General features: G+C 43.1%; 4 protein-coding genes across 4 annotated transcripts; 2 read left to right on the top strand and 2 right to left on the bottom strand.

Moving 5' to 3' along the window:
- Window positions 1-33,577: 33,577 nt before the first annotated feature.
- On the top strand, window positions 33,578-74,554 carry syt9a (synaptotagmin IXa). The gene is made up of 7 exons (XM_079496502.1): window positions 33,578-33,734; window positions 46,989-47,541; window positions 47,848-48,403; window positions 68,377-68,497; window positions 68,606-68,777; window positions 70,945-71,074; window positions 74,474-74,554. Exons 1-7 carry the CDS (start codon window positions 33,587-33,589, stop codon window positions 74,540-74,542), a joined length of 1,749 nt encoding a protein of 582 aa, XP_079352628.1. The 5' UTR covers window positions 33,578-33,586; the 3' UTR covers window positions 74,543-74,554.
- LOC306920559 (GPN-loop GTPase 1-like) lies at window positions 53,336-54,298 on the bottom strand (the record flags this gene model as incomplete). Its single annotated transcript, XM_079497372.1, has 1 exon — window positions 53,336-54,298. Exon 1 carries the CDS (start codon window positions 54,263-54,265, stop codon window positions 53,336-53,338), a length of 930 nt encoding a protein of 309 aa, XP_079353498.1. The 5' UTR covers window positions 54,266-54,298.
- Window positions 74,555-85,530: 10,976 nt separating the features above from the next.
- On the bottom strand, window positions 85,531-87,471 carry LOC306919616 (heat shock 70 kDa protein-like; the record flags this gene model as incomplete). Its single annotated transcript, XM_079496197.1, has 1 exon — window positions 85,531-87,471. The coding sequence occupies one exon, from the start codon at window positions 87,469-87,471 to the stop codon at window positions 85,531-85,533; it is 1,941 nt and encodes a 646-aa protein (XP_079352323.1).
- A 22,017-nt stretch (window positions 87,472-109,488) lies between these two features.
- On the top strand, window positions 109,489-142,854 carry ppfibp2a (PPFIA binding protein 2a; the record flags this gene model as incomplete). The annotated part of the gene is made up of 23 exons (XM_079496442.1): window positions 109,489-109,536; window positions 113,065-113,151; window positions 114,906-115,019; window positions 116,689-116,820; window positions 119,300-119,614; window positions 120,581-120,673; window positions 123,631-123,745; window positions 125,927-125,956; window positions 127,711-127,772; window positions 128,661-128,739; window positions 130,189-130,316; window positions 130,485-130,561; window positions 130,653-130,713; window positions 131,006-131,177; window positions 133,587-133,731; window positions 133,844-133,972; window positions 134,888-135,038; window positions 135,475-135,586; window positions 135,688-135,776; window positions 139,388-139,510; window positions 140,091-140,216; window positions 141,436-141,624; window positions 141,901-142,854. 23 exons carry the CDS (start codon window positions 109,489-109,491, stop codon window positions 142,108-142,110), a joined length of 2,787 nt encoding a protein of 928 aa, XP_079352568.1. The 3' UTR covers window positions 142,111-142,854.
- Between the last annotated feature and the right edge of the window lie 1,325 nt (window positions 142,855-144,179).

The raw sequence follows: 144,179 nt of genomic DNA, 5'->3' as shown, positions 1-144,179 counted from the left end.
AGATCTGATCGCCCTTGCAGGCACGCACGCACGCACAGACGCACGCACAACCCACCACTAGTAGCACCACACAAGAGGGTCCCGAGAGTCCACTTACAAAGCTCATTCAGTCAGATGCAGTGAACCCAGATGAGTTGGGAATGTATTTGAATAGTGACGGCACCACTCACACTGGTGATTGTGAAGTAGCAATCCATGGGATTACAATACATATCTTACTCCAAGAAATCAATGTGAAGGGACTGCATGCATACAGATTAGCCACTTGAAGCGAGCGTCCCTCCCTATGCAGGAGTGAACATTCGCCAAATAGTATAGTAGGTCGACTCGGCTATACTGTAGTTGGTGTAGACATGTGACATAGAGGAAAAATAATGATAAAAAAGGCCTAGTATAAATCACTGAGAGACAACGGTCAATGAAGTACATAGTGTATACTAGGCCCTACTAGTGCCCTATATTAATCAGCCTCAAGCGCCCTCACATTCAGTGTAAATCCTTCATGCCCTAACAGTGTTTTATATTCCTAGGATGCATTTTTGAATAAATGATGAGGCATGTATATGAATTATTCATGCTTTTATTTTTATTTTAATCCAAAACAAACCAGCAACTCACTTTGTAGTTTTGTAGGTGAAAGTGTCTACAAAAGCGGTGATTTTGCCACATTTGCAGGTGTGTTTTCTCCAATGGGAATACATACTTTTCCCATTGTGTGCGTGCGTCCGTGTACGTAAGCCCATCTTACATTAAAGTGTTTGTTTGTTTTACATTCATGTGAGCTACCTTGTATTTTATTATTACCAACATGGGTTAAATTAAATCTTCAGACGCATACTCTTGCTTGCATTGGTCAATATTCCAACAGCAAACAGTGGTTGATGACCAAAGCTGTTCAGATAATAGATGCAACGTGTTTTCTCATTATATTTCATAATCATAACCAATCATCATAACCAATTCATACAAATCAGCCTGTAGCCTATATAGTCCGGGAGCCGTGGGGCTGAACGTGGTTTCGTCAGATAAAGTTTATTTCTCAACTGATTCTTGTAGCTTGGGGTCACCTCTCACGAATTCAAGAGGGTGCCCAGTGATATCCCTTGGGCAAATTTAGTTATTAACCCCTTAATGCCTGAAATACTAACAAATCCCTGAAAATAAAGTTTTATGGTATTTCATGCAAATTACTTGGTCTACATGCGTTTGTGGATGTGGATAGGCACAATGTAGTAGATTTATGATGAATGCATTATTAATTAATGCATTTTAACCCCTTCATGCCTCAAACCCCCAAATCCCATAAAATATATCGTTTAAATGCATCAAATTAGCTTTCAAGAGTGTTTATCTGCATGAATGTGGATATGTACAATATATTTGATTTCAGAATAGGGCATTTTTAGATATTAACCCCATCATGCTTAACACAGCAAAAGCCCATAAAATAGGCCTACAATAATTAATGCAAAAGCAACAAATTTGCATTCCAAAATAAATGCTTATTTGGAAGTGGTCATGTCCACCACACCTCCTTTCCTATGAATTAACTCGATCACTTATTACTTTATTACACTTATTACTTGTATTACTTTATTACACTTATTACTGCAGGTCTTTAGGTAGATTGGTAGGGCTCAGTGGCCTGATAGATCTGTCTTTTTCCATCCAAACTACTCTCGGTCTCATGCTGGTGTAAGATGCCCATCAACATTTTGCCACAAAGGTGTTTAAAAGTGGGGGATCTATACATTCTCAATTAATCTGTTGGTGGTAGTGCAGCTGGTTTGAAGTACATGCATGACCTTTCCCATTCTTTTCTCCCAGACTAGTAGTCTAGTTTCCTCCATAGTTTCCTTAACGGAACAGGACCTGAAGGTCCAGATGGCACTTGCTGGAATGCCTATAGCACAAGATGAGGAGTGTGGAAATCAGACCTCAAAAGGCGGCTGTTTGTAGCTACAGTGATTGGAGGAGATATATCATGATAGGACATGGTATTTCTAGCTGACCCCCGTCTCCATGGCCATGATGTAATCACAGACTTCACAGTAGACCTATATCTCGAAGATTAGGTAGACATCACTGTCAGACAGGTATGTGGTTGACATCAGCTGGGTGGTCCAAAGGTCTGATACATCAATGACAGTGACATCTGCATCAGCAGCATTCCTCCCGAAGTGTCTTCAATGTGGACGTGGCTTTCTGAATTAGATCAATCACTTCTTTTCAATGTATTTAAAGAATCGATTTTCACTCATCTTCTAACACTGTGCTCATGCTTCTAATCTTTTTCTTTTTTTTGTATCTTTCTTGGACTTTGTCTTTCTACAACAAACCGGAGTACGATGACCATTGAATAGATATAATTTAGGTCATACACTTTGGAGTGTATCATTATCTCCACCAGGCCGAAGGCATGGGGAGAGAGTATGTTTTGCACTCCGTCCGTCCGTGTGTCCGTGTGTGTGTCCGTCCGTCCGTCCGTCTGTGAACAGCTAATCTCCGGCACCGTTAACCCGGTTGATGCCAAATTTTGCACACACACTCCCTGAATGCCAACGATGAACCTCTGCCCCAAAATTTCCAGAACGGCTTGTTATAGCGCCACCAGGAGGCTGCTTTGTGCAAAACACGTTTTTGGACAGTACACCTACAGATTTTGTCCAAACATCACGCAAATTGGTACACAGTCTCTCTAGAGCCATTCAACGAAACGGGTATTTCAAATTTCTCAGACTCCATCCTGATTGGCTAAGATTGGCTTCCAAAGTTCGCAGGAGTGCTCAGTTTCAAACAAAATGCTGCAAATCATGAACACATCGTGTGATTTCCGTGAAATTATGCACGCACATTCCCACTAGGCCGAGGAAGAAATGCCACATGAACATTTTCAACTCAGCCTCATGGTGGCGCTATAACTGGCCGAAAGGTGTTTTTACCTCTAACTGCACGGATCTGTTGATAACTTTGTATGCCAACTCCCTATAGAGGCCAAGGAAAAACCTTTGCCTGGAATTTCTCACATCTGCTCTTTATAACGCCACCAGGAGGCCGACATAATGTAAAACACATTTTCTAATATTAATCCTTCAGATTGTATCCAAATTTCACGCAAATCGGTACACATGCTCTCCATAGTCATGTGATCAAGACTGGCTTCTGAACTTTTCAGGAGTAGCCCGCTTTGTACCCGTTTTGTACAAATCGCCACAACTACTCAACGATTGTGGTGAAACTGTGCATGCATATTCCCACTAGGCTTTAGAAGAAATGCCACTTGACAGTTTTCAAATCAGCCTCATGGTGGCGCTACAACAGGCCAAGCATCACACACACACTCCTATCCTCCTGGTAGAGACCTGTGCCCAGAAGGGCACTTTTTCTAGTTGATTTATGTAACGGACTTTGTATTGCCTTGTTGTCCTATACAAATAAACGTGCTGCTTTGATGGCCCACCCTTTTACCACCCCACCCCCTGTTTTGAGAAGTGAACAATTTGAGAAATAGATAAGATACTTCTTCTTTACTACTGCATACCCAGATCTGTTCTCAACAGGCAGACGTCTTGTGTGAGGTGAGTCAGCTTACTTGCACATTATTATTTGTTTGTATACTTTCGGGCCTTCACCTATTAAGCTTTATTTTAATTTTAGTTTACATGTGTTTCAAAAGGATTATGTAAAAATAAATAGAGACTGTAATCAACATGTCATTTTTTTTCAGCAATGTTACCAGTTTTTCCACAATTGCTAAAAATCACTTGATACAGTAGTAAGTTGCCCATCTCTTCTCTGCTTTTGTAGTAACGTGCTCTTATTGAACAGAAAGCCAAGTTAGGGACCGTTTTATGTCAGACATTGACAGGCAGTTATAAAAATGAAGACAAAAAATATCCTATACATACTATACACCGAATGAAAGCCCTGAATGTCTACTTTTACGAGGAAAAATGTACACATTGATCCCATCAACCCTTCGTCGGTAATTGGCTTTTGTATGAGCTACAGAATGAGCATAGGGACTGAGGACATATTGGGGCTACGTTTGTTATGATGATGATGATGATGATGATGACGGATCGGGCAGACGCCAGGCGGGCAGATGAAACGATGCAAAGACGCGTTGTCATTATTTATCCATCTATGTACGTGTCTGTCACTGTGTATCGTTCCAACTCGGCTAGCCGAGTTCGCCAATGGGACGGTGGTGTTGCTGTGCCCCTCCAGTAACACAACAGCACGTATTTGCATTGTTCCATCTGACCGATGATCATCATCATAAAAAATAAACATCCACCGACCCTCGCCATGTTCGCTGAGGGACGATACAATCCGTGAGTTTTCTTGTTTGTTCGAGTATGCAGAAGAAAAGGAGACATGAATCTGACCGACTTTAGATCTGTTATGATAGTGTCCATGGGAGCCGCCATGTTCCGACAGACACTACACACAAGACGCCCTCCCTTCCCCTGAAACAAACAGGAGGGGAGGGGAGGAGGGAAAAACAGGAGGAGAGGTGGAGGCAAGCCGATCGGATGTTATGCAGTTTGATTCTGTTGACTGGAGTTGTATGTACACTCGCATGGGCGCCGCCATTACGTTTACAGAGACTATTTTACACAATGCGCCCCTCCCGTCCTGTTTTCAGGAAGGGAGGGGGATAGGCATTTTTATTTATTTTTTGGATCAAGTGACCGGAGTGTTGTGGGATGAATCGGGGCTGCTTGATCTATTGTCCGGGTGTGTAGAAAGGCGATTGAAAGTAATCAATAAAAAAGTGCTCGAAACGTATAGATACGTGTCTCGCATCGGACGCATGGCTAATTAAGAACGTAGACGCGTATCGCGTTCGGAGTGTTAAAATAGCCTCATAGTGGCTCTATAACGCCGATTTGCATTTTTTTACAACTGGACTGTCACTGTGTGAAACTTTGCAGACACACTTCCTAGCCTAGAGGCTAAAGAAAAGGAGCCAGGTTTTTGAAAAACCTATTTTATGATTCAGATTTTGTCCAAACATAACACAAATATACACATCTTTCTCTATATAGTCGTGATTATGATGGATCTGTCTGATTTATATTCCATCAATATATATATATATATATATATATATATATATATATATATATATATATATATAAATGTGCAACTGATAGCCTAAGCCTACACATGCATGCACCATTGTGGTATGACAAAATGTTACTTAACTTGAACACATTTTCTTTTCCGTAGGAGACATCTGTGCCTTCACCATTACCTACCATGACATCTGTGCCTTCACCATTACCTACCATGACATCTGTGCCACCGCCATCAGCCTACACTGATTATAACTACCTGACTGAATGGACTGAAGAACCATACAATGTAAACGAACCTTCACCATTGTGCATTGACCAAGCATGGTGTGTCATCCTGGTAGTGATAAATGTGATCATCTTCCTGTTAGGGATTTTGGGGAACGGCGTGGTCATGTGGGTTATTGGCTTCAAGATGAAAAAGAAGACCGTCACCACAATGTGGTACCTCAGCCTGGCCATCTCTGACTTTATCTATTGTGCAACTCTCCCTTTCCACATCACTCTGACAGCAACAGGCGGGTCTTGGATTTTTGGACGTTTCATGTGCAAGTTCACTTCCTTTGTTTTGCTCCTGAACATGTTCAGCAGCATTTTCCTAATGGTACTTATCAGTGTTGACCGTTGTGTGGCTGTTATACACGCAGTTTGGGCCCAAAACAATCGTACGTTGAAAAGGGCAGGAGTTGCAGTTGTTTTTGCCTGGGTCTTTTCTATGCTGATGAGCATTCCTAACGTAGTGATTCGTGATATATCTGTCTCTAATATTACACCTGACAATAAGGAGGTTATTCAATGTTACAACAACTTTGAAATTCTACCCAGCAGCCAAATACTTATTCCTGTCATTCGCTTTGTTCTAGGCTTTGTACTTCCACTTGTAATCATAACTGTGTGTTATACTATTATCATTGTAAGGCTAAGGAACAAGAAGATGACCATGTCCACTAAGCCCTTCAAAGTCATGACTGCCCTGATAGTCACATTTGTCATCTCTTGGCTTCCCTTCCACATCTTCAATTTACTAGACATTGACAGCAGTATTAGTAACAACATAACACAAGTTGTAGCAATAACATCAGCGACTCTCGCAAGTGCAAACAGTTGTATGAACCCGTTTCTCTATGCATTCATGGGCAAAGACATTAGGCAGAAATGGCGGAACTCCTTCCTTTCCAGATTTGAAAATGCTTTCAGTGAGGACACGCCCTCTGGAAGTAAAATAACATCTACATCTCAAGCTTTAAGTATTCAATAGGTTATTGTCTCCACCAGGCCGAAGGCATGGGGAGAGAGTATGTTTTGCACTCAAAACACGTCGGTGTGTGTGTCCGTCCTTCCGTCCGTCTGTTACCAGCTAATCTCCGGCACCGTTAACCCGGTCGATGCCAAACTTTGCACACACACTCCCTGGATGCCAACGATGAACCTCTGCCCCACATTTTCCAGAACGGCCTGTTATAGCTGATGGATAAATTTGAATTGTTGTAGATCTGTTATTTTGTGGATGGAAGTTTACATGTTTCCAGTGACTTAAATCTCATGCCCTGCATAATTATAAATCATATGCCCCATGTCCTGTATTTTTCATGCCCTGTATCCCACTAAGTTACATCTCATTTCTGCCCCAGCGTAAAACAGATAGTATTAATTCGGCCTTGGTGCTTTGCCAGAGCAGACAAGTTGTCTCCTAGTTACGTTAGCTGGTTGGCATCAACTTTGAATTATGAACTATATTTACATGATTAACTACATATCCCATACATTATGCTTCCTGGTTTAGATAGGAAGTGACAGTGAATCATCCTTTGGTTGTTTGACACGTTGCTCTGTGTAGCGTATTCTATCTGATTAAAATGATATATATACCGTCTCCATTTTGGAGACGGCAGAGAGACATTTTGTAATTTGGCTGTATGGGGGATCTGTTCTGTGCTCTCTCCGAACTGAAAATGAATCGACAAAACCATATGCTCTGACTGGACAATCATTCTTTCAGTGGACTCATTTTTTCTATTGGGTATTTAAAGGTATTTTTCTAAAAGAGTATTTCCTGCTTAAGGTAACATTTGGATATTGATCTTTCTCTTAAAAGTATTCCTGTTAAAGCTAATTCTTAACTTTATCATCTAAAAGGTTTAATAACCATTTTTGTAAATTGTTAGAGGCTCTCTGCCTAGATTTGTGGTGCTGAGTATTTATTTGTACTCTGAGTACTTTCAAAAGTATTTTTACAGTTTTATAGTTTCAGCTCTGGCTATCGAAGTAATACAGTAATACAGTAATACAGTAATAAGTAATACAGTCCTTTATATTAGTTTATATGCATTAATTGTCCCTTCTGGATTTTATACATAACAATAGCGCCACCATGAGGCAGCTTTTCACAAGTTTTACCTAAAACTGCACCGATCTGCGAAACGTTGCATGCACACTCCCTAGAGGCCCAGGACAAACCTTTGACCTGCATTTTCCGCATCTGCCTTTTATAGCGCCACCAGGAGGCCGACTTTTGTAAAACACATTTTTTGATATTACTCCTCCAGATTCTGTCCAAAAATCTCACAAATCGTTACACAGTATCTCTATGGTCATGTGCACAAGTCGGATCTGTCCGATATTTCATATTCCATCCTAATTGGCTATAATTGGCTTTCACAGTTTGCAAGATTGCCCCGTTTTGAACAAAAGCCTCAAATCATGAACGCAGCGTGCAATTTATGTGAAATCTTTCACACATTTTCTTACTAGGCTGAGGAATATATCCCACCCTTTTCACATTGGCCTGTTATAACAGGTTGATTTTTGCAAAACACATTTTTGGAACAAAATGCCTCAAATCATCCAATTGCCATCAAAGGCGTATGAAGAAATGGCACCCTTTTCACATTGGCCTATTATAGCGCCACCAGGAGGCCACAACCTGACCTGTGGAGAGGTGGAGACCTGTGCCCCGAGGGGCATTTTTTCTAGTTTGAATTGGATTTGGCTGTTGTTGCCACCATCTTCAACCTGAAAAGAAATATGCTACAGTTTCACTAATACAGATGGTAGAAAGCAGATTTGATACATTTGACTTGATTATTGTGCATACAATCTCATTCTCAAAAGATATATTTTATGGCATGTTGGGGTTTCCAGGCATGAAGGGGTTAATAATATGCATTAATAAATAATGCATTAATCATACATTTTATACATTTATACAATGTGGATTGCATATCCACATTCATAAACACTGTAGAAATCAAAGTTGATGCATTTAGACCAAGTATTTTGCATGAAATACCATAAAACTCTATTTTGGGTGGATTCTTTTGTGTTTCGGGCATTAAGGGGGTAATAACAAAAAATGCCCAAGGGATATCACTGGGCACCCTCTTGAATTATTAAGAGGTGACCCCAAGCTACAAGAATCAGTTGACAAAAAAACTTTATCTGACGAAACCATGACGTTCAGACAAAAATCACCCTTCGGTTCCCGGACTAATAAGTTATCCTCTTAAAATAGCTGTGTGAAAACACAGGAAATCTCACGAATCCCAAACCACATAGAGCTAAAGACAAAAAAATAAAAATAAATGAAAATAAAGAAAATGCAGGTGTATGTATGGACATGGCCTAACATTGCTTACAATAATTGATAGAAATATTTTTGTAAATCTCTATGGGAAAAATGAATGGTTGATTCTTCAGTGGAATCAGAAAACCATGCCCAAAAACTGATATGCCCTATAGCAGATGCACAAGCTTGTGCTTTGAACTTGGAGATCCGGAATTTTCCGCAGAATATTTGCTTATTATGATGACATGCCCAGAGTAGGGAGGCTAGGTTTCATATCCTATTTCATTACAGCGAGCAGCATGCTGCTCCCATGAGGTGCTCCGGCAGATTTTAGCAGGTGTTAAACCTTGCTCTGGGAGGTTCCCTCCCGGGCCAGCAACACACGGCCTAGCAGAGCAACAGCTCACATCGCCCGAGTAGCTCACCGTCTGCCAGTCGTGTAAAGCAGTGGTTAATTTCAACCCTTTTCATATCAAGGACCATTATTGTCTCCACCAGGCCGAAGGCATGGGGAGAGAGTCCGTTTTGCACTCCATCCGTCCATCCGTCTGTCTGTGTACAGCTAATCTCCGGCACCGTTGGCCCGACCGATGCCAAACTCTGCACACACGCTCCCTGGATGCCAACGACTAAACTCTGCCCCAAATGATTCCGAACGGCCTGTTATAGCCCCAATTTACCGTACATCACGCAAATCGGTATACAGTATCTCTATAGTCATGTGATCAACATGGATCTGTGACTTTAGAGTATAGAACAAAACGGTGAAAATCATGAACACGGTGTGCGATTCCCGTGAAATTACACACATTCCCACTACACTGAGGAAGAAATGCCACGTAAAGTTTTTCACATCAGCCTCCTAGTGGCGCTATAACAGGCCAATTCTATAACTGCACCGATCTGTGTACAACTTAGCGCATATCAAACCAAATGACATTTGATTTTTTTTATGCTCTTTCGAGGTAAAGATCTACGTATAAGGTTCCATTTGGTTACCAACTCTACCATTTAGCTGGAGACCACCTGGAACCCCCTCAAGGACCACTGGTGGAAAACCACTGGTGTAAAGTAACTAATTACATTTACTCGAGTACTGTACTGTTCAATTTTGAGGTATTCTTTTTACCTTTTATGATTAGCCTTGCTAATTATACTGATGTGTTACCACCCTGGGCAAGACCTACCCTGAAAAGACTATCAGCGGAAGTGGCGGAAGTGTTGCGTGTAAGATAACTACGTCACGCGGTGCGGCTGTGTTTACTAGTCCCCACCCAATGATCATTTCAGCGGGAATACATTTTCGGGAACACAACGCTGCGATTGGTCAAAAAACGTTAACTTCCGGGGGGGGTTACACGGCGGAAGTCCCGCATTTCGATAGCTTATTTGTCCTAGGTTGTGACCAGGCTCTTCTTTTTCGCAGTTAAGTGAGCCTGGGACCGAGGCTAATGTGTTACTGAAAAGAAGTGTCCAGCAGAGGAATTCGATCTATCTATTCAGGGAATCTCGTGAAGTCCTCCCACAATTTAGAGGGGCCAGACGTAATCTGCCTGGGGCAATATGCATTGAAAATACAGATGAAGGTTGGCTACGCAAGGCTAATAACACACGCAAATGCCCCCCTTTCACACTGATGATGTTCTGTTTCTAACAATGCAGACAATCTACAGTATACTGAACTGCCAATGGCATGGACATGTGAAGTTCTCAAACGGCATGTCTGTATAGGGCAGTGGTTTTGAACCAGTGGTCCGGGGACCACCAGTGGTCCTTGAGGGGGTTCCAGGTGGTCCCCAGCTAAATGATGGAGAGTTGGTATTTTGTAACCAAATGGGCCCTTATAGATCTTTAAGGGTCCATTTGGTTTCGTTTTACACTCTCTAGAGTTAAATTATTGTTAAACATCTGCATTCATAATTTACAAGAAGTCTATACAATTAGAGAAATGTAGAAGAATTGTTATTTTCATCAATTATCTCTCATATGGCACCAACATCAATACAGCATGGAATTGTGGGACAAAATCTTTTCCAAAGACAACAAAATATTCTAACTTTTGTGTCTGAGAGGCTGAAATGGTGGTCCGTTGGGCAGAGTCCTGCACGGGTCCAATTTTCGGTACCCGCACCCATCCCGCCCGTCAAGTGCTGCAGGGATCTGTTAGTGGCTCTTATAGGTGCTCTTTGGTGATACAGGTAGAACCATATAGACAAAAGGTATCCTTCCTCCAAGTTGTACTGCTTGTCAAGGTGTAAGTTGCAGACTTGAAAAGAAAAGAAGGGACTCCAAGGCACTCCGTCTTTGGTGAAAAATTAAATAGTTTATTTGATGCAAATAAATAACAGGACCTACGCGTTTAGACCAAAAGGTCTTCGTCAGGGTCTATCTGCCAGCTTGGCTGATTAGTCACCCTTAAATACAACCAGGTGGTGGGTGTGATGTCATTACATCGTTATTATTTCATTGGCATATAAAGTATTTCATTTTAGTTACATTATTTCGTTATATAAATATCATGTTGATTACACATCATAGGATGTTCAATAAATCAAAAAACTAATTATATAAAAATAACAAAACACCCGAAGTGACCAGCACCAAGTGAAAAGTAAAAGACAATTATTGTTGGGAAAACAAAGGAAAAAGAATAAAGTAAATATTTATATTGACACATTTAAACAGTAACCTAAATCACAGAAAAAAATGCAGGACCATCAGAGAAAAGGCAGAAAATCGACTTCATAATTTAGGCCAGGAAACATTTACCACATTTAATTGTGGCTTTTAAAGTTACTATCCAAAAAGTTTCTCTTTGGAGAAGTTTGTTGAGTCTATCACCACCTATGATGTCGCTTGGGATAGCTTCAATTGCTGTAGCTTTCAGAGAGGAGGGGCTCCCGTGTCCTTTTCCATGATAATGGACAGCCATCGGATAGTTGGGATTGTTTGTGCGAATAGCCGTTTTGTGTTCTCCCAGTCTGTCCTTAAATCTACGCTTGGTTCTGCCTACATAGAAACAACCACAGGGACATTCGAGGCAATAAACAATGAAAGATGTGTTGCAATGTAAAGCTACAGGCTACGAGAGCTTTTATTGTTATTCTTCCGGTGTGAGGGAAAAGGAAGTTCCGTTTGATTGTTCCTGCCTGTCGACTACAAAACAATACAACATGACGTAACGATATCATCCGCTCCCGACCGGATCATACATACTTTTGAAACAGAGATCAGGCTTTCCTCCGAGGTGGAAAGACTGGTGAGGCGATGTTAGAAGCCTATAGCAGCAGAAACAGGCGTCGCGAAAAATCCTGCTTAGGGCGCCAGATTGCTCAGGACCGGCCCTGACGCCACTGAGAAACTTCCACTGAAATGAATATCAGGGGGCAGGGCTAACGCTCCGGTTCGGTCTCCATCCTTTATAGCTCTATGATTCTACCTCCTGAACCTCTGTCTGTCCTCGTGCATACGATGGAATAGCACTTGCCTCGACTGTATACGTGGAGTTTTCAACCCTTTTCATTTCAAGGCCCATTATTTATTTGGCATTTGAGCCACGGACCACCATTTGATGACATGATTTAGCCTCTCAGGCCCAAAACTGAAGAATATTTTGTTGTCGTTGGATAAGATTTTGTCTACAATTCCATGCTGTATTGATGTTGGTACCATTAGGAGAGATAACAGGCAAACGTTGATCAAAATAACAATTCTTCTACCATATTTAACTGTGTAGACTTCTTCTAAATTAAGTAATGCAGATGTTTAACAATAATTTAACTCTTGAGAGTGTAAAATGAAACCAAATGGACCCGTACGGGTCCATTTGGTTTCATTTGACACTCTCAAAGGTTAAAGATCTATAAGGGTCCATTTGGTTACCAACTCTCCAACATTTGCCTGGGGACCACCTGGAACCGCCTCAAGGACCACTGGTGGTCCCCGGACCACTGGTTGAAAACAACTGGTATACGTCTATACAAACAGAACCCAGGATGTAACCAGATCAGATCAAGGAAGGAAGGGACTGCACACTCCAGGGAATAGAGACGGACAACTTACTGCATCATCATCAATTTATATATTATTAGCACGACGCGTTTCGCCGTGAGCTTTGGTAAAAAATGGTCTAAATCTCAGATCAAAGGCCTGGCTACGGTGTGTAGTCGTGCCAGCCTTCAAATCTGAGGGGGGTAAAAAAAAGTGTCTGGCTTTCTTTGACCCCTGTCGTGGAATGACCTGCAGCTCAGACTAAAATTGGCTTTGAAAATTCCTTTGAGAAGTTTCAAAAGGATCATCTTAATTGCACAGTCCAACACCTACACATGTTCGGATGTGCACTAGCCTGTGCATAGGCCCATATATTTATTTGTTCCCGTTTTAAAATGTACATGTGTGTGTATGTGCTCTGTGCACAATTTCTTGCGCCCAGTCATTGTTAGAGATGTGTTGTATACTCTGTATAGGTTTCTTGGGGTATGTCATGGATGTATTATTTGGCTGTTGTGTAAATTTGACATGTACAATGTACAGTAGCATTGAAGTGTAATTTTGTTTCTGCCTCTTGGCCAGTTCCCACTTGCAAAAGAGACACAGGGACAGGGCAGTATTATGCGTGTCTTAAGTACCAGGTCTTATTACTTAACTTAAGAGCTGGAGGCGTGATCAATGCCATTTGGCTATTCTGAGTGGCCAAACCGCATTGACCACGCCTCCAGGTCTTAAGTTAAGTAATAAGACCTGGTACTTAAGACACGCATAATACTGCCCTCAGTCTCCATGCTTTTTTACTGGTTAAATAAAGATTAAATAAAAATAAAAATGTGTCAGGTGCTATGAGCATATAGCGCCGAAACACGTCGTGCTAATATATAAGTTGATGCAGTAAGTTGTCCGTCTCTATTCCCTGGAGTGTGCAGTCCCTTAATTCCTTGGGAGGTTTATTTCCCTAATGTCACTGAGCACACACACATCCAAAAATAACTAGAAACTAGAGAGAAAATAGGGTCCACGCATATGGTTTATTACTCCCATAATAAACAATGAGTTTTAGTCTCACCCCAAAGGCGACGTTTAGAATGTTCATCTCACAGATCAGACAGATCATCTGTCTGATGAAGAGCTTTTAATCTCACAGATCAGACAGATCATCTGTCTGATGAAGAGCGTGTGTAAACTTGAAATGTCACATGCGTCGTGGCGAGATTAAACTGAGCAAACACGACTCGACCTTTTACAGTACAGACAGTACAGAACACAGTTTTGCACAACTGTTACCTAACGTACTGTACAGTAAGTATAGGAGTCATACAGCCCTGGTGTGTTTCCAGTTAAAGTGCATCATACATTACGGTCTGTATGAGTGGTTATAATACTGATAGACGTTTTAAAAGGCTTTAGACGGGACCCGAGGGAAGCAAAGATGTCCCCGGGGAACGCTTTTTTCTATTCCTTCTTCCTGCTTCTATATCTCTCCCCCTGCCTTTCTTTCATGAGAAGATTCTGGCCGATAATAAACCACTGACTGGACTGTCCTCTGGCCTCAATAATTTACAGTGTTGTGCGTAGCCTCCCCGTGGGTCAGCGGACACAGAGGAGCCAGATGAGCACAGGCTGGTAGGGCTGCTCGCTTCAGGTTTCACACACAGTCACAGAGACACCACGTTGAACACATTATGCATTAAGTGGTTGAAAAAGTACTTTATACTTAAAGAATTAGCCATTTTTTTTTACTGAATTCTATTGATAATGAGTATATTAACCCCCAAAAATAAATTATATATATATATATATATATATATTTTTTTAGGGTTGTCCAGGTTTCAGGTGATCGGTAATCGGCTCCGATCTCATGATTTTCAAAAGGTCGGAATCGGGGAGAAAAGTTCGGATTTTGAATTGTCTAATGTAAACTCAAAGAAAGATGTATATTAAGGAATGAGATTTTGTAAAAACGTCATGCTAGTTGTTTTTAGAGATGTCCCGATACTGTATCAGTATCAGAAAAGTATCGGATCGGCCCTAATTTGGTCATATAGGGTCATATCGTTATCGGCGAATATGTCAGTCCAACCACCGATCCGACACAGGGGTAAGCAGTTGACACTATGGCAAGTAAATACAATGTTGGGACATGTGGAGTTTGCTTTCGAGTTGCCCAAACTGCACACATAAACACAACAAGTTATCTATAGACACGATTCCCGGTCGGTGGACTTCAAAATAAGATCTTTTTTCTTTTTGTATTATTATAAATATAATTATCTGGTATCGGTATCGGCTAACACAGAAATTGTGGTATCGGAATCGGATCGGAAACGAAAAAAGTGTATCGGGGCATCCCTAGTTGTTTTCCTTCATGGTCCCAGTCAGAGATCATTAAACAAACTCTAGTCACACTCAAGAGGCACCTATGATGAAAACAAAGGAAATGCAACCCATGCGATGCATGATGGCATAGGTGTCTGTAGTAATCTCTCTGAATGAGAGAGATACTCTTTAAGAACTTCAGTTATATAAGCTGTATCATCATAGGCATCCGTCCGTCAGTGATGACGATGGGTTGCGCCTGAGTGGTCATGTTTTTTTGCAGCGGCGGCTGTGGCTGGACAGCCCTGCTCCGGAGTGGCAGTCTTTAGCGCAGTTGGCGCAGACAAAACGAGAGGGGACTGGCACAGGAGAGGGGGCTGCTTCACGCAGTTTCCTCTTCTGTCTCTTCGCCTGCAACAAGGAGATGTGTCTCTCCTCGGCACGGTGGGTTCCTGCAGCGACAGTCTGCCTCCAAACGCCACAGTCTTTTGCATTATTTTGCTATGATTCCATGCTTTCATAGAAAGAAAAAAACCCCACAATGACAGTCATTCTAATAAAAGTAGTCACATTTTGCCTTTCAATAATTGAAAGGCAACACAACAGACTACACTAGAGTGACATGCATTAGGATATTATTCTATTGTGATATGGCATAAGTGTTAAAAAATAATAATAACATAAAAAATAATAAAGATCGGATCGGGAAAGATCGGCATGTCTCAAAATCAAATGATGGTAATCAGATCGGGAGCAAAAGAAACGTCACACACACACACACACACACACACACACACACACACACACACACACACACACACACACACACACACACACACACACGATCCTTATGTGCCGAGAGAGAGAGAGCATATTACATTTAGTGTTTGTCAGTGTCCTTTGAGGTTGTTGTGATGGATAGTCGAGACATCCATTCTCTTTTATATTCTGGTTCCATAAGTGTCACAGAGAGTCTTCCGGTCTACCTGTTCCTCAGACACCATCCATTTGTCACGGTCTTGATATTGCATGCATGGTGTATCTACATCCAGGGGTGCTAAAGCCTGAATGATTCAGAGGGCTGAGACCTACAGTACAGTGTCGATTGCTGCTAGGGATGCCTCTTATTTGCACACGAGCCTGACAATGCCTCATTTGTATTTCCTTTTCCGAGACTCTATATTGTTATTGCTATTTGCAACTGCAAAAAGTTGGGAGCTTGTATTATACGAAACATAATCTCTTTTACACCTGCAAACTCGATGGCGTGATATGACAATAAGAAGAAAGCGAGAGCAAGCACTCAGTTGAATACAGTAGTTCCGTGTAGTGATGTACCGGGTGCACGGTTCTAGAAGGTATACACTGAAGGAATAAATACCAGCCCTCACGTTATCCGTTAGGATTCTTGTTTTATTTCAGTTTTCCCCCAGCAGGTATAACAACAGACAGATGGACGTTTCGGCCGGGTGGCCTTCTTCAACTTGTTGAAGGATCATACCAGGTTAAAAACCACGCTCGTGTGAAGTGAGTGGTGCAACTCTGTGTGGGGGTCCCCGGAAGTTCCAGACCCACAGGATTGCGCCCAGGGTGCCGGCCCCGGTTCCGGCGAGCCGCCCCGCGTCCGAAACGGTAGAGAAATTACAGTTACCGTGTGGGGGTCCCTCTACTATACTGTATACTGTCACAGCCAAAATCATCATATATACAGTTTGTGTGTGTGTGCGTGTGTGTGTGTGTGGCTGCGCAACAGTGACACTTGGTGGTGAAAACCAACCAAACACTATTTTCGTGCTCGGACACTCGGACAGACCCAGCCAGCCAGGGACACAGCCATGGACACACATAGCTGTCTGAGTGGTTGCACCACTCAAAAACAATCAAACACTTTTATCCTACTGTTCGGGCCAGCCCAGCCATGGGCATAGTGGCACAGTGGCACACTACATTCTGAACATGCATGGACGTCTACTGCATCTCTAGGAACCTACTGTAGTTTTTCTACGACAGCACCACCTATGACCATGTTGACTTCATGTGGAAACATAAAAAAATGCTATTTCAAGAGAGTCTGTAACTGGTTAACGTCCAGTTGGTATGCAACTCAGATAGTGCCGAGTTGACAGTGCTTAGCTTGGACACTCGCTTGGCCATCACCTTGTTCAATGCTCAGGCGTGCCTTGCGGGGTTCAAACCATAGACTTATAAACGTAGACACCCTTTCCGGCTCTGGAGCGTATGTGCTCAAGGGAGGGCAAAACATTCCCGAGATTCCTTGCGAAGCACCATGGAAGCATGAGCGTGCGTCACAGAGCGCATGTTCGGGTCTGTAAGTCCCATAAAATATGCGCTGTGATTGGTCAGTAATCAATTGAGTGGCAGCGTGACGTAATGTGCCTTCCACACCTCTGGCGTACTTCCTCCCCCAGTGTAAATTCTTCCACCCCTCCTTCAACACACATCGCTCCAACGAACTGCAGCGGCCAATGAGGCAACTATTTTTTTAATAGCTATTGTTCAAACCTGCTGGTGTTGGTGTTTAACTCGAACAGACAGATGTAGTGTTACTAATAGTCAGGGAATATTATCAGTATTACCAGTCAAATCTGGGAATACATTTCTTACCAAGAATTTTCTTCACCAATGTGTTTGTAAAGGTGTCTACTAACATATCCCACATTGGTTTATATTCAACCACCCTAGGGGATTTTTTGACAGCTGCTGAAAGTTGGGGTACCATCAACAGCCAATATATGGCAAAATGTTCTAAATTTCATTATGCTTTAAATAGCAAATTACGTGTCAAACTAGGGGGTTTTCATCATTCTGAATCCATTCCAAGCATTTGTTTTGCACATTTTTTTGTGCAAAACAAGTGTTTTTCGTGCAAAACTAATGCTTGGAATGGATTCAGAATGATGAAAACCCCCTAGTTTGACACGTCACATGCTACTTAAAGCATAATGAAATTTAAAACATTTTGCCTTATAATGGTTGTATGGTACCCTAACTTTCAGCAGCTGTCAAAAATTCCCCTAGGGTGGTTGATTATAAACCAATGTGGGATATGTTAGTAGACACCTTTACAAACACATTGGTGAAGAAAAGTCTTGGTAAGAAATTTATTCCCAGGTTTTATTAATATCCCCCGACTATAAGCTCTCGCCAGTTCTCGCCTCCCTCCACTGGCTCCCGGTTAAGTTTAGAATTGATTTTAAGGTTCTTTTATTTTTTTTTAAAACACGACATGACCTCTCACCCTCCTACCTCTCTGACTTAATTGTGCCCTACGTCCCACTCAGAGCTCTACGGTCTGCGGACCAGCTGCTGCTGGTCGAGCCTACGACCAGCAAGAGAAGTAGGGGTGACCGTGCCTTTGCGGCTGCGGGCCCCAGGCTCTGGAACGCACTGCCTTTCACCATCAGATCTTCCCAGTCGATCAGTGTTTTTAAATCCCTACTCAAAACCCATCTGTTCTCCCTTGCCTTTAATTGCTCTTGAGTTCCCTTTTCTACTTTTTATTGTTGCTCTTTGTCAACGTATGTTATTGTTTTTTATTTTCTTGCCTTCAATGTCATGTTGTATTTTTTATTTTTATTTTTTCTTGTTCAGCACTTTGGTCGGCCTTTGGCTGTTGGAAATGTGCTTTATAAATAAAGTTTGATTGATTGATTGATTGATTGATAAGCAACATCGATCCCATGAATAGGAGGGATTCAGTTGTTTAGAATAGATCCCATAATCCAGAGGGATGGCCTCATTGTATGGATATTGTTGTTAAACTGCTAGGCAATTACAATATGCAATGATTGAGATACCGATAGTATTGTTTTAGGATATGATATTGCTTGCTTGCTTCACCCCTTTTGCAACACTTTTTTTACAGGATTTTGTGTGTGTAAAATGTGTTTTTAGATAATGTAGTCATGGTGTTCATGACCAAAATTTGTCATGAAAACGTGGTCTCACTTCCATCGTGGACTACAAGTCACACCTCCACGCAGCCTCCCCCCTTCTCCACAAGGAGGGGAAGTGCACCGCATTATGGTCATTGTAGGAATTCAGTAATCCAGTCAAACACTAGTCAACCACACAGACTTCATTCTTTTTTCTGGTCATAGGGTGCACATTTCAAATTGTGCTACAGTTATCTACTACAAATACTAACATTGAGTGACTGCAGTTCTTTTTTATTCTAGCGGTGAAAAAAAGGGGCAGACTGTTAAAGGGGCATTTCGAAATGCCCCTTTAACTTACAATATGCCCCCTATGGGACATAAGGAATCAATAATGTTCCCTCACCTAGCACGGCCTTTTTGGCAACCGGTTGTGCCTTGCCCCACGTAGACCCATGTCTCCAGCAGCTCTGCCCCATGAGGTCTTGGGTCGGCCTCGTTTTCTTTTCCCTGGTTGTGTCCATTTTAAGGCCTATTCCTAGTCTGGATTTTCGGTGGTGAGGTGACCAACGCTCCGGTGGTGAGCTGACCACCGGAGCTGAAATAACGTTGAGCGGTGGTGAGTAAAAACAGAGAGAAGGGCTAGAGCGGTGGCGGTGGTTTGCTCTTCACCGCGGCCTGTGACGTCATGTTGTAGTTCAGTGGTCACCTCACCACCGAAAATCCAGACTATGTATGAGCCTTTAGGGGTACTTTGGGGATCCACTCGGGGGCATCCATCTTTACCGCTTAGTATCCATTTAAGGTCAAATACAACAAAAGAAAGTTGCAATTGTTGCACTAAAAAACGAACAAATAAATCCACATAACTCAAGAACCGTTCGCCCCACTGACTTCAAATTAGACACATGCGTTCCACATCCCCACAGGGAGTGCAGCGCGCTGGTGTCGAGTCCGTCGGATAGCCGGTTGTCCAGAACCAGCACAAAAGCCTCTGCTCGGGCTCTGGACCTGATCACCCCTATATCTCCATATACTGTATGGAGCTGGTCTGTTCTGACATCAGAATGATTGTTCTGACATCTGCATAGACTCCATATCTGAGTATGCCCATATATGGGCATAAAAGGGACACAGACATAAGAGACAAAGACACATAATAACTGGGCGGGGCATGTGTTTCCAACTTGCATCGTTCCAAGTAGGCCAGACTGGCCAGTGCCCAACGGGCACCACTCTAGTCTCTGTAAAAGTGTTAAAAGTATTAAAATAACACAATTGTACTTGGTCAATTGGTATCGGTGCACCCCTCGCTTTTTAATTTGTAATTTAATAATGGACGTGGGATCCCAGGTATAAGGGCCGGGGGCCCATGATTTGTAGCGGTGCTCCTGTCAAAAATCCAAACTGAGCATATAACAGTACATATACCAGATGCTGTATCACTATCAGTTAATGGATCTTGGAGAGCCAATATGAGGGAGATACAGTAGTGTGGAGTAAAATCGAATTATTTCTAATCCAATTAGCTGTGTCTTTATGCAGTGAATAGACGGGCATGCCTCTGGATCTGTTTTTAACACCATTCATTCACACATTCCTAGCTCTGCACACAGGCCTGAAGACTGAAGCACATCCCTCCCTTCAATGAGCACTTTGCAGATGTGATGCTCTCTATGGCTTGTTTTTAATTAGAACGATTGTGCTGATTCCTTCCTCTGCTCACGGTTCTCCTCCGTCACCTCATTCTCTTCAAAATCACACAATGAGACTTTCATGATAATTTTTAAGTGGCTATTTTTGTGTGCGACTGTGCTTGAATACACGTACATTCAAGTACAGATAGGACAATGGCTGTTGTACATGTGACAGAGCCTGTTCCACTTGTGAAGCTGATACTGTTACAGTATAATGTACTATTAATGCTCTAATATTGTCTGCACCAGTAGTACAGTACAGTACAGTACAGTACAGTACAGTACAGTACAGTACAGTACAGTACAGTACAGTACAGTACAGTACAGTACAGTACAGTACAATCATATTATACTGGCCTCATGAAAGCAATGGCGTGGATTCCCTCACACATACATGCTACCATGACTGTGGCTCTGCCAGATGGCAAATGTTCCCAAAAACCGGTGTTATTACACTTTGCACATTTCTAAATAATAATGCACGCACGCACGCACGCACACGCAGCCCCCCCCCCCCCCCTTCGGTCTGGTGGAGACAATGAAAGAGAGAAGAGAGGAGCATAAAGTGCATAATAATATGACAATGTGAGTGCATAATATTTGCATACACAACATACACGCCAATCTCATCCGTGTACTGACGCAGTACTATATTTGCATACCACACACACACACACACACACACACACACACACACACACACACACACACACACACACACACACACACACACACACACACACACACACACACACAAATGAATGTCTTGAAGATCTCAAACAAGCTTTCTTACAAACTGAAAGGGATGGCTAAGCACAGTGGCCATGGCAAACCTTCATTGCTTTATATTTCTCTCCACCATGAGTCACAGAACCCCGCTGCGTTCATCCAAATTATATTCTCTGTATATGGATGTTAATTCTCTCATGTCAGTTCTGTAAAGTTCAAGGCTGGCCTATACATTTACATATGCTGCGTGGGAGACGCAATCTCAGATTCTCTCTTTTAATGAAGCTCCTTTAATGATAAAATAACCCAGTTCTATACTCTTCCAAGGCATTTACATCACATTAAAATATTATTTTCCATAAGGGGAGTTAATGAGAATCACACATTTGGATATGTGTCTGCATTGTAGTATTCATAGCCTTCATGCACACCCATAATCGCCCACACCACAATCATTATTTATTGATACTACTATTTATGTACATAAACACCCCTCAGATGTGCAGTGCACTCTGCTCATCTTGAAACCTCACCCCGACCAACCTCGCCAGAAGCACTGGAGCCCACAGTTGGATAATGAATGAGTACAGAATATTGCATTATTTCATAATTCCATCACACTTGAGGACATTGTGGACCCTCATGTGCTCTCCACTTTTCTCAATCTGTGCACACCAGGCAATTAACCATATGGCCTGTGTTTGGCTTAATATAACGGCTCTCTGGACTATAGTCCACTGTGACCTTTTGGAGTAGTTTTAGTTTAACTCATGGGCAGTCATTCACAGACTCCAGATAGACGAGAAACCTCTGTTTTGGGTTTTTTTGGGGCCCTTATATATATATGATAAACCTTCACCACTCTCAGGAAAAACAGAACACATTGGTATGCGTAGAGCTGCTGACAGACTGTTTTGAGATTTATAACCTCGTGAGAATCTCAACACACACACACACACACACACACACACACACACACACACACACACACACACACACACACACACACACACACACACACACACACACACACACACACACACACACACACACACACACACACACACACACACACACACACACACACACACACACACACACACACACACACACACACACACACACACCTCAGAAATGTGGAACAGGCACGCACGCACACGCACAACGATATTTCAACCACACAGTATCCTTCCTTGTCAGATGGTAAGTATGCGTTCATGTGATTTGGTCAATGAATATTAAAAAAAGGAATCACGCAACATTTGGAGTTGGCATGAGAAAGTCAATGTGTCAACTGAAAAGAAAAAAATGGGTTGGATTTGCATCATGACCATTATTAGTCATTTGCAAACTTAATGTGTGGACTTTATTTTTTGTGACAAAAAACGCTATGTTCGGACGGACCCAGCCAGGGACCCAGCAAAAAGACCTCCCCCAAAAATCTTGGGTTCGGGCACCTCCCCCCTCAGTGCTCTGTGCACAGCATCAAGTTTGTTCAACATGTCCCCGGAGGGTCCCCGGAAGTTCCAGACCCACAAGAACACGGCCAGGGTGCCGGCCCCTCCAAACTGAACATACACAGTAAATAAAGAAACCAAACAATATAAATGCGCAAAATCAAAAGCAAGTAAAGTACATAACGTCATTCAAGTAATCACAGCAAACAAAATCCAAACCATGCAATATTAGTTAAAGCTAAATTAGTCTCTGTGACACATCTAGGTGACACATCTAAGATTTTCCTAGAAGCTTTGTCATTGGTCGATTTGCCTGTCTACTTCCTGATTGGTTAGTAATTTCGGGGGGTTTTCGACCAATGACAAAGCTTCTAGGAACATCTTTGAATGCAGATTGTGGCCCCTAAATATGTGACAGAGACTATGTTACGTTTCCTTCATATATCTAGGGGTACTTAAAGGACGCAACAAGGCTGGCAAGTGAACTGTCGTTTATTCACAGTGCTTCAATAAGGTATATTCAATAGACAGAAGGTATATAGGCAATCAATGCAATAGTATGAATATATATAAACAATATGGGGATATATATATATATATATAGCTATAACCTTCTATCTAGACAACCTGTACGGACTAATAACGATAATTTCTGGGTTTCCAACCAACTTAAATATAGGGGCTGAGCCCTCTACTCGAGCCACGTCGAGTTACAAGTGTTATTTAAATTATATAATGAGAACAAAAGGCTGTATGGGGCAACCCAGGGAAACAAACAAAAAATACTATACCTATCCTAGATGCAAAGGAACCTTCTATCTAATCCTAACCAACAAAAAGGAAAAGAATGGTTACAAATGATCAACCTATTTAAACTCTCTTCTCTACCTAATGCTTAACAAAATAATGACTGTTACAAAAAGCAAGCTCCCATACTCCTGTAAATTATACCATACCACTTAAATCAATGTGCGTATAATTACTTGTAACATCACCACAGCGAGACAGGCAAGAGATATATATAAACACTCAGGAACCTCCACACAGGTATATGGAGACCCTAGTGTTGACTTTTGACAAAGGTGTCGCTTCACAGCTCCCCTGGACAGTATGCTCTCAGTATGACAGACTGAGTCACACTGCCCACGAGCTGGCATCCCAGCTGCTCTTAAGTAGTCTTCCTCTGGCCGGCCTTCTTATGATGATAGGCTCCCGTTGACGAGGTGGGCAGGTGGAAGGTAAGTCTCCGCCTCCGAGCACCAGCCAGACCTGTGACTGAGAACTGCAATCAGCACTCCATACTATGCCACATCACTGCATACTATAATATCTATATGTATCAATATAATCACCGTATAACATAATATATATATATATATATATATATATATATAAATACCCCTTGTATAATATACAATATATAGAAATACAGTCACGGTATCATATATAATACATATAAATATACAATCCTCGAGTATGTAACAGACTACATTTTGTGGGGAACGTTTTACTCATTGCTGGCTGTCTGAATACAAAATTGTCATTGACATTTTGACATATTGATTATAGCAGCTTTAATGGCCCAGTATACACCCATGTCCTCAACACCACCAAGCCCACTCTCAATACAATATTGGGTGGGAAAAACAGTGAAATGTTGTAGGTTAGTTGTCCTCCTACAGATTACAATACATCTGGTTAGCCCTCAATACAAATTCATTGCATTATACAAAATATAGCAAAATGACTAAAATATAACAAAATACCAAAACCTATCCAGTCAATCTACTCAAGGCTGCCATGCACCGAATACCCACAGTCACAGGAGTGGCTGTGGTTAATTAAACCAGGAGGCTACTGGAAGTACAGAGAATACTAGCCCCTCTCGGGAACCCCGTAAAGTTTCTGACATTCGGATGTCTTTACGGAGGGTCCCTTTGCATCTATCCCACGCGAAATGGTATACAGACGTACATACCGTCGGAAAAGGCCGTGCTGCGGCCTTTGGGTGGTGGTGAGATGTTTCAAAAGAAGCATATATCTGCTATAGGAGACAACGGAAACCTCAGCGAATTTTCATTTGGCGCAGAAGCCGTTAAGTATTTTTTTGCTCTATTTCCATCTTTGTTTGACCGTTTTGGCTGCTGTGAAATTCTCTCTTCCTTTTTTCCTTGACTTCCTTATTGACATCCCATTGTACCGCCTCCAGCACCGGGGCTGGCCAGAGCCTTAGAAAAGACAGAGTTCTGCAAACTCCGTTGACTTCATGGGGCCTGCGTAATGGCTGCATCTAGCGCTACTGGGGGCGCCGATTAGGGACAGTTCCTGCGCCGGATGTTGACAGACTGCATGGATCCACATGGCTCCGTCTTTTTGGCAAATCTAGAACTTCCTGTTTGAGAGCTAGAAAATTTAAATACCTTTTAATTAATCATTGCTAATATAACAGTGTACACTTTCAATGGAAAGAAAAAGGCATACAGTTTACAACTTTTTTACGTTATTTAATTACTTATTTTTACACAGAAAAATGTGTGTCTTCACCATAACTGTAATGTAATAATAATACTAATAATGTAATGTAATAATTATTTAATTTACGACGCTTTTATTCTGAAAGCAAACAGGAAGTTCTAAATTAGCTAAAAAGACGGAGAGCCTGATTAGGGACAGCCTGGGGTCCCTAATCAGGCTCTCCATGAGAGCGCAGCTGTGCGCCCGAGCGCTTCCGGGATCACGTGACCGGGCTGTTCTGTGCCCCCTCAATAACGCAACTCTTCTATTATATGGCTCTGGGGCTGGCTAGCTGCGCGTCCCTACGTTCCTGCCTCTGATCTGCTCTGTCGCAGGAAAAAAGGAAGAGAGAATTTCACAGCAGCCAAAACGGTCAAACAAAAATTAAAAATACTTAACGGCTTCTGCGCCAAATGAAAATTCGCTGAGGTTTCCGTTGTCTCCTATAGCAGATATATGCTTCTTTTTAAACATCTCACCACCACCCAAAGGCCGCAGCACGGCCTTTTCCGACGGTATGTACGTCTGTATACCATTTCGCGTGGGATAGATGCAAAGGGACCCTCCGTAAAGACATCCGAATGTCAGAAACTTTACGGGGGTCCCGAGAGGGGCTAAGAGAATACATTCGTTTACAACATTGTCCCCATGTCAAAAAACCCTCTTAAAACCCATTCTCCTACCCTGTACTGACTCAGGCAGCATCCCAGCTCCCCTCATTAAAATATATCCCCATATAATCCAAATTAATTATCAAAGCATCATCATTTGTTTGAGGTTTTCTTACCAAGTAGTATAGGCTCATGCCTCCACCCTCCAGGTACCCAACAAACACTCAACTCAGGCTTCTGGCCAAACATTAGGCCTCAAACCTGGTCACCCCTATTATGCACTACCATTAAAGGGGCAGTGCTACACATACAAGGCAAGCAATACATAGTTTAGGGGCGCCTGCTGGCCAAGTGGTCCAGGCCCATGCCACACATACTTCCTCTACGGTCTGCCAATTTAACCTTGTTTGTGACTTTGATTTTTCTTCTGCTGTTTTTTGTTATTTTGTCCATATATTATTGAATACAAATGTATATTCAAAGATTTGCAAATCTACACACCCATAGCATGGATGTGGAATGGAATAATTGTTTAAAATTGCATGTAATAACATCAAAAGGAAATGTTATATTTCTACTTTAAGGACTGCTAATATGTTGTATTATTAGAGTGATGCAAAAGTGTGTTTGATATTATGCGCTGAATTATATCACAGAACACAGAACTCTGTCAATTCCGGACATCGACATTTAAGTGGCCAATGATCCCCTGAGGACCTGTTCCCTTCTATCACAGAACAGGTCCCCAGGGGATCCTTGGCAACAAAACCTCAATGGCCTGAATTGACAGGAATGCACTAGCGGTACTGAACAGCCATGATGATAAAGGTATATCGAGTTAATCACATCATAACACAGACCGAGGCAGAGATGCCGTCCCACTACCCTGGCCACAGGAAACATGGGGAGAGAAGGCATGTTCCATAATGAACCAGTCGTTACGGAAGGAAGGCCACCATCTCGGCCAAATCAATTGGAATTTGTTTAGAGATGGGCCCAGGGAGCCGATCCATTGAATTAATGCTCCAATAATAAAACCACCAAACTAAAGCAGAAGAAAAAGAGGTGAGAGAAGCTGTCTTGTGGAACGGATTGTTGAGGGATTGAGGGATTGTATATCCCTCAATATGTTTGGAAAAGTAAATACAATTTACAATTGAGGGCATTTAGCAGACGCTCTGAACCCAGAGCTCTTACAGTTTTTCACGATTGTTGACACGCAAAAATCAAAAATTTGGCACAATTTGCACAACCTTCATTTCACTTCATGTACCTAATAACTCGACACAATTTGCACTACATCACACATCTGCATTAGACTCTAACGTTCCTTCTTTACACTCTGATGTCAATTACACATCACCTTGTTGTCCAAACACTACACACAATGTTCAGTTGTTGCACACACATTTCATGTAAAATCTCAAAGCATCAACATACAGTACAACACACATATTCAAATCTCTAAACATTCAGATCTTTTGAGCAATTTTCTGTCTGGGACAATGTGAGCTTCCACTGGGCTACTCGAATGCGTGAGTGGTTCCATGGGACCACGTCATTCTCTTTTCCTGAATCCCATTGAGGAGTTATTTTCAGCTTGGAGGTATATGAACGCAACACTACTCCTGTCCATGGAGGAGGCAGCGACGGGAGTGTGGAGGCCTGTCCTCAGGGCTATATGAGCAGGCCGGTTTAGAGAAATGAAAATGAAAGTGTTTTGGCTGCAAATTTGTCTGCTGGTTGACAATCTCCCGGAAGGAAGTCACTGAGGTAGTTTCTGTCATCCAGAGCGACAGATCAGCGACACTCAACCAGCAATGGCCACAGTATGTGATCAATAGAGAGTTGATCTATATGACAAGACGATGGCAAGAATTACACAGCTAAATGTGGTCATTTTTGTCTCGAGGAAGTCAAAATGTCAAAACCTAGGGATAATTGTATGAATATCATACAAATTTGGAGGAAGAGGAGAACATCATGAGCCATTTCCCTTCGTCACTTTGCTCCTCATGCCTTCCCAGTGGACCGGAGAAGCGTAAAGATGGGAGCAATGCATGCAGTGATGGACTACTATGGGGTAGCTGGTGAGTGGTATGTGTGTCACCAGACTTGATTCATTGGATTGGGCATTTCCACTCTCATACCACTGGCATTCTGCTCATCAGCAGCGGCATGAAGCTGTAAGAGAGAAAGTGTGCGCGAGAAAGAGAGAGAGAGAGAGAGAGAGAGAGAGAGAGGGAGGGAGGGGGGGATTATGTAACGTGATAGGTAATTGTATGCTATATTACAGGCAATCTAGGGTTTAATCTCAAACAAATTGCAAGACAAACTCTTTCAACTTTTTTCGTTTCATAAATATGTCACTAATAATAAAAATAAAAGTCCTAAGAAATCCAAGTAGGGGAACATAATTGAAAAATTGTTGGCCCCTTTTTTTTCTTAGATTGCCTGTACTATATATATTGCATGGCAGGGGGGGGGGGGGGGGGGGGTAGAAGTACAATAGAAAATGGAGTGATGAGAGGTTGTATATTGGATGATGGACTGATACAGAATGAGAGAGAGAGAGAGAGAGAGAGAGAGAGAGAGAGAGAGAGAGAGAGAGAGAGAGAGAGAGAGAGAGATAGATGGACAGCGTGAGCACACAATCCACACATCATCACCATTATAATCACCACCACCTGCACTTCACTGCACTCTCACATCATATTTGCTCCACTGAAGTGTTTCATAGGTGGGCACATTTTTATACTGTAGCAGTATCTTGCTCCTTCCAGTCATCCCATGGGCTCTGGGATTGACTGACTTAACGTCTTCAAGGCTTCAACCTTCTGCTACCAGGTGAAAAGCAAGCTGCACAATGTGCATATGCCATCTGCTAGACGGCAGAGTAACAACATGTGGGCAATAAAGAGTCCGCTGGAAGTGGGATGTGTGTCTTTGATGGAGGAACACAACAAGGGCACTTTGTTCTCAGCGGAACAACCATGTATAAAACAGCAACACACCAAGCTCAATTATCTTTTATCTCTCCGATTCTCTTCTCTGCACTTCTCTTGTCTTTTTCTATTGTCTGCTTGTCTCTCCACATTACGTCTATATACGTACATAACATGGAATCACAGTCAGATTTGATTTGCCAATCTTGATTTGGGCGAGACGAGTGACAGAAGGGCAGAAAGATGGTAAAACACTTGTGCTGATTGGACTGCTACTGGTTATCAACTCTCCATAATTTAGCTGGGGACCACCTGGAATCCCGTCAAGGACCACTGGTTGAAAACACTGTGCTACTGCATCTTCCCTATAGGCACTGTATCTACTAGTAACTAATCAATGGCATAATTATAGGTGGTCCATATAGGAAACTGTTTAAAAAAGAAAATCTCCCCCGTGTGAAGTGAATGGTGCAACTCCGTGTGGGGGTCCCCGAGGGGTCCCCGGGGGGTCCCACAGGGTGCCGGCCCTGTTCCGGCGAGACGCCCTGCGTCCAAAATGGTTGAGAAATGACAGAGTTACCGTGTGGGGGTCCCTGTACTGTACTGTACTGTACCACCCCAAATCATCATATATACAGTTAATGTGTGTGTGTGTGTGTGTGTGTGTGTGTGTGTGTGTGTGTGTGTGTGTGTGTGTGTGTGTGTGTGTGTGTGTGTGTGTGTTTATATGTTTGCTATATTTATTTTCTTAGAAACCACATGCCTACACGACCTGTGAAGAATAAAACTGTGATCTAAAGTTAAACGTTGCATCCGTGGTGGTGGGTGTGCATGGAGTCATTAAGTAAGTCACACTTCATTCCCTTCATGAATACAACTTCATGCATGCAGGTGCAAAGGGACCAACAAAGGCCACTGCAAGCACACCAGCAACACTCCTCCCGCGACCCGAGCCGACTCTCTCTCCCCACATTGTTGGGGAATTTCAGCAGGACTCACACGCACACACACACACACACACACACGCACACACAAACACACACACCACCACACACACACAAACACGCACGCACGTATACACGTATCGTATATCACACACACAGTATTGCTGAATAAGGGGATCTTTGATTCTATGCCTCGTCGTTAATCAGTTTAAATGCTTTTCTTAAAGTCCATTTATTAAGACAGATATCGATAATATTAATTATGATGTTGTTGATGCCATATATTCTAGAAATAATGCACTATACATCAGTAAGACAAACACAGCGTTGAAAGTATGTCACGAGAAGCTAAACATGACTGATGTTGGTAATATAAATTATACTTCTTGTTTTTTTGACAGGGCAATTCATGTTCATCTCCCTAACGTATGTAGAGTCGTGATGTGCTGCAGGTATATGACACCATTTCAGACAGAAAGAATTCATAATGACGTACAGAAAACAGAAGTTACTTTGCATCTTTCTCTTTTTTTGTGTGTGTGAATCACCCCCTGTGTAATATATTCTCTAACACGCACTTAACCCATTAAGACCCGATTAAATGTCATGTTTCTATATCAGTGGTACTTTTTAGAATTACCGTATATGTATTTGGCCACCAACCTCCATCTCAAAATATTTTGTTCCACAGACCTCCCATAAGCAAAGATTTGAGTTGAAAGACATTCGCTGGGCAAATATTTGCACACGTTTTCAGAATGTTTCAAAAGTGCTGCACTATGAGCTTGTCAATCTGCCATTTTTCAACAGCCAAAGTATATTAAAAAACAATGGTTGAAATGGCTGAAAGTGACACAGATGCATTCCCAGTCTAAATGGGTTAATGCAATAATTACTGGCCCTGTCGATCACTGACATGTGCTGTGACTGTGTGGAGGTGAATTGACTGTGATGTGTTGTCAGAACGCTGGCCTACTGATCATTTGCACAAATCTATAACATACTGAGTTAGCAGACAGCCTCGAGTGTCTCTGTCGAGGTGCACGGATATCGTCAAGGAGAGCATGACATTTAATTATAGGACTAATCATATTAGGAAACAGCGTAATTGCAAACCATACATATATAAGACCAGGGAAACCTATATGTAATTGCTGTGTGGCAGACTGTGTGTGTGCGCGTGCGCGCGTGCGTGCATGCGCATGTGTGCATGAGAGAGAGATAGAGAGAGAGACAGAGAGAGAGAGAGAGAGAGAGAGAAAGAGACAGAGAGCACACCCTCACACAGTCTGCAGACCTAATTATCTCTGACAGCAAATCATACATTCGCTCCTGTGTGTGTGTGTGTGTGTGTGTGTGTGTGTGTGTGTGTGTGTGTGTGTGTGTGTGTGTGTGTGTGTGTGTGTGTGTGTGTCATCAATGTGCTATCTTTTTTTCCTCGGTGTGTTAAGCATGTGCAGCAGTTATATCTGGTTGGACCATATAATGTAATCTAATTCTGATCAGTGTTTGGGTCTATTGTATTGCGCCTCTTGTGCAGATCCAAATAAAATAATTCAAATTGAGCGAGCGAGAGAGATGGACGGATGGACAGACGGTCAGACAGACAGACAGACAGTGAATACGGATCATCTCTAATCTAGGGTGATCTGTCATACTGTGCATGCTGACAGCAGGACCTCAATGCAAATAGTTTTCAAATAAATCAGTCAACAGCAACTACTGTAGGCTATCAGCCTGACACTCAGTCTGAAGTTTCATTTAGTTTAACTTCATTATCCAGTCTGAAAGCCCTTCATTCCCAGGGCAGCGGTTTATGGGATGGGCGGCAGTCTTTGCAGGATGCCTGCATGGTTCACGCCAACCAATCAAAATAGTATAGCAAAGCACTACTAGAATGTAAACAAACATTCGCCAACTGGAATTGCCAGACCATCAAGTGATTTTATTGTAATTTCCATCTTTATATATGCTTGCTGGAAACCCGCCTGGGACTACACGTGTTAATTTACATATATAGACACATAAGCTTCATGAAAGTGTTAACTTTCAACGTACAAAGTAAGTGTGGGGCAGCAAAACCAAATAGCCTATACATTACAAATCACATCCTTTAATTGACTGTTATAGCGCCACCATAGCGATGGTGAAAATGTCAAGTGGCCTTTCTTCCTCAGCCTATTGGGAATATGCGTGCACAGTTGCACAGCAATCGGACACTGCGTTGATGATTTGCGGTATTTTGTACAAAACGGGCCACTCCTGAAAACTTTGGAAGCCATCTTAGCTAATCAGGATGGAATATGAGAAATTAAACAAACCCGTCTTTCTTGATCACATGACTATAGAGATCATGTGTACCGATGCACGTGAAAGTTTGATAAAAGCTGAAGGAGTAATATCAAAAAATGTGTTTTACATATAAGCCAATGTTGGCCAATCAGGATGGAGTCTAAAGAAATCTGAAAAACCTGTTTTGTGTAATGGGAGAGACTGTGTACCAATTTGGGTGAAGTTTGGACAAAATCTGTAGGTGTACTGTCAAAATATGTGCAACTTTGACCCCTCTATCACATGGAACTATTTTTTGGGCGTAGTAATATGGACACAAAAAACATTGTTCCATGTGATAGAGGGGTCAAAAATGAACGAAAGTTGCACTAATATTTTAGAAATAGGTCAACAATACAAATGACGTTAGTTTTGTGGATTAATTTACTTTTACTGCGTGCCCCCTTGTGCCCCCACAAAATGATAGGAACTACTTAATATTTCACCAAAACCAGAGCAGAACTCCCACCACGGGACTCAGGGAATCAATTAATACAGTTGCAACCACTATATTAATGGCAAGCATTTCATACAGCTTAAGTTTAAAAAATCTGAACTAAGCCTTTTAGGGTCAATTTTACTTTGACTGATGAATAGCCTACCTGTCTGGAACGCAGTGCTGCGGGCCAACGGTTCACTATCTCTGGCAACTCTTTTTTTAATTGTGTCAAATATCCCAGAGCTGTCGTTCATTTGATACAAATCACAAACGGAAACATTATAACGTGCAACTGATGTTTCCAAATTAATCAGAAGCAAAGATCGTTTTATGACTTGAAACTCCACATAATATATAAGCTTGCTCGTTTTTGCATACTTAGCAGCTGGAAAGCCCGATAATTATGTATAGGCTATACCCGGCTACGATTGATTTAATGTAAAGTGGGAGTTCAACTTTTTTCACGCATTGATTATACAGCCTATTTTGCGCCTTACTACGGTGCTAGTGCTGATACGCACGCAGATCATGAACGACATATTGTTCACGCCACGGGGCTACAATAAGAAGCGAGTGCGCGCGCGTTACAGCGCACGCACGTTCCAGTACCTTGGACAGCGCAGAGCGCTGCAGTCAGTGGTCGGTGTCTGTGTGTGTGTGTCTGTGTGTGTGTGTGCGTGCCTGCATGGTGCGGCGCCCCCGATTCAACCGGTGGCTCTTGGACTCGTGCATGGTGTGTGTGTGGTTGGATGGTCAACGCGCCGGAGGGAGCCTTGCAGAGTCAATACGGAAACAACGGGGAAAGCCATTGATTTTTCAGGATTCCTCGTTATCTCCCCGACATTATACCGTGCAGCCTCCAATTGTCTCGGTTTGGGTAGGCGTGCCGGTGGATGAGGGGGTTTCTTCTTCAGTCGAGAGGAGCTGTGTTGAGGAGTATATAGGCGTCAGGCGAGTAGTAGCCAGGCTAGAAAAGGAATAGGTGACTATAATATAGCTGGCAGGCGGACTGGAGTGGAGCGCAGGTGGTGCCTTGAGAGCCTATAAGGATGCTGGTGGTGGGAAATGCCTGGCGACAGAGACGACGAGATTTGTCAAAAGGCACTAGAACTCCTGTCGGATCTTTGTTCTAAGGGGGAAGTGCAGAACGAACACTGTCTGGATTTCATTTACTATTTCCGAGACCTCGCCAGACCACGCTACACGGATTCAGGTGAGCCGTGCAGTTTTCAAACTACAACTATACGATATCGCTGCCTGCCTCAGTGCCTGCGTGAGTTCACTGTTTGGACATTTGCCATATAGCTATGTGTGTCTGCAATAAAATACTTAAAATACATGTGTAGTAGAACTAAGTGAGTTACCGAGTTTTTACTAGTCCTTTTCATCATTTTTTTGCCTATACACTGGCAGCGGCAGCGCCCTGGAATGGACGCGAGGTTGTATGATTTTTTGAGTGGTGCCTTAAGGAGCTATGCGTGTGGCTGGGTGGGTGGCTGGGTCTGAGCACGAAAACAGCATGGTTGTTTTTCACCATTTGTGTGCAACCTAACACACACACAAACACACACGCACATATTAACTGTATATGTGTTGGTATATGATGATTTCGGGTGTGCCAGTACAGTACAGTGACAGTACAGTATACAGTGCAGTAGAGGGTATACAGTAGAGGGACCCCCACACGGTAACTCTGTCATTTCTCAACCTTTTCGGACGTGGGGCGGCACGCCGGAACCGGCACAGCCCCCTGGGCACGTTCCTGGAGGTCTGGATGTTCCGGGGACCCCCCCAGGGAACCCCGGGGGACCCCCACATGGTAACTCTGTCATTTCTCTACCGTTTCGGATGTGGGGCGGCTCGCCGGAACCGGGCCGGCACCCTGGGTGCGTTCCTGTGGGTCTGGAACTTCCGCACCTCCCCCCCCCCGGGGACCCCCACACAGAGTTGCACCACTCACTTCACACGGGTGTGATTTTTAGAACAGGCTTGGGAGCAGGGACGAATAGTATTCATAATCCTCACTTTCAGTCCCTCTGCTCTGCACAGTGCACATATGGCAGTGGTTTTCAACCATTTTCATTATTTATTGGACCTTGGACCTTGGACCACCACTTGATGAGATTTTTAGCCTCTCAGAACAAAAACTAAAGAATATTTTGTTTTCGTTGGATCAGATTTCAGTCCACAATTCCATGCTGTATTGCTGTTATTGACTTAGCCTACAGGCAAACGTTGATCAAAATTATTTTACATTCTCTTAATTGACTTAAGTAATGCAGATGTTTAACAAAACTCTTGAGAGTGTAAAATGAAAGCAAATGGACCCTTAATTAAGGGTCCATTTGCTTTCATTTAAAATGTCCATTTGCTTTCATTTTACACTCTCAAGAGTTAAAGATCCATAAGGGTCCATTTGGTTACCAACTTTCCATCATTTAGCTGCATGGGGATCATCACCTGGAACCCCCTCAAGAACCACTGGTGGTCCCCGGACCACTGCATTGAAAACCACTGCACTGTAATCACGACCACAGTATAGGCAACCACGCTGTGTTGCTGACATTTCCTCTAAAACAAAGTTCAAGGCATGTCTCTGACCATGCATGTTGCAAGGGAAAGGCATGACATGACAGATGACACGTTTTAACGCGCGGATGTCCGTGCCATGCCGAATTATGAACACCATAACCCTCACCAATAACGTGTGCACTGTGCATGTGTAGCCAATAAAGTATAGGAGGGTTGGGTGGGAGCCTAGGAGGGTAGAGGGTGGTGGTGGGGGGGTGGGGGTGGGGGAGGCTGTTACACAAGAGACAAGGGCTATCACACCTCTGTTCCGTTAACTTCACCATGTTAGTCACAGCTGTCAAAAATCCCTTTCTGTCTCTCCTCTCCTTTATTCTCCAGTATCAGCCCCCCACATCTCTCATGCGCGCGCACGCACGCACGCACACACACACACCTTGCTCACCCCGAGACGCACACATCTACTGCTTTCTCTGTCTATATAGGCATGTTTTCCTCTATTCTCCAATCCTCCCCCTAGCTGGTCTTTATACCTTGCATTGACAGATCATGCTGAAGTGGGACGTCAATCTCCAGAGGTGATATTGAATCACAGCGGGTGGCTTAGATCCCACAGGCGTTCCCTTGATAACACGTTGGGGCCAACATTGTGACACATTAACCCATTTTGGGCGGGAACCCCTTTTGGTGTTTCAAGCATTCCGTTATACTTTTAAGCTATTGAAAAATAGCAGATCTACAAGCTCATAGCGCGCCACCGAGTGGCGCGCTATGAACTTGTAGATCTGCTATTTTTGAAAAATTGTAAAAATGCGGAACAAATGAATAGGTATATATTCTTTCAGAGCGAATGTTTTTTTTATTTCGACGTCATGCCTAAATGGGTTAATACAGTGTCAAGGGAAGTAGATGAAAGGCAGGGATACGAGACTGAAGACTGGTATCAAGATTGGCAATTCAACAGCAAGGGTATTGACATATCTGACATGATGTGACCCAGAGCTGGAGGGGGGTGTGTGTGTGTGTGTGTGTGTGTGTGCGCGCGCGCGCGCGCGCGCGCGCGCGCGTGTGTGTGCGTGCGTGCACGCGCATGTACTCAGTCAGTATTGACATAGCCTACAAATATTGATGGAAACAAAATAGTATATCCTTGCAATCCTTATACGGTTCAATACCTCATAATGGAAATATAATGATTGTAAGAAACAGATCAAAGGCAATTGAAGCTACTACATGGCTTCAGAATCTGTGTTTGAAATAGAGATCACACATGCATGGCTGTAAGACAACAGCAGGTTCTGCTGCTCTTTCAAGGAGAAATTACCAGTCAGGCACACAACCATGTTATCTGCTGTGACAGACAATGAATGTGCAAAGAATGAAAAGAAAGAAAAGAACTGCTGCCCACATAATCGGTTGAAGGTTTTGTGCCACTTGTTGCAAAATGTGGATTGACTTGACAACTCACGCACGCACGCACGCACGCACGCACGCACGCACGCACGCACGCATGCTCTTCAATAGGCTGAAGACGTCTTGTTCTGGCCAGCACCTATACTAGGATTATATAAGTTATATTATATATAGAATCGTATTGTTTGGGTGTCTGTGCTTTATGAAAACTTTAACTAAACCTCCTCCACAACATAATACCAAGAAATGTTACGCAAATTTCATACAAGAGCACACCCATAATCCCAGCCTATAGAAACCATTTATGGCTCCTTTGTCATTAAAACAAGAGAGGAAAATGGGATTAGCGTGGGAATTGCAATGAGAATACCCCAGATTATGGACCTCATAAATTACCATAAGTGTACCATAATTTTCCATGGCTACTTTGCGTACAGAGAAAATGTTGACACATTGTCAGGCTCCGTAAGCAAGGGGAAGACCCTTTCAGTACGTGTACAGTACATTCTCATACACGGAGAACACATCAGAAATGCTTCAATAATGCATGAGACATTTCTATGGTAATGTTCCCACAAGAACGCCATCAAAAGTCATCCCGGGGGACACGGCAAATGAGAACATCAAAAGAATAAGGGAGGTTCCAGGAAGTGCTTTTTCAGCACTGGGTTACCTTCTACTCTAGAGCACTCGATTAGCATGTGGTCTAAATTTGGTCTACACTCTCTTTGTTGTGATGCAGTCTCTGCGAGTCCTCCCTAAGGTTGGTATAGATCTGTGTGAGTCAGGCAAGGCAGTGATGGCAGCCTGCCAAGCCGACTGGCCCCGGGATCAATGTCCTCAGATCTCTGCAGCGTTCCCCTCTGCCGCGCCACATCATGACCCCAAATCGCAGCGTTAGAGATGCCCGGGAGTTATCGCAGCTCGATAACGCATCGTTTGATTCAATGGCTCTGGGTGGTCTGAACCCCAGCCCACTCCTGATAAGTCGTGTATTAGGGTTGTTGCTGCTGCCTACTGCATCGTTTCCCATGCAGACCTTCCCTAATGTCAAGGACCCCGAATAAACAGGAAGGTAGGAGCGCACACCAGTAGTGGGGAGGTTGCTGACCGCGGGAGATAAAACTATGACTGAGAAAGGAGAGAGGCCGCACAGCTCGCAGTCACGATGCCATCAAATTTCTATTTTTCCAACGTTTCGGCAACCAGTTGCCTTCTTCAGGGAAGGACCCCGAATAGCCACAGCCTCTCGCTATGACAGTATACTGTATATGCAATCGAAGAAAGAATAGAAAATAACTGCTGCCCAGATTGCAGTTTTTGTGCCACTTGTTGCAACACTCTGAGACACGGGAGATGGCAGCACGTGGATTGATTTGACAACTCTATGGATTACAAAATGACAATTTCACCTGAATTAACGTTTTAACTCTATATACTTTATTGGCTATGATGAGGTACTGTATAGTACAGACCCAGGGGTCTAACGTATGCCTTATACGTATTGTGTGTGTGTGTGTGTGTGTGTGTGTGTGTGTGTGTGTGTGTGTGTGTGTGTGTGTGTGTGTGTGTGTGTGTGTGTGTGTGTGTGCTTGTGTGCTTGTGTGTGTGTGTGTGTGTGTGTGTGTGTTCTGTGGCCTTTCCTGTAACCTGTGGCCTACTGTATGCAGTCGCTGCATCCTTACTTACTTTGTATCTTCCAAGTCTTTTAGGATTTAGATAAATTATATCAATAATGATAACAATAATTTGTACCGGTATATCATGAATGCTCATCAATCAATGTATTCCCAGCTACACACCGACTTTATTTTTATAAATACATTTTATTCAAAGAGTATGACATCATATTATGCAAGTTTCACAGAAAGAAAATACAACTCTTTGTTTTTTTTCTCCCACAACTCCTTTCCCAATCCTCCCCACCCACCCACCATCTTTCCCCACGAGGCCAGACATACAAACAACATAAATTATATACAGGTATAAAACCAATAAGTTGAGTACATAACTAAGATACACACCGACTTTATTTATCTAATGTGTATGCCTTGATTTGCTTTGTGTGTTGCCTTGCTTTACATCATATGGCTACGTACGCTCTATACAAAAGAGTTTCAGTTCAGGATGTTCCACACTTGCATAAGACATTCTTTGATTTTAATCACAGCCTAAAAGCAGAGTTTCTCTCTCTCTCTCTCTCTCTCTCTCTCTCTCTCTCTCTCTCTCTCTCTCTCTCTCTCTCTCTCTCTCTCTCTCTCTCTCTCTCTCTCTCTCTCTCTCTCTCTCTCTCTCTCTCTCTCTCTCTCTCTCTCTCTCTCTCTCTCTCTCTCTCTCTCTTGTTGAGATGTCTTGTGTCTGACAGTCACATTATGAAAGTGAAATTCAAACTGCAAAAAACCTCCTCAGCTGTAGGCGTTTTTTAACTTTGTTTCACCAATATGCATGGATAATTATGCAAGTAGACCCTTTGATTATTAGACCTCGGGCATGTTGATAATTGATATAACAAATCTTCTGACAAGCTACATACATTCAGAGATTAATTGATGTACTGTAATTCAGTCCTTCACTCTACAGTCTACTGTAGAGTGGTAGTACTGTATATGGTTTTCATGCAGTACTCATACACTGGCATATACCATGTTGGCATAGTAGTATACAATACATACTGTAACTTTGCATGTCAGTTTACTGAATGGACATTTAGACTGAAAATGGAAATGTGTACTTTTTGTACTAATAAGTAAATAGATCATTTCACCACATGACATGATTAGGAAATTTTTTATTTCAAATTTCAAGTTCAAATTAGTTTTTTTTAATGTTTTTTTACTGTTCATACCAGCAGCAGTTGGTCACAACATACAATATCTCGCCTATATACAGGGAGAAAATAGAAATTAGGGGGGTACAAACATTTTTTGTTTTTTCCCTAGAGGACGACCTCCTACCTCCCACTCTCCCTCCGCCTGACAGTGACACTTATTGGAACAACACATTTGAATTTAAACCAAGTGGACAGGAGGTGCACGCGCACATCCCAGTAAATGTTTTAAACCAACCTTCATGTACTGCATCAGCAGAGAGTGAAGGGAAATGTTGGGATTAAAAGAACGAAGCAAGTTAAAATGGCAGACAAAAGCATCAGGTGCTACAGGCATCAGCGGATCTGCACTGTACCATCAACAGTACACTACTGTATAATGGCTTTAATGTCATGCATCAGACCATGCAATGTAAGACAATAAAAGTCCTCCATGCTCTTGATGAACATCAAAGGTGATGGCCTGGTCTCTTTAACTGTCATGTGAATTCCCCTGATCATCCTATACCATGTCCTATCCAACGCTACACTCATTAACCCATTTTGGGCGGGAACCCCTTTTGGTGTTTTAAGCATTATGTTATAATTTAGCTATTGAAAAATATCAGATCTACAAGCTCATAGCGCGCCACCAAGTGGCGCGCTACGAGCTTGCAGGTCTGCTATTTTGAAAAATCGTGAAAATGTGGTGCAAATCTTTGAATATATATTCTTTCAGAGCGAACGTTTTTTAACTCAAATCTTTGCTTCTGGGGGAGTCCCTGGAACAACATATTTTCAGATAGGGGTCGGCGGCCAAATACATGAAAAAGGTTTAGCACCACTGACATAGAAACACAGGTTTTTCAGAAAACTGTCATGATTTACATTTTTTAAATTTCGACTAAATGGGTTAAGACCCCTTTTAAGTCGAAACAAAAGCAATATTTTTAATGTGAAAATGTGCCATTATCCTCTGACTGCAGAGCAGGTTTCCTGTGCATGCTATAATTTGCTATATGCTCTTGTGATTGTATGTTTAAGGTCTAAAGCAGGCGCCAAGCTTAGATTGAATTAAGATGCAGTCACTTACATATCACTCACTCATGAGCATGGAGCAACATCCTAAGCAGGGACATTTGCCCATACTTCTCATTTTGAACAATGATTAAATAAATCACATTCTATTATTTAACAATCATGGATTGCGAGGGCTTTCCGTGGAAGCGTCATTACTCTGATGACGGTGCACTTGCCGTCAAAATGTTAATCACCGTTATTTAGCACCTTGAAAATAAGGGGTCATTTCATTATTGACCACAAGGCCCCAGTGCTTTGTTCCTTTTGTCTGCTGCTGTGTCCCGCTTCTCCGAGGCTCCCTTTCTTGTCTTTTAATATTACCTGAATATATTGTGGCAGAGAACCCTCTCTGTAAACCCTCTCGGTAAAGTAGCTGTTTTGTCAAGACAGGTCTCCTGGTGCCTGTATTCATCACCATATTCATCTGGCCCAGCCTGCATGATGTGGTCCCCATATGCTTCAAGAGATTGAACAATTATGCCAAAGAACGCCTCCCCAGCTGGCTTGAAGGAACCCCATGGGGTTCATGAAGGGACTGGACTGTCTGTGATGATGCCGAAAGGAAAGCACTGGAAGTGTCTCACCAGTGGCGTGCACAGATAGACACTAGGGGGTGCTAGAGCACCTCCTGCCCTTTTGGCAATGTGCCCTTTTGAAAAAAAAGAACTTTTATTTTTATTTTTATTTTTTTTGTACAGTGTACACTGTACAGTATGTGGACCATGGTGACATTGATCAATTCTTAATAAAAAGCTTCTAATATATATTATTTAGTCCCCAGAATCTATAAATCCCACACTATTTAGGCAACCGGCCGGTTCCACGCGCTGCACAAGATGCCCTTTTTTTCCTTGAGCACCTGCCCCTCTAAATGTCTGTGCACACCACTGTGTCTCACATCCCTGAGCTCAAGGCCCACCCAAGCCCCCAGAAAGCATTGAAGCACTGAGCCCTATTGGTCAGAGCAGGGACTGCAGACGGTCCTGTGCGGATACAGGCTTTATAGTTTAGACATACAACTTGTCCGACTGTCATTAGACCGACAACCTTCCTCAAACCCTAACCTAACCCTAACCGCAAGCAACCCTTAAACCAGAAACCTAACCGCAAGCACGGGAGCAGCGCATGTCGACCAGTGGTGTCATGCTCGTATAGAACGCAGTACCACGCCGTGGTACCAGTAATTTTTTTACGTGCACGCGCAGGGACGGAACGGAGCACGGTGCACGTGCATGCACGCTAGAACGCGTCCCCCTAGATTCAAGAGAAGACGCACGTAACCAACCTCGCGTCACCAGACGTTCCAAGACGCACCAAGTACCCAGTGGTCTAGGTTTAGACCCAGTGGTCTAGGTTTAGACCCCCCCCCCCACATTTTCACACTGTGGCAAGTACCGTGCCGAATTCAAATGGCTACTACTTTGCATAACAACAGGACATCTTTAACTGTTTATACCTGAGCGCACGTAGCCTATACGGTAAGCATGCACACTTGCATCAGTAGGCTATGTCTCCATTAGGCTACTGCTGCTGTGAGGTGTTCTGCACACAAGAATAATGCCTCCTCCTCCTCCATCAAAGAACAGATTCATTCGTCCAACGCAATTTTTTTTGTTTCGCTAGTGTGCAGTAAAGATGTTTGTCTGACTATTTTAAGTCTACTTTTGTGTGTCTAAAACTCTCATACACTATTTAACAATAGGCTTAGGCTATGCAGCTGTTCTGTGTGCATGCCGCGATGCGCACATGCACGCACGTGCATGTGTGTGACACAAACAAATCACCATGACACCACTGATGTCGACCGCACATGTCCGACCGTTGTTTCCGCATGACGGTCCGTTGGTGTGTCTAATCTGCGTGTGCATTCCGCCCGTGCATCGAGCATGAGGAAACCCCGTGTATCTGGGCTTTAATATTTAGCACTACCAAATCTTGGAGCCCAAATCGAAATAATGCGGAAGTAGAGCATTCTTCCGGGTGCTTCTTTTTTTTAATGTTTTTTTTTTGTGGCTTTCATCTTTATTTTATATTTTTTATGGAGGGATAGACAGTAGGCTGACAGGAAATGGGGAGAGAGAGATGGGGGGATGACATGCAGTAAGGGCCGTCGGGATCGGGAGTCGAACCCGCGGCACACTGCCAGACTGGATTACCAGCCAAGATGCCTGGACCGCTGAGCCACGGCCCAGGCTTCCGGGTGCTTCTTAACACCACTGAGCAACTTCCATCTAAATGAATAGTAGGGGTGATCATCATCGTTGGCAGTCCGCCCTCTATCCTTCATAACTCGGTTCAGTTCTTTTTGGTTCTTAGTCATGTATTAAATTGTTTATAGGATATTAAGTAAATTAATATATGATAACCCTCCCACAGTATAGTAGCTTTTTCATAGTTTCTATTTTTTGCATAGTTTCCTATATAATGCCTCATTTGCATATTACAAAAGAATGTAATACAATAAATCATTGTCTTCGTGTAAGTAATCAACTGGGGAAGTTTCATGGTGATATATAGGTATGGTTTTGCCCACTCAATTAATAATTAACGTTCCAATTTTGGAGCTCTGGCTCATGGTCTAAGAACCACAAAGAACTGAACCTGTGGGAACCACCCGGTGGAAAAGGGGTCTATCAGGCCCACATACAGTTTTCCCCCTGCTAAAAACTATGAATTGTATTCGCTCTGCCTACTTTCTATCAACCCAGTTCATATTGTGGTATATGCACTTGTAACAATCGCCCTCTTCACAGCAAGGCAAAATTATTAACTAAGGAATAAATAAGCGGGACCGTAGGGTTAACTCTTAACACTTTATAGGGATACTCAAAAGTTGTATTATCACAGGTAAACAGTGCACATCACCATGACGTCTTTCCCTGTCTCTGTCCCTACTAAATAATAAACAAACAAGAAAACAAACTCAAACCAACAATCAATGATTACATTCAAACCCCCCTCCCACTCCAAACCAGCCCCAAAGTCAGCGGAACGCAACTGCGCTTCGAACTAAACAATTAATAAAGACCGCATCCGTCCTCCTCTTCCAACGAGGCGCGCGCACGCGAGAGTCTGTATAACAGTTCAATCCAACGCAATGAACGACACGCGTGGGGTACCCCTTAGTATTTATAATCCTTCAAGAACACTTTGGAATGATCTCACCGGTCACAGCAGCTCTGTTAGCCTCCAACCGCCGGCAGATATAGATTCCAACGTCGACCCCCGACGGCAGCAACAAGCGCGATGCTTTACCCGACGGGCACGACTGTTCTCCAAATTATTACGGCTGCAGATAAATGCGTTTAAGCTTTACGAACGGTTCAAACGCTATCTGGCGCCTGGAGCTCCTCTTCTCCTCCGTGCAGGCCTGCACTCTGTTTGTTTGGGAGATTCCTCCCGTGTGTCACTTCCTACCTAAGTAAACTTGGGTGATGGCATCCATCACTGACACCTGTCAATCACCCTTGTACCAGCCCCGTTACCTTTCATATATGAATAAGAAAGAATAAGACTCTCACAACCCACATGTTACATAGCTCTCGACAATAAATAACATGTACAGAAAATAAAGCAGAACAACATTAATAATGTGCTTTTGTCACAGTCCCCCCCCCCCCAGCTGGAAGCTAATTCTCCAAGTCCTCCCAAAGGAGGGTTTGAGGTTGACCACATTAAACAGTTCCGCTTTAACAATCTTTCCGTTCCATTAGGTAAATTCCAGGGCCTATCTGACTCGTCTTATAACTGAACCTGACCACTTCGGGGGCACTAGCTTTGACGAGTATGCAGATGCTTTTGGGAGTGGAGAAGTTCTCGCCCAGTCCAAAGTGTCTGGCTGGAACTGCGCATTGTTCCGCCAGGTTTCATACTTGGCTTTTCTGGCCTGAGATCCCCCCACCCCTCGTTGAACTTCTCTGACCATGGCCCACCTGGTGCTGTAGTCAATGGTGACCTGCAGCATCGTGTTTCTTCTCCCGCATCTCGAGACCGGCCCCGTCGGGTCGATCACAAGGACAGGTGGTGCCTGGTCTCCTTGAGTGGGCTGCAACCTACCGGTTGGCTCGCTGTTCTCTGGCCTGCCCCGCTGACACACGTGACATCTGGCGATGTACCCCCACACGTCTCTGCGGATCGTTGGCCACCAGGACACCTCAAGGATCCGGAGAAGAGTCCTCAGCCGACCAGGATGACCACTAGTCCGACAGTCATGGAACTGTTCCAGGAAAGGATGGGTCAGGTCTTCCGGTACCACCACCTGGTACTTCCGTCTAGAGCCGTTGGTCGACCGCCTACGATACAGGATTCCCTGGATCTCCTCATAGCCCATGCGGCCCGTTCGCTGGTCGGACGGGTCCAGATCTTCCCGTAGACGGATGAGTTTAGGATCCGCACGTTGAACCTCCTTTAGGCCTTCCAGGGTTAACCCTGACGGCCACCTCTGGATCAGGCATTCCACCTCAGGTGGGACACCTCGACCCCGGAACCCTGGAGTGGCACCACCACCACCTCTCGATGGCGGAAACTCACCCTTGACCTGCTGCACCAGTTTGACGTCCGCGTGTGCCAACTGAGCCCCCTTCCTCGTCTCCTTTTTGAGTCCTTTGTTACCGCCTTGTCTATTAGCCTTCTTGGTGCTGGAGGGACGGCCATGGGAGTCCAGATGGTAGGGAGCGCTGGTGGGACAACCGTGAGGGTTAGGCAGAGTGTTGGACCCTAGGTGTGATGCACTGGCTCTTTTTATTTTCAACGCTTCACTGTTCCATTTCTCGTCAATCCTCATAAAACAGTTTTTCTGTACCTGCTCTACTGAGTTCTTGACGAGAATCTCCATTTCTGCCATTCCGCGATCCACGTACCCTCTTAGGACTTCTTCCCTATTAAAAGTACTCTCCATGGACATCTCGAACTCACCCTGCACACACTGCACCTGGTTTTTGAGGATTTGCAGCTCCTTCCTAATTAAGGCCAGCTCCACAGTAATAGTAGTGCACTCACTTCTCTCCATGTTTTTGTTGTTGTTTTTTGCAGTGTATATTTCTTGTGTGATCTTGGCTTTTTTTTACAGTGTACTATTTTACCCTTTTTACAACAATTACCAAATCAAGCTATCCCCCTATTGTTTTAACCCGCAGTTCCCCGTATGGGCCACCACCTGTAACAATCGCCCTCTTCACAGCAAGGCAAAATTATTAACTAAGGAATAAATAAGCGGGACCGTAGGGTTAACTCTTAACACTTTATAGGGATACTCAAAAGTTGTATTATCACAGGTAAACAGTGCACATCACCATGACGTCTTTCCCTGTCTCTGTCCCTACTAAATAATAAACAAACAAGAAAACAAACTCAAACCAACAATCAATGATTACATTCAAACCCCCCTCCCACTCCAAACCAGCCCCAAAGTCAGCGGAACGCAACTGCGCTTCGAACTAAACAATTAATAAAGACCGCATCCGTCCTCCTCTTCCAACGAGGCGCGCGCACGCGAGAGTCTGTATAACAGTTCAATCCAACGCAATGAACGACACGCGTGGGGTACCCCTTAGTATTTATAATCCTTCAAGAACACTTTGGAATGATCTCACCGGTCACAGCAGCTCTGTTAGCCTCCAACCGCCGGCAGATATAGATTCCAACGTCGACCCCCGACGGCAGCAACAAGCGCGATGCTTTACCCGACGGGCACGACTGTTCTCCAAATTATTACGGCTGCAGATAAATGCGTTTAAGCTTTACGAACGGTTCAAACGCTATCTGGCGCCTGGAGCTCCTCTTCTCCTCCGTGCAGGCCTGCACTCTGTTTGTTTGGGAGATTCCTCCCGTGTGTCACTTCCTACCTAAGTAAACTTGGGTGATGGCATCCATCACTGACACCTGTCAATCACCCTTGTACCAGCCCCGTTACCTTTCATATATGAATAAGAAAGAATAAGACTCTCACAACCCACATGTTACATAGCTCTCGACAATAAATAACATGTACAGAAAATAAAGCAGAACAACATTAATAATGTGCTTTTGTCACATTGTTGACAAATTTGATTGATTGATTGATTGAAGAATTTATTAACAGATTGGAGAATTACAGTACATTTCAAGCACAACTCAATATAAAACTGTTAACTGTGGACGACACCATAAGCATTACAATAGGGTCCACCATGTCCAATTCATCATAACATTTAGAGACGTACAAATATACACTTCTATATAGCCCAAAACAGGAAATCATCATATAGAGGAGGTAAAAAGGGGGGAAAAAACATATACAGTGAGGGGAAAAAGGTGTGGGTGGGGGATAATGTCTACACTGCTCTCTCTCTCTCTCTCTCACACTCACTCACTCACACACTCACACACTCACACACAGTCAGTTTGTGTGGCCTGGGGCCATGATGAGACTCTGGAGGAGACAATTAAATTAGGTTAATCTTAATTAAGCTCGTCAAGGATAAACAAGAACAAAATAAGCTCCACAAAGCATCTTTATTATATAGACGCATAGTCTTTTTTGGTTTTCTAATTCAATCGTGTCATTTTAACATGAACTTATGCAGATGTGTTCCTAGACGGCTCCATGACGGCTCACAGCATCTGTTTTGTTTTCTTTCTCCTCCTCCTCACCCTGACCAGATGTATCTGTGAGCCTCCTGTCCCTGGTGGTGACCGCGTGTGGACTGGCCCTGTTCGGGGTCTCCCTGTTCGTGTCCTGGAAGCTCTGCTGGATCCCATGGCGGGAGCGCGGGCCCGCTCCATGCGGCACCAAGGAGGCCTACCACGGGCTCCTGAGCCCTCCCATAAACCCCTTACCGCTGCACTCTCCGCCACCGCGGCAGCCCGTCTACACCGCCGTCGACCCATCTGCTACAAACAACAACAACCGCCGTGAATCCTTCCAGGGCTCCATCGCCGGAGAGCCCACGCCTGTGGCGTCGTCGGGCGTGTCGGTGGAGCCCCCCGCCACCCCTGCCGCCCCCGCCGTCACGCCGGTGTCGCCGCCGCCCGTCGTCAAGCCCACGCCGGAGGCGGCGGCGGCTATGAAGATCAGTCACACGTCACCGGATATTCCCCTCGACGCCCTGCAGAGCAAAGGCCGGGAGAACGGGATGCACACTAACCCTCGTATTCAGAGGCAGACCACAGAACCCCCGCCCTCTGGTCGCTTAATGTCTTTGGGTGAGATTGGGTGAGTAGATTCCTTTTTCCATTGTTGCGTTTTAAATTTCATCTCATATCTGCCGTTATGTTTAATTTAATTTCATTGTGATGTCTGCTATAATGTCAAAATGCCTTTAGTCCAAGCTGTTCTTGTGTAATTTGTGTGGGTATAAACAAACTGGTCGTTGTTAGACAAGAAAAAAAGAAGGAGAGGGCCTAGTCAACAAAGTACAGGGATGAAGTTGTTTAATGCTATATCTCAGCAGCAGCCTTCCTTGTCTTCTTAATGGTGTGTGTGTGTGTGTGTGGCGGCGTTGGTGTTCATTCTTTACAGACAGAGCTCCATCCGCAGACAAATGAACCTGTCCAACCCAGATTTCAACATGGCCCAGTTCCAGAGGCAGGATTCCCTGACGGGGATGGGACTGGGCCTTGGCCGTCTCAAACCCGAGCTCTACAAACAGCGCTCCCTCGAGGGTGACGAAGGGGGTCGCAGAGGCGGAGGATGCGGTCGTCTCCACTTCGTCGTCAAATTCGACTGTGACCTGGAGCAGCTGATAGTCAAGATCCACAAGGCCGAGGACCTGCCGGCCAAGGACTTCTCCGGCACGTCCGATCCATACGTCAAGATCTACCTGCTGCCCGACCGCATGACCAAGCACCAAACGAAGGTGCACCGAAAGACGCTGAACCCCGTGTTCGACGAGGTCTTCCTGTTCCCCGTGGCGTACTCCGAGCTGCCCACGCGCAAGCTGCACTTCAGCGTCTACGACTTTGACCGCTTTTCCCGCCACGACATCATTGGCCAGGTGGTGGTGGACAACTTCCTGGATCTGGTGGACTTCCCTCGAGAGACGAGACTCTGCCGGGACATCCAGTACGTCTCCACGGTGAGTCGACACTTCATACAGTAGGCTATGTTTACTGATAAATATGAAAGCAGGTAATCATAGCTTCAAATTGTTCAGTTTGACCCACCAGTTTTGGAGATATGGCTTGCCGAAAACAGCGAGTTGAGAAAACAGGCTTGAGTTGAAAGGTTCACTTCTGTGGACTCTAACATCACACCTAGCTATATGTTTAAGCATTTATTTCATATTTACATGTCAATTTCAGCTCTGACATTTATTTCAGACATGCTCTAGAGTCTAGACTCTGAAGAGTCTGTCTGTGCTATTAACTAATTTTGGATAAAAAGTTGTTCTCCTCTGCTGAACAGTTAGTCTTGCCGCCATCGCCATGACTGTCTCTGTATCAAATATAGTCACATTATGTTAAAAGGATCCCTGGCTAATAAGCCTGAATATGCCTTAATACATTATAATTTCCCTATGTACTGTAACTACAATTTGAAATAAAACTTTGCTCCAAGTTCGCTCGCATCGCTGGCAGTGCGGATGAGGTGTTGTAAGTGTTTCACTCAATGGGGGGCCCTCCCGTCGCAAGTTGATGATGCCCATGTGTGGTCCAGCCCTATGGAATGTATGGAATGTATATGGGCTAATTAAAAATAACTTCCCACGGTTCACATGAGCATCAAAGCAATATTTTAAATACTTTTTGAGTGGTGTAAACCACTCCTACAACTGGCTTTTGTGTGCATAAAAAAATGACCATGGTTGCTATGTTCAAAATAATTTCTGACGTAATTAAATCACACCCGGGTGAACTGGATGACCGTAGCAACCGTGGTCATTTTCTCTGCACAAAAACAGCCAGTTGTGAAATCACATCCGGGTGTGAGGCTAAATAATACCTTATCTTATATAATACCTTAGACATTACGTCAGACCACAGCTGATCATGCTATATAAAACCTTACACCACTCAGTTCACACGGGTGTGATTTTTTTATTAGCACATGCATTCCATAAATTCCATAGGGCTAGACCACACATGGACAAATGACATCATCAACTTGTGACCGGAGCTGTCCCTATTTAAGGTGTTTTAACTTTTTGAGTGGTGCAAACCACTCCAACAACCAGGTTTGTCTGTATGTTCGTGTACCTGTCCACTCAAAAAAGGAGCATGGTTGCTATGGTTAGTGTGTGACGTCACTGCACCACTCAGTTCACACGGGTGTGATTTTTTAAAGTATATGAGGCTTATTATCCAGGGATCCTAAGTATTGTGCATTCCCCACCACAAGTCTTTCAAATTAGCTACAACATTGAGCCTTCGGCAAAATAAAAAGGCCGGCAAAGTGCAGTTTTCTGGTAGAATTTATTTTCATCACAGGCTAGAGACTGTGCTTTTTATGTTGTCATGCTTCATTTGATGTTGTCACCGTATCTGGCATATAAACTACCCAATTGAGTCTATCTTCATAGCAGAAGACGCAGCTCACTGAGCTCTCTGCCCGGATGAATGAGGGAGCAATTAGTTTGTTGCATCAGCCGAATAGGACTCACTCTGAAAAGATTGTGTGTTTTTCTCGATATCACACTTTCATGAGTCCTTGAGCAAAGTTTCAGATCAATGTCATGATAAGTAATGATCAATGATGCCGTCCATGTTAACACATTCTGGACGGGAACCCGTTTTGGTGTTTTAACTAAGCATTATTTAGCTATTGAAAATAGCAGATCTACAAGCTCATAGCGCGCCACCGAGTGGCGCGCTACGAGCTTGTAGGTCTGCTATTTTTGAAAAATCGTAAAAATGCGGCACAGATCTTTGAACGTTTTTTTTATTTCGACGTCAGGTCAAAATGGGTTAAGGAGACGACTGGGTTGTTGGTGGGATAAATTGAGATTATTTTAAGAGGGTTTTATACACATGTCTGATGAAGAAAAAAAGACAAAAAGGAACAGAGTTAATTAAAGGTGGAAAAAGGAACCTGTTGTGACTGCAGTGTAGTCTAACCACTCTTGCTGTGTTTTAGTCATCAAGATCACATTTGGACTTCCTTATAAGATTTAAAATAACATTAATGTGTGGTCTCTTTTCACTCTCTGCTGAACACTTTTACTGCCTATAGCGATACTCCGTTATTGTGTGTGTGTGTGTGTATATACAGTATATATCCATCTTCAACCGCTTATCCGTAGTCGGGTCGCGGGGGCAACAGCTCCACCAGAGTGTTCCAGACGTCCCTGACCATAGGTGAGAGTAGGAACGAAGATTGCTCGGTAGACAGAGAGCTTCGCCTTCTGACTCAACTCTCTTTTCAGTGCACTATAGCCAGTGGACATCCTCATTAAAAAAACACATTTACAGCTGGTATAGTCAATCCACTTATGGAGTTTCACTTGCCCTCCCTGGGGCCACTTCTGTCAGGAAAGAGGGAATCGCACGCCATTGGATGATAAAGCATAATGTGATCATGACTAATAGTGTCGTGCTGCTGCGTGTATAGAGGTGTGGGAAAATAATGAGGGCACGACAAGGATTCCGATCCGTTTAGCAGACTTCACTGAGGTCAGTGCATATAGCAGACTTCACTGAGGTCAGTGCATATAGCAGACTTCACTGAGGTCAGTGCATATAGCAGACTTCACTGAGGTCAGTGCATATAGCAGACTTCACTGAGGTCAGTGTATATAGCAGACTTCACTGAGGTCAGTGTATATAGCAGACTTCACTGAGGTCAGTGTATATAGCAGACTTCACTGAGGTCAGTGCATATAGCAGACTTCACTGAGGTCAGTGCATATAGCAGACTTCACTGAGGTCAGTGCATATAGCAGACTTCACTGAGGTCAGTGCATATAGCAGACTTCACTGAGGTCAGTGCATATAGCAGACTTCACTGAGGTCAGTGTATATAGCAGACTTCACTGAGGTCAGTGTATATAGCAGACTTCACTGAGGTCAGTGCATATAGCAGACTTCACTGAGGTCAGTGTATATAGCAGACTTCACTGAGGTCAGTGTATATAGCAGACTTCACTGAGGTCAGTGCATATAGCAGACTTCACTGAGGTCAGTGCATATAGCAGACTTCACTGAGGTCAGTGCATATAGCAGACTTCACTGAGGTCAGTGCATATAGCAGACTTCACTGAGGTCAGTGCATATAGCAGACTTCACTGAGGTCAGTGTATATAGCAGACTTCACTGAGGTCAGTGTATATAGCAGACTTCACTGAGGTCAGTGCATATAGCAGACTTCACTGAGGTCAGTGCATATAGCAGACTTCACTGAGGTCAGTGCATACAGACTTCACTGAGGTCAGTGCATACAGACTTCACAACACACAATGAATAACCTGTCGGATGGCTTGATCAACAAGCATGGTCATTAATATGGCATTCTAGTTCGGGCACAGAACGGAGAGACTTGTCCATCAACGCAGTGAGCTCGAGTACCTGATAACAACTCAACAAGGAAGTGTCCACCTCTCTACTAGACTAGAACTTTCAGAGGTATTAAAAAGCTCTTAAAAGTCCTGATGACACTTCTCAAGTCATCTGAGGACACCTCCCCCGCCCCGTCTCCCTCTCTCTCGCTGATATTTGGATGGCATTTGATCTTGATAGTATTACACCGTTCACGGAACCGTGCCTGCCTGACCATCCATTTCAAAACATTGTCACGAACAGCAGGGTGGGTGCCGCACAGACATTTATGAGAATGTCTCCAGTGCATGACGGCACTGTTTTGACCAACAGCTATCTCAGCGTGTGTGTGTGTGTGTGTGTGTGTGAGAGAGCTAAACCAGCTGTAATGTGCCATTGATCCTGCTCAATTTTCATGGCATGTGGGATTGACATTTATAAGACTTCTCTCCTCCCATCGATTACAGCAGGCAATTCATTTCAGCCCGGAGAGGTCGTTGATGCTGAATCAATGAGGCGCTGCAGCTGTGTGTATAGACAACACTATCACAAACACATGATGAGAACATCATTTAGCATGATTTAACCACTTAAACCCCAGGGTCCATATTCCGAGGGGGAAAACTTTGGCCCTCATTTATCAGTCTAACATGATTTAGAAACCAGAGCAGATCAGACCGCAGGAGTCATCTATACGAAAGGGCTCACGTGTGATTTATCAAAGGGTCGGGTCTTTATAAATGTTGGCGGCTGAAAACGATGGTCATTTAAATATTCAGCCCTTGTTTCAGAGGCCTCTCCCATTCGTTGTGTTTTTTGACACGAAGAAGCGGACTACGGCCAAGAAGAGAAACTTCTCCAGTGTGGGGATTTAAACCACCAATCACCAGTGTGTATTCATACACACACCTATTCAGAATCAGAATCAATCTTTGTCACATCACATTACAAGTAAGGTGGGTGAAAAACATGGTCGTGCAGGCTCATCATTGCAGTTAAAACTAGATAAAGTTCCCCTCGGGTCACAGGTCTCCCCCAGGGCCTGTGACCCGAGGTTGTGGCCTCCTGGTGGCGTTATAATAGGTCAATATGAAAAGGGTGCCATTTCTTTTTATGCCTTGGATGGAAATTGGATGATTTGATGCATTTTGTTCCAAAAATGTGTTTTGCAAAAATCCACCTTCTGGGGGGGTCGCTGGAACAACACATTTTCAGATGGGGGTCGGCGGCATATTACATACTGTATAATTTTTGGTGTCCTTGACATGAAATAGTTAGGAGAACGACTCACATAGAAACGTAGGGTTTTTGAGTGGTGCAAACCACTCCAACAACCAGCTTTGTCTGTATGTTTGTGTACCTGTGTACGTGTCCGTGCACAGGTGAGCATGGTTACCATGGTCACTGACATTACGTCAGACCACAGCTGATCAGGCTATATAAGACCTTGCACCACTCAGTTCACACAGGTGTGATTTTTCAGAAAACTGTCAGGATTTAGAAGACATTCGTAGAATCTGGTGTCAGGTCTAAATGGGTTAAAGCATGTCGTCCACGTCGCTGTCCACTTCCTCGTCGTCGTCATCATCGAAGTCGGCCTCCTCTTCTGCAGCTGTCGCCGCAGAGGTGCTCACGTTAGCAGCTCGCATGGCCTTCGTCAGCCCGTCCAGCTTCCCCCGCTGCAGCTCCCGGCTCTGAGTGTCGGCCCGCTCCTGGCGGAGCCGCTCGTACTCCGGACGGTACTCCGTCTCGTACTCCTCGGCGGCCTCCGCCACCCGGACCAAGAGCTCGTCCAGGCCGCTGCCCGTGACCGCCGACACGCCCACCACGCGCAGGCCGGCATAGAACTCGTCCAGCACCAGGCTCATGGAGCGCGTCAGGTTGCTGACGTACGACGTCTCGCGGCTCAGCGCGTCCTGGAACGCCTCAAAGTCCCGCATCCACTCCACGGCGAAGCCGTGGTCCAGGACGTCCGTCTTGTTCATGACCACGACGAAGGGCAGCCGCGTCCGGTAGAGGATGCTGCAGGCGTACAGCATGTTGGACATGAAGGTGACGGGGCTGGCGCTGCGCGACGTGTCCATCACGTACGCCACCACGCAGGGGAACGACGAGGCCAGGGCCTCCGTGATGATGGCGCCGGACGCCGACCAGGTGAACACCTCGATCTGCCCCGGCGTGTCGATCAGCACGTGGGCGTGGTCGTGCCGCCTCTTCTCGACGAACGCCACCACCTGGTCGAAGCGCGTCGCGAACAGGTTGAGGGAGGTCACGATGGCGCCGTTGGGGCCGAGGCCGTACTGCCTCATCACCTCCTTGTAGTCGACGGTGTCGCGGATGTCGATGTTGGTGGGGAACGGCACCTTGTGCACAGCGGGGTCCAGGTTGATGACGTACGGAGCCGACTCCTTGGCGTGAAGGTGAGCTGTGAGCCTCTGCACAAGTGTTGTTTTTCCCGAGCCCGCCATGCCCAGCACTATGAGACACACGGGTTTCTGCTGGGCGGTGGCGGCGCCGCCATCACCCGAGGACGGCTGTGGCGTCTGACGGTCACCGTGTCCGCCGTCACCCGAGGACGGCTGTGGCGTCTGGCGTTCACTGTGTCCGCCATCACCCGAGGACGGTTGTGGCGTCTGGCGGTCACCCCGTCCATCTTCGCAGACCGTGTTCTCCATGGAAACGTCCTCCGCTCCAGAGGAGCCTGCTGCAGTCGCCATGCCGTTGGTTTTGTGGAACAGCTGTTATAGCCCTTACTGCCGTAAAGGATGCTGCGCCTGTGTCGTAAAACTATACATGGGACGTGTTAAACGCAGAGAATAAACGTTGCGTATATGTGCAAGTGTCGTGACTAATATTCCGAAACAATTAAATGGGAGTAATTTATTATTATGAATAACTCTTTAACTTTTAACGTTTCTATCAATAACTTTGAGGTTAGTCTTGTATCAGTAATTATTTTAAATAAATGCTTTGGAAGCCCCGCGCAAAGTGCAATGAACCCAAGCTGCACAAGCTTTTATATTGGCCGGGGGGTTATCAGAAGTAGTTCTGACCTCGCATTGTGACTGTCTGAGACACATTGGAAATGTGAAGTTTCCAAATATAGAAAATGCTAGCAGTACCATTAAAAATCACACCCGTGTGAACTGAGTGGTGCAAGGTCTTATATAGCCTGATCAGCTGGGGTCTGACGTAATGTCAGTGACCATAGTAACCATGCTCATTTTTTTGGGTCCCACGTACAGGTACACACACGTACAGGTACACACATACATAGACACAGACAAAGCCAGTTGTTGGAGTGGTTTGCACCACTCAAAAAGGCTATGATATCAGTCACCTATGACGTCAGTATTCAGATGTCCTTTCATAATGCGTCTTAAATGGGAACTTCACTTTAAAACACTTATTTCACGCCTATTTCAAAGCTTTCTGTGAATCACAGGCACTTTTAACAGTTTTTGAGGGGTGTTGTTTTTGAGGGGCGTTTGTCTCAAACATAAGACAAACATAAGACAGACATGGCTGCTCCCCGTGCATGATGTCATGTGGCAGCCAAGTCTATGGACTTTGTGCGTGCCCCCAAAGGCACCCCTCACTTCACAGGAGTGTGATGGTGTGTAGTCTCAGAAACACTTCCCGTTCCCTTCTACACCACCCAAAAATGCAATAAACACAATACATATCTTAAGGTGAGACATGGTAGGTGAATAGGGAAAAAAAGTTAACTAATAGCTATCACAATGAAACTTCTCCAGTTTTTTTGTATTACAAGTTTTCTGAAATGATATGTTTAAATATGCAAATTATGCATTATGCGCTAATTTGCATACATTTCGGGACGATAAATCTGAAGATCGGATAAAGCCAGGTTCAAAATGATTGTTTCATTTTGTTGACATATTAGAGACAAAGAAAATTACAGAAGGGATTTTAGATATCTCTAGTAATTATCACTCCACAAATCAGAAAATAGTGTTTTCGGCATGTTTTTAGGTATAAAATGTGATGTAAATCAGGCTGTGAATGATATATCAACAAACCCATCTTTAAATATCTGCAGAATATAGTTATGAATAAGACTGGAAAGTTTGGTGTATGTGAGTGCAACTGAAGTGGAGATTCTTTGTCCCAGGTATGAGGAAAACTCATTTTGAGTAAACGGCCTTTAAAGAATTGTATTGTAAATTTCCAAAACGTTTTATTTTAAGCCACTATTTTGAGACAAAATATCTCATCCAAATCTTGGCAACAACATATAATGCCATACTGTATATCATTGGAAAGGTCTGGACCTCGAGCTGACTGTGGTTTGATCCAAATATGGTCACTTTGACTTCCTTTGTACCAACAACCAATCATGAAAATTGAGAGGGTGGATTTTCACCCAGCAAAATGAGCTGTCATTGGCTAAAATAAACTACTAAAATAAACATCTAAATCTGTGTTTTGAATGTTTATTTTGCTTTAGTTTGGAAGAAAACATGTTTAGGAAGCAAAATAGCAACAACAAAAAAAGGAAAAATCATGATTTCACCTACCATGTCTCGCCTTAACAACACTAAATTGGCATGGGAAGGAGACTTACAGTAGGTGTCTCGGATGAGACATGGCACGGTACACATACCACATACACATACCACCTCCTTTTGTAGAAGATCATGACCTCATCCAATTTAAAGTCACACATATAGTGCTTAAATGAGAAGTTATAGCCAAGAGTTCAGAGTTCATGTCGGAGGCTGGAACAGAACACAAGTGCATGGAGAACACAGATAAATGGACTCCTGCAAGGCTCAGTTCTATAGCTAGTTATTTTTTAAGTGCCTCCCAAGGAGACAGTGGTCAATGCTCAATAGGTTCAGGACTGGACATGACCCCTGCTTGGCCAGCCTTCACAAAGCCCAAGCCCACGGTGTGCGTGTGGTGAGGAACAAACTATGGAGCACATCATTGGAGTTTGTCCTCCAAAGACTGGAAGGAGGATTAGTCACCCTTCATACAGCAGAGGCAACCGCCTGGCTTAAGGACTTTGCATTCATATAGATATTCAATACATATAGCCAAGATATACCCTGGCCTTGAGTCCGTGAGCCTGAGATGTCAACACTGAGTCATGTTTTTTTTTCTTCTTTTAAAAAAAAACAAAACACAATTTTGGTAGGAATTCTTAGCCCATTTCTTATATCTGTGGTGGAAGGCTGGATCCCTGTCCGGTGATTGCAGTTTTTGAGGTGACTCCAACCAGGTCTGTAGCATTTTGAACACTGCTGGCCCGTAGGTTGATAATTCGGAAGTGAAAGTCATTTTAAACACTGGCTAATATGTTGAATACAGTACGAATTTGTCTCTTTATTGTCTGCCGTAGGCTGGGAGCTATATGGAAAAGTAAAAAATAAATCAAATAAACTTTTACCACTAGTTCATCAGCTATTTTCAAAAATAATCTTGGGGAAATAATTTGATAAAAATGTAAATATTTTTTAAACATTCGAAGAACAAATCTTGTATGGGGTCCCTGGCACAAAAAAATCATTTCAGATGGCAGTCTGCGACTCTGCTGCCAAATCCATATTAACTTGGGTGTCATTGACAGGAAAGGAAAATGCTTGAGAACCACTGTGCACTAGAGGACAGATCGGGGCTGGATCTGCGTTTCTCTCTCATTGCTGCTCCCAGACTGCAGCCAACCTCTTCTCAAATACGCTGATAACTACTTTATTTCTGCACAATGGTGTCAGTGGAGGAGATGTATAAATTGAGAAGACTCGTACCGCGGCTGCTCTGGTATGGAGCCAACACTGGTGCCAACAGTGGAGACCTGTAGACCACTGTTTCTCAATGTCTGGTCCGCGGCCCACCAGGGGTCCAAATGGACCTCTGTCTTTCTGTAGTACGGCCTCAATAGCTGCAATACCGCTGACAGCCAGCTATAGCGGTGTTGTTGATCAGCCTCCATCGCTCAGTTCACACAGGTGTGAGATTGATCACCGAGTGGCGCGCTACGAGCTTGTAGGTCTGCTATTTTGACTGACATAGAAACATAGCTTTTTCAGAAAACTGTCAGGATGTAGAAGACATTTGTAGAATCGTTCCCAGGTCAAAATGGGTTAACCACCAAGGTGGCATAGTGGCACGGTGGCACAGACTCATACAAACAAAATACAACATTGTATGTATATCCCGACATGGCAAGAGAACTGTCAAGTGATGACAGAGACTGATGTTGGAAAGGCACTGTCAGTTTCATGGAAGTCTTCTCTTCTGGGACATTTGATGGTGATTGTTGTTTGGCCAAAAGCACACACACAGCGGGCCAGAGGTCGCAGCAGAGCAGCTTGCTGTCATCCTGTCATGCAGGATTTCCTGCCGGAAAAGCCTGGATAACAAGGGCACTATTTCGGGGAAACTGGCAAAACCGAGAAATAGTGACAGGGAAATGACACAGACCTAAAGCGGACCCAGAGCAGATGTCCACCTCGGAGGTCCGCAGCCGTTATTGTGTGACTTGTCCATGAGAGACGCTGAAAAAGCAAAAATCTGCCTCTGTGCAGTGTGCACTGTACATGCATTATTCTGTAATTCTATAATTCAACATCCTCCAGGCATTATGTTGGATACAAGCAAAATAACCACAGGCAAATGTGGGTTAGAATGCATAAAAACAAGCTAAAATGTTCTTCCTAGATAGAGGGATTCATACCAAATGATTTTGGAGAAGTCTGAAGGGCACACCTAAAACACAACCATTATTCATTTGATTAGCTGCATTGGTTACTAGCCTGCCATGGTTTTAACCTGTTGTAATTTTTACCCTGAAAAAAAAATCTGACCCGTTAGCGCCCCTCACTTCAGGGGCGCTAATATATTAAAGTCTAACTCATGTTGATTAGGTGATGTAATGGTGATGTAAAACAAACGGTGCCAACACAAACATTAAACACCATTAACAATAAAGAGACAATATGACGTAAACGACACATTATGACTTACATTTTCCCTTTATTGTCAATGCGTTTACTAAACAAACTTTGAACTCGCCCCTCAAAAAATATCAGTACTTTCTTACTTCCACCACTGTTGCCCAACACGTTTTATATGTTTTCTAAAGAGATGCAACGCACGCACGCATGCAGACAGAGTTTGAGGTTGATGAAGTGGAGATTTATTTTAATTATTTTACGTGGAAATGCTAATCAATAGACAGTAGGAACCTGCTTTGATTGCCTAAATGTTCGACGACAATAACTATTACTATTTTGTTTGCAGGTAGCATGAAGGGTGCCAGAAACAAAACCCCTGGGTGCTTTTATTCCATTTTGTTGCCATGTCAATAATAAAAGCTTTGCTCTACGCAAGCCAATAAGCTTTTGCTCAGCCATAGGCTATGCAGGCAGATATAACTTATTCTATTCCTTCAGCTGTGTAGTTGACAAATTTTGTTTCAGATGCTCTACAGATGCACAATTGTATTGCCATGCCATTATGCATGTTTGACATTAAACAACCACTCCTGCAGACCTCAGATGCCAACCTTAGGATGGAATATGAGAAATCGGATATAGGCATGTCACAGTGTCCGGTGTTACCGGTGTGCGGGGCACACACAGAGTGCATTACTTGCACACCAATAGCACCGTTTTATTATTATTTTTGAGTGGTGCAGCCACTCCAAGGAACAGCAATGTCCCTATGTCCATCCCTATGTCCATCCCTATGTCCATCCCTATGTCCATCCCTATGTCCATCCATCCATCCAGCGAGAGAGAGAGAGAGAGCTCTGTAATTTCTCGACCGTGTCAGACGCGGGGTGGCTCACCGGAACCGGGGCAGCACCCTGGGCATGTTCCTGTGGGTCTGGAAGTTCCGGGAACCCCCCGGGGACCCCCACACAGAGTTGCACCACTCATTTTCGTGTGGAACCCATGTTCTTATAAGCAGATTATCAATACTTTCATTTTGGTCATTATTATTATTAAGAGCAGGTGTAGCAATGCGCGGAAAGCGGGGATTGAACCCGGGCCTCCCACTCGCCAGACCAACGCACAACCTGTCGTGCCAATAGGGCTGAGCCCGATTGGCAGGGCTGTTGCGGGCTGGGTCTTGGCTGGGGGCTACAATCACCCCCCCCCCCCCCCCCCAGTCTTACACCGCGGACCACCGCACACGATGTCCCTCATGTCCCTCACGCGAGGATAACACGCTCCACGTCTGCCGACTACGCCAGATTGTAGCAATGCGTGGAAAGCAGGGATTGAACCCGGGCCTTCCACTCGCCAGACCAACGCGCAACCTGTGGTGCCAATAGGGCTGAGCCCGATTGGCAGGGCTGTTGCGGGCTGGGTCTTGGCTGGGGGCTGCATTGCTTCACAGGCATGGGGACAGAGCGAAGCTGAGCGACATGCTGCATGGTGTCAGATTTCACTTCAATACGTTTGGTGTAGAGAAGAAGAGTCTTACCGTATGTGAAGTGAAGGGCGCTAATATATTAAAACATTAAATGCCATTAACAATAAAGAGACAATATAACGTAATGAGGGACAATATGATGTAAATCTTTCCCTTTATTGTCAATGGCGTTTTTTAAAACAAACAATGAACTAGAAACAATCATTACACCTGTAGGTGGGGCTAGCGCCCCTCAAAAATCTGACCAGTCTGAAATGAGTGGTGCAACAGCGCCCCCTGTTGGTACTCTAAACATAGGGATGGACATAGGGGCATTGCTGTTCCTTGGAGTGGTTGCACCACTCAAAAATGTTTAGCAGAAATCGGCCTTGGCGCTGTCAAGTAGGGCTTTCACTTCTAGTCACTACCGTTTTTTTCCCTTTTTCTTATCAACTAGTCAAATAGTACCAACAAGGTCAACTAGTGGATTTACTAGTCGACTAGTTGCTTAAAGTCCTACTGTCAAGTAGTTTGTGTGTGTAGTTTGACACAGAAAAGTATAGAGCAGATATAGCATAAAAATATGTACAGTAGTTAGTAGTTAGATATACATTCTTTAGTAGACTAGTTGCCAGTGTTTAGTAAAAAATATTTACATTAGTTACTCCAACACCCCTACAGTTTAACCCAAATAAGATGTAATCTCCCTCCTAAGTAACACAAAACCGCAGAGAAAAAAGTGTGAAATTTCATTATAATTTAACATCAATGTTTCCCTTCCCTCGTTCTCCTTACCTTTAATCTTTTTTCCCGGGTGTTGTCCGACCCCCCCCCCCCCCTCCCCCCTGTAATGAAGGGGTTATAATTGGCTGTCCCTTTCTGTTCATCGCATGTGGATTTCATGTTCCTCTGCCGACTTGTGTGAGCACACACACACACACACACAGTTACGCACGCACGCACGCACGCACGCACGCACGCACGCACGCACGCACGCACGCACGCACGTCACACACACACCCACACGTGTGAAGATGCAGGGATTGTAAGATTTAATTGGGTGCTCTGTGACATAACTAAGTGTACTATCTTAAGCTCTCCTTGCCGCTAGTATCTTACCATATTACATTCTCTCAGTGCCTGCACACATGCTGTAACTCGGCCCAATCTGTTTTCAGCAGGGCTCCACTTACGGTAATTCTCTCTTTCAGACCATTTTCTCTCTGTCTCGCTGTTTCCTCGCTCTTTGAACCATATGAAACCCCCCATCATCCCTATTCTGGGATGTCTTAATGCATTGTCTTAATAGGAGAACATTAAGCTCACAACGCATGGCAACATGATGCGTTGATAGCATTTAGATTGGCTACTTTCATTAACAACGAAAAACAGTAGGTGTATGGGGGGGGGGGGGGGGGGGGGGGGGGGGGGTGCCATGTACAGAGCCTTGGCGTTGTCCCTGGTCAACTAAGTATATGGGGTTAAAACTACACATTCAAATAATCCTGAATGTTACTGCCGTGTTCTTAATCCACATTAGTACTTACTTTGACATAGCAAATACACATTGCTGACTGTAATACATACAGTATACCAGGGAAGCCACAGCAAAACCTTTGAACGTGTGCCATTGAACGTTTTCATCTATCATTACAAAGGGCATGTCAAATTGAAATCCCCCAAAAAAGCCAACATCATGAAACAAGAATGCACATGAAAAAAGAGAACAAAATCTATAACACATCATGGTTCAATACAGAACTAGCAAACTACAGTTGGGTGCCACCGATATTGTCCCTTATCATTTGACCCATTTAGGCCTGACCTCAAAATTAAAAAAAATCCTTCTAAATCCTCCAGTTTTCTGAAATAAATATTTTCACGATTTTTCAAAAATAGCAGACCTACAAGCTCGTAGCGCGCCACTCGGTGGCGCGCTATGAGCTTGTAGATCTGCTATTTTTCAATAGCTAAATTATAACAATGTTTAAAACACCAAAAGGGGTTCCCGCCCAAAATGGGTTAACTGTCCTTTTGCGCAGATCACGCAAACCTCAGCAAAAAGAAAAGGACAATATCGATGGCCTCCAACTGTACAAACATGCATTCAATTACATAACACCATAAACAAGCATGACATGCATCTGGAATTAATTCATAACAATCCTATGGTGGTGTGTCGAAGATGGTTAATAAAGGTGGATTAGCAACAGAGAAAACATAATATGCCCATCTTTCTGGTGGCATTTTGCAGGCATATACTAAATGCAAATTTTTCCTTTCACAATTAAGGTGTTTGTGGTGAAGTTATTAATGAATAAAGAGAGTATTACTATTCTAACAGGTAGTAATGGTGCAGGTGCACAATAGAAAAAGTCTGGAAAAAAGTGCCAAATTGGTATATAGACAAATGTAAAGCTGTGCCCAAACTGCTAACCAAAAGACAGGATTGAAAATACACCACAGTCACACACACAAAATACCCTAAGTTCAACAACATTTGCATCATAAAATGGCATTATCTTTTAATAAAGAGCTGCAATGTTTGGTGTTAACATTTAAAATATATATACTTTATACTTTATTTGTTTATTTGGACAGGACAATGCATATTAATGGACGTCACATGTCATGTAAATACACAGTTTCTAATTTTCATCCGCAGTCCTCACAAGAAACACAAAACGGAAAACAGACAGGCAAACAGTGGAATACATTTACATAACATGACATAGGGAACACAGCATCAAAAAATAAATATAATTATCTGCATGCTTTTAGCTTTGATGCATCAGAGCTACAAGCTTATTTTCGTTTCTCGGCAACTCACATTACTGCAGCTGTGAGTGTCAGCTCTTTTGTATTAGCATACAGACATACATTCCAGTATTCTACAGTTGTGTTGGCCTGCCCTTGTTTTTTGCGATGAATATTTCTATCTCAGGCTGAAAAAGTGAGCAAGCATGTTCCGTCAGCTCCAAAACATCAGGTCATTAAAATAGTTTTTCATTGTTTCGCCATATTTACTGTTATAACAATACCCAGCTGGCTGTATGCTGTGGACATGTGTTAGTTCAGTAGAAATGTTTTGTTATAAATATCATTCTGTTGGAGTTTCTGTAACTTTAACAGTGGAATGCATTCTGTACGTTTTTTGATTATTATTATTTTGTTTTTCTGAGATGCAGTTTCAGTATGTCTGAGTCCTTTCTTTGGTGTTAAGCTTGCACCATGCCACAGGGATTTGCAGGCCAAAAAAACAAGCTGAATGAATTGTGTAAATTCCACCGGTGCTCAGTTATGTGACATATTCTTTTATTGGGGGTATAGGGGCATCTTTGTTTGTTAGGCAATTTGTTGATCCACTCAGATTGGACAGTGGAGAGGGACAATAAAGCAAGGGCAGAGACGGAGGGGATGAAATGAAATGCAATGCAAATGCTTCAGAGAGGAAAAACTGCACTTTGACCTCAGTGCAGTGCTGCTGGCTGCCAGCCTATACAGCTGGAAGAAAACAATCAAATGTGATAACAGAAGTTAACAACACTGCCAAATGGCTGTAGTGAAAAATGTGTGATTGACAATGCAATTGTCTGCCCTCCTGCCTCACTCTCTGCCTCCTGTTGCATGCACACACGCGCACGCACGCACGCACGCACGCACGCACGCACGCACGCACGCACGCACGCACGCACGCACGCACGCACGCACGCACATGCTTGCATGCACGCACACACCACATTTAAAGCTACCTGCTTCTGCTCTTACACAGCACCATGTGCGTATCAGTGAAGTATTCAATTTTCTAAAACGGTGACAGTTTCTTTGACGGCACACTTGAAGCTATAGCGCTGGTGCCTTTTCATGATATGATGACCATCTTATACAAGCAGAGCAAAGTCATTCTGTATATGCACAAAAAACGGATCCGTTTTTTGTACTGCCTTTGAGTATTTTGGTTTGACAGATTATGAGTCAATAAATAGGCCTATAGTGTTGGGATTGAAGCAATTTGAATAGTGTATGTGAATGTTATACATAAGCCTCTTAAACCCTACACTTAGTTGACCGGAGTCTCCCAGGGCTCTATACTGGGTCCAGAATAAGAATGTCAGAATCTCAGTCAGAATAAGAATGTTAGGTTTCAAGAAGTGGTTGGAACTTGGAAAGATTTATGTCTGAAAAGCAGTAGAGATGTTTGGCTGAGTGTAAATGTCATGTGTATAGTACGGTTATAAATAACCAAATGCTTTTGGTGTGCAGCAACGTTGGCTTTTCTACCCTACTACTCAGTCTTTTCTTGCACAACTATACATGCTATGTGGCATGCAGGCAATGATACAATTGACTAGCATTTCATTATTCAAAATAATCAATTTTGGATGAACCAAATTTTCCTGCAGCTGTATTCAACACACAAACGCACGCACGCACGCACCCACATGCACGCACGCACCCACAAGCATGCACCCACATGCACGCACCCACATGCACACACGCACGCACGCACGCACCCACATGCACGCACGCATGCACCCACATGCACGCACCCACATGCATGCACCCACACGCACGCACGCACCTACACATGCACGCACGCAGTCTCAGGCTGGGGGCACGGCCACCATGAACAGCTCAATATTATGAAGATATAACAACCAATTAGTATGAAGGGAATAAACAAAAATAACAATACCGTTGCTTTCTCTCTTTGCTTGTCTACTAGGTTCTCGGCTGGCAATATAGAATATCGTATATAGAAGGGAGTACCAGCCGCGCCTCTAGCCTATAGCAGGCCAATCTGGTGCATCTCAGGAGCAGGACATATATATGCGAACAAGAAAGCACTGGAGCAGCTCAGACGATTTAGGCCCTTATTTTATTTGTAACAGGGTGCAGGTAAAAAAGATCATATATATCTGGAAGGTGCACCTCTCCTCTAAAACTCCCAGGGCCCTATTTTTCCAGTGTTTAAACTACCGACAGTTCTTATTGCTTAACTTCCGACGTGGCGGCGTGACCAATTCCATGTTGCTATTATGGGTGCGGTAATTTGCGCTCTGCGTAAAACGGCCCTGAACTAGTCATGTGCGTGTTCGGGCGTTACTTTAATCCAGTGGTTCCCAAAGTGGGGTCCGGGGACCCCTAGGGGTCCTTGAGGGAGTTCCAGGGGGTCCCCAGCTAAATCATAATTAGGAACCAAATGGACCCTCATGGGTCTGTAACTCAGAGAGTGTACTCTCAGAGTTAAATGAACTCTGATTTTACAATATTAATTGGGGGTCCCAGAGATAGAAATGCCATTAAATGGGGGTCCGTAGTATAATGCAGGTCAAACTGGGGGCCCTTGATATGAAAATTGTTTTTAAATCACTGCTAGTGCCGTAAAAATCTTCTCTCATGGGGGTCCCTGGCATATGTTTTCAAATGGGGTCCGCGGGCTAATGAGTACCATTTTGGGGGTCCTTGACATGAAAAGGTTTGGGAACCACTGCTTTAATCAAACCAATGGGCTGACATTCCCTTTGAAGATCAGCGTAAGACGCAGTGCTAGTTTCCATGCGTTAAGTGGTGAGACCAAAAGAGAAACTAACATAACATCGCAAGTCCAATGCTTGCATTTGATTGCATGAAATTCAAATTGTCAATGTAGTCTCAAAACTGTTCTAAATGTACACATTTACATATATAAGTATACGTAGTGAAATGCATAATATCTTCAACAATAGAGCACCGAAGTCACTCACTTCACAGAAGCTTTTCTCTATGGGGTGATCTGAAAATCGTCTCATATAAGAATTGTGGTCCAAAAATAAACAAACCGTCTCGGCGATATTGTCAAGGAGGTGTCTCTGTACCGTTCACGGCAGTCAATCAGTCATATTTGATACAGTCTGTTTCTAGCAAAAAAACGTAGCCTACAGTATCTAATTCAGCAGCAGTAACATTAGTGTTTTCGCAGTCAGTTGATTCTTCATAATTCATATGCATATGAGTGAAACCGCCGGGATGATTTGTTTATTTCTCAAACACAGTTCTCAAAAAAAAAACATTTTAAAATACTGCAAATAGCTGCTCTACATCGACACGTTGTGAGCTTGTAGATCGGCTATTTGAACTATGATTTTCAAACTAGTAAAATTCAGGGATAAGGGGTAAGGCACGTATGAAAATAGGTACCTCCGTGCCTTGAATCTGTGCAGGGCACAGTGAAATCATAAGTCTTCCAGCTGGATCATGGCCTTGTTCAAAACATAGAGTAGGGGTTTGATTGAATACTGTATTAGTCAGAATGTAAACAGCCCATGGTCAGTGATGTAAATAGGTTTTCAATGTAATGAGTCCCGGGATGCAGGGATGGTCTTTTAGATGAGTCCCAGGGACATTTTATGAGTCCCACTTCAACGATGTTAGGAGTCATATTTTGCCATTTTTACAAATTGCAGCATCCCTATGGGGATTATAATACGAATAAAAAAGTACACAAACCCGTGGACGTACCTAACCCTAACCCTCTAGCGATATTGCCGTCACACTTCGGTGCTCTATGGCTACACATGGCCTTGTATTAACTGTGCTACAGAGCGTGGCCTTGTGCATCACTGTATATGCATACTTGCACAGAGCATTTGCAGCGCGAGCGGAGCTGTGTCGTCGTTTGTGGTATGAACATACAAGTATATTCATCAGGACCACCAGGAATATTTTCTATGTCATGCCTGGATGGCATGCCTTAATTGCATAAATAAAAACCTGTCTCCAACGGGGAAGACTTTTCTAATAACATAAATGGCTGACAAGCAGTACATGCTCTGATTAAGAGCTTAACCCATTTAGAGTTAAAAACATTCACTTTGAAAGAATATATATTCAAAGATTTGCGCCACATTTTTACGAATTTTCAAAAATAGCAGACCTACAAGCTCGTAGCGCGCCACTCAGTGGCGCGCTATGAGCTTGTAGATCTGCTATTTTTCAATAGCTAAATTATAACATATTGTTTAAAACACCAAAAGGGGACAATATCGGTGGCCTCCAACTGTAGCAGCACGAAATGAGCTGTGATTGGGTCTACTTTCGTGGCGACAGAAACACAGAGACACATGCAGAGACGGACAGAGATAAAGACAAACCCTGTTTTAGAGACGGCTAAGCTCCTTTTTAGTTTGTCAAAGAGCCTTTTCCCACAGCAGGCCTGCTTGAATTCCTCACCGAATATATCTGTGCCAAAGCCAGAGTCTCACCTCCTTAGAGGAGTTATTTTCAGAGTATAGGTGATAATCATGCTTCTGCTTCTTCTGCTACAGAACAGAAGACTTCTCTGTTGAAGTGCATAAGCGTCTATTATTAGAACTGCATGCTGGAAGTGATGGCTCCCTGAAAGAAGATAATGTTGTATATGCTACAGAGTCTAGAGTTTAGAGTGTTATTAGGATCGCTGGTGCATAGCAGCAGCTAATCTTCCTGGGGTCCACACAGAACATAGAAACATGACATTCGACATGAATGACATTACAGGACAATGATAAGTCAGCACTCAGCATGAAACTTATTTCTGGGATCAAATGCCAGACGACAGACAAAACAAACACCCCACCCATTTCCCTTACATTTTAGAACGGCATCGTTGACTGAATGTATTTCATTCGATAAATCCTGCATCATGAACCACAATTCAACAGAAGAAAGGCACAAAGATTGTATATACACTTGTACTTTCTATTACCCAAAGTAATGAGATTTAAATCCTCAAAGTGGTTTAAACGTTGTGTGTTGGGTGCGAGTGTGTCCACAGGCTGCTGGTCAGGGGCTTCAGGCTTGAGGATTATGAGGCTGTCCAAGTGTAAAGCAAAGCAGCTTTGCCAAATACTTGCTCAATCTCCTCCATTACAGGCAGTCGATTTATTTGGAGGAGAAGGTGCTTCTTCCTGTACCCATATTTCTTTGCAGTGTTGGTGCATGGCAGATGGAAGTGTACATGACCTATGATGACTGTGAATACATTCATGTGCATTGCTTACGATTGTGTGCATTCCGAACTCGTTTGGATTCATGTACCTCCGAGACACGTTATTATTTCGAGTGTGTAGGACAGAAGCAACTGGAAAAAAAAAATAATAATCAGCCCTTGCAAAGATTTTTATAAATGTGGGCACAACTAAAATACATTTAAATGTGTGTTCTCTTGCAGGATAACGTGGACCTTGGAGATCTGATGTTCTCTCTTTGCTACCTGCCCACTGCAGGCAGACTGACAATTACCATGATAAAGGCCCGCAATCTAAAAGCCATGGATATCACTGGGGCCTCTGGTAAGCTAAAACTAAGGTTCTGTGCATTACAATAATACGACTATATCCCCTTTTACTGTATTTTCTTCATGCAAAAGCCTAAAAGAATGAAGCCTTTCTCCTCCTCAGATCCGTATGTCAAGGTTTCACTGATGTGTGACGGCCGCAGGCTAAAGAAAAGAAAGACGTCAACGAAGAGAAACACTCTGAATCCAGTCTACAATGAAGCCATCATCTTTGACGTCCCTACAGAAAGCAGTGAACAGATTAGTCTGCAGATTGCAGTAATGGACTATGACCGGTAAGCATCTCTCACGTTTGATTGATTGATTGATTGATTGATTGATTGATTTGATTGAAATATTTATTAACAGTTTGCAGAATTACAGTACATTTCAAGCACAAACTCAATACAAAGACTGTTAACTGTGAGTGGACGACCCAATTAAGCATTACACTTGTTTACAAGAGGGTCCACCATGTTCAATTCATCAAAACATTTAGAGACGTTCAAATAGACACTTCTATATAGTCAAAGAACAGAACAGATCATGAATTCATCATAAATTGTGACTGCAGTATACTGTATAAGTCATAGTATACTCTATAATGTAGCACCACTTGCTATTTAGCATGATGAATATTAATATCTTTATGACAGCTCTCTGTCTACCGAGCAATCTTCGTTCCTACTCTCACCTATGGTGATGAAGTGTGGGACCGAAAGAATAATGTTGCGAATACAAGCGGCCAAAATGGGTTTTCGGCCCTTAGAGATAGGGTGAAGTTCAATCACGCAAGAGAGACTCAGAGTAGAGTCGCTGCTTCTTCGCCTGGAAAGGAGCCAGCTTAGGTGGTTCGGGCATCTGGTTAAGATGCCTCTCGAGCGTCTCCCTAGGGTCCTCGATGCACCGTCGTCCCACTGGGAGGAGACCCCGGGGCAGACCAAGGCGCAGTTTGGAGGGATTACATTGACTCACTGGCCTTGGAACGTCTCGGGATCCCCCAGGAGGAAGCTCTCTGGTGGAGCTGTTCCCCCCGCAACCCGACTACGGATAAGCGGTTGAAGATGGATGACATTTAATGCGAGACTACCTCCGAGGTCGTTAATTCCATCGGTCCTGTTATGGCAGAGGGTATTCCAACAGCTAGTGAGAGAGACTCAGACAGAAACAGAGAGAGAGAGATAGTGTTGCACTGTTGCCTGCTAAGAGAGAGAGAGAGAGAGAGATAGAGAGAGAGAGAGAGAGAGAGAGAGAGAGAGAGAGAGAGAGAGAGAGAGAGAGAGGCAGGGGTAGAGGGGAGTTGCACCACTCAGTTAACACGGGTGTGATTTTTCTATTCATTTGGTCATTAAGCCCCCACCTCCCTGAATAACCCGGAAAGCAAACAAGGATCGTAGAGTTGTAGATCGTAGAGTGGATAGGTGGCGTTATAATTAAAGCATGATGAAATTTGGAAAATGTTGCCTTATATTGGTTATATATGGTGTGGTACGTGTATACAAAAATGACCATAACTTTTTTTTGCGATGTTTCCGGCAGAGCAGACCTCTCATTATGTGGACCTTAATGACCAAATGAATAGAAAAAAACACAAATAAAAAGTACGGCATGACATCACAGGTTAAACCCTATTCCTTGAGCTTTTGGGCCTGTGCCCCCCCCCCCCCCCCCCCGGCTATATGTGGACACATCTCAGGAAATGTGAAAGCAGTCAAGATAATGTGAAACGTATTGTATCAGTTACAGTACACCGTCATTGTTATTGTGAATAACTATTTACCAAGAGTACGGTTTCATAAGATTGCCATTTCCATTTGGCAAAGGAGCCAGACAGGTATAGGGCAACGATATCGACAGCAGAAAATGTTAGAATTGTACTTTTCTGCAAATAACGAGATGGCTGCGCAAATGTCTCAGCACCAATCGAGTTGCATACGATTGGAATTCCAGATATATGAATCTAGGACAGTATTTGCTCCACCCGCTGCTATGTTATCAACCTATAATCACCAATACAGTATGTTATTCTTATCAAGACCATTCAATACAGCAAGTATGGACATTTCCACATACTGTCTGTCTACCACGAGCAGGCGCCTAGGAAATACGGAAGTGAAATGACTGCCACCGAAGCGAATACATCTTGACTTACATGGCCGGTTAAGACTGATATGAGGTTAAGGGAATTGTGCGGCCGGTTAAGACGGAGGTTAGGGTTACAGTTAGGGTTAGATTTAGCCATTACTGTTAGTAATATTCGGACAACGTGACCAATGCCACGTCGGACAATGGCTGGCAACAATGTCAGTATGTGGAAATGTCCATAGTGGCTGAATTTAATGGTGTTAACGGCATTAAATACGGAGATAACATCCAAAACCGCTCGTATTTTGCACTGTAGCTACTGTTTCTCTACTGTTTTAAGACTTGCTATAGATTCCTGTCTCTCTTCTGTCGTCACAGTGTGGGCCATAATGAGGTTATCGGTGTGTGTCGAGTGGGAAACGATGCAGAGAGCCTTGGCCGAGAACACTGGAACGAAATGCTCACATATCCTCGGAAACCTGTCGCCCACTGGCATCCTCTCGTTGAGGTGAAGAGTGGAATTTATATTGTGATGTGTGCGTTTCTGTGGCATGCATGCAATATTGTGTATTTGCATGACTGTGCATGTAAACTGCAAATAATTTGCAACGTTCAGTTTGAATTAAAATCAATGTATGCCGGTATTCCACTCACACTGTCGAAACAGCAGATGCCTGAGTTTGAAAGTTTGCAGTCATACAGAAACAGCCCGTTACCACAGATTGTATGTGTTAACACGTATGTTTTTACATAAATACGAGTAGTTTGTCTTGGTAAAGTTGATGAATTACACTGAAATAATGGCAGCTGGCCTGGGCCATGGCTCAGTGGTCCAGGCACCTTGGCTGGTAATCCAGTCTGGCAGTGTGCCGCGGGTTCGACTCCCGATCCCGACGGCCTTTACTGCATGTCTTCCCTGCATCTCTCTCCCCATTTCCTGTCAGCCTACTGTCTGTCCCTCCATACAAATATAAAATAAAGGCGAAAGCCACAAAAAAAACATTTAGAAATAATGGCAGCTGCCTTCTACAAATAATCACCAATGCAGGCCACATTCCGCATTGCACTTGATTGAACTGAATCTGTGTAATCAGTTGAGGCCCATTTTCATGAAATGATAAAGACAAGACAAAACAACGTAATCTCTTGAATTATAATATCTCTACAAACTCACTGATGGATGGATAGGGCAGGGGAATGAATGGTTAAGTGTTGGGCTGTAGAGACAGTGGGTAAGGGAGAGTGAGGATAGGCAGTCGAGAGAGAGAGAGAGAGAGAGAGAGAGAGAGAGAGAGAGAGAGAGAGAGAGAGAGAGAGAGAGAGAGAGAGAGAGAGAGAGATCAGATGGGGGCATGCTAGGAGGTGAAGGATGGTCTTGACCTGTGCACTCAGCCTGGAATAATTGGTTTATCGTGTTTATTTTAAAGGTCTGTGCTGGCTGAGAGAGAGAGAGAGAGAGAGAGAGAGAGAGAGAGAGAGAGAGAGAGAGAGAGAGAGAGCAGGGGCGGGGGGTGCAGGGGGGTTAGTGTGTGGTGAGAATGGAAAGGAAAAAGGAAAAGGCAATTAAGTTCTAGTCAGAGTGAGCGGTGAAGACTAAGACAAAGGGAGAATCAGTAGACCATTTTCATTGTGTAGAAGGGCACTTGCTGCATAATGGGACTATTTATTGTTTACTTTGTCTCAAGACATTTGTGACAAAATTGTTCACAAGCCTCCTGCCAAAGTCCCTTAAAATAGGAAAACGTCTCTTCTGCATGAAGCAAATAAAACAAGGCTAAATATGCATTGTTGCACGTTTGTTTTGTTGTTTGTTTTTTTGTCTTATTGTATGTCTTATTCTGTTTGTTTTTGTAGTGTGATTTTGTGTAATAATGTCAATGTAAACCTTTGATATACAAGAAATGCATTACACCTTTTCTGCCCCCGATCCAATCATTCATTTTGTCATGAACAAACTAAAAGATGTCTTTAAAATAAAATCTCATAGATTTCAACTCTGTAAAGGGATCTAAAATGTTATGTTTACATCAAAGTGTTGTCTCTATAGACTTCCATGGCCAACTATGGGCACACTGGTTTGCCCTCTTGTCGTTTGTTTATTCTAGAGTTGTTCAGATACCGATACTTACTCGGGCCAATTCCACCCTCAAGTACTCATACTCAGTACTCTGAACCGGCCCCGATACTTTGACCCGATTACCAATAAATCATCCAATTGACACTAGGCTGAACGAATGCAACGGGCGCAAGTCTGACCCAACACTGCAGGGAATCGTCTAAAACAGCCGATCTACAAGCATAAATGACAATAAAGTGTAGATCTATCTGCATCTATGAGAAAAAGGGGGTAAAATAAGTAGTTACTCAACAAAATTAAAGTACTCGTATATCGGTACTCGGTATCGGCGAGTACTAAAAAATAAGTACTTGTACTCGTACTCGGTCTGAAAAAAATGGTATGGGGACAACTCTAGTTTATTCGGTGCACTCAGTGCATTGTCATTCCAAAATCGACTGCGCTCCACCGTGGGTGTGCTGCTGAGTGACCACACTTACTGACCTTACTCAGAAGTCGGGGTTGTCCAGTGTGAGTGTGTCACTGCGGTGTCTCGAGCACTCCATTCTCTCTGGACTAACGTCTGGTGAAATTAAACTGTTCCTCATTTTACTGGGAAACCCCCCCCCCCCCCCCCCCCCCAAGGACCCCTGGGGGTCCCTGAACCCCACTTTGAGAACCACTGCTACGGTAGTCTTATAACTCAATCCCTGAAGAAGGCGAAACATTGGATTCTTCTCAATAAATATACAGAATCGTGGCTACGTGTGTGCGGCCTTTTCTCACTTTTTACTTATTTACTGCCTTAGGCCAGCACCTCACCAACACTGGTGTGCGCCTTTTCCTGCTTTAACAGTCTTATAACTCAATACAGGAAGGTGTGTTGTTTTAACTGGTCGTGTAAATAATCCACACCGCGCTCTACGACAAAAAAAACTGAGCACATTCTGGGTGTGTGGGTAAATCCAAACGCACCCTTTGTGTAGGCTGGGAATGCTGCTTTTCTTTTCTTTTTGTCTAGTAGGCGATTAACTTTTCATTGTCATTGTGAAAGTTGATTAAATTCTGACGGGGCAAATTAATTAACATTTGGTCTATTGTTTCCATGCATTTTTAGTTACCCACTTGAACAACACACACAAAACAGCCAGGAAATAATTACAAGATTCATTGAGAGCACATCGTCATGGTACAGGTTGTTGTTAAGTAAATAAAGTATGCATACTTTGGAATTCAGCAGTGGTGGAAAACGTAAAGTATCAATACTGCAATATAGAAATACAAATACTCTGTTACAAGTAGAAGACCAGAATTCAAAATGTACTTGAGTAAAAGTAGAAATGTATTGGTATCTTAAACGTACTCGTTATGCAAAAAGTCAAATTTCAGAAGTTTTCAAATATATGATTTTTTTTTTTTAAGTATTTTGATATCTACAAGCACACAAGAGATATTGTAGGCACGCTTGTTATGCTACATTGTCAAGTCGGGCAAACTTTGCTTGACCTTAACCAAGAGTGTGAGCTTTGATTGATTGATTGAAAATTGTATTAACAGTTTGCAGAATTACAGTACATTTCAAGCACAAACTCAATACAAAGGCTGTTAACTGTGAGTGGACGACCCAATTAAGCATTACACTTGTTTACAACAGGGTCCACCATGTTCAATTCATCAAAACATTTAGAGACGTACAAATAGACACTTCTATATAGACAAAGAACAGTACAGGAATTCATCATAATGGAGGTAAAAAGGGAAAAGAAACATATACAGTGAGGGGAAAAGCTGGTCTGTGCTGTGTGGAACAATCCTGCTTGACATTCTCTGTATTGGCCTCTTCCTCCACAGTACCAGGGGACCGGAGGCATAAGCCAGGGAGGCTCCTGCAATTCTCTGAAGACACCCCCTTCCCCCTAGCCTCGAGCCAACGGCCAACATCGGAACACTTTTCCAGTTGCCACAGGGAGACAAAGCCCTGACGCCGGCCCAACAGAAGCTTGGGACAATGGTAGTACTCCATTAAAGAATGCAGGCTTGTGGTCCTCAGTGTGTGCCACAAACGATGGATAGACACAGACCGCTGCTGCTTCTCTGTGAATGGACCTTTGCATGGACGGCGGGATGAGTTTGAGTTGCATGTTTGAGTGACCACAAATGGATGTTTTCTTTTCCTGTTCGGCTCATCGAGAAGGTTGTGGAGTAGGCATTTTAGCAATTTGCCCTGAGCCTGAGGTTGTACTTGTAGTTTGTTTTTTCGTTTTCTTTTATTTACATAGTCGTGCGATTAGTTTTAATGGGGTGTGTCTGTGTTGCACAGTGTAAAAAACCAGTTGAACTGCCATACTTTTTTTTTTAAACATTTGGTGGTGAAATGGTGCATGACGTCATTTGGTTTGGTGACAATATGTTGCCTTTTGTCTGTTTGTTTCTGAACTTGGACTAGAATGTTAAATTATGTCAGTTGATCATGACACGTGCAGTGGCAATTAATTTTAGACTTATAGTATCCGTAAGTAAAATGTGTCTGTTATCACGAAATACATGTATATTAATAAAAAAAGACAGTGGTATACTATTGTCATCACCATTGACTGACAAGTCAGTTTGAGTGCATTATTACTAGACTAGATGCGCTATTATATTGGTTTTCTTTTGTTTTCCGATGAATGTAATTGTTCATCTGATGAAAAACAACAAAGAACAAGGAAACAATAAAAATACACTTCCTTTAAGGGAGGGAGATGAGGAAATGCAGTATGCTTTTTTGTCAAACTATATGGAAATTAAATTGAATAAAGCCTTGAGGACATTGATATCAGGGGTAAAGGGGTGTGTGCAGAAAGAAGAAGAAATCCATACAGCGAATAGAACTCTGCAATTCTGATAGGCGATCAGTGATTAAAAAAATAAAAAGAAAGAAAAGTCCGAATCTTATCTAATAATGGCATGCGGCTACCCTGTGCAACTGAAAAGGCTTTCAGATAGCTCAAGTACCGTAATAAGCAGTTATCTGACCACGGTAACTGTCTTGAACGTACATTACATAGTCTACATCTTATTCTAATAGCAAATTGAAATATTTCAGTCTTATTGTAGTGGGAGAATTACTTTTCATAATCTCTTTTTACATTGGCTTATCAAACCTACACATATCAGATTCAGCACCAATGCTACGTAAAGTGCTACCTTGAGCAAAACATTGCCTAAAGCTGTGATTCCCAAACTTTTTCATGTCAAGGACCCCCAAAATAACATTTATTAGCCCACGGACCCCATTTGAAAAGCTATGCCAGGGACCCCCATAATAGAATATTTGTAACGGCTCTAGCAGTGATTCTCAACCCGTTTAATTTCAAGGACCCCTAGTTTGACATGCATTAGTCTATGGACTCTATTTAATGGCATTTCTATCTCTGGGACCCCCAATGTATATTGTAAAATCAATGTTAATTTAACTCTGTGTACAAATGGACCAACCAATTAGGGTCCATTTGGTTCCATTTGTACACTCTCAGAGTTACAGACCCATAAAGGTCCATTTGGTTCCAAACTATCATTTAGCTGGGGACCCCCTGGAACTCCCTCAAGGACCCCTAGGGGTCCCCGGACCCCACTTTGGGAACCACTGGCCTACATAGCTTGGCCTTCACTGTATGCATGCAGTGTACAGTAGCAGTGTGAGAGCAGTTATGTTGTTCACTGTATGCACCCATACTGTTGATCGGTATACTTGTGTTAGGACAGACATACAGTACACATAATACAGACAAACCCTGTTCTAGGTCATGGCTAGGCGGACCATTCTGCACCACGCCGGAAAAATGTGATTTTGAGCATTCAATCAATTATTCTGAGCTGAGCATACATAGCCTATACCAGAGTTGCAGACATTGTCATTTGTTCCGGAGCATGTGAATCTCCCTGGTGTTGGAAATGTACAAATCCAATCCGTGAGAAGTCAGTCAAGGGGATCACCATAACAGGCAAGAATAACTGTACACAGTATGTGTCGTGAGTAGATTACAAATGCCTGTAGGCTGGCAGGCACAACCCCACCATACTGTATACTGGTTTCCAAAGTAGCATCTGCTCTGACACATACCGTATAGGAGTCCTTTATTTCACATAACGTAACAGCATATATACAGCTTTATAGTAAATAACCAATGCAATTCAAATGAGAATACACAAAGTTAGGGGTGGAAGGAACCCAAGTAATAACGAAAAACAACGGGAAACCAAGTCTATTATTTTGAGATACTCAATTCAAGTCCATTTTATTCATGAAGCACATTTAAAAGCAACACGAGGCAGACAAAAGTGCTGCACAGCATGAACATTAAACACACACACAAACAAATTAAAAACAATTGTCCAAGGAAAACGTGCAAATACTAAGTCATTATTTTGAGATACTATGTCATTTCGCAAAAAAGTTGTGTCTTTGTAATGACTCACAGGACATTTCCATTACTATTATAGCGTTTCAGTGGAGCATACATGCCACCGCTCTAAACTAAATGAATCACCAATTATTCCCAGAGTTGTGTTAACACTAAAGCTTTCTCCCACCGACCTAAACTCTTCGTTTCTCCTTCGACTATATAGTACTTGTTAGAAGTACATCCCTCGAAAACACAGACTCCCTGCGTCTACTGCAAACATGTCTTGTCAGTTTGAATTCATTATACAGTACATTCTGACTTGATCTCTTGTGCACTCAAACCCCCGTAGCACATCGTTATTTATTCCCTTACCACTGGAAAAATCTGATGTTTTGTTTTGGACTGCTGGTTATGTCTTTATACCCTGGAGAAAACCTTTGAAACTATATGAAAGGAATGGTTGGCAAAACCGCAGGACAGCGGTATATCAGTATAAGAGTTGACTTTTTTGTAAGTAAACATTCACTCATTTTCAGCAAACTATTGCTTTGTGTTTGACAACTGAATTACAAGAGTAGCCTGCCATACATGATCATACCGTATACATAATAGTGTTTCCCAATGCAGCTTTCTTAGCATTAGGATATCTGCTACAATTTTGTTTTGCTTTTTTCACTGGATGGTTTGGAATAACTTTCCTGGCATAATGACATTTCCTCTGAACTGTAAAAGTGGCGGTGCATGTGTTTGCTCCGACGTACTAACAGTCCGACAGGCATTAGTCTGACACCCTACCCCAAACCCTAACGACCTAACCTCACAGGGAAGCCACAGGTGAGTTTTAACCAGCAACACATGTGTCTTAAGCCCAAACCACACCAAAGGGTCGGGTTGGAACAAAATGTTTTTGTTTTAAGGTAAACCACAACAATGCAACAATGCAACTCATTGAGTTGCATTGTTGTGGTGTTTGTGTTGTGGTGGCTCAGGGGTAGAGTGGTTGCCAGTTCGAACCCGGGCTCCCCCAGAGTTAGTGTCGAAGTGTCCTTGAGCAAGACACTGAACCCCTAATTGCTCCTGATGTGCTGGTTGGTGCCTTGCATGGTTTCCGCCGCCATCGGTGTATGAATGTGTGTGTGAATGGGTGAATGTAATGCACAATCTATGTAAAGCGCCTTGGATAAAGGCGCTATGCACCATTTACGCCTGTGTCTTACCAATTTCCAATACTTTTACTTCACTACATATCAGATCCAAATATTCAAACTGTCAAAGAAGGACCCCCATTTGAAAATATATGCCAGGGACATCCATAAGAGAACATTTTTACAGCTCTAGCAGGGATTCCGAAACATATTAATTTCATGGACCCCTAGTTTCACATGCATTAGGCTACGGACCCCGATTTAATGGCATTTCTATCTCTGGGACCCCAATTTATATTGTAAAATCACTGTTAATTTAACATTGCAGTTTGCATTTACAGTAAGGGAGCCAAAATGGTCCAGTCTGAGTTACAGACCCCCTGGAACTCCCTCAATTACCCGTCGGGGTCCCCGGACCCCACTTTGAGAACCAGTGACTTACACCCTTTGTAGCCTTTACAGTGTCGTGGAAGAAAAGCTTCTAAAATGTAATTTCTCCCTTGAGAAAACAGAGGTGCAGTCTGTCAAACAACAAAAGTTATCTGCTGCACCTCAGACAGTCTGCCAAAAGATGATAAAAAAAAGTATCTTGGAAGGAAATAACAAATACACTTAATATGCCTGGCACATACTGGTCCTATATACGAGAAGCATTTCTCAGCGTGCTTGCTTCAGGTCCATCTACTGTATGTCCAGACATATAGGAGGTCTGTGCAACAGTCTTGTTTTATATGCATACCTGTCTGTGTGTGACCTGTCCTTAACTATACTTAAACCCCACGCTGGGCAAGACCTAAGCTGTAGAGGCTATCATTTGTTTTGGGCGGAAGTTGTGGACTTTGGCGGTATAGTACTGCTCAAGGAAATTATGTTGATGCTTTACAAATCAGTTTACATTCTCCGTGAATGAAACAAGTGTTGTGATTGGTCGGAATAATATCGTATCCGGGGGAAATACATTTGTCGGATGTTCCGGACCGACACTTCCGCCGATAGCGTCTTAGGTTGTGTCCAGGCTTTTCTCTCTGTCTTAGGTTGTGACCAGGCTTTTCTCTCTGTCTTAGGTTGTGACCAGGCTTTTCTCTCTGTCTTAGGTTGTGACCAGGCTTTTCTCTCTGCCTTAGGTTGTGACCAGGCTTTTCTCTCTGCCTTAGGTTGTGACCAGGCTTTTCTCTCTGTCTTAGGTTGTGACCAGGCCTTTCTCTCTGTCTTAGGTTGTGACCAGGCTTTTCTCTCTGTCTTAGGTTGTGACCAGGCTTTTCTCTCTGTCTTAGGTTGTGACCAGGCTTTTCTCTCTACCTTAGGTTGTGACCAGGCTTTTCTCTCTGTCTTAGGTTGTGACCAGGCTTTTCTCTCTACCTTAGGTTGTGACCAGGCTTTTCTCTCTGTCTTAGGTTGTGACCAGGCTTTTCTCTCTACCTTAGGTTGTGACCAGGCTTTTCTCTCTACCTTAGGTTGTGACCAGGCTTTTATCTCTACCTTAGGTTGTGACCAGGCTTTTATCTCTACCTTAGGTTGTGACCAGGCTTTTCTCTTCGCAGATGAGTAAGCCTGGGACCGAGGCTACTTAAACCCTATGTAATGTAAAGGTTCCATTTATTACATTGCTGCTTAATTATTTATTTAAAGGACCACTTCTCAACCTATCTTCATATAACCTCACTAATAATCATGATAAAATAGCACAATTGTTTCCTACTGTATTTTATCATGAACATTAGTGAAGACCATTTATATGAAGATACGTTGAAAAGTGGTGAAGTGGTCCTTTAATATTATATCAAAGTATTAGTCATTCATTATTCCTCTTATTTGAGTATTACTTCATACTGTTTATATTAGAGCCCCATTGGTCACTGCTTCAGTAGAGACTATTCTTCCAGGGGTCAAAGTACAATTATAAACTTACAATGCAAAAATAGCAATACAAAAAAGCAAAACATATTATTTATTTATTTTAGCAAAACTTAACTGTATGGCTGGATTCTGAATTATTGAAATTATATTTAACTACACATTGTCATGATTATGTCTGAATGCAGGGCCCAGTGTGACTGCCTCAGGGGTCACCTCGTCTTGTCCGTGGCACATTTTAGATGTTCTGTTTTACACACCATTATAAAGTTCTACTTTTCATCATAACACCCACTCACTGAATGTCAAGTCTCCAGGTTTTCTCCAGAATAAGAATGGCCATTATTTATTATGACACTATGGCACATTTGGAGTCCACTATAGTATAGCCTACTATAGTGGTTCTCAAATGTTTTATTTGCAAAGAGCCGCTTAACTCTCAGAGTTACAGACCTGTTAAGGTCATTCAGGGCTATCTATTTATGGGTTTCTTTCTGGTCATATTATTGTGCGCTCATTTTGTATGTCCGTGGCAAAAATGGAATGTTGACACAAATGTCCACCACCACCAGCCAACATGGCGATAACCTCTGGACTGACTGCTTAAATCAGCCATCGACAACAACCCCACACAGTCTACTTGTGGGGTGTCAGAGTCACCTGAGATGCGCAGTTCGCTATGATCAGTGTACAACCTCGGTGTAGCTTTTGTGGTCTACGTAGGCTACCGTGTATCAGGGCACATACGAGCCTAGGCCATGGGTTCCCAAAGTGGAACCCTTAGGGGTACTTGAGGTCAATTAGAGATATAAGGAACCAAATGGACCCTTGTGGGTCTGTAACTCAAAGAATGTACAAATGGAACCAAATGGACCCTAACGGATCCATTTGGATCCATTTGTACACTCTCTGAGTTAAATTAACGGTGGTATTACAATATAAATGGGGGTACCAGAGATAGAAATGCCATTAAATCGGGGGTCCGTAGCATAATGCGTGTGAATTTGGGGGTCCATGAAATGAATATATTTCGGAATCACTGCTAGAGCCGTAAAAATCCTCCCTTATCGGGGTCACTGGCATACAGTATGTTTTCAAATGGGGGGTCTGTGGCCTAATAAATGTTGATTTGGGGGTATTTGACACGAAAAAGTTTGAGAACCACTGGCCTAGGCTACTACTACACAACGTGTTATTGTCCTGTAAAGCATGTCCCTTTAATTTGGTAACCTACAGTATATCAGCAGTATTTTTGAGTTCTTTTTGGGGGTCCTTTTTGAATTGTTTGAGTGCCCCAATGCATGCTTCAATTCATAAACAGGACATTAGAGGAACGCATTATAGTAAGTAGGCTATAGAAAAGTGGTCTCTCGGGTGGTGGTGCAGTGATAAAGTGCCTGATTTGTGGGTACTTCTTATCCACCGTGGTGTATCCGCGCCTTCGCCAAGCGTCTAGGTGTCAAGCTGAGGTGTCAAGCTGTGCTTAAAGTGACACCTCAGCTATGGCTGTCTGTGCCCAGGGCAATGTCTAAATTGGAGAGAAAAGGGGTTAAAAAGATCTGTCCGATATGCCGGTCCGGTGTGCGATTGGGCGTATCAGAGGCACCAGGGAACACACGTTCATCAACATTTGTTGGGATGAATCCAAAACAACTCATCTAACTGTATGTATCGTTTGTGTGCCCATATATGGAGATCCCTGATGTCATCAGCATATGCCTGTATATGGGCAGTCAAAAAATGCCCACATATGGTGTCGTGACAACACGCCATATTTGGGTGTAGCTGCAGTGGGAATTCTATTACGGTTGTGTCTAGTAATGGACCATTATAAAGCACTTTGAGTGGCACGTAGTGCATAGAAAAGTGCTATAAAAATGCAATACATTATTATTTATATTATTATCATGACATTATTATTATGATTATGATTATTAATAAGAATTAATACAGTTTTTGGTCTGAGAGGCTAAATGTCATCAAATGGCTCAAATGCAGAATAAAGAAAGGGCCTTGATTTGAAAAGGGTTTAAACCACTGCTCTAAACAGTTTTCTATGTCAGTGGTTCTCAAACGTTTTCATGTCAAGTACCCCCAGAATTATATGCATTTTGACCCCCATCTGAAAACATTCCGTTCCTCGAACCCCCAGAAGCAAAGATAAGAGTTAAAAATGTTTGTTGTGAAAGAATATATAAGTAATTTAACGGGACATCCTTTGTTTACACGGAAGATAAAGCAATCTGTGGATCTCAAAAGATGAGTAAAGAAATCACACCCGTGTGAAATGAGAGGCGCTCTTGTTATCGTACATCAATTTATGTTAGACATTTGACTTTGCTAAGTAAGGTACATAAGGTGGTCCCTTATTGACCAAGCTCTCCCACCAATATGTGATTGGTTAGCCGATTTGCTCGTTTACATATGACGTAAGTTTTCCCTTCAATGTCAATGGCATTTAATGTTTTGATGTTTAATTTACATCATACTTAGCAGAATTATCAGCTCTTATCATCATACATCACCATGAATCATCTCATCTCATGCATTGGCCAATCAGAATGCCTGTGATTGTTTAGCTGATTTGCTTGTTTACATATGACGTATTACATATTTTCCCTTCAATGTCAATGGCGCATAATGTTTTGATGTTTAATTTACGTCATATTTAGCAGAATTCTGACGTCATTACTCCATTCATTGTCAATGGCAAAACTTGAGACGGGCGGGGACAAAAATTTGCAGACATTTGACCGGAATTCTCTTACGTGTGGGGACAAAAGCTGTTTATAGAAGGGGCTAGCACCCCTTAAAAATGCTGGCAGCAAAAGCACCAAAAATGTGCTTAGTAAAAACAGAGCGATGTGTTCAGGTGAGTCACTTATCACCACGGCGTGACATCATGTTGTAGTTTTCCCAACCACCGCAATCTATCTATCTATCTATCTATCTATCTATCTATCTATCTATTTATCTTTTTGGGGGGCCTTTTTGAATTGTTTGAGTGCCCAATGCATGCTTCAATTCATAAACAGGACATTATAGGAACGCAGATAGTAAGTATAGGCTATAGAAAAGTGGTGCAGTGATAAAGTGCCTGATTTGTGGGTACTTCTTATCCACCGTGGTGTATCCGCGCCTTCGTCAAGCGTCTATAGACGAATCCGTGGAGTGGTGCCCTGTAGGCAATCAATGCTGAGGTGTCAAGCTGTGCTTAATGTGACACCTCAGCTATGGCTGTGCCCAGGGCAATGTCTAAATTTGGGAGAAAAGGGGTTAAAAAGATCTGTCCGATATGCCGGTCCGGTGTGCGATTGGGCACCAGGGAACACGTTCATCAACACTTTTTGGGATAAATCCAAAACAACTCATCTAACTGTATGTATGGTTTGTGTGCCCATATATGGAGATCCCTGATGTCATCAGTATATGCCTGTATATGGGCAGTCAAAGAATGCCCGCATATGGTGTCGTGACAACACGCCATATTTGGGTGTAGCTGCAGTGGGAATTCAATTACGGTTGTGTCTAAGTCGTAATGGACCATTATAAAGCGCTTTGAGTGGCATGTAGTGCATAGAAAAGTGCTTATGATTATTATTATTATTATTAAGAATTAATACAGTTTTTGGTCTGAGAGGCTAAATGTCATCAAATGGCTCAAATGCAGAATAAATAAAGGGCCTTGATTTGAAAAGGGTTTAAAACCACTGCTCTAAACAATTTTCTGTCAGTGGTTCTCAAACGTTTTCATGTCAAGTACCCCCAGAATTGTATGCATTTGGCCGTGGACCCCCATCTGAAAACATTCCGTTCCTCAAACCACCAGAAGCAAAGATAAGAGCTAAAAACGTTCGTTGTGAAAGAATATATATAAGTCATTTAACGTGTCATCCTTTGTTTACACGGAAGATAAAACAATCTGTGGATCTCAAAAGATGAGTAAAACAATCACACCCGTGTGAAATGAGAGGCGCTCTTGTTATCGTACATCAATTTATGTTAGTGGACATTTGACTTTGCTAAGTAAGGTACATAAGGTGGTTCCTTATTGGCCAAGCGCTCCCACCAATATGTGATTGGTTAGCTGATTTGCTCGTTTACATATGACGTATTACATATTTTCCCTTCAATGTCAATGGCGCATAATGTTTTGATGTTTAATTTACGTCATATTTAGCATTTCTCTGTTCATTGTCAATGGCAAAACATGAGACGGGCGGGGACAACATTTTGCAGACATTTGACCGGAATTCTCTTACGTGTGGGGACAAACGCTGTTTATAGAAGGGGCTAGCACCCCTTAAAAATGCTGGCAGCAAAAGCACCAAAAATGTGCTTAGTAAAAACAGAGCGATGTGTTCGGGTGAGTCGCTTATCACCGCAGCGTGACATCATGTTGTAGTTTTCCCAACCACCGTCTATCTATCTATCTATCTATCTATCTATCTATCTATCTATCTATCTATCCTATCAATCTATCAATCTATCTATCTATCTATCTATAGCTACAGAGTTGCGGGAGCAATGTAACACACCTGGGATTGATATAAACTGTGTAGATTTTTTTTTCTTTTTTTTATCCCACGATTTTGCAACCCAGTTTTTTCACCCAGTGCCAATTATCTAATGTAATCCTGGGCGCTACACCTCTGCCAACCTGGGGGGGCAGCGGACTGACCTCATGCCTCCTTCTATGCATGAGGAGTCCAAGCTGCTTCTTTTCACCTGACAGGGGGGAAATTCCCTGGCCGGACGTAGCGCGTGGAAGGAACACGTTATTCCGACCAGTTCCTTTCCCTTCCATCAGGCGCCCCGGCTGGCCAGGGGGAGGTAGTTTTAGAGACCAGGATTACTGGTCTCTGTTTTTGTGAGGGTACCTACCCTAGGGGACACGGGGAGAACATGCAAACTCCACACAGAAAGGCCCTTTCGCCAACCCCACCTTGGGTATGGGCACTGATGACGCGGAGGAGGGAACACACCCCTAGCACCCACATCGCCCCCAGCGGGAATGGAACCCAGGACCTTCTAGCTGTGAGGCGACAGCATAAACTGTGTAGATTATCGTGATATCTACGTGGTCTAATCAGAATTAAGTATTGGGACTAACCGTTTTAGATTTTTTTTTCACAGTACCTTTGCCAAGCCCTGAACATTATGTACTGTACCTGGCAAAGGCAACAGCACTTTTTGTTTTCTGAAATAGTCTTTTTCTGTTTCTTTTTTATGATTTCGTTTTTGTTTTGTTTTTTGCCTGCCCAGTAGAAAGCTGTTTTTGTTTGTTTTCTTTATAATTAGAAAGCTGTTTTTTGTTTGTTTTCTTTTTAATTAAACAAACTTACTTTCATAATGATTTTTTTTACTTCCTCCAAATTTGTAGGATACTGAGAAATCTAGTGAGATGTAATGTAGTGAATGTTCACATTCAACCAAACAAAAATATAAATAATATAAAGGGCATTCTATAGTTTTTCGAGGGGTGCTGCTAACCCCATAATGACTTCACATTAGGCTTATTTTAGTCGACCCCCATCGAGTCCATTGACTCCTCTGTGCTCCCTTGTGCCTCGTCTCCGCAGCCGCCTGGCATTCCATCAGCTGACATTCCAAAAGGCATTCCTCCTGCGTATGACTTCATAACAGGGTCACACACTTTCTGCAGCTCTTTGAGCTGATGCTCGTACTCCTCTTTGTCAGCTAACTGGTTGCTGTCCATCCAGGCGATGGCCTGGTCACACTGTTCTACCACCTTCTTCTGCTCCTCGTCACTGATCTTTCCCTTCATGTCGTCACCCTGCACGCTGCTCTTCATCCTGTAGGCGTACGATTCCAGCGAGTTCCTGGCGGTGACCTTGTCCCTCTGGAGGTCGTCTTCGGCTTTGTAGTTGTCAGCGTCCTGCACCATCCTCTCGATCTCTTCCTTGCTGAGCCGGCCCTTGTCGTTGGTGATGGTGATCATGTTCTGCTTGCCCGAACTCTTATCCACCGCGGACACGTTCAAGATGCCGTTGGCGTCGATGTCAAAGGTAACCTCGATCTGAGGGACCCCTCTGGGAGCGGGTGGGATACCCGACAGCTCAAACTTACCCAACATGTTGTTGTCCTTGGTCATGGCTCTCTCTCCTTCATAGACCTGGATGAGGACCCCCGGCTGGTTGTCGGAGTACGTGCTGAAGGCCTGGGTTTGTTTAGTGGGGATGGTGGTGTTCCGTTTAATGAGAGACGTCATAACTCCTCCAGCTGTCTCAATGCCCAGGGACAAAGGTGCCACGTCGAGCAGCAGCAGGTCCTTAACGTTTTCTGAATCATCGCCCGACAGAATAGCAGCTTGTACCGCAGCTCCATAAGCCACCGCCTCATCCGGGTTGATGCTCTTGTTCAGCTCCCTGCCGTTGAACAAATCCTGCAGGAGTTTCTGTATTTTGGGGATTCTGGTGGAGCCTCCGACCAGGACAATGTCATGAACGTTTCCCTTGTCCATTTTGGCATCTCTAAGGGCTTTTTCCACAGGCTCTAACGTGCCCCTGAAGAGGTCAGAGCACAGCTCCTCAAAGCGAGCTCTGGTGATGGAAGTGTAGAAGTCGATGCCCTCAGCAAGAGAGTCAATCTCGATGCTAGCCTGGGAGCTGGAGGACAGCGTTCTCTTAGCCCTCTCACAAGCTGTGCGCAGCCTCCTCAGAGCCCTTTTGTTCTGGCTGATGTCCCTCTTGTGTTTCCTCTTGAACTCCTCCATGAAGTGGTTGACCACACGGTTGTCAAAGTCCTCTCCGCCCAGGTGAGTGTCCCCAGCCGTGGACTTGACTTCAAAGATGCCGTCTTCGATCGTCAGAATGGACACATCGAACGTGCCCCCACCCAGGTCAAAGATTAGGACGTTGCGTTCGCCTGCAGACTTGACTTTGTCGAGTCCGTATGCGATCGCAGCTGCAGTCGGCTCGTTGACTATTCTCAATATGTTCAGCCCCGCAATGACGCCAGCATCCTTCGTAGCCTGCCTCTGTGAGTCGTTGAAGTAAGCCGGGACTGTGACGACGGCATTGGTCACCTTGGTGCCCAGGTAGGCCTCAGCGATCTCTTTCATTTTCACCAGGACCATGGAGGAGATCTCCTCCGGGTTGAAGGATTTGCTCTCCCCCTTGTATTCCACCTGGATTTTGGGCTTTCCTCCGTCACCCAGTACTGTAAAGGGCCAATGCTTCATGTCTGCTTGCACCACGGCGTCGTCAAACTTTCTGCCAATCAGTCGTTTGGCATCGAACACGGTGTTGGTCGGGTTCATAGCCACCTGGTTCTTGGCTGCGTCTCCGACGAGTCTCTCTGTGTCGGTGAAAGCCACATAGCTGGGGGTGGTCCTGTTGCCCTGGTCGTTGGCAATGATTTCAACTTTGCCATGCTGGAAAACACCCACACACGAGTAGGTGGTTCCCAGGTCAATGCCAATAGCTCTTGTTGCAGACATCTCGGATGATTTTACTTAATACTTGTGAACCTTACTCCGAAGAAGTTCTGTGCAGAGTGAAATGATTCGAAGGTGAACAAGTATTTTATATTGGCAGTGACACATCAGTTCTGACCTGGCATTATGGCTGAGATGTTATGACCTCAGTACTCCATATTTGGTCAAGACAAATCCATATTTGGTTCCGGGGGAACCCTAGTGCTGGGGGCCTGCTGGGAATGAGCGCCTTTCAATAGAAGATTGATTGTAGCTGTCAGTGTCCCTCACCTTTAGACCACAAGGGTTCTGAGTTCGATCCTGGCATCAAATCAGCATATTAGTATCACGACTTGGGTAGTGCGGTAAGAATTTGTTACTTTTAATGGTACCGACCCAATCGTGTTGGCACTACCGCGTACCGATTCACTTAAAACCGAACAAATCGGTACTCTTTAACACATCTTGAAAGAAAGCAAGTGGCGGAGATTACTAGTAAACAAGGCAACTTGAACGCACCATCACATACTCCATAGCATTTTCCTGTAATTAGATTCACCAAATTGGGGGCGGGCCCTATCATAGCATTCATAACTAACTGATTAGGGGGCCTTCCGAAGACGGACTTTGATATTACATTTATTAAAACAACAAAACAACAAAACATAGCTTGCATGTCTAACAGCCGTCAGTGCTTAACTGTTTTAATTTGGCATCGACCAATTAAATGTGCTCTGAGGAAAAAATAAAACACTGCTGAAAATCATACATGATTATTTGGGGGATGGATGTTTAACTATTGAAAAATAGCACATCTATAAGCTCATAGCGCGGCACCGAGTGCCACAAGCTTGTAGGTCTGCTATTTTTGTAAAATCGTGAAAATCTCAAATCTTCAAATTTCACAGTTTCAGTTTTTAATTCAAATCTTTGCTTCTGGGGAGGTCCCTGGAACAACATATTTTCAGATGGGGGTCGGCGGCATATTACATCAATTTTTTGGGGTCCTTGACATGAAATATTGAGAACCACTGATATAGAATTTAAATGCAAAAAATATTTTTTTTTAAATTTCGACGTCAGGCCTAAATGGTTTAACAGATGTAATCTTTTACCTGCACTGGGCTTCACCTGCACGCATGTAATGAGACTCCTCTCCCCCCTCTATATCCTGCTCAAATGCCTGCCAGTCAGGCCACCGCTCTCTCATCTGTGGCTGTGATAACAGGCAGCATGCTGTCTCATTAGCATGCAGGGTGTTAATGACTTTCATCCAGCAGAGCTAGCCTGGAGTCATATCTGGTTAACGACCACGACCCAGTCCACTTAATATATACACCACCCCCGATTCTCCCTCTGCCTGTTTGTCTTGTGAGTGGGTTGACACCGGAGAGGGAGAAGTGTGTAGGCCGCTCATTAAGGTCTTGTTAGTGGGCTGCAGTGTGTGAGAGACTGATGGGTAGACTATACGCTGCTAGGACCCATCCAGGTACCCGCAGAGGTTTGCCTAATCAGGCTGTAGCGCGGAATCTAATCTATTTTTTTGCAACAAACAATTATTTTTTTTATGTCACGAAGCAACCTGGTGTTAAAACAGATATAACTGTCAACACGGTTTTGCTGTCTGGCCCAATAATTAGCCTATAGCACTTATCCATGAGATGACTATTTTATGAAGCTGTTTTTTTTTTGTTCACGCTGTTTTTTTTGTTCACACAAGTGATAAAATGCACTTTTTGATGACTGACAGTGACAAAACAATTATGTCTGTGTCAATCACTCACAACAGTTACCAGCTTGGTAAATGTGCATTGTCTGAGCCTTACTGTAGACACCATTCTCTCTAAAGAACAGATACCAATTTGAGGAGCATGGGGATATTGTGCGCTAAGTCGTCTAAAATGCTACATTTTGCACAGATGTAGCCCAGGGCATGCTCTAATGATTTAGCTAGGGCACCCGAGGTCGCCACAGCCGCCAAATCCATATGATCACCAACAACCTATAAGGAAACATTTTCTAAATTTCATTATGCTTTAAGTAGCATGTGACATGTGGGCTTTCGTGATTCTGAATCAATTCCAAGCATTAATTTTGCACGAAAAACACTCCTTGGGCTAATTTCGGCCATGACCTCATCACATTTATGATGACTGATATGGCCGGGTATGGATTCAGAATCATGAAAACCCCCTAGTTTGACACGTCACATGCTACTTAAAGCATAATGACATTTAGAAAATGTTGCCTTATAGGTTGTTAATGGTGGCCATATGGATTTGGCCGCTGTGGCGACCCCGAAAGTCAGCGGCACGGGTGCCCTAGCTAAATCATTAGAGCAAAATGTGGCACTTTTAGACAAATAAGCGCAAAATCACCATTATCTCTCCCTATGCTCCTCTACTATATGGCTTGACTGTTATACATGACCTGTACATGTACTGTAGTTCCAGCCAAGCATTTTCACTGATCAAAAATTCAAAATAGGTTTTCTAGCCATGTTCATATCACAATAAAGCAGAACTCAGCTGTGCTCAACTGAAATATGCCTCTATAGAGCGGGTCTCTCGTTGTCATGCGACGAGAGACCCGGAAGAGAATTCCCCGTTAATTTTCCCCATAGAGTCTATGGGGAAAATGAACGGGGAATTCTCTTCCGGGTCATCCTAGGGGCTAGAATCTAGCCCTTAGGATGACCCGAGGCCCACCACTTAAAAACCACATGCTACGGTGCCCAAATCTGAATTTAGGTGCTCAATTGAACTCAAACTGAAGCAATTCAGTAAAGGCCAACACTTCCTCCTGGGGTCATTTTAGGGGCTGGAACCTCCAGTAAAAGGCCTAAATACTCTCCAAGAGTTGGGGAACAACATATCAAGAGAGTGGAGTGGTAGGCCCTTGGATTGACCCAGGACCAGTGATTAAATGTACCCCACTGAAAAATAGCAGATCTACAAGCTCGTAGCGTGGCACTTGGTGCCGCACTACGAGCTTGTAGATCTGCCCAAAGTTGAAGGGCTTCAACCTTAGGTACTGGGTAGCTGAAGTTGAAGCTCTGCCCTTCAACTTTGGGCACTTTTACATGTAGGCTGAACCAAAGTTGAAACAGTTGCAAGGGGGACATCTTTGGGCATGGGGTCCTCATCGTTGGATATGTTGTTCCCACAACCAAGAAGAGTATTTTACCCTTTACTGGAGGTCCTAGGCCCTAAAATGACCCCATGAGGAAGCGTTGACCTTTACTGAATTGCTTCAGTTTCAGGTAATTTGACCACCTAACTTCAGATTTGGGCACCCTAACATGTGGTCTTTAAGTGGTGGGCCTGTGGTCATCTTAGTGGCTAGGAGGTCCAGTGAAAGGCCTACATATACTCTCCCAAGATGGAGGAACAACATTTTACAATCTGGGAACCCTACCCTAAATCTAGGCCTAAGACGTGACACCTCAAAGTGGGGTACATTGCATCCACTGGTCAATCCAAGGGCCTACCACTCCACTCTCTTGATATGTTCTTTCCCAACTCTTGGAGAGTATGTAGGCCTTTCCCTGGACCTTCTAGCGCAGGGGTGCCCACACATTTATGACGTGAGATCTACTTTCAAAATGACCAGCTCAACAAGATCTACCCACTGAAAAAATAAGTGTACCATTGCTGAAAATAGTTTAAATATATAATGTACCTGGGGGGGCTTTGGAATAGGGAGAAAATATGACAGGCAGTTTTGCTGTCATATTTCCTCCCCGTATTTAACTTAAACGCCCAATGCATTCTCAATGGCAATAGCACAAACTTTGGCATGCTACTAGTCCTACATACTTACACCTAGAAACCCCATTCAAACCTTTTTAGGTTCATCTTACGGTGGACATGTTTGCCTGAAAAGAAATCTTTGAAATGTTTCATAGTTTTAGAAATATAGTGCTTTCAAATTTGAGAGATTTATAATGGGGCTCAATGGCAGCTCTATGGCACGTCAAAAAATTACTTTCACCTAGAAACTCTATTCACACATTTTATAATTCAGCTTACTGTGGAGACACATGCTGGAACTTTTTACTTTTATAATGATTTGTAGTTTCTGAGTTATTTAACCTAAACGCCCAATGCATTCTCAATGGCAATAGCACAAACTTTGGCATGCTACTAGTCCTACATACTTACACCTATAGAAACCCCATTCAAACCTATTTAGGTTCATCTTACAGTGGACATGTTTGCCTGAAATGGAATCTTTGAAATGTTTCATAGTTTTAGAAATATAGTGCTTTCAAATTTGATAAATTTATAATGGGGCTCAATGGCACGTAAAAAATCACGTTCACCTAGAAACTCCATTCACACATTTTATAATTCAGCTTACTGTGAAGACAAATGCTGGAACTTTTTACTTTGAAATGATTTGTAGTTTCTGAGTTATTTAACTTAAACGCCCAATGCATTCTCAATAGAAATAGCACAAACTTTGGCATGCTACTAGTCCTGATAGGTAGAAAAAAGAGAATCCCGCACACTGTCTTCACTTAGGTTGGTTTTTATTGCAACGTTTCGGTCGTCAGACCTTCATCAGGCATCTGCTACTAGTCCTACAATGTAGGACTTTCCCTGGACCTTCTAGCCGCTAGAACAGGGGTGCCCAAAAGGTAAAAAAAAAAAAAAATTCTCCCCCTCTATTTCCCATTCCAAGTGCATTTGTCTTATACTGTACAGAATGTAACACGAACTCTACTATTCCGAAGCCCCCTCAGGTACATATTTAAACTATTTTCAGCAATGGTATAATAATTGATTTGGTGGGTAGATCTTGCCGAGCTGGTCATTTTGAAAGTAGCTCTCAAGTCAAAAAGTGTGTGCACCCCTGCCATAGACGTTTAAAAAAGTATTGATTTAAAAACGTTTACGTGACGGACAGAGCCAACTCGGCTCGTGACAAATCATGACAATAAACACAACATTTTGGGGCAGATCAAATAATTAGTAAGAAGAATAACAAAACAAAAAGTGTTGTACCATGCCTTTTTTTCTTCTAATTATTTGATCGGTGTTTATTGTCATGATTTGTCACGAGCCGAGTTGGCGTTGTCCGCTGCGTAAACGTCTTTAAATAAATACTTTTTGAAAAGCCTACGGGGAAAATGAACGGGGAACTCTTTTGCGGGCCTCTCGTCAGGGGCGGGACTGCGACGCTCTATACTGTAAATACAAGAGACGGTCGCGGCCACACAGCCAACTCAAGGTATGGCCACGGAGCAGACTTGGGGACCCAACGCAAGGACAACACAAGAGACGGTCACGGCCACACAGCCAACTCAAGGTACGGCCACGGAGCCGACTTGGGGACCCAACTCAGCTCCTCCAAGGCAAACAAAAAAGGAACGGAGCTGAACGTGAATCCCCCCCCACCGTCCCCCCCCTTTTTTCCCTCACTGTATATGTTTCTTTTCCCTTTTACCTCCATTATGATGAATTCCTGTTCTGTTCTTTGTCTATATAGAAGTGTCTATTTGTACGTCTCTAAATGTTTTGATGAATTGAACATGGTGGACCCTGTTGGAAACAAGTGTAATGCTTAATTGGGTCGTCCACTCACAGTTAACAGCCTTTGTATTGAGTTTGTGCTCGAAATGTACTGTAATTCTGCAAAGTGTTAATAAATATTTCAATCAATCAATCAAAAATGAGGGCAATTGGGAACGCATGGCCCTCAGGTTATGCAATACCCGTTGTCAGAGTAGCGTACTTAGTGCAGTGGTTCTCAAACCTTTTCATGTCAAGGACCCCCAAATTGACACTAATTAGCCTGTGGACCCCCATTTGAAAAGATATACCAGGGACCCCCATAAGAGAAGATTTTTACAGCTCTAGCACTGATTCTCAGCCAGTTAAATTTCAAGGACCCCAGCTTTGACCTGAATTAGGCTACGGTCCCCCATTTAACACAATCGGTGTGAGGTATACATGGGAGAGGGAACTTGGGACGGAGCTATCCGAGGATTTGTGGAAGGAAGCGCTATCTAGAATAAACTCGTCTTGTTTATGTGCCCGTATGTGTCTTATCCAATTCAAAGTGGTCCATAGGACACACTACACTACACTAGGTTGAGCAGAATGTTTCCAAACACTAATGACTCCTGTACCAGGTGTCTTTCACCTGCAGACTATACACACACTTTCTACTCCTGCCCAAAACTTTTTCATTTTTGGAAACACTTTTTTGATACTCTCTCCGCAGTCTTTGGTTTTCCTGTACCTCCGTGTCCCCTAGTTGCTATTTTCGGTGTGTCTCCTGTGGTGGGCAGATTCAGTAGGTGTCAGGCAGATTCAGTTCCCTTCGCCTCCCTCATAGCGAGGCACCGCATTTTGCTTCAATGGAAAAATCCTAACCCCCCTGCCACGACCTCCTGGCTAAAAGAGCTGTCATCCTTTATTCACCTAGAATTGTTTTTATTCTCAACTAGAGGCTCATTGAATAACTTCTCTAGAACCTGGGATCCTTTTCTTTTATATATTAATTCTTTAACTGCAATTGATTAGTCTCCCTCTCTTCCTTGGCTTCTTTTATATGGTCATCTCTTGCCTACAAGTTTCTTTCCCAATTATTTTTTGTAAGTATTGTTTATTATCGTACATTTTTCTATAAGTCTATTCTCCCCTCAGGGCTAGCGGGTGGGTGGGTGGGTATGTGTTATTGTTTTGTTTTGTCATGGATGTTGTTGTTGTTTTTTGTTTTGTTTTTGTGTACCATGTTCCTTGTATGTCTTGTCCGTTCGACTGATAGAATTGTAAAATGCGGCCGTTCAATTGATAGAATTGAAAAACGCGGCCGTTCGACTAATAGAATTGTAAAACGCGGCGGTCTGACTGATAGAATTGTAAAACGCGGCCGTTCAATTGATAGAATTGTAAAACGCGGCCGTTGAACAGATATAATTGTAAAACGCGGCCGTTCGACTGACAGAATTGTAAAACGCGGACGTTCAATTGATAGAATTGTAAAATGCGGCCGTTCGACTGATATAATTGTAAAACGTGGCCATTCGACCAGCACTTTCTGCTGGTCAGGGAAACCGGGTTATACCAAGAAAAGTGCAGGATATCAAGGTTAGTAGTGGTGGGCCTGTCTAGATGGTCATGTCACAGAGTAAGGCAAGTTCAAGTTTAAAGAAAGTTAGAAAATAATGTTATATTAGAGGATTCTGATAACAACAAGTATATGACCTCTTAACATAATTATTTCAGATAATCCATCCTAAAAGATGATGTTAAGTTGTAATCCTTACTTGAAACAACGCTCATAAATTCCTTAAAAAAGGGGACCGTGCACATTAATAAACATGAGAACTTCTTAGATGCACCATGTCCCTCGGCAGGTTGAAGGTTTAAGAGACATAAAAGTGCATATACCCAAATACCTATATATATGCACAGACAAATGAGTAAAACTATGCAAACATTAACAGAAGCATTACCGCATTATGAGCAGCATGAAAGCAATCCAATATTCCAAGTATAGGGATCAAGATCAAACAGCACGAAACATAAAGCATAGCAGAGTTAACTATGACAGTTAATTATGATGAAGCATGATATCACACATCACAATGAACACTATCATCAATACAATGACATTACAACTATCTCAGTGAAGTCAATAAACACCTCATGTTCTTCAGAGACGTCTGGAGATGGGAGATATCACACGCTTTTTTCATTAACATTTTTAAATTATATCTTTGAGCTGGTTTGAGGGATTGCACTTTCATGAAATGTCTCAGTACTGAGTGCTTTCTATTTAGGAACATATCTCTCCACTTGCATCGAGATCCAAAAAAAGATCAGTACAAGTATCTAGTGAAAGAACTAGAAATGTGTCTCCTCGACTCTAGCATGTGGATTTTTTGCAAACAAGCATTTTATATATTCTGTCATTCCAGCATGCAGTCACCAGACCATGTGAGGCCTCCCCAGGGCTGCATATTTCAGTGGCCTACATGCATGTATAATCAACTAACGACTCAATGTGCATACTATCATCTTTGGTTTATGCCACACCGACACCGTTTTACTTTTAGAAGATTCTTGAGGCAGCATCTCTGCATGTCTGAACACTGATGTGTATTGCGGCTAACATGATTGATTGTTCCTGAAACAGAAGCACGCTTAGAATGTATAACCATTCTACCAAAAAAAAAAATACCTTTAATCAGCACCGCCTTTACTGAATACTTAGGTTATATACTTCTCTCCAAACCTCCATAATTTGTAACATACACTGTTATTGCACAATCCTCATACCCCACATAAAATCACTATAAGCAGTTATCCATTACATGATCAATCTGGAAAGAGTAAGGATCTGACAGAATGCCTGAGTGAACCCACCAGGTGGTGTACAGTTGCAAACGCCTCGCAAGCCCAGTGTCACTGCCTGCCAGAAAGCATCAGTGATACAATGAGCAAATGTGTGAGAAGGTGGATAGGAGCTAAAGAAGATGAAGTGGAGGAGTGGAGTAGAGTAGAGATGAAAAGCATGGGACCTGCTGTGACTAATGGAGCGTAATGCTCACGACAAGGATCCAATGGACTGTATTCCCCCAGGAGGAAGGAAGCACTTGCCATATCCCATTTTGATCTGAGATCAGATTCTAAAAATGTCTTCTACATCCTGACAGTTTTCTGAAAAAAGCTATGTTTCTATGTCAGTCGTTCTTCGATTTGTCAAAAATAGCAGATCTACAAGCTCGTAGCGTGCCACTCGGTGGTGCGCTATGAGCTTGTAGATCTGCTATCTTTCAATAGCTAAAGCATAACATAATGCTAACACCAAAAGGGGTTCCCGCCCAAAATGGGATATACATGACTAAAATTAAAGATGGAGTGCCACAATTTTTGTTTTCCAGTTTTCCATGTGTCTATGAGGTGACAGTATTAGACACCCTGGAGTCGCGTTTTTATGTTTTTTATGTATTCCCTTTGTATTTAGGGTTTCTTCCTGGAGGCTGAACCCTTGACAGGCAAACGTGCCAATGAAAAAAACAGTAATGTAGTGACATCACATTATCAGCCCCTCCCCGCCCTAACCCCTCCCCCTTTATCATACAACTACAGCTGTGGGTGCGGCTTAACTTCAGGTGGATCACCACCCATCAACACCCACCAGGCAAACCAGGCATACTTAATGAACTGGTGGGCGTGCCCACATAAAAACAACATTTTAACAAATACAGTACACTTTTTTGAAAAAATTATAATAACAATAAGACCATGTTTTAGGGTAGAAAAATATCACGGCACTCCATCTTTAAGTCTGCATGTTGCCATGATGCCTCAGAGCTGGGACCCCAAACCTTTTTGGCCATGCACCCCCTGTTACCTCCTGACCAGCTGACGCACCCCCAACGATCAGTCTTGTTGTATTTGGCCGAACATATTTTTTTTTATATGATTATGGCAAAACAATCACAGAATGTCACTGCACTGGGAGACATGCAGCTGCTGTACACTCCCGCAGCTGCTCTATACATTTCCTTGCAACATTGGGCGGGAACCCCTTTTGGTGTTTTAAACATTGTTATAATTTAGCTATTGAAAAATAGCAGATCTACAAGCTCATAGCGCGCCACCGAGTGGCGCGCTACGAGCTTGTAGGTCTGCTATTTTTAGAAAAATCGTGAAAATGTGGCACAAATCTTTGAATATATATTCTTTCAGAAGACTTTTTTTTATTTTATTTTACGTCAGGCCTAAATGGGTTAACCAGATTTTGCTGCCATTACCATTGTCATTATGTCACGCACCCCCCAGAGGGTGTTCGTGCACCACAAGGGGTACACGCACCACAGTTTGGAAACCCCTGCCTTAGAGGAATATTAAGGATATTCTGGCCCATGACAGTCTCAAATGAAGACCGTTACAGGAGCACAGGCCTGACCCCACTGTCAAGTGTCATCACGCTCAAAAGAAGGATTTGGATTGGTCACGTGTTCAGAATGGACCCAAGTGCCATCCCGAGGGTAGCCATGAGATGGACACCACCAGGGAAGAGACAAAGAGGCTGACCCAAAGGGACATGGAGAAGATCTGTGGAAAAGGAAATTAAAGAACTCGGATGGACCTGGGGCCAAGTGCAGCATTGGGCAGTAGACAGACAGCATCGGCCTGGGCCATGGCTCAGCGGTCCAGGCACCTTGGCTGGTAATCCAGTCTGGCAGCATGTGCCGCGGGTTCGACTCCCGATCCCGACGGCCTTTACTGCATGTCTTCCCCCCATTCTCTCTCCCCATTTCCTGTCAGCCTACTGTCTGTCCCTCCATTAAAAATAAAATAAAGGCGAAAGCTAAAAAAAGAAAAGAAAAAAAGAAAAGAAAAGAAAAGACATACAGCATCGGCGTTCATTGGTGAAGACCGTATCAGCGTGATCTAGTATGAGAGTGACGACACTAGCGTTGACTCCCATTGAAATAATGGGATGTGGAAGTGCTCATTATATCTCAATGGGATAGTTCCAATGTTTGGAACTATAGCCCATAGCGCCACGCTTTGCGGTGAGATCAAAGTGTGTGTGTGTCGCGACTCTCTTCTTCTACGGCTCTGGACCTTATATCCAGCACGAAGAGGATTAAGTAAGTAAGTAAGTCTGCATGTTTAAAAACAAATCACACTTGTGTGAAGTGAGGGGCACTCTTATTATCATACATCATCATACTGTACAGACAGACAGACAGACAGACAGACAGACAGACAGACAGACAGACAGACAGACAGACAGACAGACAGACAGACAGACAGACAGACAGACAGACAGACAGACAGACAGACAGACAGACAGACTGTGCATAGGAGGGGCTGGCACCCCTCAAACATTGAAATAAGAAAATACATGGGAGGCATGCTGTGCTTTCTTCACTATGGAAACGGTACTGCTTAATTCGCATACAGTACATGTGTGAAATCTCATTTGCTTAAGGATGAATAACATAATATAATATTTGAGGTATCCACTGCCTAATCATTCCTGAACATGTACACAAACATTATTGCTTTAATAGCCAGGCAATGCCGGATACATAGTATAGTATATCTATTAATATCTCATTTAGTGTTTATCTCTGATATGCAAATGCTTACTACAGTAAATCATTCTCAAAATCAAGTTCAAGTCAAGTTCCTACAGGTATTACTGTAGTCACTCTGGTCGGCATTAGGCAGATCCACATGGACTTTTCTTTTTTCTTGACTTCTAGTGCACTCTATTGGCCGTAAAGAATATAGCACAGGTTACGGAAGGAAGGGGGAAAAGGATGAATGACCGCATGACCGTTGACATCTAATGGGCTGATGTTTACTGTGCTTATCATGTCATAGAGCCATTTGTAGAGAAATGGGTCGACAGATGTGGCAGTTATCAGTTTAGGGTAACATTAGTGAATGTGCATTCTCTCCTGTTTTTTTAGGCCAATTTTCTAGAACATCTAATTATTAATAATTATAGAAGACACAGATGGATGTGTCATCACATTCCTACCGCATGCAGGAGAGAGAACCTCTCACCAAGCAATTGAGAGCTGCTGAACAAGGTAATAAATAATAAATCAAAAAGCAACATATAGATCACATATAACACAATGGTATAAGCCACCAGTATCTGCAAAGATATAGAAACTAGAAAGGTGCAATTCTGGGGGAAATAGCAGTGGTGGAAAAATTACTCAATTGTTTTACGTAGGTAAAAGTATAAATACTGCAATGTAGAACTACTCCATTACAAGTAAAAGTCTGGTGATGATGATGATGATGATGATGTATTGACCCACATGACGTCAAAGAGACCCTAAAAACTTTCTAACGAATACAAAGTGTATCCAGAATAAAGTCTGCATGGCAATTACTATAGTCTGGTTGCCTTTGGCGGCAACCAGACAAAAAAAGGGTAGCTGAACAAATTGACCAATTAATAAGTAGTATAGCCACATTATTCAAAAAGCTACATTACTTGTCTTGAAGACTGCATTTGTTTAAAATGTCCAGCACTTTGTGTTATTATTACTTCATTATTATTTAGTTCCACTTTGCCAAAAAGGAAGAAAAAAAATGAAAGGCCCTCAAACATTCCCCTCTCCTGTGCAAACACATGGTTAACGATTGATTGTACTTTCAAGTTATCAGAAAAGACAAATGACACTAAACACAGGACATGTAAGATACATTGCATCTATTGTATTCAGGTCGTGGACGTCAGATTATTATTAAAAGGGCCACCCTGGTTGAAGTATGTCCTTATTATAAGGTCAGATGTAATGCAGACAGACTGAAGATTGCTTCCAGGAGAAGAGATAATAGATAACAGCTACAGTACAACATTGTGTCACACTGCAGGATGCAGCCGGCCCTGTGGTGTCAAGAGTCTAATCTCAACAGAACAATGTGCTCTTCAAGTGACAGGCTATCTCTGTCCTATAGGGACAGTGCCATCATCATCATCATCATCATCATCATCACCATCATCATCACAGGCTTACAATTGAACCATATCTGTGTGTCATTGACATATCTAACTGGGGGAGGGGAGGGGGGGGGGGGGGGTATTGTTACAGGAAAGCGATACTAAAGCTTGATTGTGTGTGACACTGTCCGTGTCACACAAACCATGACTGCTCAGGGCTATCTGTTCCAAAGTCTGTGTTTTAAAGCAGATTTCCATATCTTAACCACATCATGTCATAATAGGCAAACATTCAGCGCAAGAAGGCAAATATTCTGCAAAAATAAACGATTTGCAGCCACTCCAAGGAACAGCAATGTCTGTCTGTCTGTCTGTCTGTCTGTCTGTCTGTCTGTCTGTCTGTCTGTCTGTCTGTCTGTCTGCCTGCCTGCCTGCCTGCCTGCCTGCCTGCCTGTCTGTCTGTCTGTCTGTCTGTCTGTCTGTCTGTCTGGAGTACCAACAGGTGACAAAGTGGCGCTGTTGAGCTTCACAGAGGTCAATGATGGGAAGCTGAGTTTTAAGCAGCCATTACGTGATTTTGGGTGTGACAGTAAAGTATAGTATAGGCAGGTACCTGCCTTACCCAGAACTCTACATTACCCCTTATACCTAAACATCTTTGCCTTTATAAATTTTTTTACTATTTTGAAAAACATTTTTGAATAGTTCAAATCTACGAGCTCACAACGTGTAGATCATGCAGATTAGTTGAACAATTTGTTTTTGTTTTTCAAAATAGTAGAGGTTTGTCCTCAAAAGACATAAATCTTTTGAAAGAAACACGTAACTCGAACAAATTCGACACACGCGTGTCGCGTTCCACACCCCCACAGGGAGTGCAGTGCCCGGTGTCGAGCCAGTCAGACCCACGGTTGTCCAGAACCGCAAAAGAGGCGGTTCTGTCCAGAGCCCGGGCACTGGACAGGGCCCCTGCCCAGGCTCCATATATGGAGCTGGCCAGTTCTGACATCACAACACTCCATATTTGGGCATTCCTGACACAGAACTCCATACTATAGGAATAAAGGGACACAGAGAGACAGATACAGAAATCTCCATACAGTATATGGGCATAAAAGGGACTCAGACAGATGGGTGGAACGGGTAGGCCTACTCTGACACGGGTACAACGGGTAGTGCGTGGCCGGGTGGGGCATGGATCTCCAACTTCCATCGGTACCGACTCTGTGCTCTAGTATACAGCCTAGTCTAGTATCTTCAAGGAAACATTGCAAAACAGACAGACTGAGACGGTTGAAACTGTTCTGTCAACAGTATAACAGCCAGTTGTACTTTTGGACTTTGTTTCACGATGGGTTATCATTATGTAGTGTGTCCTCTATCATCAACGTCAATCAATAAAAAAAAAACAATTTACAGTATCACGTGCTGGTGTGACTTAGCTGTGGCCTATAGAAAAGACTGCAGCAGAGCACGTATTCTCTACGCCACGCTAATTGGGAATAAAACAAAAAAACAACAACTTTTAAGTTTCAGTTTTGATCTCAAGTGCATAAGTGATGACAGTGGCTTTAAGCTCTTGCCACAAAATGAGAGGAGAGTGTAAACCCAGCAACCACATCCAGGGAGGTTATTCACATGAATGTCAGGACAGTTGTTGTGTCGCTGTGACGGGATCTAAGACAGAAAGGGAGAGTTGGTATTTGCTGCAGCTCATCAGAGGTGCAAGTCTCTCTCTCTCTCTCTCTCTCTCTCTCTCTCTCTCTCTCTCTCTCAGCCAAACTCTTTGGCTTCCAGTGAATGAGGACCCACGGGTGCTGTTTAAGGGTAGTGTGTTACCATGGCATCAAATGCCAGCCACATGCTGGAGGCTGCCTTGGAGCAAATGGATGACATTATTGCTGGTAAGAGTTTCTGTTTAATTATCAAGACCTCACTGGAGCGCCCAGTTTGTAATTGCTGGCCTCCATCAAAGCAGCGCTCACAGGAGTTTGGGGTCAGCAGAGCTTGGAAAGAATGCTCTTCAGGTGATTTATTTAGCCTGGCTGTAGCAGAACGATGGATTGCCGTAGATAACGGCCTTAGATTTCTATCTAGAACTACAGTACAGTTCAGTCTGAATTTATTCCTGTGCAGATGAAGAAACTTGGACTATTTTAATTGAATGACTGACGTTGACGGGCGCTTTGAACTTCGATGTTGTTTTCGTCTCTTCGCGGCTTTCTACTTTTACACTGTTTTTCTCTCTAATTGTCCGGCTGTTCACGCTCTCCATTTCCCTACAGTGTTGTCGTTGTCATCGTGTGTCCCCCCCCCTTTTTCTAGCAGAGGTGATACATTTGAGACGGTGCTGTTTGTTGCAACCACAGCAGTCATGCTGGGGTTTTTGTAAGGAGTCAAAAACAAGGTTCTATTAATAGAGTTAACACACATGCTTTCTTTCCAGGGACTAAACTAAATAACATCAACATAATGCCTGTGAACATATCATATGACCTGTCCTGACAAGACAACAACACCAGTAAAGCAAAATGATGTTGTTGTTGGACCTTTGATGACTCTTCAATGAGCATTATTTGTACAGTTGTACAGTGCTTTGCTCTAACACAGGGGTTCTCAGATGATTTAAAAATAATAATAATTTTGCAACTTAATGGCTGGAAAATGGAAATTGAGAGTTTAAATAGTAGCCTGCACATAGTGCATGTATAAACTTTCCTTAATGATTATATCTGGTTTCAGTGTTTATTTATGATGTATTTTCTCTATTATGAAGGTTAATGTAGTGGTCAGTTTGTATTGGGGTGGGGAGGGGGGCGGGGCAGGCGTCGCGAGACATGGCTGAAGCATTTCCGGGGGTCCCCAGCCAAAAACGTTGAGAACCCCTGCTCAGTAACTGAGCAATTTCAACTCTTGTTGAAACTCTTGTTGAATACTTGTGTATTCGTTTATCGGCACAATAGCAGGTCTTGGTAAATGGTGCATTTATATACTGTAGCGCTTTTATCCAAAGCACTTTACATAAGATTGTGCAACACGCAGTCAGACACACACACACACACACACACACACACACACACACACACACACACACACACACACACACACACACACACACACACACACACACACACACACACACACACACACACACACACACACACACACACACACACACACACACACACACACACACACACACACACACACACACTCTGGGGGAGCCAGAGGGCTCTGGGGGATCGAACTTGCGGTTCCCATCCGGCTACTCTACTGGCCACTGCCTGCCACAGCCTCAGTACAGTACCCATGCAAACACAGTAGTGTTACAGTGAAATACTGCCCTCCAGAGGCTGTTTCAGGGGCTATCCATAATATAGTCATCATCAAGGTTGTATGCACATAGTACACTAGGCCTATAGGGGGAAAACATGCAGTCCTCATCGAATAAAGCTAAATCAAATCTCACGACTGAAATCCGATTAGGATTTTTGTCAGAGTCCAAATCTGTGATTTTTTAAAAAACCTTTTATGTATTGCTTTTGACATTACAGACACAGTAAAAGTACAATCCAGTACAGTATAGCCCAGAACAGCCATAGGATGTATCACAAAAGTTTTTTTCTCCTTTCTTTTGTGCCCTTACATCTACCCCCCACCCTTGGTCCGAATCTGTGATTTGTGAAACAGCATGAAAGGAGTCCCTCCAGTGCTGTTTCCTAAACAATGAACTAATATGTTGGACTGTGATGTTTATATGCCATCATTAAATTTTTCGAAGATTTAGGCTTACATTGTATGATATATCAGAGACCATTGCGGTGTTATGGAAGATACTTCTGAACACGTCTTCTATTTCTAGCACTTAAAATACTTTTTAATCTAAAAAACAACTAATAACTGAATATAGCCATCTACAAACTCACAACATATCGCAGCACGATATGTTGTGAGCTTGTGGATCAGCTAGTTTCAGTGCAAGAGATGCTTCTATAGTAGGCATACTGGGCTGGCTGCTGTGGAATCGCAACGACTGAAATCAGTCGTGGCGACTGAGAACTTAATTGAATCAAGATATTGTACTTCTGTCTGTTTAACCTGTTTCCGACTTTAATTTATGCCTCAGGGTTTCTGAATGTATTAAGCATGAGAAACTTTGTAGTGTTCCTCTATTCTTCAGCTGAAAAAAACACAAACTACAGTGAGTTACTGTTATTCAGCACTGATAGAAAAGGGGGGAAACGATAGAGTAACTGCATCGAAAAATCGATTTTAATTTCAAGAATCGACGTATATCGAAATGTAAACAGCAACATTGACTTTGTATCGCATCGTATCGTTTTGCAACGCAAATAATCGGTATCGAATCGTTTTGCAATGAAAATAATCGATTGCATCAATATTAAGTATACTTGTGCGTCGTATTTAGCAATTTTAAGAAGAAAAATAAAAAGAGGGGTTTCATTCATTTTCCATTCAATATCGCTACACTTCGATAAATGTGTGTATTCTCTGTGTTCATGTCAAGGTACGGGTTTGTCTATTATGTGTTCAAATATAATGTCTATGTATTTGCAGGAGAATCACCGTTTACTTATGTATGTCCATATTCATAATCATATTTTTGTACTGTATTTGTTTTATACTGCGATGTATATACTGTACTGTATGTATTTTATCTGTGATATGGATCTCCCTGGGTCTGAAATAAAGTATTGATTGATTAATTGATTGACAAATGTTCCCTTAAAAAACCTGCACTATCCACAGATTTTATTTATTTGCAAAAATAGTTACTGTATCAATTTTAAGTCATTGAATCCTATCGCCATAATGAACCAATATCATCCATGTATTGTACCATGTATCGTGATACGCATCATATCATATTTAATTCAGGCACCACAGCTGCTGCAGCTGAAGGGTTCCGCTGTCCGCTCATGGACCACTACTCATCAGGGCTGAGTAGTGGTGCAAGAAGTCACCCGTGCCACACAGAGAGGACCCCACGGCTGACCCTTCCCCTGCACCTTGACCCTGCCTTCAAGGTTCTGCAGCTGACCGAGGACCTCAGGGAGCTGCTGGAGGGCCGGGGTGGTGACGTGCACGAGTCCTTGAGGCTACAGGTCTCCGTTGACACCGCACAGACCCTGCTGCTGTGGCTCGAGACCGGCATGGTGAGTGAGTGCGCCGACCACCCGTTTCGATGCGTTGAAAGGGACAAAATCACATTTTGATAAATCACATTTTGGAGCATTGAATGTGCTCAGTATAGCCGTCTAATGACCTATCAAGTTCATCTCAGTAGGCTGCATGCTGTGAGTTGACGTGCGCGTTGTCAACTGACTATACACATGTGGCCGGTTAAGACTGATAGGAGGTTAGGGGACTTGTGTGGCTGGCTAAAACTGATATGAGGTTAGGGGACTTGTGTGGCTGGCTAAAACTGATATGAGGTTAGGGGACTTGTGTGGCTGGCTAAAACTGATATGAGGTTAGGGGACTTGTGTGGCTGGCTAAAACTGATATGAGGTTAGGGGACTTGTGTGGCTGGCTAAAACTGATATGAGGTTACGATACGATACGATACGATACAACTTTATTGTCAGCTTTCACTGAAATTAGCTTTGCGTCCATGACGTCACCGTTCAAGATACAGACAGGACATACACAATACATTACACAAGGTACATTACAGGACACAACTCACAGAAGCAGACAGGAACAAGAACAATTAATAGAACATATCCTCTTGGTTTACCGATTCTGCTTTAAAAGCAGAACAGACTGGTGTACAAAATAGTTCTTTAGCCTGTTTTTCTTATATTTTGGGACAAAAACAGGCTAAAGAACTCTTAATTAGGGGACTTACGTGACTGGTTAAAACTAGGTTAGTTAGGTTAGGGGACTTACGTGGCCGGTTAAGTTATGTTAGGGTAAGATTCAGGGTTAGGGTTAGTAATGTCGGACAGTAATGTCGCCGCTGTCAAAACGGTAGCCGTTCAAGGTTCAAGGCTCAAGTTTATTTAAAGTCCCAGAGGGGCAAATTGGTTGCAGCATCATCATAGACAGTCATCACTACATCACAAAACACAATACAATACTACAATACACATAGCCGATACCAGAGAAAGTACAATAAGTGCACAATTGACATTAAAGTGCAAGGTGTTAAAGTGCTATGCAATAAAGTGCACATTGACATAGAAAGTGCATGTACATATAGGCACAGAAGACAGAACCAATAAGTGCTTATAAGGCCTGGTTATCTACATGACCTTCCCGCAGCAGCATTCAGTGTACAAATGGATACGGGGACAAAGGAATATTTGTACCAGAATGCAGAATATTTCTACTTAGAATGCAGAATATTTGTACCAGAATGCTATACTGAATTTCTCCAAAATGTCACACTATGACGTTTCACGCTGGAGACGGTTGCGGTAGACCAGTAGACGGTTGCGGTATAGGTCAGGTCAGTAGACGAGTCTACTGCAGCATCCAATGCTCTGATTGAACGTGATTTTGTCCCTTTCGATACACTGATGGCATTGGAATCCGCTGAGTGCACAATGCTGTTTCTGCTTCATTGTGAATAGACATGTCAAGGACCCCCAAATCGACACTAATTAACCCCCATTTGAAAAGATATTCCAGGGACCAGTGATTCTCAACCCATTCAATTTCCAGGACCCCCAGTTGGACATTCATATTAGTCTACAGACACACATTTAATGGCATTTCTATCTCTGGGACCCCCAATTTATATTGTAAAATCAATGTTAAAGGACCTATAACATAAAATTCAACTTTTTCAAATTTGTTGGTGTTTTTTGGGCTCCCCTATGTATTTTCTATCCCCACAAATACGCAATTTTGAACAACCAGGCTTTCTCATCATGTAAGGCTTTTAATGGAAATTGCTCACAGGAACAGCTCAACTGATTTGGTCATTATGCGTGATGTCATCAGTGTCACCCTACTTTGTATAATTTCTCCACCTTCAGTGTTCAGTTCCAAATTTGCAGTTTATTGTTGATTTTCCAAGCATGGAATGTAAACAAGCCTAGGTTTATCTTGCATCAGTATTATAATGACTCAGATATTAAATAATAATATCACATTGTGGTACTGCAGCTAAAACAGCTTCAGAATCAAAAAAGAAATGCCATGGACTGGTTATAATATCAGAGTGGTGATTGAGGCTCAAACCATTAGAAATAAGTTTGAGGTACATATGCAATATGATATTAAATATAAAAAACTGTTTTAGATTGCATGTTATAGCTGCTTTAATTTGTGAGTGTACAAATGGAACCAAATGGACAGTTAGGGTCCAATTGGTTCCAAACGGGTCCATTTGGTTCCATTTGTACACTCTCAGAGTTACAGACCCATAAGGGTCCATTTGGTTCCAAACTATAATACTACGGCAAACTTCCCTGTGTTTCTTACTCACTAGTCCGATCCAGAAGAACACAGTTTGCCGGCCACTGCTACAGAGCTGATCATGAGGTTATATCTTCCCTTCTTCTATGGAGTCCTGCCTCAAAGCAGACCAGAGGTAGAAAACTGTCATTCCGTGATGTCATCGCTAGGAACACAAGCATCAGTAAGCAGGAACTGGGGATGGCAATGAAGGACCGGGAAGTCTGGCGTGATATTGTGAAATCCACGATGTCGACCGTGGTCGAAAAATGATGATGATGATAATTTAGCTGGGGACCCCCTGGAACTCCCTCAAGGTCCCCTGGGGTCCCCGTACCCCACTTTGGGAACCAGTGGATTAAACACACTGGCCAGGCCACCCATACAGAAGAATAAAGTGCAGGGTTTATAGCAAACAGCACAGACCTAATAACTACATGTAGCACACAGATGGTGTACTACACGTCTCTGTGTGGGCAGAAGGTTCTCCACAGTGGTGGAAAAAAGTACTCACATTTTTTACTTGGGTACAAGTAAAACAAAGTACTGGGGTACAAGTAAAAGTCCGGAATTCAAAATGTACTGCAAAAGTACAAAAGTATTGTCATCAAAATGTACTTAAAGTATATACCAAAAGTAAGTAAGTAAGTTCACATTATGGAGAATGTCCAATTTTGTATATATATATTTTGAAAATAGCAGATCTACGAAATCGCAATGTGTCGCATCACGACGCACTGTGGGCTTGTAGATCGGCTATTTTTAAATGGCCGAAATGTATGGCTGAAGTGGTTAATATATGTTTTGTAATAATAATCTAAATCTACTAGTAACTATAGTTTTCAAATAAATGTAGTGGCGTAAAAGTACAATATTTGCCTCTGAGATGTATAGTGGTGTAGAAGTAAAAGTATTGGAAATTGAGAATACTCGAGTAAATTACAAATACCTCAAATTTGTACATAAGTACAGTACTTAAGTAAATGTACTCAGTTACTTTCCACCACTGTATAGTGGTGGAATGTATGCTGATGTACAGCATAGGTATGCCGTTGTAGGAATTGCTGACCATAGGGGTGATAAAGGAGTTGGGAGGCTTTGTTTATGGTCAAGTCTGTTTCCTCTGCACTCAGGAGCATGGAGTATATGAGGCGGGATCTATGGCAAAACGGCAGCAGTAATGAGTTCCAGAGCTCCTGTTAAGAGCACAAGTAGTCGGACCCCCTCTCTCTCTTCCTTTTCACATTCCGCCTTATTTTCTTTACCCTAAAACAGATCCCCCCGGAGCGCCACTCCATCCACTTTCTTCAAAGGAAAAAAAGTAACTAAACTAAACAGCTTGTTTGTCCGAGCGACCTTGTTCATCCTCTGGATGAATTCTGAAATAAGAAGGGAAGAGATGAAAGAGAGATTGCAGCTTTGTACTGCTTCCTATTCAAGCTCCTCGATCCACCTCCCCCTCTGCTCGCCTTTCTTTTTGCCATGGCCCCGTCCTGCTCTCTACCACATCTGACAAGCATGTGGTGCAGAAAGTCCTCGCTCGTATGTGCCCCTTTAGAACCCCCCCCCCCCCCCCCCCCCCCTAAAAAAAATACATGAAAAAAGCTACATGAGAGGTACTTCAGAGACAGAGAGGAAAGGGAGAGTGCGACAGGCACACACAGATTTGTATTTTTAGAAAGGGAGAAAGATAGAAGATAGACTGTAGAAATGGATGACAGATGACATGCAGCAAAGAAAATACAAAAAAATAGGAAAGTGACCAATTACGGGGACCAGAAAAGGGAGAAAGAGAGAACCGACGTGAGAAGGAGAAGGAGAAGAAAGGGAGAGAGTGGAGCCAGCTGGCATGGGTTACTTTGCGTTGTACGGCTCAACTCTAGTCTGATATTAAAGGCTGCCTCTCCGCTTGCCCAGACTCCAAACCACATGCACAGACGAAGAAGGTCCTCTCTCTCTACTCTCTCACTATACTGAACGACGGAAGAGACAGCAGTGAAGGGAGACCAGTTGAACTCTGGAAGATTAACAGTCTTCCTCCTTTAGAAGCATCACTCATAGCTCGAGAGCTCCCACAGTGAAACTCCGTCAGTCTCTGCTTTCTCACCGTGGAGAGACAGTAGACTGTCTTCTTCTACCCGAGTGTTCGTAGAGCTACAATGGGCCTGCAACATGGAGTACGATATTGATTTCTATAAACACTTTTCCTGGCTTAGAAAGGTAAGCGTCTCCCCACTTGCATGTCTCCAGTTGGTATCGGACATGCATGCCACAACTGCACAATAATACAGGGTGTTGGTGGGTGTCGATGCCTTTTGGTCGGCTGTTGTGTTTACCTGTTGATGTCTGTCATCACAGCAATTATGGGAGGAGCACGTGTTTTGTTTGTGCGGATGAGAGGTGTGTTGCTGTTGCACAATATTGTTCTTGCAGCATCACGCACGCACACACGCACATGCACACGCACACGCACACAAACACATACACACACACACACACACACACACACACACACACACACAGCACCTAAAAGTTGTTATTGGACTGTAAGGTTACATTTTTGAAGGGATGTTGTTTACAGCAAGTTGAGGAGTTGGACAAAGATTGTATTCACTTTGAAGTAAAGTATAGCCAATACCATCTGTCTTTAATCTCTTTACGCATACCCAAAATGCAAGATGCTCTTATATACTGGATTGTCTATTCTTGATTTCTATTATTATCTTATGTTTTTACTGAAGCTATAACTAGCAGGAATCTGTGTAGTTTTACTATATATTTTTGCAAGATGTGCTAAGAATGTTGTATTGAAGACAAATGTACATTGTTATAGCCTATTGTATGTGACAATAGGTCATTGCTGCATATTTTCCTATGACTCACTGCAGGGAAAAAGCAACAGACAAAACAACAACAAAGAAACATACATACTGTACCTAGCACATTGGAGCCAGTTTGAATATGGCATGCAGTTAAAGATTTTTTTGTGGTTGAGGCGCCAACCGTACCTGCACATGTTGAAAAGTAAGATTCATGATAGGCCAGGTCCACATGGGCAGGTCATAAGGTTACTGTAGTTAAGACCAGGGCCACATGGGTACTGTAGGTCTTAAGGTTATCGTAGTTAAAACCAGGGCCACATGGGTACTGTAGGTCGTAATGTTACCGTAGTTAAGACGAGGGGCACTGGGCAGGTCGTAATGTTACCGTAGTTAAGACCAGGGCCACTGGGCAGGTCATAAGGTTACCGTAGTTAAGACCAGGGCCACTGGGCAGGTCATAAGGTTACCGTAGTTAAGACCACTGGGCAGGTCGTAATGTTACCGTAGTTAAGACCAGGGCCACTGGGCAGGTCATAAGGTTACCGTAGTTAAGACCAGGGCCACATGGGCAGGTCATAAGGTTACCGTAGTTAAGACCAGGGCCACATGGGCAGGTCATAAGGTTACCGTAGTTAAGACCAGGGCCACTGGGCAGGTCATAAGGTTATCGTAGTTAAGACCAGGGCCACATGGGCAGGTCATAAGGTTACCGTAGTTAAGACCAGGGTCACTGGGCAGGTCATAATGTTACCGTAGTTAAGACCAGGGCCACATGGGCAGGTCATAAGGTTACCGTAGTTAAGACCAGGGCCACATGGGCAGGTCATACGGTTACCGTAGCTAAGACAAGGGCCACTTGGGCAGGTCATAAGGTTACCGTAGTTAAGACCAGGGTCACTGGGCAGGTCATAACGTTACCGTAGTTAAGACCAGGGCCACTGAGCAGGTCATAAGGTTACCGTAGTTAAGACCAGGGCCACTGGGCAGGTCATAAGGTTACCGTAGTTAAGACCAGGGCCACAACATGGGCAGGTCATAACGTTACCGTAGTTAAGACCAGGGCCACTGGGCAGATCATAAGGTCACCGTAGTTAAGACCAGGGCCACTGGGCAGGTCATAAGGTCACCGTAGTTAAGACCAGGGTCACATGGGCAGGTCATAAGGTTACTGTTACTGTCTCCATATTGATATTACTCCTCCAGATTCTGTCCAAAAATCCCGCAAATCGTTACACACTATGTCTATAGTCATGTGTTCAAGACGGATCTGTCCAATATTTCAGATTCCATCCTAATTGGCCAACATTGGCTTTCAAAGTTTGCAGGATTGGCCCATTTTTAACAAAAAGCCTCAAATCATGAACGGAGCGTGCAATTTATGTGAAATCTTTCAGGGACTTTCCTACTAGGCTGAGGAATATATCTCACCCTTTTCACATTGGCCTGTTATAGTGCCACCAACAGGTGGATTTTTGCAAAACACATTTTTGGAACAAAATGACTCAAATCATCCAATTGCCATCCAAGGCGTAAGAAGAAATGTCACCCTTTTCACATTGGCCTAGTATAGTGCCACCAGGAGGCCACAACCTGACCTTCCCTGGTGGAGACCTGTGCCCCAAGGGGCACTTTTTCTAGTTATTATTGCGACCATAGGTCGCACGCAGTTACTATGAAAACCTGTATTTCCCGTCAGTCGTGTCAGATCACGTCTCCATATATGGTCACACTCCATATATGGCTGTCTCCATATTATGTCGATCTGACATCATCCATATGTCGATCTGACATCTGTCACTCGTGATTCTCAACTGTGTTCAGGCCTGAAAACGTCAATTTAAAAAAAATAAAAAAGGCCTTACTACAATCCCTGTTATGCCCAAATATGGAGATCCCTGATGTCATCAATATTATTAAGCCCATATATGGGAATGTCAATATATGGCCATATTGCGACAGTATCATGATAATCAGTGTGGTTGCCGCGACCCGAGTCACACTTGCAAATGAACCAAGTTGGTACAACACATGGATCTCCATATATGTGAAGATCATGACACTGACCTCATCAAACCCTGGATAGCCATACATGGTTTGACATACTAGATCTGCATACATGGAGCCGGCCAGCAACTCTACATCTGACCTCACTGACACCAGATTAATAGTTTAACTCCTGCTTCTCAACTGTGCCGTATTAAGAAGCTCTGTTGTTTCAGCACGACTTCCGTTTTTAATTAATTACTGTAAAGTACACATATTCATATAGTGCAGTATATGAATCACAAGCAATGAATTGTGCATTTCAAAGGGTTGATGTAGAGTGGCCTTGACTCTCTGTTAAAAGGCTTAATGGCATTTTAAAAGGACTGTAAACCACTTTAGCTGCCTGGCTCAAATCATGGGTGCTGGGCATCGTGAAGTTTCCATTGGCTGTGGTTGAACTCCTTCAGTTCTGAGCAATTTGAGATGATCTGGTCACAAAATGATTTTCCTTGGGCCTTGACGACTGTGAAATATACCCCTGATTTTAAAGGAAAGCAGACCAAAGTTCAGTTTTCACTTTTTCACAAACAAAAGTCAGAACACAAAATATATTGTGAATTTAAAGTAGGATTAGTCTCAGTAAACCTCTTACAAATTCCACATACACTGGTCGGTGGTACAATAGGTTATTTGAGACGAATGTTGTGTGTACGTGTATGTGCATGTGTGTGTGTGTGCGCGCGTGCCTGTGTGCACGCAGTATGCGCATACTGTACATGTATGCACACATACTATATGCATGCATGTGTGTGAATGCACGCGTGTGAATTCACGTGCGTACTGAGACTTCAACCTCATAGGCGAAAACCGTGCAATGCAAATTTTAACCCACGGGGTGACTGCTCCGCTTCCAACAGTAGCTAACTGTTCCACTCTATAGGTACATGTGCCCTCACCGGTGACCGGAGAGACCTACCAGGAACGCTTATCACGTTTAGAGGGAGACAAAGAGACACTCGTTCTTCAGGTAAGGAAATATGTGACTTATATTGTTTTTTCTACTATTGGTTTAAAATGGAGATGACAATGGGGCTGTGAAGTGTACACCTTTGTCCAGCATTGACCTGTTTTTGACTAAGATTTATGCAAGCTTTAAACGGGCTGTTGTAATGGAAATGACTAACCTAAAACCTGCATCCATTCAGCTTGCGGATATGAGAGCGACTCTGACTAATAACAGAGGACATATGACACCTCACTGGCCCCCCCAGATGTCCCCACTGATTATAAACACTGCCCATCTCACATAGCACTGAGTGACTGAGTGACTGAGTGAGTGAGTGACTGAGTGCCTTTCAATAAAACCGTATTTTATATACGTAAGTATCACCTACATGTTTCTGATTATATAGAATGGTATTATAGTATTGTAATCTGTTCATTATTTCATGCACGATGAATTAATGAAACTGAACGGACCTAATGACACCGGGCACGGCATAAATATTGTCTTCTTTTAATAGACTATATCATCTTATATGAACACTACGGATACAAGGAATTGACACTCACTTCTGCTGATTATAGGAAAATTAGAATCACAGAGATTCGTGGAGAATTAGGAGAAGGAGAACTCACACCTACACAAGTAGGAAACGCCATAGTACCGTGCGCCGGCAGAGATGCATAATTAAATAAATAACGAATTGTACCGTGAGGTCGGACATTTCACGGTATCAACACCGTGGCAGTTTATGCCGCGGTATTACCGTAATACGGTATACCGTTACATGCCTAGTTACTATATCGTTACACCCCTAGTATACTGTATATCTATTTGTGTATGTATGTATGTATGTATGTATGTATGTATGTATGTATGTGCGTGCGTGCGTGCGTGCCATATGTGTAGCTCCTGCAATTGCTTAACAACAGGTTACCTCATACAGGTCCAGGCTAGTACACTACACAGTAGCACCTTGGTGTGTGTGTGTGTGCGTGTGCGTGCGTGCGTGCGTGCGTGCGTGCGTGCGTGCGTGCGTGCGTGCGTGCGTGCGTGCGTGTGTGTGTGCGCGTGTATTGAGAGCAGGTGTTCTGTTTGCTTTCTGTGGCGGTCTCACCTACACACCAGCATTCCTACACTAAGTCCCATCCAGTTGGCTGCTTCATGGGGCCCTGCCTTTTTTCACGTGATTGGCTGCAGTGCTACATGGCCTTATTAACTGTGGATTTACATCTAACCTGTGCACAGCACAGCACAGCACAGCACACTTGGCTTTTTTAGCGTCCTAACACACTGCACGTTCACTCGCGCTTAAGCACAAAGGATCATTCATTACAGGGAAATTGCTTGTGCTTGTTTAATCTGGCAATGCGGAGGATATATCAGCAAAGGTGCAGCCAGCGGCGAAATGACTGGTAAAAGAAAATGTCTCTAAATGATTTCAAGAGGGTTTGTTTGGGGTCGGTGCCAGTAAGCAGCGGGAACTGTGAAGAGGATAATGAAGATTAGGAGATATAAATATAATGAGTAGTCTAGGTTTTTTTTATTTCTTTCTTTTTTGCACGCTGCTACAGTAAATTACTTCTGCCTCATTACTTATCCCCCCCCCCTCCCCCAACACACACACACACACACACACACACACACACACACACACACACACACACACACACACACACACACACACACACACACACACACACACACACACACACACGCACACACACACACACACACACACACACACACACACACACACACACACACACACACACTAGGTGAGCGTTCTGACGGACCAAGTGGAGGCGCAAGGGGTGAAGATCAGTGATCTGGAGAGTTGTCTGGAGGAGCACCGGCTCAAACTCAACTCCACAGAGGAGATGCTACAGCAGGTACACAGCCTCACAAACAGCAAAGCACACAGACGAGGGCCTAACGCACTCATGTACTATACAGTGAGGAAATATTGAGGTACCCTGGTGGCAGTCCAGGGGCTTTTTGCAGTGTTGTTGTTCTGACTATTAAATAGAATGCTCATCAATCTTATATATATATATATGCCACCGATGTCTAAGACTAGTGCTCATAGACTGCAGCTCAGGAGGAGTCTAGCTCCCCAGGAGGAAATTCCTTGCTGGGATTCCATCGTGACTGGCTTTATATCACTGTGACAACCAGCATATTTAGGACGCTATGGGTTCCTTTCCAAGGCGGAGTCTCAGAAGAGTGCACGCCAGGTCTGCTCATGCTCTGGGCCCACAAGTTTCTGTCTGCTGTGGTCTGTCTGTCTGTCTGTCTGGGCAGGTGAGCCAGGGATCGCGTCCACACCCATAACCTCTAACTACGCGGCTAGGTAAGAGAGACAGAGAGAGAGAGTCAAACTGAATGAGACTGACTCTGTAATGGAAGGATGAAAAGGGAGGAAAATAATCGGAAGATAGAAAAAAAGGAACCAAGGAAGAGTGGGAGGGCAGTGAAAGGAGGAGAGAAGGGATGCGAGAAGGAGAGGAAACAGGGGAGTTGAGGCGTACATCTTTCAGTTCCGTGTGGCAGAGATCAAACTCACATCCAGCGGACACACTTTGCAGAACTCTGGAAATGGACCCTGAGTGAAATGGACCTGCGCTTACAAAACAGAACATTCAAACCTGTTCGCCTCCGGGAATGAAACAGACTGCACTTTTCCTTCAAGAGAAGCGAGCTGTCGTGGTAGGACAGATTAGACCACAAATACTTTTTTAAATCCTATTCTTGTCATATTTCCATTCCATGAATACTGTGTTTCAGCTGCTGCGAATACTGAATATCCTTTTCTTCTGCACTGGAAATAGAAAATCCTTTTAAGCATCTTGAGTGGTTGTGAGCTCATGACACGATGACTAGTAAATGTAGAGGGTCTAATTCTACAGCTTGTGCAGTTGCTGTGCTGAAGGGCAGTCAGGCTTTGGTTCCTGGAGAAGTGGTCATTATGAGGCTTTGGAACCATGCCGTAAATCTCTTCCTAGTGACAAAGCTCTAATATTTTCCATGTGCGCTCTAGAAGAAGCCCAGAATGTTTTTTCCTCTCTCCAAAACAACTCCAGTTTTAAATGGACGTATATCATGTATGTGAACTGTTTTCGACGCTACGGATGCCACACGTTCCCGGATCTCAAGTGTTTTAGCACCTGTCAGACAGCAGTCAAATTAGTAATGCATGCAGTCCATGCACACAGTCTGGCTGGACTCTCTCTAGGCAGACAAGCATTCTCTGCGAAGAGAGGAAATATCTTCGAACTGTTGGTGGACAACTAGTGTCTCTTCGCAGCTGATCTGATGGATATAGTAATCTCTTTCTCTCTCTTGTTTGAGGGAGCTGTGAAAATAGGCTTTATAAATAGTGATCATGGGCTGTGTATATTTACTTCTGTGTATTTATAGTTTGTCTGAGGGGGCTGTCATTAGAGAACTGGTACACTGTTATAGGTTGCTAGCAGTGTGTCTTATGTGCCCCTTGTGTGTGTTTTACATGAATATCTATTTGTGGTGCGTCACGTTGTTTGTATGTGCTGTTGACAACAGGAGTTCCTAAACAGAACGTCACTTGAGAGTCAGAAGCTGGGTCTGATGGGGGAGGTGTCCTACCTAAAACTGAAAGTGGCAGACATGGAGGAGAAACAGGGCCATGGGAGCGAGAGGCAGCACAAAGCTGAGGTAAGGATCCCCATAGAAAATATAATACAATGACATGATAATGTGCTATAAGAGCCCACTGAATAGTCTTTGTGAAAGATTTGCAGTATGGACAATCGATTGTGTTCTCCAGTAGCTCTAGACCAAATACCTTGTGAGTCATAGAGTCACAACAGAGGGTTTGATTTAGAAGCCAACACAGGTGCGGTTGAATAGGCAAGGTTCATGAATGACATTGTTTGAGTGGAGCACTCTCATCACTGTCTGTAGTAGTAGTAGTAGTAGTCTGTAGTGTTCCATTTAGCAAATGCATTTGTGTTGCATTGAAGAGTGAGAGGTTTGTGACGGAGGTTACAAGGCTGAATTTAACACTGCACTCTTTAAATGTGAGCGGCCTGTCACATTATTACACTGTGCTTCTTTGAAGAAATGCTTTCTTTTTTAATGAAGGAATTTGTTCAGCCTTGGCTCTGTGGGGTCGGTTTGCTTCGTTCGGCTGCTCTGTGCTATCACAGAGCAGCCCGCCGTCTTTAATGATTTGTGCTTTTACCAGGAAGGATGGGAGTGCGTTCTCATGTCGTGTGAACCCAACCTTTGGGGTTAGGTACGCTGCTGAATGCATGACAGAATCCATAAACACACGCTGTGGGAGTATGGAGGGAAACATTTACCATGCCCTCCACTCCAATCTTCCTGGACCTACAGGAAACTAGTCTCCAAGGAGGTTTAGCTTAGTACTTTTTTTTTGTTTGTCTTTTCGACCTGAGCAGTGTATTTGCTTAAGGCCAGTGTGTCAAGTTACCATCCAGAGGGGTACAGTGAGTGAGTGCGTGAGTGACCACATGAAGTGGGCAGAGGGAAATTAAGGCAGCACTGCCACTAGACAGGATACATGTAATGTATGTAGTTACTGTCAAAATATGGCTGGTCAAAGGGCCTTTGTGTCCTCAGGCCGGGTACTGGCAGTGCAGAGCTGGCGTGATGGATGACGGGCTAAATGTGAGATTGTGTGTAGGGCGGCCTCAGCCCAGAGCGTACAGTTACACTCTCACCCCGTCGTGATGGTCAAAGAATATGACTGGGGCCATTATATGAAAACTGGAGGTGCAGAGGTTCAGGCCAGTGTTTGTAGGGGTTTGCAAGTGAAGGACCCCTGCCTACAAAATGTGAAACATTAATTCAATATTGGTCACATTGGGACTTTTCCCCAAGAAGAAACGGATACCTTTGAATGCCTCACTGTAGACTTTCTGTTTGTCTCTTACAGTAAGACTATATACTGTACGCCAGGGTTCCCCAATAGGCGGCCCCCTTGTGGCCCCTGGACGAATTAAAAAAACAAAAAAAACAAAAACAAAAAGAAAACGTTTTTTGTTTTGTTTTCGGGGGTGTCCCAGATATAAATGGCATTAAATGGGGGTCAGCAGCCTATATGCATGTCAAACTGGGCACCCCCTCAAGGACCACTGGTGGTCCCCGGACCACTGGTTGCTGTACGCTTTGCTGACAAAAGCATTTTCAAACCGGGAAAAAAAAGTGTCAGCACATCGAGTGAGTGGCACGTTGCATGACACTTTGTCACAGAGACGGATACATCGGGCTTTAGCTCTAAGAATGAAGATGCGGCATCGGCGTGCTTTACACTATAGTACAGGAGTCAACATATTGTTTCGACAACCTTTCTGCTTTCACCATGTGCACAAACTCTGCTTTCGCCATATGACAGCTGCTTGGTCTTAAAAAGAATGACAGAAATCCACTCTGAATATTATACTGGCATGCCACGTGTTGCTTCTGACACACACATTCTCTCTCTCTCTCTCTCTACCTCTGACAGACGCACACACGCACGCACACACACACACACACACTACACGCACACGTTGGTGCCACTAAGCCAGTACCGGTTAAACTTAGCAGTGGAGGCGGTCTGTATCATCTGTCATATCCGCTCATCCCCAGCCCTCTATTGGACACCATGTGAGACTTCCTCTGGTCACAGTCCATGCATAACTCCACCGCTGTTTACACTCTTTCCTATGGGGACACAAACATCACTTGCTCTAAAAAGATGGCAAAATCTATTCTCCTCTGTAGCTGCTTAGCGGTGCCAACTGCAATTGCAGCATTGGTGTATATTTGCCATGTGTGAGTTCATATAGAATACCGCCACGTTTACCCAGTCCAAATGGTGTTTAGCTGGCCCAGAGTGTACTGTATCTGTGCATAAGATCAGCCAGAGAATCTGTGTTTCTCATACTGGCTCCACTTTTCTTGTGTATTCATAGTGTGGAATCGGTCCACTGCTGCATGATATAAAATGTCCAGACATGAGCTCAGAGGTAGAGAATAATCGAGGGGCCATCACTAACAATAATACACAGTTCCCTCTGGAGAGAAACACTCGCAAACACTCACATAAATGCTTTGTATCCTTTCTCTTTTTAAAACCTCTCGCTCTCTCTCTTGTTTTCCTTCCTCTTTCCCTGCATCCGTCAAGAGTGTAGTGAATTTCATTAGCCAGCTCCAGGAGCAGATGTGTAGGTTTCAGGAGGAAATCAATAACAAGATCCAGGAGAAAAGGACCTTGGAGAACCAGGCTGACAGCAGCCGTATACACGAGGCATGCCACGCCGGGTCGTCCACAGAGGGCCTGGGTTCAAGCCCGGGCCTCGACCGTGACGGTACCCCCGAGGAGAAGTGCGAGAGCAGGCTGAACGAGGCTCCGGGCGAGTCCGACGGGAGCCAGAGCCTGGAGGAGGAGGAGAGTAGCTCAGATGAAGGGGATCAGTACTGCCACGGCGGAGCAGAAAGTGTAGGCTGGGCATGTCTGCATGACCTCTGAGTTGTTACAGCATGGTGCCTCCTTGTTTTACTGCTTGTCATCCCAAGAGAGACACACTCAAAACATGTGCTTACAGAATCCCTTCACTCTCAGAAATGGACATTGTGAGTGACCACATATCCTAACAAAAGCCTGCAGAAACACAAACAAGGTTGTCTGAGAGAGAGAAAAAGACTGTAAATGATCATTTTAATCAAACATGCTGTGTGGTTTGGTTATCACATCTTAGAAATGGTTGTCGGTCCGTGCTGTAATATGAATGTGCTCCAGTCAGTTGTGTGATATGAATGTGCTCATTGAACTAACACAAGTTGAACTAACATAAGTGGGGGCACGGTGGCACAGTTGGTAGTGCTGTCGCCTCACAGCTAGAAGGTCCTGGGTTCGATTCCCGCTCGGGACGCTGTGGGTGCTGGCGGCGTGTTTCCTCCTCCGCGTCATCAGTGCCCATACCCGAGGCGGGGTTGGCAAAAGGGCCTTTCTGTGTGGAGTTTGCATGTTCTCCCCGTGTCCCCTAGGGTAGGTACCCTCACAAAAAACATGCAGTAATCCTGGTCTCTAAACTGCCTCCCCCTGGCCAGCCGGGGCACCTGATGGAGGGGAAAGGAACTGGTTGGAATAACGTGTTACGCGCTACGTCCAACCAGGGAAACTCCCCCCTGTCAGGTGTAAAGGAACAACTTGGACACCAGGCATGAAGGAAGCATGAGTTCAAGTCCGTTGCTCTCCCCATGTCCCCCATATATTATCACATTAGATAATTGACACAGGGGTGAAAAATGGGTTACAAAATCATGGGATCAAAATTATTTAAAAAAAAAAAGTATACTGATTTACAACGCACAATACAAAACTACTGTGAGTGTCAACTGTCAACGTTTCCTAAAACATTTGTATTCAAATGAACAAGATTTCACACATACATTCTGCCTCCAGGGCTTATTCAAGGAGCTGAGAATTCTGAAGGACAAAGTGGAACACCTCGAGGATCAGAAGCTGCAGTACGAGAGGAAACTCAGGGCAACAAAGGTAAAATAAAATCGGGGCTTGGCGTAGTGTCTAGACTTTAAAGCACACACTCGAAATGCCCAGATTCCACTGCGAACTGACTGTCCAATCATGCATGACTTTTTCCTATGCACTGTCCAATCCAATCCTGTGACCCTGCCAGTTTAGATGAGTCATTATTGCTCCCATGCACACACAGCTCACGGGAACACCTCTATTTTCGTAAGAAATCTGAGAATAATTTTCTTGATAGAAATAGATATAATGAGCACATTTTCGGGCCATTGGCTGTCCTTTTTAACCTGCTCCATGTGTGCCTTGGCACGGGCCCTTGGCATTTCCCTCTATGGACTTTCCCTCGTTTTCTTCATTTCTCTCCTTCAACCTTTCCCCTCTTTAGCCTTCTGTTCATACCGTTTGTCTCTCTTAATTATGCCCTCGTGCTTAATTTACGATCCAATTGCACCGTAGATAGCGCATGCAACGCGTCGCAAGCTTTTAGCTCTTTTGCAGCACACCACACCGTTGTGCGGCAAAGTATAAATCAGGCTTTCCTTGCAGTCTTTGTCTTTCTTTCCATATCGGTGTATTTCTGTCTCTCTCTCCGTGTGTAGCGTGGTCCAGCTCTCTGGCCCGAGGTTAGCTGTAGAGTAGATTGTGAAAGAGAGACAACAGTGAGTGGGAGCTCGGCCCACTGTCAGAACCAACATGTGCTAATGTTGTATACAGTTCCTGTCAACTCTTCATTCAAAAAGCTTGGCCATTTAATTTTAACAGTCACATCTATGCATGTGCTCTCTTTCGATTCCATCTGCTTACAGCCAACTACATACCTGGGTCTGGTTCCCTCTGCTTAACCCATTTAGGCCTGACCTCGAAATTTAAAAAAAAACTTCTAAATCCTCCAGTTTTCTGAAATAAATATTTTCACGATTTTTTAAAAATAGTAGACCTACAAGCTCGTAGCGTGCCACTCGGTGGCGCGCTATGAGCTTGTAGATCTGCTATTTTTCAATAGCTAAATTATAACACCAAAAGGGGTTCCCGCCCAAAATGGGTTAACCCTCATGTACTGTACATCATGTTGAGTATTATAGGAAGTAGGAACACAGTGTTTTGTATAATTTCTTATTAAAACAATCACACCCGTGTGAGGCGAGGGGCGCTCTAATCATCGTACATCATCATCAAGAATGGTGGTCCCTTATTGGCCAAGGGTTCTCACCGACATACTCAGCCGATTTGCTCAGACACATAATGACGTAAATTATCCGTTCATTGTCGATGGCATTTTTTATGTTTGTTCAGACAACACAAACATTCAAGCTGTATATAGGAGGGGCTAGTGCCCCATCATACTAGCATATGTGCGTGCGTGCGTGCGTGCGTGCGTGCGTGCGTGCGTGCGTTAAAATGCCTCTCTTTATGAAAATGATAAAGAGAGGTTAGGGTTAAGTGCAAAACAGCCATAGACAACACACTGGCAAATAGATCAGCTTCAGCTTAACTTTATGGCCATCTGTTTTGCTATACATTTTAACCTCAGGCAGAGCCGGTCTAATAAATGGCCCTCTAAAATTCAGATATATTTATAAATCCAAGGCTATGTTGTGGTTGTTTTGTAGATGTGTGCCCTGTAAGGCATGCCACTTAATTGTGGAAAAATAAATAATTGAAATGTGTGTTTTCAACTAACAGCATGTGTTTGGATCTCAATTGCCATGCGTGTATTAAGCTTAATGCAAGTGCTTTGTGAAAGAGCATGGCATGTGCGTGAATGCGCCTGTACCCACAGTGCAGTATTTCTGTGTATAATGAGCATAATTTGGGCATGAATGTATGCATGTCTGCGTAGTGCGTACTGTATACATTTAAGGCCCTATTTGCTAGTGCTTTACGCCTTATCCATAAATAGTTTTAATAGCCAGTATAGTCACTAGTAGTGTTTGATCTATGGAGGCGAAATCCATGAACCATTTGGATATCCCCCCCTCTGGTCATTCATATTTATTGCAGGTGCAGTGTGATTTTGACAGCAATTATTTTTTGTTTTAGTTTTAGTCATATTCTTTTGAATAAAATTCCATTTAAATTTAGTCATCTAAAAAGTTTTAGTTTTTGTCTAGTTTTGGTCTACAAAATATTATAAGTTTACAGTATAGTCTAATAGTATAATCTACAGTTGATTTAGTTGCCCAAAATATATTTTGGCATGCACTGATGGCGTCGTAATGGCTGATTTTACACTTGGTTCATTGCATGCTGAAAATAGACGATCTATAGGCTAAGCTCACTTGTGCATCTGCTATTTTCAGACAACACCGGAGCACAACCAAACATAAAATGACTTGTCTTAGTTCTACTGGATCTCTTCTCCACTAGTCCCTCCCAGACATTTTAGTCTAGCTTGTATTTGTTGATGAAATGCTGCAATATTTAGTTGTTATCCCTGCTTCTGGTCACACTGAATGAAATGGTAAATGGTGCATTTATATAGCGCCTTTATCCAAGGCGCTTTAGATTGTGCATTACATTCACCCATTCACACACACATTCATACACCGATGCCGGAGGAAGGAAACCATGCAAGGCACCAAGCTGCACAGTGGGAGCAATTAGGGGTTCAGTGTCTTGCTCAGGGACACTTCGACACAAACTCTGGGGGAGCCCGGGTTCGAACTGGCAATCTTGCGGTTCCCTTTCCGGCCACTCTACCCCTGAGCCACCGCCGCCTGCATTCATTTCTCATATTTTTGACATTTATGTTTATGTTTGATTGATTTAACCATAAATGTTCTCTGTCTTTTATAAATTACAAATAGAACCGTGTATGCACTATGCAGCATGCGTGTGCACGTTTGTCCCAGACAGTGTTTTTATAGCTTTTTTCTTCACCCCGTTTCATCCCCGCCGGCAGAAATCAGCATGCTTCTAACAGCTCCTGATTTTAACAAGGTTTCACCCTGTTTCACCCGCAGGCAGAAATCAGCAGCCTCCAACAGCTCCTGATCAGCAAGAACGCCGAGATAGACAAGCTCCACAACCGGCTGTTGGCCCGGCCGCCCTCTCTCTCCGCCGAGAGCTCAGAGAGAGGTAAGCAACAACAACATGGCCCCGGAGTCAAACTCCGAGACATGCCTGTCTGTCTGTCTGTCCCCACCGACAGCTCTGTGTGACTGACTGCTGCCTATAATATTACTGTACTAAAGAGCGTCGCAGTCCCGCCCACTTTCAGAACGACGAGTGGCCCAGGAAATTATTCTCCATTCATTTTCCCGTACTACGTACTAAATGTTTTTGCTTAAGTATGCAAGTATCAATAATGCAATGTAGACATTCAAGCAAATGGTCAGAATTCAATTACTTCAGTAAGTATTGGCATCAAAATGTACTGTAAGTAGAAAGTACTCACTATACAGAATGTCTCATTTCAAGTTTTCAATTATATAAAACATCTTTTGAAAATAGCAGATCTAAAAGCTTACAATGCGTTGCGATGCGACGCATTGTGAGCTTGTAGATCGGCTATTTCCATGGTCAAAATGTATAGGGCTGAAGTGATTAATGTATGTTTTGTAATAATAATAAAAATGCACAAAGTAACTAACGTTTTCACATAAAAGCAGTGGAGTAAAAGTACAATATTTGGATCCGAAATGTAGTGGAGTAGAAGTAAAAGTAATGGGAATTGGAAATACTCAAGTAAAGTGCAAATACCTCAACATTGTACTCAAGTACAGTACTTAAGTAAATGTACTTAGTTACTTTCCACAACTGGTGGTGAGTGCTGCAAGGTGGCACAGTATATGAGTCTGACTCACATCCATTAACTTGTACTCTTGTAACATTCTTTTATATTACTTTGTACTGTAAGTTAGCTATGAGAGTTATTAACTCTGAGAGAGTATACAAATGTAACCAAATGGACCCTTACGGGTCACATACGCACAAGTATGCACAATCTCAGAGTTAAATTAAAGCTGCAATCTGTACGATTTATGTCCTATCTGGCATTTCAAAGCTGGGTCTCCTGCGTGGGAGACCACATTTCTACTGCCCTGCCGAGATGGAATTTCCGCTTGGCCAGTGGAGATATTGCTCTTAGTCAGAAAGTAGTACTTGTTGTCAACCAGTAAGACATGTGTCCTACCCGACACCAGCGTCTACATTTCTCGATGGAAGAGTATAGGACTAGGGAGACCACCTCCAAGCACTGCAGATCTGCTTAACACACTGTATACTGCCCTACAAAGACAAAGTGCAGTTCACTACATTTTTGGACACTTATTTGTGTATCCCAAAAGTCAAATTGGCCTTCGTGATTTGAGGATAAACAATAAACTCAAGAACAGATACAAATAGTGTATTACCACATACTGTATATACTGATATCTCATTTGGCTGATCAGTTGAAACCCTTTTACACCCATTTTACATTTTTGTTCATAGTTACAGAAGAATGCAAAAAAGAAAATCCCCGCATAATTTACCGCATGAATAAATCAGCCAGATGGCGAAGTTTATGCAAGGGTAAAAATGTTTCAAAAAGGCAGCACAATCGTGCAAACTTATAATTACATAAAATTCCGCATATTTCACAACTTCCTGCATATTTTGCATTTCTCATTTCTCTGCATATTTTGCAACTTTATGCAGCAAAAACACACATATTTCATCGCATAATCAAGGATTTTAAGCCGCATAATCAAGCGTTTTTCTGGATTGTCTACTTTACTGCACGTTGGCTTTGTAACTTGTAACAGCATACAGATGACATGTTATTCATTAAAATATGTTCTGGATTAATTGCAGCTTTAACACTGAAGTATTTTCCAGTATAGAAACAGTGAGAGATGTTGATGAGTTGCCTCTTAACAGAGTGTCTAATGGTAGGTCTCTCTGTGTCTACCTTGTACCTCACCCCCATAGAGATGTACAGAGTGTAACAGAGTGTCTAATGGTAGGTCTCTGTGTCTACCTTGTACCTCACCCCCATAGAGATGTACAGAGTGTAACAGAGTGTCTAATGGTAGGTCTTTCTGTGTCTACCTTGTACCTCACCCCCATAGAGATGTTGATGAGTTGCCTCTTAACAGAGTGTCTAATGGTAGGTCTTTCTGTGTCTACCTTGTACCTCACCCCCATAGTGTCTAATGGTAGGTCTTTCTGTGTCTACCTTGTACCTCACCCCCATAGAGATGTTGATGAGTTGCCTCTTAACAGAGTGTCTAATGGTAGGTCTTTCTGTGTCTACCTTGTACCTCACCCCCATAGAGATGTACAAGAGGAGGCTACACACCAAATGTGAGCTGTAACTCATCTTAATGAATTAATGGGCTCCTTTGCGCTCTTCTTTGATCTCCCATCATTACACTTCCTCCATATACCCCTTTCTGCTTCCAATGGGTAGCTCTGGAAATTCTTCGGCTTCTTAAATTAATCGGTGCCGTTTCACTCTGTACTCTTTACCTAACCTCTTTGAGCATCCCTTATAATTCTTGAATACCGTATTTAATGACTCCCCCAAGTCAACTCATACGTAGATACACATTGGACACTACAGTACGATACTCGCAGCGGCTATTTCACTGTGAGTTCATCGTGACAGTTTGGGCAGTATTATGCGTGTCTTAAGTACCAGGTCTTATTACTTAACTTAAGACATGGAGGCGTAATCAATGCCATTTGGCTATTCTGAGTGGCCAAACAGCATTGACCACGCCAGGTCTTAAGTTAAGTCATAAGACCTGGTACTTAAGACACGCATAATACTGCCCTTTGTCTTTTATGCTGCAGTAGCTGGAAATGCATTTTTTAATTCTTAGCTTTTGGCTTCTGGCTTTTGACTGCAGATTTGCAACATTTGCATGTTTTAATTCTTAGCATATGGCTTTTGACGGCAGGTTTGCAACATTACTGTTGCAACATTACTGTTGCAAACCAGCCTAGGGTTAGTAGGGTTATACAGGATTAAGAGGGACTCCCCTCTTCCCAGGTCCCCTTGTACTACCAGCCAGGGCAGCTTCAGGGTGGGCTATAGCAGCCAAAACCAGAAACAAAAGAAAGACAAATTAAACATGAACAACCTATTCTGAACTACTCAAAACTCAAATCAAAAGGGAAGCAAAAGACAAATCATTACTAAACACCTAATGAAAAACCAGGAGAAAAGAAAGTTAAACATAAAGGCTACCCACCCGGCACCCCTACCAAACCCCAGCAGTCAAACATTATTACACACAGAGTGGCTGGTATTCTGGCTGTGGAGAGATGGCCTTTTAAACTCCCCACTGGAACCAATCAGCTCCCTGGAACAACTCACTCATTTACTCAGTCAAACCTGCAGCTCATCAAACACAGATACCAAAAGAGAAAACATGAAAGCATTAAATGAACAACATGCTGTACTACATCATGTATATGACTATGTTGACAGACGGGCTATATTTGGTGCACAAATCTAACCCAAAAATGTGGTTTCGATGAGAATGTTGGCGTTAAAAACAATGAATTGTGTTACGGATATATTTCCCCTCCCTCAATCCCATATCTCATGTTTTCCAGTGTTGATTTCATCGACTAATACTATATGACAAAATAATGTTCGTCGACTACTCAAATCTAGACTAAAATGTTAGGAAGCGACTAGTGGACAAGACATCCAGTATAAGTAAAAGACACAAGTCATTTTACACTTGGTTGCATGCTGAAAATAGCAGATCTACAATCTCACAACGCTATTTTCAGCAAGTAGAATCAGTCATTACGACGGCATCAAGGCCTGCCAAAATACATTGTAGATACTGTAGATTTAGTAAACTAAAACTAGACTAACACTAAAACATTCCAAGTGACTAAAATGTGACTAAAACTAAACAAAAACGATTCAAAAGACTATCATGTGACTAAAACTAAAATGAAAATGTGCTGCCAAAATCAACACTGATGTGTTCCATGTGTATCTGTCGGTACAAAACTATTACTAAACCTGACGTGACCAAATATAGCAGAGCTACGTTTATACAGACAGATGATCAGTGTGGTCTTTCTGTTCATAGACCAGGAACTCCAGAGGCTTAGGACTGGTATGGAGTCACTTTTAGCAGCCAACGATGAGAAGGTAAGAGACCCGGCCGCTCGAGAAAGGCTGCCAGCAACTATACTCTCCCTCAGTTCAGCACAGCTGCATGTGGTTATATATATGGATTAGACGAGTGTGTTCTTCTCATCTGTTTACAGTGTAATTCTGCGTACATTAAGTATCTTGCCAGCCCATAAATACAGTACGTAGTACGTACACAGTACTGTTATCGTTTATTGTCGTTTGGGAAGGTAACTGTTGGATGTTTCCATGTTACTGGGGCCCCGCCCCTCACAACATTTATAGTACAGAAGGGCTTTTGTGTTCTCTCGCAGCCTCAAATACAAGGACACACACACACACACACACACACACACACACACACACACACACACACACACACACACACACACACACACACACACACACACACACACACACACACACACACACACACACACACACACACACACACACACACACACACACACACACACACACACACACACACACACACACACACACTCTCTCTCTCTGACAGGGGCAAGCCATTTCAGGAAAAGCCACACTTATAGCCCTCCATCTGCCAAACCTAATTTTGGAGTTAGCTACATTAAGGGAAACATGGCAAAGCCACTTCAAAAAAAGAAAAAAAAGGAAACACACACACACGCACGCACGCACGCACCACATCTCAGATTTCCAGCTGGACCAGCGTCAATCCCCTCCCTGTTCAATACTTTGAAGTAAAGCCAAAGGCCATATGGAGGAAGAGGGGATGTTGATGTAATAAATTGGTCAGCAATAGAGTGGAAGCAGATAGTCCATAACCGGTCCGTAATGCATGTTTTCCTAACCTTAGATAAATATCATAATTGGATGTTTTGTTTACCTTGAGTACTGCTACTCTGTGCCGCATGTATATAGGACCGCCGTATCGAGGAGCTGTCTCTGCTGCTGAGACAAAGCAGACAGTTCAGAGAGGTCACAGCCACAAGAACAGCAGGTAAAAATAATGGCCTAATACTAGACTATGTCCTGGTCTGGTCCCTGCCTGCATCTGATTGGCCCCGCTCCTAGTATTATTATTATTATTAAGTGTTAGGCGCCCGTGGTTCGGAGCATTTTCGCCTTATAATACAGCCTCCAAAACGACTAGCATAATGGTCTAATCACAAGACTACGGATCCCGCTGCCGGGGTTCGATTCCCGCTGCCTCCACTGTTTTCCCAACAACCGCAGCACGCAACTAGTTTTTTAGTTTTTTGCCCGACAAAGTATAGTTTTAGGCCACAACGGAGGGGCGCCATCTCTAGTGAACTTGAGCCACGGGAGACACCATCGAGTGCCCCAAGGGCCGCGAGTTGCCGTGTCGAGCGTTGCGAGGTTCGCTAGAGCCGATTCAGCCCCCGTTTGAGTTGCAACCCGATATGGACAGAATAGTACATTATTACCCCCGGCAGTGTCGGTATAGGCCAATCAGAGGCAGGCGGGGGTGGGTCTTTACCGGACGATGACGTAGTTTTTGAATCACACGGTAAAATGACTACACTATTTTAACCGTTTCCTGTTTAGCTTTAGCATAGCAATTTGATTGGTCGATATGAAAAACTACAACAAGGCTACAACTTTAAGGGGAATTCCGCCCCGTTTTCTTCGCCATTTTCTGATGTCATTCTATCCCCTACTGACTAGTACAATTGATATTATCAATGATATATTCATATTGGCCATTGTTGTCCACTCACCCGAGTGAGTGGGTGAGTGGACTACCCACCGCAGCTTAGTAGGTGAATCGATTTATCGCCTATTCAATCCGCTCAAAAATGTTTTTCGCAGCTATGTTTTCCTCAGCATCTGTGCATGCAGTTCACAGCGGTAGTGTCCCAAATGACTTGCCGTATTGTTGATATGAGGGCTTTGTCTCAAATCTGGGGCAGTCTTCCGGGTCCTAAGTCTTGCGAGGCATGCACAGATGCTGAGGATAATAGCCCAGGAAAAAAATGCATATTTCGCATTCATCCCACGGTCACTGCCGATGTTTACGGTTACCTTTGGAGAGTCAATGCGTCGTAATTCTAGCTCTTTATGATGAAAATCTGGCTGAAATCGTTTCTTAGCGAGTCGACACATAAGCCACTTCCTCAATGTGATCAACAACAAAGAGTCTAGCCAGCCAAGAATGTTCCCTTGCACCCTCATTCACTTTGCATTTTTGGACTCAGTTTCCCAGAAGCCCTTGCAAGCGAGTTATAGGTCGATTTCCGGTTACGTCATCATAATGCGTCCGCCTCGTCACGATGTCCGTGACAAAGCCGTATTTTCATATTTTAAAACGGCTAATTCAACATATAAAACAAATAGCGGGTTTAGCGGGTTATGCAGTGAAGCTGCTAAGGCTTCCTTGAATAGAACAATGCTAACACAATGGTTATGACTGTGTGCGTTACTCTAGCTCCACCTGCTGTTCGTTCACTGTCCAACGGCAGAACCCCATCAAGCAGTAGTGAAGAAGAAGAGCAGGGATTGGCCATGAAGAACGCAGACTCTGCCAGCACAAAGTCTGAGGATGTCAAGTCTGAGGTGGGTGAAGTCCCGCTTCTTACCCCATTTAGACCCGAGGACGATTCTACAAAATGTCTTCTAAATCCTAACAGTTTTCTGAAAAACACATGTTTCTATGTCAGTCGTTCTCAAACTATTTCATGTCAAGGACATGTAAGTTAATCGTGTGCCTCTCGTCTATTCCAGGTGTCCACAAGTAGCTCTTCCTCATCATCTCATACAAGTACATCGCTTTCATTTACCCAGAAGGACACTGACTGCAGGTACCTACTACATTACCTTACTATGTGCCAGTAGAAGTGTCATCTATCACCAAACGATTGATTATTATTGTGGTTTGTTTAATCTCCTCAGGACAGAAGAACAGATTGATTCAAGCAGTATGAATGACCTACCAAATGGATCTGCACCAAAGGTGATTGTTTTTGAATTGACTGAATTTGTGAATATAAAAAGTGTTATTCTACCCCCCCTCCCCCCCCTCCCTCCCCAAATAAAAAAAGAAAAACAAGAATGTGTTATTATGTTATGATAATGTACACTTTAAATGTACAGTTTGTAAACTAGTGTATATTACTTTCAGTTTAGTAATCTGTGACGGACTCACATTTTCCACTTGAAAAGTTTATACACTTTGTTTGTTTTGTTTCTTTCTTTTTTTTCAAAGTGAGTTGATAGCCATCTCGTCTGTGCTGTGTTTTTTCCAGAGTAGCCAGGCTGATGGCAGAAGTCAGACTCTGCCTACGGGCTCCTCTCTGGAGGAACACAGCGGAGACGGAGAGAGCACCAGTGATACTCACAGTCACAGCAGGTCTCCTGATGAGAGTGAAGATGGAGACTCCGTTCAAAGCAAACCTGGAGATGAACCCAAGTTATCTGGTACACATGCTCAAATTATTACACTGCATATTAAACCCCCAGTGTTGCTTTTGTTTTTTAAAGATGGAGTGCCGAGATTTTTGTACTTTTTCTGTTTTGCATGTGACTGTGGAGTCACTAATAGACTGTGGTTATAATATTCAAATATGTCTTCCCTCCCTGAGTATTTTTGGTTTCTTCCTGAAAGCTGAAAGGCTTTGAGTCAAAAGGCCCAATCGAAATAGCACCCTTTAAGTGTCATCATAACCCTAACCCCTCCCTCCCTCATTATCATACAACAACAGCTGTGGGCCGGCGAGGCTTAAGTTCGGGTGGGTGGTGCTAAGGTGCAAACCAGGTATACCTAATGAACTGGTGGGTGTGGCCACATAAAAACATAATTTTAACACTTTCTGTACACGTTTTTGAACGCACAATAGAATTACATTTTCTTTCTTTTATCCCATTATAAAATGGGCTAAAATGGCACCCAGGACCAAAACTGGTGTCCACCCCCTGGCACTCCATCTTTAACACATTTACACTCTGTAGTAAAAATAATAAAATAAAAATACGCTTTTGCTATACCGTGAGTGTGAGGGGAAAGGATCGAAAGTACCATAGCGTTAAGGAGAACTGCTTCTAACGCTATATGGACCAGAGCTATCTAACAACTAAAGATAGCTAGGGTCCGCAACCAAATACTTGTCGATCTTGGGGGTCCATTGACATGAAAATGTTTGAGAAACACTTTGTTTAGTCCATGCATCACCGCTGTATAGGCTTACTTTGGCCTACCTCATTCTGTGGTTGTATCCATATGCCACATGTTAAGCAAACCACTCCCTTTTGACCAAAAGACCAGTAGCCCCTTTTGATCACAGCTAATATTGGAAGCCGCATGCCTGCCCTTACAGAGCAGAGGCTCGAGTGGATATTCCTGTTTTACACACAGAACACACCCTCTTCTCCCTTCTTCTGATTGACCACACCACACTGACTCGCCCCAGCCCAGCTGCGCCCTGTCCCATCCTCACTATGGCCACTTTGAACTTGAGCCTCTCCCTTTTCCCTTTCTAATGGGTTGTGATGCCTGTGCCAGTAGGCTGCAGCTGTGAGCCTGTTCTGTGGTTCACAGACCATATGGTCTAACTATCCATCCTAGCCTATAACACTTGCCGTAGCACTTGCCGTAGCACTTGCCCTAGCCTCGAAGACCTCATAGGCATATGCAAAGGCTCAACTTACATAGATAGACATAGCACTCTATAGTGTGTATACTGTAGTGTATGCGCATAGTTTCATTACACAGATATTCCACTGTTAGGTTCTTAGCTTACGTATAATTCTTGATGTATTTGATGTATTACCACCATGTGTTGTTCTTGCTTACTGTAAATCACTCTGGATTAAGAGCGTCTGCTAAATGCCTACATTGTAAATTATAACTAACTCACCGTTTCCCAAACAGTGTGTCGGGAGTCGGGACACATTTGTGGGTCGCGGACACATTTTTTGGTGGTCTCTTAATTTTTTTTGTTTCCTATACATTTCGTTTTTAATTTTGGGGTCGGGACCCATTTGTGGGTCACGGTCCACTGACCAATTTGTATGGGGCACAATTCGACTAAAAATCCAATTTTCTTTGCCTGCACTACAAAGATCATTTTTAAATAAAAATATAAAATTGTATACATTTTAAAAGCAAGCAAAGAAACAAATCTAAGAAATTCCATAATTAAGCCGCGTAGCGAGCTTGTAGATCAGCTATTTCCTAATTTCACTAGTTTGGGTCCCAGACAACCGTCTAATCTCTATTTTGGGTCTCGGCATGAAAAGTTTGGGAACCACTGGTCTAACTGGTCAAATTCAGATGTACCTTTACAGTATATCAACGATTGTGATTATGCGGAAATTCCTATAGCTCCTATACATACAGTGCTGGATGCAGTTGCTTGGAATGTTCGGAAGAATTCAGAAAAAAACTACATTTTCACTTGTTGCTTAGTCATCCTTTTTTATATAATGGCTGAATATTGGTATGATGAATTTAGAATGTTTCCTTCATTTCAATTTAACAAACAAAAAAGTAGGAGTGCACACCAGTAGTGGGGAGGTGCTGACCGCAGGAGATAAAACTTGGACAAAGAAAGAAAAGAGGCCGCACAGCTTGTAGTCACGATGCTAGAAACTTTTATTGAACCGACGTTTCGGCAAAGATTCCTTCTTCGGGGTATGAAGAAGGAATCCTGTTTGCCGAAACGTCGGATCAATAAAAGTTTCCAGCATCGTGAGTCGTGACTACGACCTGTGCGGCCTCTTTTCTTTCTTTGTCTTTAATATAAATATTGATAATGAAATTATGCCAGCGCTTTTTTCCCCATACGTGAATGTAAAATCTCATTTTGATCTTTATGAATCTCTTTCTAGGGAAGACAGAGAAAGTTGAGGAGGACAACACTTCAAATGGTCATTCCCCTGTACCGTCTGGGGCGAGTCCACCGTCCGGCCACCGGGCTGTGGGTTCACCAGAGTACATGAAGAATAACAGGAGCATCAAGAAGCTCTGGGGAAAGTCAGTGGAACATCTTTGTCTGTGGTGGCTTTGTTGACAGCTAAGCAAGCTTATTTACATGTGTTGAAGTCTGGGCACCTCTGGAAAAAAGTATCTTTCTAAACTCCTTCAGACTTCGAAGAACCCAATCAGGGGGCCTCCAAGGCATTGACCCAGACCCCGGCCAGTTCAGGAGAGGGGGACTGCGTGCCACAGCAGGGCCCAGACTGACACGGACCCCCGAGTCTGGTAGCGCTGTACGGTAAGCAAGCCCTGTTGGTTGTTCCTCCCACAAAACCAGTGTTGGTTTCGTCGACTAAAACTATGACAAAAGAATGTTCGTCGACTACCTTTTTTCACGGATGAAAACTAAATGGAAACAAAATGAAAATGAAAACTAAGCTATGATGACTAAAACTAAGAGATATTGACAATTTCGTTATTAAACTAGACTAAAATGTTAGGAAGGGACTTGTGGACAAGAGATCCAGTAAGTCATTTTACACTTGGTTGCATGCTGAAAATAGCAGATATACAAGCTTGCAGCGCGACACATTATGAGCTTGTAGATCTGCAAGTTTAAAGTTGGTCATTACGACGGCATCAAGGCCCGCCAAAATACATTTTAGTCGACTAAATCTACAGTTGATTTAGTTGACTAAAACTAGACTAACACTAAAACATTCCAGATGACTAAAATGAAACTAAAACTAAATGAAAACTATTCAAGAGACTGAATCAACACTGTACAAAACTAAAAACTAAAGGTGATCGAGCCTTTGCTAGCTTCGCCCCCAGGCTATGGAATGATTTCTCCCAACTGAAATCTGTGGCCACTTACTTACTTACTAACTAGTGCATTATGCCTGACCAGCTGTATTACTGACCCCTGGTGGTTCAGAATGGTAATGTACTACTGATGGGAAACTATATTTTATTTATTAAATGTTATTAAAAAAGAAATTAAATACACGAGCAGAAGGACCACATAGGAATTAAGTATGTATTTTTGTTTCATTGTATCACCGGTATATAAAAAAAACTTAAATATTTCAGACATAATATTATTATGTCTGAAATATTTAAGTTTTTTTTTTTAATGCATACAGCTCTTTTGAGCAGGCCAGTTCATTTAATTTGGGTCAGTTAATGATGTCTGTCTCCTCTTTCCTGTCAGTGATATGAACACTCCGTTCAGCCACTGGACCAAGGAGCAGGTGTGTGGCTGGCTGGAGGACTACGGGCTGGCCCAATACGTTAGCCTCAGCAGACAGTGGGTTGATAATGGACAGACGCTACTGTCCGCCACACCCCAGGACTTCGAGAAGGTCAGAACAGAACATAAAATGGGATTAATCAAATGAATGGGATTAATCAATTCTTTACATGTAGTGCACTATACGTGCTGTGCGAATAATCGGGGAAAAAAAAGGAAAAAAAAGATTGTGATCTAGATTCAGACACCTATACGATCTAATTTCTGTCCAATTCATTTTAGTTACTCTTATGTTTTTGCTACAAGAAAAGTGCTACAACTTAAGTGAAAAGTGCTTTTTGCTACAGGTTTAAGTCAAGCACTTTGGCTCCAGGTGCCACATTTTGAATGTATAGAATTGTTCAGCATCTACAGACTAAAGACAAAAAAATTACAATTGTGATCTCAATTCTTGTGGAGAAAAATCGAGATTCGCATTTGAGCCAGAATCGTGTACCGCCACCTTTTTACTACGTGACATAAAAAGCATAAATGTTCTCGCTGCGTAGGAAATGGCAATGAAGCACCCACTGCACAGGAAGAAGCTGCAGTTGGCTCTGAAGTCATTCACCACTAAAGTTACAGAGAAGTCATCGGAACTGGACCATATATGGGTCACCCGTGAGTCTGTTTCTATGGAACGTGGCCCTTTGCTTCCCATGCATACGTGCTACTGCTAGTGCTGAAAATTAGTGTAATATTATGATTTCCATCCTTTCCAGGCTGGCTGGATGACATCGGTTTGCCTCAGTATAAAGACCAGTTCCATGAGGGTCGAGTGGATGGTCGGATGATACAGTATCTGACTGTGGTAAGATTTAACACACACATAAATATATGTACCATTCAGTGTTCATTTTGGCAGCCAATTTAGATTTAGTCTACTCTTTTGAACAAAATAAAATGCTCATTACAACATTTTTCATGTTGTAATGAGAATGTTCAGAAAATAGAACAAACAAACAAAACAACAACAACAAACATGCTTAACCACATGACTGATACCCTACGTTTTTAGCCTTGTGATCTCTCTAAGCAAGACGCCACGGTCACTACAGAAGAAAGACATATGCACTGCAAACTACCCAATAACACAGTCCGTACGTCACTGGCATACACTTGGGGAACGTACAGCAACCGTTTTAATTAGAGCTCTGAACAGATAAAGTTACCGCATTAGTTTCACTCAAACATGGGTCAATTAATATATAAAATGGTCAAGAGTATACCTGACGAAGGCCGAAACGTTGTTGCTTTGTCCGCTCTGTTATTAATACATTATTTTGGGAGCTTTTAAAACGGTGTGCGGATCTCCTCTTTCCTTTCTTAGTCAACTATTATGACACAGCAGAGAGAGAGAGAGACAGAGAGAGAGAGAGAGAGAATAATGGCCATGAGGAATTGGGCCTACTGTAAATTGACAGAGGAGGTGTTGCCACAATCAATATCAGCAACAACAAATCAGACATAGTATAGATCTACATCAGTCTTCTATTCCAAACAAATATTTGGATGGCTGGTCACAAAGCTCAAAACTTCTAGCTTGAACTTAAAGAGAAATAGCAAATTCACACTATAGGAAAATTGCAGTGACCAAGAGCCAGATACACATACACAACATGAAAATGTTGGGCCATTGGGTCCAAAAATTACAGCAACAGAACAAGCTTGAATCGCATTAGTACCGTACGGTATATACACACAGCATACAACATAAGCAGCAGCAGCAACAAAAAAAGTTCCTACCTTCAGGGTCCAGCATTCACAGCTGTATAGGAACCATTGGACTCTGCAGGACTGAGGAGCTGAACTTGAAAGGGTGGGGGGTCTTCTCCTTTGGTGCCTATGGTCTCCTGGGTCCCAGATGTAGCAGTGACTGATAGCTTCCAGGATGTCGCCATCCATGCCTTTGTAGACAGGTCCTCAGGCTTCAGAGAACCAGTTATGATCCGCAGATCAATCGTACATAAACCTTTGTGGCATGTGGGCTTCTGCTATAGCCTGACACTCGGCCTGAATTTCCATTTTGTTTCAATGCGAGGAAAGAGTTCTGCTGGTTTCTACGCCCGGCTGGGGCACAGTATTCGGCTGCAGCGAAGACCAGGGCTTGCATGGAGATTCGTCGTAGTACCTCCTACCTGTGTACAGGTCTTCTGGGGTCCAGAGTAGGTTGGGAGGAAGTAGGAACACCTGAGGCCTCCTTTTGGTCATCATTTGCAGACCTTGAAAAAGTAATTCATGCTTTAATTTCATCAAACAAATAAATAGTAAGCCTGTTTCTCTTCCGTACATATGGCTATTGGTTTATTTTGTCCTAACTATCTAGTGGCATCGTTTCATCTGCCTGTGTGAACGCAACATAAAAGCCCCATACACAAAAATGGCAAAAGTGACGTCATTCTCCCTAGGAAGAATGAGGTTACGTAATTCTCCCTACTAGGAAGAATGAGGTTACGGATATCTGAAATGCAGTTGCTGATAGGAGGAATGTCATTGTAGAAAAATCTGAAAAGTTCATGTTTACATGAACTTTTCCCAAAAGTTCCCAGAAGTTTTATTTTTCGCCACTCGGCTGTTTACTACTAGGAAGACCTGAATTCTAGATATCTTGAAATACAATTTATACTAGTAAGAATGATACTATGGATATATTTAATTACAATTATGACTAGTGAGAATGCTGTTTTTACTAGGAGAAACATGGTTTTGGATATCTATTAAAACATATAGCATATTACAGATATGCCTATAGGATGGTGGTAAAACAAAATCTGACTAGGATCATTCTGTAATTCTGCAAACTGTTAATAAATACTTAAATCAATCAAGCCTTGAAATTGAGAGATCCAACTTGCTGAAATATCACCTTCAGTTACCATACAATACAAAGATATGTATTGGTGCTCGTGAGTGACACCACAACAAAATATTGTGTATGCATTTATTCTGGCAGTGAAATATGCATTGCACACATCACCTTCGTCTGTTAATTTCACGCACGCCACACGCGCGCACACACACACACACACGCACACACACACACACACCAACTCACCTGGGAGAATAGCGTTTGTAAAGAAAACAACCAACGCAGGCAGTTTGTCATTTGGAGTCGGGGTCTTTAAACTGTCACATTGTGAGTCACACCGTGTGACTCAGCAATTTGGTCTCCCTGAGGACTCTCCTCAACTTCCATGAGGTGGAATTACATTACAAGTTGTTTATTTCACTCTTTTAGCCTACTTCAAAACATAACAGCGCTTGTACTAATGAGGAGCATTGGAGAAAGCTGTCTGTCTTTCGTTTAGTGTTTACATCATGGTGGGTTTACATAGGGGAAGGGGGCGGGGCAACCGTAGCATTTTAAAGAGCCCGCGTGAAGACGAGAGAGTTGCGTCACGCTTTGATCTCACCGCAAAACGTAAACTGTCGCGCCCCGCCCCCAATTATTCATTTCCAGTTGTTCTTGATTTGGGCACCAACATGTGGTATTATGGTAACTCTCTCTCACTCTATGTACCTGGAAGTATAACCTGCATTAATCAATTAATTCATGCATGCATGCATGCATGCATTCATACATTCATGCATTCATTCATTCATTCATATATTTTTTAATTAAAAATAATTAATGAATAATATTCATTCTTTTGTTCTTGCGCATGTTTGGGTTAGACTATAGCCACTAACTATACTCTTATTTGAGTGAAACCATGTAATTATTTTGCTATGATTCCATGCTTTCATGAAAGAAGAAAAAAAACACAATGACAGTCATTCTAATAAAAGAATAGTCACATTTTGCCTTTCAATAATTCTGAAAGGCAAAATGTATGCTAATGTATGTCTCTATAGTGTCACTAGAGACATACATTAGGATATTTGCTATTGTGATATGGCATAAGTGTTATATCAAAATATAAAGATCGGATCGGGAAAGATCGGTATCGGTATGTCTCAAAATCAAATGATCGGAATCGGATTGGGAGCAAAAAAACGTGATCGGGACATCCCTACTTGCAATTATTTAATTCTCATGTTGGAATCCCACTATTTTTTTTTATTTGACAGGGACAAAGCTCATTAATCAACATGTCAGTTTTCACATCAATGTAAATGGGCCAGAGTTAGCCAAAGCTAAATTTCATCTGTCTTCTGGACCTCTTCTCCAAGTCTTTGTGCTTTTTCTGGTTCTCTCTTCAACTAGCCGTTTTTGTATTGACTTTCGTTTGAAATGTACCCAGGCCATTCTGCATACTGTGAAATAAAAATGTCAATCAATCAATAGTACACCCCTAACATTTTATTTATTTCCTCATATGGTTTTGGTCATTTAGCATTTTTTTGTGTAGCAGACACTTTGATTTGAAGCACTTTACTAGACAATATATAACCCCACTCCCCTGTTTACTGTTCTTCCAGAATGACCTGTTGACTCTGAAGGTGACCAGTCAACTCCACCACCTCAGCGTCAAATGTGCAATCCATGTCCTTCACGCCAACAAGTTCAACCCCCACTGCCTTCGACGCAGGCCAGGGGAGGAGGTAAGGTGGGACAGTGGTTTTCAGTGGTCCGGGGACCACCTAGCCTGGCGCAGCCACACTTCACCCGCCCCTATTGCATATGCATATCCACGTAGCCCAGCGCAGTGGTATGTTAGTATTGCAACGTGAGGCTAGGGACCACCATCCTTGTGGGGGTTCCAGGTGGTCCCCAGCTGGAGGGTTGGTAACCTAATGGACCCTTATAGATCTTTAATTCTTGAGAGTTAAATTATTGTTAAACATCTGGCATTACTCAATTTACAAGAAGTCTACAAAATTTGAGAATGTAGTAGAATTGTTATTTTGATCAATGTTTACCTGTTATCCCTCCTATCTATGGTGGTCCGTGGCTCAAATACCAAATAAATAATGGGCCTTACATTGACGTGAAAAACGTTGAAAAGAAGAGTAGCGTTTGGATTGTGTCAAATAAAAGTGAGTTAAAAGGAAAAAAGATGGCCAGGTTAAGTAAATGTATTTGTGAAGAGCCCAAGTGAGGAAAAGAAAAAGAAAAAAAAGAAACGAAACCAAGGCAATCGTATTGTAAATGAATTATCTTCCTGTTATTTTTGTTTTCCAGAAGCAGCCCTCTCCCTCTGAGGTCGTGCAGTGGTCCAACCATCGTGTGATGGAGTGGCTACGAGCGGTAGATCTAGCTGAATATGCTCCTAATCTAAGGGGCAGTGGAGTCCATGGAGGGCTGGTAGTGAGTGAAACCAGTGCACATATACTTCCTTCCCCCAGTGTTGTTTATACATGCATTTAACCCATTTTGGACTGAAATCGATAAAAAAAAGGCTTCTAAATCCTAAAGAAATCTGAAAAACCCATGTTTCTATGTCAGTGGTGCTCAACCTTTTTCATGTCAAGGACCCCCAGAATTATCTCTATTGGGCCACGGACCCCCATCTGAAAATATGTTGTTCCAGGGACCCCCCAGAAGCCAATATTTGAGTTAAAAATGTTCTTTGAATGTTCTTTTGAAATATATATATATTCAAAGATTTGCGCCACATTTTCACGACTTTTCAAAAATAGCAGACCTACAAGCTCATAGCGCGCCACTCGGTGGCGCGCTATGAGCTTGTAGATCTGCTATTTTTCAATAGCTAAAGTAGAACATAATGCTTAAAACACCAACAGGGGTTCCCGCCCAAAATGGTTTAATATTGATCTGATACGGACAGATACACACACTGTAACTGTAACATATTATAATATTCTGATCCCACATATCTTATAACAGCTGAGCTACAGCTATTGCAATGCTGTCACTGCCACTCATGGAATACAGCTAAATCAAATCTCAAGACTGAAAATGTAATGATGATGTTTTAGGCCGACCAGCTGAAGAAATCATGACATTTCTGCAGAGACCATTCATGTTTCTGGAAGATGCTTCTAAACTTGTATGCTATTGCTAGTTTGATCACGTCAAATATCCTTTCCTCTTAAAATAACTAATGCCCAAAAATAGCCAATCTAGAAGCTCAGTAGCGCTGCTATTTTCGGTGCACAGCATGCTTTCACAGAAGACACGCTGGCTCAAAGTCAAAGTCGTATGATTTGTCACACACGTTACCACAGTGAAATTTGTTCTCCGCATTTGATCCATCTCTTGGAGCGGTGAGCCGCAGCCGTGCCGCGCTCGGGAATCCTTTGATTGGTAGATTTGACCCCCCAATCCAACCCTTGATGCTGAGTGCCAAGCAGGGAGGCATTGGGTCCCATTTTTACAGTCTTTGGAATGACCCAGCCGGGGATCGAACCCCGACCTCCCAGTTTCAGGGTGGACACTCTAAACACGCGTGTCTTCTGTGAAGGCGTTCTATGGACTGAAATCAGTCGTGGTGACTGAGAACTTCATGTGCCACCACACTATGTGTCTCTGAATGCTCCTTGTCTTTCCCTCCATCCCTACACAGATTCTGGAGCCTCGTTTCAGCTCAGAAACCTTGGCCCTGCTGTTGAACATCCCCCCTCAGAAGACCCTGCTCCGACGTCACCTCGCCTCCGCCTTCTCTGCCCTGGTAGGGCATCAGGCTACGCAGGAGAAACGAGAGTACGCCAACGCCACAGGCCATGTCCCCCTCACCACCACGGCCAAAGTCAAGGTGAGATATCATCAAGGAATAACAGCTGACAGCTGTGCTTGCAATATGGAATTACAATAATTCACTAAGAGGCTTTATAACCACTTGAACCCCAGCAGGCCTATTCTGCGGGGAACCGTCGCCAAAAACAGATCTACAAGCTCAGAGCGCGCTGCAAAGTGATTCATTGTGTCGATCTGCTATCTTTGGCAAAGAAATTTGGCGTAGACTGAATAAGGTTAGAGGAAAGACAGAATACCATAGGTTTAAGTGGTTAAATAATTTTCTGTTTTGCAGCCAAAGAAGCTGGGCTTCAACCAATTCAGTCACCTGAGGAAGAGGAAACCAGACGAGTCGGCCGACTATATCTGCCCCATTGACAGTGGGGACCGTCTTGCAATGAATGGGATCTCCCATCGGCCTTATGCAGGGCTCAGGGGCCTCAGCCCTATCCTGGACACACAACCTGAGAAGAGGGAGCAGGTGGGGATAACAAGCTCAAGCTGATATGGGCCCTCCTCCAAACCAATGACTGTTAAGCTATAAGCTTTTTACTGCACCCTCTCCTCTGCCCCTGCAAAAAAAACACTTCCCTCTAACCCTGAATCAAGGTGATTCTGTGATTCAATGGGAATTCTTGTGCTGATATTCCAGGATGAGCTACAATGATAATTAGCAGGTGATGCTAATTTGGTTAATTGCAGGATACACTAAAGCCGGGATTCATCTAAAGATGGTGAATGGTGACTGTGTCTGATATAAGCTATGAAAGCTTTCTCTCTCTGCATTCCTTCAAATGTGGGATTTCATTTTCCAAGCTTCCACTTTTGCTTTAATTCAATGCATTTCGCTGACCATGCTGTCTTACCGTAGATTTAATTTGGATTGCTTGTAGGCCTACAATTTGATTTATAGCATAGTGTGATAAGAATTACCAGCTACTTTAAGCTTGTTTGTGGCATATCATTTTCATGACTGTAAAACATGAAATCATGAAAAGAAAGAAATGAGAAATTCTCTATTGAGAATTTAGCTCAGCACCTTTCACATGTTGTATGACAATTGGTCTATGTATTAATTTTCATACTGCTAGTATTGAAAATAAAGCCTTATAATGTCACTGTTGCATAATATGCTTGCAAATGTTTGGCCTCAGGCCAAATCTAAGTTAATTTAGTTTTTACTTTAATTTCATTTAGGGAAAAGATGTACTAATTATAACTAACTGCTTCCATTAAAATAAATTGCTGTTGCTGATCTTTGCTACTGGGTAGTAATTATGATAGGTGACAGGTTATGGAGACGATAACCCAGCTAAGAGCTCTGGGACAGCTTTATTCTATACATTTTGGGGCGGCCGTGGCTCAGGGGTAGAGTGGCTGGATGGCAACCACAAGGTTGCCAGCCCAAACCCAGGCTCCCCAGAGTGTCGAATTGTCCTTGAACCCCTAATTGTCCCCCGAACCCCTAATTGCTCCTGATGTGCTGGTTAATGCCATGGTTTCCGCTGCCATCGGTGTATGAATGTGTGTGTGAATGGGTGAATGTAATGCACAATCTATGTAAAGCGCTTTGGATAAAGGTGCTATATAAATGTGCCATTTACCATTTTACATTTTGATAGTTCATGCCTTTAATGTTCAAGTCCTGCTGATTTTCCATTAGGAACCCACTGAAGATATCTCCCTTTCAGACCTTGAAGATAAGATGGTGAGTTTCTGAGCAGTAATGATTTGGAAATGCCTGGACTTTAATCCCAATGTATGAATGAATGAACCATTGTAAAGCGCTTTGAGCACTTGGAAAAGTGCTATAAAATGCAATTGATTAATAGGCCTGGACTTTAATTAGGATGTGGTAGATCTCACATTGGATGCTTCAGGGTAACATATGTTTGCAATATATTTCATTACAGTGTAAACTTAAAGAGACAATTCTGTGAACAGTAGCAACTTTGAATGTCTGATGACATCCCTGAATTCCTGAAGATGACCTTGAGGATCTTGACAACAGTGGGAGAACGTACTTGTGCCAATGGATGTCATTATCTATATCAATTAATTTTTGAAAGGAATTTATTTTCATGCCCGATGCAAGACTGCCCTCTCCTGGTATAGATCGGAAATGCAAGAAATCTTGCATATACCGGTAGATGCATTAATTATTTTAAACGTTTTGTTCCCAAGAACAGAGACTCAGAGAGAACACTATAGTTGCTGACCTAAATTATGAATAAAGAAACTTACTCTGTTTGATTTTGAGATCCCCTTTTCTAATTAACCCTGTAAAACCCGGATTAATTTCTACTTGCAAAAAACAGATTTCAACCTTACTACTACTTTTTACTACTAAGACTTATCAGAGGAAATATATTATTATTATTTTTGCAAATTGTATGCACATTTATAATAATTATTAAAATAATAATATTAAATTAATAATTTACATTTGGGGGATATCTTTCACAAAAATGAATAAAACATGTTCTAGACATTCTAATGATCACAAAAAAACATATTACAGTTATTTTACTTACTTTTATCAGGGTTAAAGGTCATAGGTTAAAAAAGAGTCCA

The sequence above is a fragment of the Electrona antarctica genome (assembly GCF_951216825.1).
Source record: "Electrona antarctica genome assembly, chromosome: 3".
NCBI lineage: Eukaryota > Metazoa > Chordata > Actinopteri > Myctophiformes > Myctophidae > Electrona > Electrona antarctica.
The sequence above is the reverse complement of the archived record's forward strand: the minus strand, read 5'-3'. Positions and strand labels throughout refer to the sequence as shown.

Excerpts from the sequence above, each read along its gene's own strand:
- syt9a (XM_079496502.1), top strand. The coding sequence starts at position 33,587 with ATGCCTGGCGACAGAGACGACGAGATTTGTCAAAAGGCACTAGAACTC. Across the intron at positions 68,778-70,944 it reads GCAGTAATGGACTATGACCG|TGTGGGCCATAATGAGGTTA; the intron begins GTAAGCATCTCT and ends CTGTCGTCACAG. Across the intron at positions 71,075-74,473 it reads ACTGGCATCCTCTCGTTGAG|TACCAGGGGACCGGAGGCAT; the intron begins GTGAAGAGTGGA and ends CTTCCTCCACAG.